This window comes from Oncorhynchus tshawytscha, linkage group LG03 (assembly GCF_018296145.1).
Source record: "Oncorhynchus tshawytscha isolate Ot180627B linkage group LG03, Otsh_v2.0, whole genome shotgun sequence".
Taxonomy (NCBI): Eukaryota; Metazoa; Chordata; class Actinopteri; order Salmoniformes; family Salmonidae; genus Oncorhynchus; species Oncorhynchus tshawytscha.
This window is the reverse complement of record NC_056431.1, coordinates 8984858-9129036: the sequence shown is the minus strand read 5'-3', so window position 1 is coordinate 9129036 and position 144179 is coordinate 8984858. Positions and strand designations below refer to the sequence as shown.

Genomic DNA, 144179 nt, shown 5'->3' with positions numbered 1-144179 from the left:
GCACAGCGAAGAGCTGCAGGAAAGTGCTGTTTGAATGAATGCTTACGAGCCTGCTGCTGCCTACCACCACTCAGTCAGACTGCCCTATCAAATATCAAATCAGATAATTAATTATATTGTAATAACACAGAAATATGAGCCATATGTCATTAATATGGTCAAATCCGGAAACTATGATTTCGAAAACAAAACGTTTATTGTTTCAGTGAAATATGGAACCATTCTGTATTTTATCTAACTTGTGGCATCCCTTGGCCTAAATATTGCTGTTGCATTTCACAATCTTCAATGTTATGTCATAATTACGTACAATTCTGGCAAATTAATTACGGTCTTTGTTAGGAAGAAATGGTCTTCACACAGTTCGCAATGAGCCAGGCAGCCCAAACTGCTGCTTACACAATTTCCATAGGTTAAAGAAAATCATGTTAGCAGGCAATATTAACTAAATATGCAGGTTTAAAAATATATACTTGTGTTGTGATTTTAAGAAAGGCATTGATGTTTATGGTTAGGTACACATTGGTGCAAACGACAGTGGGTTTTTTTTTGCGAATGCGCTTGTTAAATCGTCACCCGTTTGGTGAAGTAGGCTGTGATTCGATGATAAATTAACAGGCACCGCATCAATTATATGCAACTCAGAACAAGCTAGATAAACTAATATCATTAACTATGTGTAGTTAACTATTGATTATGTTTGATTGTTTTTTATAAGATAAGTGTAATGCTAGCTAGCAACTTACCTTGGCTCCTTGCTGCACTCGCGTAACAGGTAGTCAGCCTGACACGCAGTCTCCTCATGGAGTGCAATGTAATCGGTGTCCAAAACTGCTGATTACCGATTGTTATGAAAATCTGAAATCGGCCCTAATTAATCACCCATTCCGATTAATCGGTCGACCTCTAGTCCAGATGGGATAGGGCAGTGTGATGGCGATTGTGTCGTCTGTGGACCTGTTGGGGTGGTATGCAAACTGAAGTGGGTCTAGGGTGGCCGGTAAGGTGGAGGTGATCCTTGACTAGTCTCTCAAAGCACTTCCTGATGACAGAAGTGAGTACTACGGGGCGGTAGTCATTTAGTTATCTTTGCCGTCTTGGGTACAGGAACAATGGTAGCCATCTTGAAGCATGTGGGGACAACAGACTGGGATAGGGAGAGATTGAATATGTCCGGAAACACACCAGCCAGCTGGTCAGCGCATGCTCTGAGGACGTGGCTATGGATGCCGTCTGGGCCAGCAGCCTTGCGAGGATTAACATGTTTAAATGTTTTAATCACATCAGCTTTAGAGATGGAGAGGGGTGGGGGGGCAGTCCTTGTTAGCGGGTCGCGATGGTGGCACTGTATTATCTTCAAAGTGGACAAAGAAGGTGCTTAAGAGCTTTACACCCCTGGATTGTTCAATATCAGCCCTTTTATTATTTTCATAATTGTTCAAGCTCTGTGAAGATGTTGGTGCTCATGGGTACACAGCAATTTTCAAATCCTGCCATAGATTTTCAAGCAGATTTAAGTCAAAACTGTATCTTGGCCACTCAGGAACATTTGCTGTCTTCTTGGTAAACAACTCCAGTGTAGATTTGGCCTTGTGTTGTAGATTATTGTCCTGCTGAAATGTACATTCCTCTCTCAGTATCTGCTGTAAAGCAGACTGAAGCAGGTTTTTCTGCTTAGCTGCATCCCGTTTCTTTTTATCCATAAAAACTACACCTGTATTTGCCAATGTCAAGCATGCCCATACCATGATGCAGACACAACCATGCTTGGAAATATGGAGGCAGTTACTTGGATTTGCCCCAAACATGAGGCTTTGCATTTAGGACAAAACGTTTTTTTTTTTGCAGGATTACTTCAGTTGCATACAATATGTTTATTTGCATTAATTATTTTCACTGTCATTTAAATCATTATTGTGGAGTCACTACAATGTTGTTTATCCATCCTCAGTTTTCTCCCATCACAGCCATTGAACTCTGTAACTTTTTTTCAATCACCAATAGCCTAACGGTAACATCCCTGAGCAGTTTTATTCCTGTCCTGCAGCTCAGCTCAGAAGGAGGACTGTATCTTTGATGTGTCTGGGTGGTTTAATACATAATCCACAGCAGAATTATTAAATTAACAATGCTTAAAATATTTAATTGCATCAAGAAGTTCCTGCAATTTGTACCTCACACATGTCTTTCTGTACAGCTGTTAATTCTATACTATTATTAGGGATACAATCATTACAGTTAATTTAATTTAGTGGAAATGGACGAGACTGAAAAGAGAACATATACTTTAAGTACTTAGCTTCCTCTTTCAAAATATCATTTTGTGAATCATGGTTTATGTCAATTATTTTTGGTAACATTTCTATGTTGAAGATACAGAATATAAATGTTTCACCCATTTCCATCCAATTTGCTTTATTTTTTATAATAGTTTATACTTGATTGTTGCCGAATAAGTTCCTAAATTTATTTTTGTTTTTCCTCTAACTTATTCTGTGCCTCTATGGTACAGTCGTTATTGCTATCCATTTGTACTGTTTCTACAACTTCCTTTGTTAATATGAACTCTTTGAGCAATTTTGGGGGGTTTGTTTTAAAGATGAATATTGAATTGCATGCAGGAATAAGTCAGTTATAAAATGATTTGTCTTAGTTAAAAACAGGTTGTCATCCTTTAGGCTTTGATTAAATTTAGAATATCCTCGCCCATGTGGAAATTCTGTAAGAGTAATGTGGATGATTGTAATGGTGGTGTGGGGGGGGGGGGTTATGGTACACTGGCTCACACATGACTAGAGTCATATTACTCAACCATATACATTACATGTACATTACATCAGATCCTATAGTTCCTCTTACTGTGGTATATCATAGACTTAAAGAGCATGCCACAGACACTTTCCAGCTTGAAATGCTACAGCAGTGTCACAGGACACATCAAATATTATTTTGTTAACTGTTCTGTGATGGTAAATGACTGATTGATCATGTAAAGAGTGATGTTACTCTACCATCAACATTATATATGAGATCCTATAGCCCCTCTTACTGTGGCATGCCACACGGGTTAAAAGAGACCCTCCTTTTAATACTGTAAGCTCTACAGTAGTGACCAAGGACGCTAGTAATAGAAATTATGTTCTGTGATGATAAATTACTGATATGATTGACAGACTGATAGTGTAAAGAATCAGGTAAATAAAGTGTTCTTAGCATTCTGTAGCTACCCTACAGTGTTTGGCTGTAAGAACTCTTCAAAGCTCCCATATGTTCAGCTTGGTCTCATAGATTAGACATAACAGAGTAAATGTAAAGCCGTGAACCTCAAATTAGTATGTTATGATTGGTATTGTTACATAAGACCGATGGTTATTAATGCAAAAACAAAAGGAGGGTGGTTGGTCAGGGCGGATGGGTTGGTGTTTAACGCGAAGGTTCAGCAACCCAAAGGTTGTGAGTTTGAATCTCATCAGGAACAACTTCAGCATTTTAGCTAATTAGCAATTTTTCAACTACTTAATACTTTTTAGCTACTTTGCAACTACTTAGCATGTTATCTAACCCTTCCCTTAACCTTAACCCCCTTAGCTAACCCTTCCCTGAACCGTATTCCTAACCTTAACCCCCTTAGCTAACCCTTCCCTTAACCGTATTCCTAACCTTAACCCTTTAACCTAACTCCTAAACTTAACCCAAGCCTTCACCCTAAGCCCTAGCCTAGCTAACGTAAGTCAGCTATCTAACATAAGTCAGCTAGCTAACATTAGCCAACTGGCTAGAATTCATAACATAATGTACGTTTCCAAATTTGTAACATTTCATATGAAATGGATGATGGACATAAAAAAATGTATACATAACATACGTAACGTAGCATATCATAATAAATGGAGTGTCTCGGATTTACGTACAGAATAATACGTAATGCTGTTTTATTTTTTACATTTTATTTCACCTTTATTTAACCAGGCCAGTTGAGAACATTTAAAACTGCGACCATGCCAAGATAAAGCAAAGCAGTGTGACAAAAACAACACAGAGATACACATAAACAAACGTACATCAATAACACAATATAAAAATCTATGTACTGTGTGTGTAAATGTAGAAGAGTAGGGAGGTAAGGCAATAAATAGGCCATGGAGGCGAAATAATTACAATTTGGCATTAATACTGGAGTGATAGATGTGCAAGTAGAGATACTGGTGTGCAAAAGAGCAAGAGGATAAGTAACAATATGGGGATGAGGTAGTTGGGCGTGCTATTTACAGATTGGCTGTGTACAGGTACAGTAATGGGTAAGCTTCTCTGACAGCTGATGTTTAAAGTTAGAGAGGGAGATATAAGACTCCAGCTTCAGTGATTTTGTTTTTTGCAATTCGTTCCAGTCATTGGCAGCAGAGAACTGGAAGGAAAGGCGGCCAGAGTAAGTGTTGGCTTTGGGGGTGACCAGTGAATTATACCTGCTGGAGCGCGTGCTACGGGTGGGTGTTGCTATGGTGACGAGTGAGCTGAGATAAGGCGGGGCTTTACCTAGCATAGACTTATAGATGACCTGGAGCCAGTGGGTTTGGCGACAAATATGTAGTGAGGGCCAGCCAACAAGTGCATACAGGTTGCAGTGGTGGGTGGTATATGGGGCTTTAGTGACAAAACGGATGGCACTGTGATAGACTACATCCAGTTTGCTGAGTAGAGTATTGGAGGCTATTTTGTAAATTACATTGCCGAAGTCAAGGATTGGTAGTCAGTTTTACGAGGGTATGTTTGACAGCATGAGTGAAGGAGGCTGTCACGTTCTGACCATAGTTATTTTGTGTTTTCTTTGTTTTAGTGCATTCTATGTTGTGTGTCTAGTTTTCACATTTCTATGTTTGGCCTGATATGGTTCTCAATCAGAGGCAGGTGTTAGTTATTGTCTCTGATTGGGAACCATATTTAGGTAGCCTGTTTTGTGTTGGGTTTTGTGGGTGGTTGTCTTCTGTCTTTGTGTCATTGCACTAGATAGGACTGTTTCGGTTTTCACATTTGTTGTTTTGTATTTTGTAGTGTTCTCGTGTATGGTCTTGATTAAACATGTTGAACTCTAACCACACTGCATTTTGGTCCTCCTCTCCTTCAACGGAAGAAAACCGTTACAGAATCACCCACCAAATAGGGACCAAGCGGCTTGGAAATGAACAGCCAGCATCACAAGACTCATGGACATGGGAGGACGAGTTGGACGGAAAAGGACCCTGGGCAGAGCCAGGGGAATATCGCAGCCCCAAAGCAGAGCTGAGGGCTGAGTCTGAGAGGGTTGAGGAGTTATTGGAGAGATTGGAGGAGAGTGAACGGATGGGAGATGAGGAGACACTCGAGGAGTTGTGAATAGAATTGAAGGAGAGTGAAAAGAGAGAGTTGTTGATTTGGCATAGTATGCAAGGCAATCGCCCTGAGGTGCGTGTCCCCAGACCGGTACCACCAGTGCCGGCACCCCGCACCAGGCTGTCTCTCCGTCCCATCAATACAGGTGCTCCCGCCTGTCCGGCGCTACCAGAATTTCCGTCCCTCAGTCCAGAGGCGCCAGAGCCCCTCAGTCCAGAGGCGCCAGAGCCCCTCAGTCCAGAAGCACCAGAGCCCCTCTGTCCAGAGGGGCCAGAGCCTCTCTGTCCAGAGGCGCCAGAGCCCCTCTGTCCAGTGCTGCCAGAGCCTTCCTCCTCTCCAGCGCTGCCAGAGTCTCCCACCTGTCCGGCGCTGCCAGAGCTTCCGCCCCTCAGTCCAGAGGCGCCAGAGCTCCTCTGTCCAGCGCTGCCAGAGCCTTCCTCCTCTCCAGCGCTGTCGGAGTCTCCAGTCTGCCCAGCGCCACCAGAGTCTCCCGTCTGTCCAGAGCTGCTAGAGTCTCCCATCTGTCCAGAGCTGCTAGAGTCTCCCATCTGTCCAGAGCTGCTAGAGTCTCCCGTCTGTCATGAGCCGCCAGAGCCGCCAGTCAGTGTGGAGCCGCCAGAGCCGCCAGTCAGCGTGGAGCCGCCAGAGCCGGCAGGCAGCGTGGAGCCGCCAGTCAGCCAGGAGCTGCCAGTCAGTCAGGATCTGCCAGAGCCGCCAGTCAGCCAGGATCTGCCAGAGCCGCTAGTCAGCCAGGATCTGCCAGAGCCGCCAGTCAGCCAGGATCTGCCAGAGCCGTCAGTCAGCCAGAAGCTGACAGAGCCGTCAACCAGCCTAAGCTCTCTCTCAGTCCTGAGCTACCCCTCGGTCCTAAGTTACCCCTCAGTCCTGAGTTACCCCTCAGTCCTGAGCTACCCCTCAGTCCTGAGCTACCCCTCAGTCCTGAGCTACCCCTCAGTCCTGAGCTACTCCTTAAGTCCAGAGGTGTCCCTCAGTCTGGTGGGCCTGTTGTTTAGGGTTCCCAGGTCAGGGTCGGCGGCAAGGGTCGCCGTTCATAGGAGACCACAGAGGCGGACTAAGACTATGGTGGAGTGGGGTCCACGTCCAGCGCCAGAGCCGCCACCGCCAGACCCTCCCCTTAGGTTCAGGTTTTGCGGCCAGAGTCCGCACCTTGGGAGGGGGGGTACTGTCACGTTCTGATCCTAGTTATTGTGTTAATTGTTTGTTTTAGTTGGTCAGGACGTGAGTTGGGTGGGAATTCTATGTTTTGTGTGTCTAGGTTGTTTTTCTGTGTTCGGCCTAGTATGGTTCTCAATCAGAGGCAGGTGTCGTTAGTTGTCTCTGATTGAGAATCATACTTAGGTAGCCTGGGTTTCACTGTTTGTGGGTGATTGTTTCCGTGTCTGTGTTTTACACCACAGTTTTCGTTATTCGCAGTACGTTTATTGTTTTGTATGGAGTGTTCAGTTTATGTGTTTTAATAAACAACCATGGACACTTACCACGCCGCATATTGGTCCTCCGATCCTTCTCGCCTCTCCTCTTCAGACGAAGAGGAGGAAAACCATTACAGAGGCTTTGTTGCGAAATAGGAAGCCAATTCTAGATTTAATTTTGGATTGGACATCAAATCAAATCAATTTATATAGCCCTTCGTACATCAGCTGATATCTCAAAGTGCTGTACAGAAACCCAGCCTAAAACCCCAAACAGCAAGCAATGCAGGTGTAGAAGCATGGTGGCTAGGAAAAACTCCCTAGAAAGGCCAAAACCTAGGAAGAAACCTAGAGAGGAACCAGGCTATGTGGGGTGGCCAGTCCTCTTCTGGCTGTGCCGGGTGGAGATTATAACAAAACATGGCCAAGATGTTCAAATGTTCATAAATGACCAGCATGGTCGTATAATAATAAGGCAGAACAGTTGAAACTGGAGCAGCAGCACGGTCAGGTGGACTGGGGACAGCAAGGAGTCATCATGTCAGGTAGTCCTGGGGCATGGTCCTAGGGCTCAGGTCCTCCGAGAGAGAGAAAGAAAGAGAGAATTAGAGAGAGCATATGTGGGGTGGCCAGTCCTCTTCTGGCTGTGCCGGGTGGAGATTATAACAGAACATTGCCAAGATGTTCAAATGTTCATAAATGACCAGCATGGTCGAATAATAATAAGGCAGAACAGTTGAAACTGGAGCAGCAGCACGGCCAGGTGGACTGGGGACAGCAAGGAGTCATCATGTCAGGTAGTCCTGGGGCATGGTCCTAGGGCTCAGGTCCTCCGAGAGAGAGAGAGAGAAAGAGAGAATTAGAGAACGCACACTTAGATTCACACAGGACACCGAATAGGACAGGAGAGGTACTCCAGATATAACAAACTGACCCTAGCCCCCCGACACATTAACTACTGCAGCATAAATACTGGAGGCTGAGACAGGAGGGGTCAGGAGACACTGAGATGCTTGATATGAGTCTGGAAGGAGAGTTTACAGTCTAACCAGACACCTAGGTATTTGTAGTTGTCCACATATTCTAAGTCAGAAACGTCAGGAGTAGTGATGCTAGTCGGGCGGGAGGGAGGGTGCGGGCAGCAATTGGTTGAAGAGCCTGCACTTAGTTTTACTTGCATTTAAAAGCAGTTGGAGGCCACGGAAGGAGTGTTGTTTGTCATTGAAGCTTGTTTGGAGGTTTGTTAGCTCAGTGTCCAAAGAAGGGCCAGATGTATACAGAATAGTGTTGTCTGAGTAGAGGTGGATCAGAGAATCAGTAGCAGCAAGAACAACATCATTGATATATACAGAGAAAAGAGTTGACCCGAGAATTGAACCCTCATAGAGACTGCCAGAGGTCCGGACAACAGGCCCTCCGATTTGACACACTGAACTCAATCTGAGAAGAAGTTGTTGAACCAGGCGAGGCAGTCATTTGAGAAGCCAAGGCTATTGAGTCTGCCGATAAGAATGCATTGATTGACAGTGTCGAAAGCCTTGGCCAGCTCGATGAAGACGGCTGCACAGTACTGACTTTTATCGATGGCGGTTATGATATCGTTTATGACCTTGAGCGTGGCTGAGGTGCACCCATGACCAGCTCGGAATCCAGATTGCATAGTGGAGAAGGCACGGTGGGATTTGAAATAGTTGGTGATCTGTTTGTTAACTTGGATTTCGAAGATTTTAGAAAGGCAGGGCAGGATGGATATAGACAGTTTGGGTCTAGAGTGTCTCCCCCTTTGAAGAGGGGGATGACTGTGGCAGTGTTCCAATCTTTAGGGTTCTCAGACGGTATAAAAGAGAGGTTGAACAGGCTAGTAATATGGGTTGCAACAATTTCGGCAGATCATTTTAGAAAGAGAGATTGTCTAGCACAGCTGATTTGTAGGGATCCAGATTTTGCAACTCTTTCAGAACATCAGCTGTCTGGATGTAGGTGAAGGAGAAGCGGGGGGCGGGCTCGGGCAAGTTACTGCAGGGGGTGCTGAGTTGTTGGCTGGGGTAGGGGTGGAAAGGGGTGGAAAGCATGGCCAGCCGTAAAAAAGTGCTTTTTGAAATGATCGATTATCGTAGATTTATTGGTGGTGGCAATTTTTCCTATCCTCAGTGCAGTGGGCAGCTGGGAGGAGGTGCTCTTATTCTCCATGGACTTTACATTGTCCCAAAACCTTTTGGAATTAGTGCTACAGGATGCACATTTCTGTTTGAAAAAGCTAGCCTTAGCTTTCCTAACTGATTGAGTATATTGGTTCCTGACTTCCCTGAAAAGTTGCATATCACGGGGGCTATTCTTTGCTAATGCAGAACGCCACAGGATGTTTTTGTGCTGGCAGTCAAGTCTGGGGTGAACCAAGAGCTATATCTGTTCTTAGTTCTACATTTTTTGATTGGGGCATGCTTATTTAAGACTGTGAGGAAAACATTTTTAAAGAGCAACCAGGCATCCCCTACTGACGGAAAGAGGTCAATATCCTTCCAGGATACCCGGGCCAGGTTGATTAGAAAGGTGTGCTCGCTGAAGTGTTTTAGGGAGTGTTTGACAGTGATGAGGGGTGGTCGTTTGACCTCGGACCCATTACGCACGCAGGCAATGAGGCAATGATTGCTGAGATCCTGGTTGAAAACAGCAGAGGTGTATTTAGAGGGCATGTTCGTCAGGATGATATCTAAGAGGGTGCCCATGGTTGTGGATTTGGGGTTGTACCTGGTTGGTCCCTTGATAATTTGTGTGAGATTGAGGGTGTTAAGCAGGTCCCAGTTTAGGTCACCTAACAGTACGAACTCTGAAGATGGATGGGGGCAATCAATTCACATATGGTGTCCAGGGCACAGTTTGGGGCTGAAGGGGGTCTATAAACAAGTGGCAACAGTGAGAGAATTGTTTCTGGAAAGGTTGATTTTTAAAAGTAGAAGCTGAAATTATTTGGACATAGACCCGGCTAGTATGACAGAACTCTGCAGACTATCTCTGCAGTAGAACGCCCTTTGGCAGTTCTATCTTGTTGGAAAATGTTATATTTAGGGATGGAAATTTCAGGATTTTTGGTGGCCTTCCTAAGCCGGGATTCAGACACAGCTAGGACATCCATGTTGGCGGGATGTGCTAAAGCAGTGAATAAAACAAACTTAGGGAGGAGGCTTCTAATGTTAACATGCAGAGCCATCATTTAAGCCAGGTGTGGTCATTGCATTTGTGGGGGGTGGAACAAAAGGGCTAGCTAAGGCATATTGAGCAGGGCTGGAGGCTCTCCAGTGAAATAAGACAATAATCACTAACCAAAACAGCAATAAACAAGGCATATTGACATTAGAGAGAGGCATGTGTAGCCAAGTGATCGTAGGGTCCAGTGAGTAGCTAGGCGAGCTGGTGATTCAGACAGCTAGCGGGCCGGGGCTAGTAGGCTAGCAGATGGGCCTTCTGGGGATGTCGCAACGGAAGAGCCTGTTGAAACCCCCTCGGACAGTTACGTTGACAGAACAGTCGTGATGGATCAGCTGGGCTCAGTGTTGGCAGTAAAAGGTTCCAGGCCAGTTGGAAAAATAGGTATTGTAGCCCAAGAATTGGTTGATGAACCTCTTCAGCTAGCCGGGAGAGTGGCCTAGCTCGAGGCTAGCACCAGGCTAACTGGTGCTTGCTTCGGGATAGAGACGTTAGCCAGGAGTAGCCACTCGGATAGCAGCTAGCTAGCTGCGATGATCCAGTATAAAGGTTCAGAGCTTAAGGTAAGAATCCGGTGATCTGATCGAGAAAAAGCAGTCCGATATGCTCTGGGTTGATATCGCACTGTGCAGACTGGCAGGAATTGACTGGGCTGAGGCTGGCTGATGTCAGAGTTAACGGTGATGACTGCTAGCAGTGGCTAACTGACTTCTAGTTAGTAGCTGATGGGGGTTCCGGTTCTAAAGTGTAAAAAATAGCAGATCCTTACCACATTGGGTGAGGCGGGTTGCAGGAGAGTATGTTCAGTCCGTAGATGGAAATGTAGATAAAAAATATATCCACAATATATATGAAGAAAAATATATATACATGGGACGGGACAAGACAAACAGACGTCCTACTGCTACGCCATCTTGGCTCTGAGACCATGTTGATGTTTTTGGCATTCATGATCAGTTACCAATAAGTCATAATGAGCCTGTGCCAATATACAGTGCATTCGGAAAGTATTCAGACCCCTTGACTTTATCCACATGTTGTTAAGTTACAGCCTTATTCTAAAATGTATTAAATAAAATGTTTTCCTTATCAATCTATACACAATACCCCATAATGACAAAGCAAAAACAGGTTTTTAAAATTCTAAACAGAAATAACTTATTTACATAAGAATTCAGACTCTATGCGATGAGACTCAAAATTGAGCTCAGGTGCATCCTGTTCCTGCATCTTGATTGGAGTCCACCTGTGGTAAATTAAATTGATTGGACATGATTTGGAAAGGCACACACCTATCTATATAAGGTCCCATAGTTGACAGTGCATGTCAGAGCAAAAACCAATCCATGAGGTTGATTGTCTATAGAGCACAGATCTGGGGAACAGATATGATCGAGGCACAGATCTGGGGAAGGGTACCAAAAATGTCTGCAGCTTTGAAGTTCCCCAAGAACACAGTGGCCTCCATCATTCTTAAATGGAAGAAGTTTGGAACCACCAAGGCTCTTCCTGGAGCTGGCCGCCCGGCCAAACTGAACATTTGGGGGGAAAGGGCCTTGGTCAGGGAGGTGACCAAGAACCCGATGGTCACTCTGACAGAGCCCCAGAGTTCCTCTGTGGAGACGGGAGAACCTTCCAGAAGTACAACAATCTCTGCAGCACTCCATCAATTAGGCATTTATGGTAGAGTGGCCAGACTGAAGCCACTCCTCAGTAAAAGGCACTGAAAAGACTCAGACCATGAGAGAAACTCCCCAAATACAGGTGTGCCAAGCTTGTAGCGTCATACCCAAGAAAACTCGAGGCTGTAATCACTGTCAAAGGTGCTTCAACAAAGTACTCAGTAAAGGGTCTGAATGGTTATGTAAATGTGATATTTCCGTTTTTTTTTAAAATATATATAAATTTGCCCAAAACTTTGAAAAACCTGTTTTTCCTTTTTCATCATTTGGTATTGTGTGCAGATCGATGAGGGGAAAAAACAATTTAATCCATTTTAGAATAAGGCTGTAACCAAACAAAATGTGGAAAAAGTCAAGGGGTCTGAATACTTTCTCAGTGCACCGTACAACATGACTACATAATAGAAGTAGTAGTAGTAATAATAATACTTTCTTAAACTTCTATAGCGCTTTTTATAACAGAAAGATATCGCAAAGCGCTTCAAAATCAAGAAAATAAACAAGCAATACATCATGAGTAGGCTAGCTATAGAAGTAGTATAGTAGTGGTACTAGTAGCTATAGTAGGTCTATCCTTGTAGTCGAGTGAAAATCCTCAACAGGACCCATAATCAGACTATGTAATTTGTATATTAATAAACTATTTTAAATTGTATTTTATATGACTATGAGATAATTAGCAATGTGCAGAGCAAGAGAGAGAGCTCTTTGTATCATAAATCTGAGCACTACTGTAAAATGTAACATCTGTTGGTCAATTTCTTCAACAAATGATCAGATCTATAAAATTATCAAACATGCATTAGTAATGGAAAGGAAACAGACTCTTTGTTTAACCCTTTAAAAGGTGTAAAGCCCTCTTCACATCCAATCAGATGACCAGACCTACAGAATGTGATCACAACACCTTTACGTCACAGAGGTATGTAGGGGGATGGGAGCAATACAGACAAGGCAGAACTATTGAGCAACACAAAGTGATCTGCATGCATGGTGTTAAATTCTCTCACACATGATATAGCTGAATGCTAGAAGCACTTGGCTACTCGGTTGGTTACTTTTAGTCAAAAATAACAAATCTAAGTTAGATTATAAATAATGGACTTCTTTTTGCACAGATTCCGTGAGGACCGTTATTTCTTGTCCGGGAATCTCACTTAACAGAGTTTAAATCCTGCTTGACAGAGCCGCTAAACTTAGCTAGCTAGCTTACTGCTAGCTAAGCTGTTAACCATCAAGTTACAGAAGAAAGCTGATTGGATTTGCCGATCTAGAACTGCCTCTTCTCATGGAGGCCTCCCCATTCAGAGAAAGAGGCGAACGCTTCCTGCTTTGGTGGAGTTTTTTATTTATTTTAATTTTAAAAATAATACCACCTTTTTCTCCCCAATTTCGTGATATCCAATAGGTAATTACAATCTTACTATGATCTTTTCCGGGACACTGTGGACCAACCAGATTTTCAATGGAACAACTGCCTACTTGCGGAGGACTGTAGGACAGCGCTAAGCAAGAAAATCTCCGCGTTGCACAATTTGCTGGGGAAACCACGTCCGACCTACCTTCACTACACCTCAGGCTGGATCTCGTTCTGATATGGTGAGAGTATCACCGCCCTGTCACCACTGACTGGCTTCTCACTGGGGGAAGTCTCCCCGCATGTGGAAAATGGAACAGGACTGACGCTTCTAGAGGACCTAGCGGATGCCACAGTCTCCGATTCCGCTATCCAGCAATGGAAACACGTAACCCACCGCAAGCCTAATGGAAGGCAGCAATGGATTCTACGGTTAGCTTGGGTGCAAGGCTGTGTTGAAACAATGACTTATCAATGACCCAAGCCCTACTCAGATAATCCCTACCATTGCATTACTGAGTCGTAGTGCTGCTGCAAATATACATTGTCCCAGGGGTGTTGAAAGTCATATTGTAAGTAAAATAATTTATGTTCCTCTAACTCAACTGAATGCCTCTGTCAATCCAACAGATATTGTCAACAGTAATCATGCGCCTATGAACCATATCTAGCAAAACCAAAGTTCCAAAGACTGGGCCTAATATAGTGGATAAGAGATCATACAAGATGTTTTGTAGTGATTTCAATGTTGAAGATGTACAATGCATTAGGAAAGTATTCAGACCCATTGACTTTTTCCACATTTTGCTACGTTATAGCCTTATTCTATAATGGATTAAATCATTTTTTCCCCTCATCAATCTACACACAATACCCCATAACGACAAAGCAATTTATTCTTGGGTATAAAGCCACAAACTTGGCACAACTGTATTTGGGGAGTTTCTCCCATTCTTCTCTGCAGATCCTCTCAAGCTCTGTCAGGTTGGATGGGGAGCGTCGCTGCACAGCTATTTTCAGGTCTCTCCAGAGATGTTTGATTGGGTTCAAGTCCGGGTTCTGGCTTTGCCCCTCAAGGACATTCAGAGACTTGTCCCGAAGCCACTCCTACGTTGTCTTGGCTTTGTGCTTAGGGTCATTGTCCTGTTGAGCGTTATGGAGCAGGTTTTCATCAAGGATCTCTCTGTACTTTGCTCCATTAATCTTTTCCTCGATCCTGACTAGTCTCTGAGTCCCTGCTGCTGAAAAGCATCCAGAGAATCTTGTTTCTCATGGTCTGAGAGTCCTTTAGGTGCCTTTTGGAAAACTCCAAGTCACGTGCCTTTTATGGAGGAGTGTCCATCTGGCCACTCAAGGCCTGATTGGTGGAGTGCTGCAGAAATGGTTGTCCTTTTGGAAGGTTCTCCCATCTCCACAAAGGAACTCTGGAGTTCTGTCAGAGGGACCATCAGGTTCTTGGTCACCTCCCTGATCATGGCCCTTCTCCCCAGATTGCTCAGTTTGGCCAGCCGGCCATTTCTATTAAGAGTCTTGGTGGTTCCAAACTTCTTCCATTGAAGAATGATGGAGGCCACTGTGTTCTTGGGGACCTTCAATGCTGCAGAAATATTTTGGTACCCTTCCCCAGATATGTGCCTCAACACAATCCTGAGCTCTACGCACAATTCCTTCGACCTCATGGCTTGATTTTTGCTCTGACATGCACTGTCAACTGTGGGACCTTATATAGACAGGTGTGTGCCTTTCCAAATCATGTCCAACCAAAAGAATTTACCACAGGTTGACTCCAGTCAAGTTGTAGAAACATCTCAAGGATAATCAATAGAAACAGGATGCACCTGAGCTCAATTTCAAGTATCATAGCAAAGGGCCTGATAACTTATGTAAATAAGGTATTTATTTATTATTTAGTTACAATGTTTTAAATAGCTGTTTTTGCTTTGTCATTATGGGTTATTGTGTGTAGATAAATGAGGAAAAACATTAATTTTAGGCTTTAACGTAACAAAATGTGGAAAAGGGAAGAGGTCTGAATACTTTCTGAATGAACTAAATAACATTGGCTAGTTTGTTGTGTGTAATGAGGAGAAACCAGGCGGCTGCATTCATGAAATGGCTTATTCCAGTTACTAATAAGCATGCACCCGTTAAGAAAATGACTGTAAAAACAGTCAAATCCCTGTGGATTGATGAGGAATTGAACATTTGTATGGCTGCACGGCAGATTGTCAAACTTACTATAAATTGAGAAATCATGTAACCAAACTAAACAAAAAGAAGAAACTGTACCATGAAACAAAATAAATATATAAGGAATGACAGTAAAACACTTTTGGGCTAAAGGGCGACATCAGCTCCATCCTTCACTGAATCCGATGGCTAATTCATCACAAAACCCACTGATATTGCCAACTACTTTAAGGATTGTTTCATTGGCAAGATTAGCAACAACAAATTCTGAACCTACTCTTCCATTCATAACTGACCAAATTATGAAAGACAAGCATTGTCATTTTGAATTCCGTAAAGTGAGTGTGGAACGAGTGAAAAATAAATTGGTGTTTATTAACAATGACAAGCAACCTGGGTCTGACAACTTGGATGGAAAATTACTGAGAATGATGGTGAACTATATTGCCACTCCTATTTGCCATCTCTTCAATCCAAGCCTACAGGAAAGTGTGTTCCCTCAGGGCTGGAGGGAAGCAAAAGTCATTCCGGTACACAAGAATAGCAGAGCTTCCTTTTCTGGCTCAAACAGCCGACCAACTAGTCTGCTACCAACCCTCAGTAAACTTTTGGAGAAAAAAAGTGTTTGACCAGATACAGTGCTATTTCACAGTAAACAAATTAACAGCTGACATTCGTGATGCTTATAGGGAAGGGCATTTAACATGTACAGCATTTACACAAATGATTGATGATTGGCTGAAATAAATTGATAATAAGAAACTTGTGGGAGCTGTTTTGTTAGACTTGATCATAATCTGCTGCTGGAAAAACCTATGTTATTGCTTTACATCCCCTGCTATATCGTGGATTGAGAATAACCTGTCTAACAGAACCCAGAAGGTGTTTGTTAATTGAAAACTCTAGCATAATCCAGGTAGACTAGGGCATTCCATAGAGCAGTGTTCTAGGTCCCTTACTTTATTCAATCTTTACTAATGACCTGCTACTGGCACTGAGTAAAGCCGGTGTGTCTATGTAGGCTGATGACTCAACATTAAACACATCAGCTACTACAGCAAGTGAATTCACTGCAACACTTAATAACAAAGAGATGCAGTCAGTTTTAGAATGGGTGGCAAGTAATAAACTAGTCCTAAATATTTCAAAAAAAGAAAAGCATTCTATTTGGGACAAACCATTCACTAAACCTCAACTAAATATTGTAGTGAATATTGTGGATATTTTTTATTTTTTATTCTTTGCCTCATTGAACTAGGAAGCAGGAGGTTGTGAGAATAAAGAGTCAGCTCATCTATTCAGTAATTCATATACTTTTCATATTTTTTTAATTTACAGAATTAATCTTGTTTATCAAGCAAACACATTAACACTGTACACATCCAGTGGCATTTTTAATTTCAAGTATATTTCTGCTAGGTAAAACATGGGATTCAATAGCATTTTATGTTATTCAGAACGTTAAAAACAGGTGAAAGCTAACAATGCCAATGATTTGAAGCAATGTACCACACTTGCTTAGATTGGCAAATGCCTCGCCAAACATCCACACCTCACTGACTCACAGGGCCTTGAGGAGAGAAGAGGATGGGTGTGAGTGTGTGTAGGGGTTGTAGGGTGGAAGTAGGTGTGGGTTGTTGTGGGTGTGTATTTTTTTGCAAGAGCTGTCCCTAAAATGAATTGGCTATAGTGCATTCCACAGGTGGCTGCAGCATTACGCTAGCGGGGGTGAAGGGGTTGAGTTAACCCTACATAATGTGACGCCCCAAGGAAGCATCCAGTGAAAGGGGCTATTCTATAACATTCATTATTAATACACACAACAGGTAGATAGTGGAGACTGGGGCAGTGGCGCGTGGGGAGATGGGGGGGGACAATGACAGGGAGGCTCCTGTTACGATGGAGGTGGTGAAGGCAAGGTTTCTCTCAGTAGAACAGGGTGACAGAGACCATGTATGTCACCAGGATCAGGAGGCTCAGTCCGATGCTCTGGGCGTTGTTACACAGGTTGCCCTCGCAGCACTTCAACACCATGCTCATGGTGGACCCCAGTGCTCGTGACACGTCTCCCGTACAGATGCTCTTGGAGGCACATCCCTTCATTGATATGTTCCCGCCACCCGTGTTCACTAGCAGCACACACAAGAAAATGTTACTGCTATTCACAAGACTCAATGCTTCCCAAGTCCAGTCAACTCCTGATAAGTGCACATTGGATAAAACTTTCAGCCTATGGAATACTCCGGCAGGTGCTGATTCTGTAGGTACCAGATTACATTTGGACCTGGTGAAATGTGAAGATATACCGTCCACTAGGGGCAACGTGAGTGCCTATTACCATCTAGTAGGCTTGCTAGGGTGTTGTGATGGGGGATAGGGTGTTTAAGCCGCAAACTCCGGCTCCGAGGGTCGTGTGTTCAATCCCAGTGCAAGGAGCTCGTTTTTGTTTTAAGGCTTTCCCAAACCTTAACCAATCAGAATTATTACATAAACCTAAGTTTAGCCCTATCCTTAACCATTGGGAATTCATGCCTAAATGTACATGTTAGTTTCACTTTTAAGGAGTTTCACTGACAGCTAAGATACATCACCACATCGTAATTAAAACATTGGGCCATGGAGTAATTTTTTTGTTGCAGTTAGGCCACGGTTGGAGGTTTATTTGGAGATTGGGAAACTTATCAGTGCAGTGCACACTCATTTAAAATACTTATTTATGCATTCATTTGTGGATATCCATCATCCATTTCGTATGATATGTTATGAATTACAATTCCTATGATATGTTACAAATTGCCAAATGTAAGATATGTTACTAATTCCAAAATATTTGTTGCTAATATTAGCTATGTGGCTAACGCTAACATTAGCTAGCAGTAGGGGTTAGTGTTAGGGTTATCTAAAAGGTTGGGGGAAGGGGTAGCTAACATGCTAAGTATTTGCTAAGTATCTAAAATGCTAAGGTTGTAGGTGATGAGATACAAACGTGCAACCTTGGAGTTGCTAGACGTTCGCATTATATGCCCACCCATCCACTCCAACCAACCACCCTCCTTACATTTTTGCCTTACGTAACCTTCTATCTGATGTAACTATACCAAACATAACATGTCATACTAATTTGAGTGTCCTGGATTTACGTTTACTATGTCTAGTCTATGAGAGCAGTCTGAGAGACTACAGGAAGAGGCTTTAGGAATGTAAAAAATGTGCAGATAACGTTAATCTGAAACACTACCTGTTGTTGAGATGCAGTGGTCCTCGTCTCCCAAGCAGCTCAGAGTGCTCATGCAGTCCGTTCCGATACAGGTGAAGCATGTCTTGCCATTAGGAAGGTCTTTAGTGGACTCTAAAGGATAGGTGATTGCACTTTTCACTCCCAGCTCACCACAAACCACAATCAAAATAGATTCATTCTATTCCTTATAATAGCCTATTCAGTGGCGACCTGTTATTCAGAACATTTTTTTGAGACCCACATTTTTTGCAAAAAAGTAAAGTAGGAAATAAATTTGTAAAAAAATGCATGCATGTTATTTTGGCATTAATACGAGTAACATATCAGTTTGCAAACAATGTAAAAAAATAAAAAATCATTAAGTTAATAAAGCCGCCTACAAACATGATCTCGTTTTTGTTTTCTTTCGTAAATCAGCTCCAAAATGCAGGTGTTTCAGCCTAGATCTGTGCTTTCTATGGTGGTGGGGCAAGCCAGCAATGATTGGCTCAGTGTTCTGTCACTCATGGGGACACTACGTCACGGCCAAGTAGTAAGGGTAGACATAGAAAATTGAAGCCCTTTGGCTCCTGCCATAGAATTACATTAGTAGTGCCCTTCCAATAAGGCTCAAGGTCATTGGCCACAGAAAAAATTATGTCAAATCATGTTATATGTACAGTACCTTTGATTGGACTGATCATGTCATCATCTTACTTTCAAAATCCTTGCCATATGTCATATGAAGAGAAATAATGAGGAGAAATTGTGTCTGCTTACATGCCCCCTTTATTTATCATATGGTGCTGACTTGGTGTACAGGGAAAACACTGTAAGAATGGCCCATGTTCTGAATTCTGTCCCTGTACATTTCAAAAGTACTGAAAAACTAGTTATATTGACTATGTCAGTCCTGGCTCGCTCAAAATTATCCCCTTGTCGTCCCCTTATGCCATAGTTTGTACATCTCAATTGTCAGTAGGAACCACATTTGTTTAAGCAAGTCAGCTTTATTAACTATGTTTTTTTAAAGGCATTAAATGAGGCTGATGGACTGTTTCCCTGCCAGACAAGGCTCCGCTGGCTTTATGTAGACCTAACAGTTTGTGGTCACCCTTATAGTGCAATTAATGTATTGTTTGGAGTTGTTGTGTAGTGACTGCTTGCCCCACCAAGATTTACATGCTAAAATCGCCACGGAGCCTATTTAAATTATTAATCTTCCTCTATGTTGAAAACACGTGGCAGCCGTTAAATAATTAGCTAAATACATCGGTTGGTTGTATTTCATTTTAGGGAGACATACCAATTTAATAATTTACATACTTTAGTTGATCAACTCAAACTTTCCTCATGGAACTATCAATTAAAATGATTCATTTCAATTGAGCCTTTCAACATGCTATTAAATTGAATGTTTTAATAGTAGCATTTATTATAAACTAACAGCCTATAATTCTCATTGAGATAGTTACCAGGGACGCTTTGGGAGTTGCAGAGGTCCGTATTGCAGCATTTGCTGGCGATCGTTGTGCGCGTGATTCCGAAGTTCACTGATGTACTGAGACACTCACCAGACACCGTGCAAGACTTCGCGTTCATATCCAATACTTTTCTATCACCTGGAAATGGAAAGAAGAGGTCGAGGCAAGCAAAAAAACATACAGGTTAAAAAACGTTAAACATTTAACCTAAATATTTGTTTTGTCGTTAGGCTCAAATGTATGACCTAAATTAACCCGCCATTAATTTACCCGTATAGGATATGATCCGCGAGATTCCACATTGGGCTGAATTAAAACAGTCAGTCTGCTTGTTGGTGCATGTTCCTGATTCTCCTGGTGTGCACTCAAAGCATTTGAGTGAATATGCTGAGAAGGTGAAAAGTTACAGCGTCCGATTATTTTAAATTATTTTTTATAAATGATCAAGGAGATAATAGACTAAAACGTGGACAATGTTTTCTTTGGTTGAAATGCATTTGTCATTCAAAAGGTAAATTGATAAATTCTGTTGAAGTTATTTATTGCTTCATTTTAGTAAAACTGTGGGCTATAGGCTAAACTGAAATTGCAAAAAAAATTTGAATAATTGCTGAACTTGATCTTCAAAGCAGAATTAATACATGGGTTCTTGCCATATTTAGAGATGTTTTAAATGAATTATAATCGAAATGCATGTTAACCGTAGGCTATAACCTAAATAGTCCTCTTACCTTTGGGAAGAAGCACACTCACGAGGATGGGTACAATAAGGTGCATTTTGATTTGGAGCTGAAGGAGGTGAAATGATATAGGGTGTGTCGAGTTACAGCATTTATCTGTTATCATTTAGAGGTGTGGTTTGAATACAGTGTTCTGTTTGCCGAACACATACCATTTATAGAATGTGGTAATGTTTTGAATTTTCATATTTGTTTTCTGTGGTTTTACATCCTGTAATTAAAATTCATGAACTTTTTTTCACTGCTTGGTGTTCTGCAAAACCTTCACAATTTCAAAATAAATGTCAAATTAACATTATTTTCTGCCTTTTTGCATAGTGCACCTTTAAAGTAATGTTCTCAGATTGTTACAAGAAAGTTAAGAAACAACGTTCTTCTGTTAGAATTTCAGTACTTCAGCATCACGGTTTTGGCAGGTTTTACTCATGGCTCTATTTAAAGTTATGTTCTCAGAACATTAAGAAAACTTTATATACATTGTTTTTGAGTGAACAATGCATAACCAAACTAATTTCCATGTGTCCTATTTTTGATTGGAGTTCAAAACCATTAACCGAAGCCAGCAGTGTTATTAAAAGTATTTTTGAAACATTTTCACAGGACATTATTGAATTACTTTCAAATAACCTATCATATTCGTTCTCAGAATGTTAATAAAAGCTCCCATGAAAACTTACTCACAACAAGTAAATTCTCAACATCTCTGCCTCATATTGACACAATCACTGTTTGCAGCAGCTGGTTGTGGTCTGCCTTCTGTGTCAACTTAAATCTGCTTTTGTAACTATTTTTGCAAGTGGTCTGCATACCCGTCTCCCTGAGCATGGTTATGCCCATGTATGGAAACAAAGCCGCCTATAGGCTGTTTGCCGTGTGCCTTGAGGCTGACAGCTGTTCATCATCCAGACAAGAAACACAGTAGTAAGTCTAGTGAACCTTGACTGATTCAGATTTTGCTGTGCTACAGCCTGAATTCAAAATTGATTCAATATATTATATCTATCCACAATACCCCATAATGACAAAGTGAAAACATGTTTTTAGACATTTATTACAATTTATTGAAAATTAAATACAGACATACAATTGAAGTCGGGAGTTTACAAACACCTTAGCCAAATACATTTAAAATCAGTTTTTCACCATTCCTGACATTTAATCCTAGTACAAATTACCTGTCTTAGGTTAGTTAGGATCACCACTTTATTTTAAGAATGTGAAATGTCAGAATAATAGTTTAGTGATTTATTTCAGCTTTTATTTCTTTCATCACATTCCCAGTGGGTCAGAAGTTTACATACACTCAATTAGTATTTGGTAGCATTGCCTTTAAATTGTTTAAACTTGGGTCAAATGTTTCAGATAGCCTTCCACAAGCTTCCCACAATAAATTGGGTGAATTTTGGCCCATTCCTCCTGACAGAGCTGGTGTAACTGAGTCAGGTTTGTAGGCCTCCTTGCTCGCACACACTTTTTCAGTTCTGCCCACAATTTTTCTATAGGAGGTAAGGGCTTTGTGATGGACACTCCAATACCTTGACTTTGTTGTCCATAAGCCATTTTGCCACAACTTTGGAAGTATGCTTGGGGTCATTGTTCATTTGGAAGACGCATTTGCAACCAAGCTTTAACATCCTGACTGATGGTCAGGATGTTTACTTCTGGCGCCGACAGAGATGGCCGCCTCGCTTCGCGTTCCTAGGAAACTATGCAGTTTTTTTTTTTTTTTAACGTGTTATTTCTTACATTAGTACGCCAGATCATCTTAGGTTTCATTACATACAGTTGAGAAGAACTACTGAATATAAGAGCAGCGTCAACTCACCATCAGTAAGACCAAGAATATGACTTCCGCGAAGCGGATCCTGTGTTCTGCCTTTCACCCAGGACAACGGAATGGATCCCAGGCGGCGACCCAAAAAAATGACTTCGTGAAAGAGGGAAACGTAGCGGTCTTCTGGTCAGACTCCGGAGACGGGCTCATCGTGCACCACTCCCCAGTATACTTGTCGCCAATGTCCAGTCTCTTGACAACAAGGTTGATGAAATCCGAGCAAGGGTAGCATTCCAGAGGGACATCAGAGACTGGAACGTTCTTTGCTTCACGGAAACATGGCTCACTGGAGAGACGCTATCGGAGTCGGTGCAGCCAGCCGGTTTCTCCACGCATCGCGCCGACAGAAACAAACATCTTTCTGGTAAGAAGAGGGGCGGGGGCGTATGCCTTATGGCTAACGAGACGTGGTGTGGTCACAAAAGCATACAGGAACTCAAGTCCTTCTTCCGCGACGCATATAAGGCCCTGCCACGCCCTCCTTTCGGAAAAGCTGACCACGACTCCATTTTGTTGATCCCTGCCTACAGACAGAAACTAAAACAAGAAGCTCCCACGCTGAGGTCTGTTCAACGCTGGTCTGACCAATCTGATTCCACACTTCAAGACTGCTTCCATCACGTGGACTGGGATATGTTTCGTATTGCGTCAGACAACAACATTGACGAATACGCTGATTCGGTGTGCGAGTTCATGAGAACGTGCGTTGAAGATGTCATTCCCATAGCAACGATTAAAACATTCCCAAACCAGAAACCGTGGATTGATGGCAGCATTCGCGTGAAACTGAAAGCGCGAACCACTGCTTTTAATCAGGGCAAGGTGACCGGAAATATGACCGAATACAAACAGTGTAGCTATTCCCTCCGCAAGGCAATCAAACAAGCTAAGCGTCAGTATAGCGACAAAGTAGAATCTCAATTCAACGGCTCAGACACAAGAGGTATGTGGCAGGGTCTACAGTCAATCACGGATTACAAAATGAAAACCAGCCCCGTCACGGACCAGGATGTCTTGCTCCCAGGCAGACTAAATAACTTTTTTGCCCGCTTTGAGGACAATACAGTGCCACTGACACAGCCTGCAACCAAAACATGCGGCCTCTCCTTCACTGCAGCCGAGGTGAGTAAAACATTTAAACGTGTTAACCCTCGCAAGGCTGCAGGCCCAGACGGCATCCCCAGCCGCGCCCTGAGAGCATGCGCAGACCAGCTGGCTGGTGTGTTTACGGACATATTCAATCAATCCCTATCCCAGTCTGCTGTTCCCACATGCTTCAAGAGGGCCACCATTGTTCCTGTTCCCAAGAAAGCTAAGGTAACTGAGCTAAACGACTACCGCCCCGTAGCACTAACTTCCGTCATCATGAAGTGCTTTGTGAGACTAGTCAAGTACCATATCACCTCCACCCTACCTGACACCCTAGACCCACTCCAATTTGCATACCGCCAAATAGGTCCACAGACGATGCAATCTCAACCACACTGCACACTGCCCTAACCCATCTGGACAAGAGGAATACCTATGTGAGAATGCTGTTCATCGACTACAGCTCGGCATTTAACACCATTGTACCCTCCAAGCTCGTCATCAAGCTCGAGACCCTGGGTCTCGACCCCGCCCTGTGCAACTGGGTACTGGACTTCCTGACGGGCCGCCCCCAGGTGGTGAGGGTAGGCAACAACATCTCCACCCCGCTGATCCTCAACACTGGGGCCCCACAAGGGTGCGTCCTGAGCCCTCTCCTGTACTCCCTGTTCACCCACGACTGCGTGGCCACGCACGCCTCCAACTCAATCATCAAGTTTGCGGACGACACAACAGTGGTAGGCTTGATTACCAACAACGACGAGACGGCCTACAGGGAGGAGGTGAGGGCCCTCGGAGTGTGGTGTCAGGAAAATAACCTCACACTCAACGTCAACAAAACTAAGGAGATGATTGTGGACTTCAGGAAACAGCAGAGGGAACACCCCCCTATTCACATCGATGGAACAGTAGTGGAGAGGGTAGCAAGTTTTAAGTTCCTCAGCATACACATCACAGACAAACTGAATTGGTCCACCCACACAGACAGCATCGTGAAGAAACCTCAGGAGGCTGAAGAAATTTGGCTTGTCACCAAAAGCACTCACAAACTTTTACAGATGCATTGAGAGCATCCTGGCGGGCTGTATCACCGCCTGGTACGGCAACTGCTCCGCCCACAACCGTAAGGCTCTCCAGAGGGTAGTGAGGTCTGCACAATGCATCACTGGGGGCAAACTACCTGCCCTCCAGGACACCTACACCACCAGATGTTACAGGAAGGCCATAAAGATCATCAAGGACAACAACCACCCGAGCCACTGCCTGTTCACCCCGCTATCATCCAGAAGGCGAGGTCAGTACAGGTGCATCAAAGCTGGGACCGAGAGACTGAAAAACAGCTTCTATCTCACGGCCATCATACTGTTAAACAGCCACCACTAACATTGAGTGGCTGCTGCCAACATACTGACTCAACTCCAGCCACTTTAATAATGGGAATTGATGGGAAATGATGGAAAATATATCACTAGCCACTTTAAACAATGCTACCTAATATAATGTTTACATACCCTACATTATTGATCTCGTATTTATACGTATATACTGTACTCTATATCATCTACTGCATCTTTATGTAATACATGTATCACTAGCCACTTTAACTATGCCACTTTGTTTACATACTCATCTCATATGTATATACTGTACTCGATACCATCTACTGCATCTTGCCTATGCCGCTCTGTACCATCACTCATTCATATATCTTTATGTACATATTCTTTGTCCCCTTACACTTGTGTGTATAAGACAGTAGTTTTGGAATTGTTAGTTAGATTACTTGTTGGTTATTACTGCATTGTCGGAACTAGAAGCACAAGCATTTCGCTACACTCGCATTAACATATGCTAACCATGTGTATGTGACAAATAAAATTTGATTTGATGTCTTAAGATGTTGCTTCAATATATCTACATAATTTTCCTCCCTCATGATGCCATCTATTTTGTGAAATGCACCAGTACCTCCTGCAGCAAAGCACCCCCACAACATGATGCTGCCACCCCCGTGCTTCAAGGTTGGGATGGTGTTCTTCGGCTTGCAAGCCTCCCCATTTTTCCTCCAAACATAATGATGGTCATTATGGCCAAACAGTTCTATTTGTTTCATCAGACCACAGGACATTTCTCCAAAAAGTATGATCTTTGTCCCCATGTGCAGTTGCAAACTGTAGTCTGGCTTTTTTATGCCGGTTTTGGAGCAGTGGCTTCTTCCTTTTTGAGCGGCCTTTCAGGTTATGTCGATATAGGACTCGTTTCACTGTGGATATAGATAATTTTGTACCGGTTTCCTCCAGCATCTTTACAAGGCCCTTTGCTGTTGTTCTGGGATTGATTTGCACTTTTTGCACCAAAGTGAGTTCATCCCTAGGAGACAGAACGCGTCTCCTTCCTAAGCGGTATGATAGCTGCGTGGTCCCATGGTTTATACTTGCGTATTATTGTACACCTCCAATTGACTCAAATTATGTAAATTAGCCTAACAGAAGCTTCTAAAGCCATGACATAATTTTCTGGAATTTTCCAAGCTGTTTAAAGGCACAGTCAATTTAGTGCATGTAAACTTCTGACCCACTGGAATTGTGATACAGGGAATTATAAGTGAAATAATCTGTCTGTAAACAATTGTTGGAAAAATTAATTGTGTCAGATTTTTGGATATAAATATGAACTTTACCGAACAAAACATACATGTATTGTGTCATCTGATGAAGATCATCAAAGGTTAGTGATTCATTTTATCTCTATTTCTGCTTTTTGTGACTCCTCTCTTTGGCTGGAAAAATTGCTGTGTTTTTCTGAGACTTGGCTCTGACCTAACATAATCGTTTGGTGTGCTTTCATCGTAAAGCCTTTTTGAAATCGGACACTGTGGCTGGATTTACAACAAGTGTATCTTTAAAATGGTGTCAAATACTTGTATGTTTGAGGAATTTTAATTACGGGATTTCTGTTGATTTGAATTTGGCGCCCTGCAGTTTCACTGGCTGTTGAAGAGGTGGGTCTAGCGTCCCAAATACCCTAGTGAAGTTAATGCAACTGCTATGTCAGATCTCCAAAAAACTTTACGGAAAAAACACACCATGCTATAATCTCAGTACAGCGCTCAGAGCCCAAACAAGCCATACAGATATCCACCATGTTGTGGAGTCAACAGAAGTCAGAAATAGTATTATAAATATTCACTTACCTTTGATGATCTTCATCAGAAAGCACTCCCAGGTATCCCAGTTCCACAATAAATGTTTGTTTTGTTCGATAACGTCCATAATTTATGTCAGACGAAAAGTCAAAAAAATTCATTACAGTTCGTAGAAACATGTCAAACGATGTATAGAATCTATCTTTGGGATGTTTTTAACATACATTTTCAATAATGTTTCAACCAGGAGAATTCCTTTGTCTTCAGAAATGTGATGGAACACAGGTCGCTCTCACGGGAGCGAGCGTGATCAGCTCATGCCAGACACCTGACTCAAAGAGCACTCCTTCCCTCATTCTTCACAGTAGAAGCATCAAACAAGGTTCTAAAGACTGTTGACATCTAGTGGAAGCCTTAGGATGTGCAATATGACTCCAAAGACACTGTATATTGGATAGGCAAACCTACAAACCTCAGATTTCCCACTTCCTGGTTGAATTTTTTCTCAGGTTTTTGCCTGCCATATGAGTTCTGTTATACTGACAGACATCATTCAAACAATTTTAGAAGCTTCGGAGTGTTTTCTATCCACATCTACTAATAATATGCATATTTTAGGTTCTGGGATTGAGTAGCAGGCAGTTTAATCTGGGCACTTTAATCATCCAAGCTACTCAATACTGCTCCCAGCCATAAAAAGTTAACATACAGTATGTATCTGACTCCGGTTTGTTAGATCTCTCCACTGTAGTAGCTGATTTGTGATGAGCTCCACCCCCTGCTCATGGCATATTCTGCTCCCAAGTGCTTCAATTTGACCTGCACCTGGTTCAACGCGTTCCTCCCGAACGTTAACTACTTTCTTTCTCTTTCTCTATTTATTTAGTTTATTGATCACAGCAGGATGTGACTATCACTCACATAGACTTCTTGGCATGGTAAATGATGCATGATTCAATTCCTGCTGACTAATGTGTATTAGTCTTGTAAGTGCTTGTATACTTTTCAATACATTACACTAAAAGGTGTGGTCTCCATGTTTCCAAGACTTATAGCTAAAAGTCTTGAACTTGTCTCAAATATATCTGTTCTGACACAAACCTGTCTTCTCTAATGGGTGAAGATTTCTGCAGTTTCACAATAAATGGGAGTTTTCCCTTCTGTTCTCGATCCAACAAGGATCATTGAGATTTAGAATAATCTAATAATATTTCTCCCAGAGATGTTATGAGCACTCAAGAAATCTGACCACCCATGTAATCAAATAACAATAATTGTATATTTCTGGACAAAAAGTAAAGTGAATTTAAACACTTCACCCTAGTTGTTCCTGTAAGTCACTCTGGATAATAATGTCAGCTAAATGACTGGAATGTAAATGTATTTGTCCAATAGAACAAAATTGAACATGTGCAAAGCATACACAGAATATACACAGTATTGCATCCTAATGAGTGATGAAGGGACAAATAAAAATGGGACAGGAAGCCAAGTAACACAAATGCATACAACACTTTGCCCCTGAACTGAAGGTAATATTTAAAAGATTTACAAATTATTTGGTTGGTGATAGTTTGTCACACTGCTGTTTTTACATTCACTTCCTCTGCAAATGAGCCCTTAAGTTTCTATTCCTTTAGTTACATTTCCAGTCAAAACTTCAAACCGAACCATGTGACAAGCCCTACTTTTGAATTGAGAAACCCTGACCAACTTTCATTTTTTCCAATGTGTGGTCTATAACCCACATGTATTTTAGATTCTGTTTCTGTAAGTTATGTTTTGTGTCATGAGCCTGTTTCACAACTTCCTGTTTCACAACTTCCTGCAAAAAATAGCGGGCTCTGTCTGTGTTGCTCCTATTTGTTACTGTTTGAATCCGGGAAGACGATCTGGATCCCAGTCAGAGGAAAACACCTCTTTTTGCAACCCAGTCTCTAATTAATGATGCATTATATTGTAACAACCCTGGGTTTATAAGCGCGGATATCGACTGTGCCACTTGAGCATGCTTTTTGCGGTCTATCAACTGTGCCCCAAAAGCATGCTCAAGGGGCAGAGTCACTATCTGCTCTTATAAACCCAGGGTCTTTACACAGCTCCCTCCTTTCATAGAGCGTGTCATCGCGCTAGCTTGCAACTCAATGTCTTACAGGAATGGCTCACTGGCCAAGCACACTCACGTTCGTGGATTAGCCAACTTGCTTTGGCTAACGTTAGCTATTAGCTGTGTATAATGCCAGAGGATTGTTTAAAAGAGAAACTCTCATATACTACTATGAGATAGTACTCCCTTATTTCTGTTTATCATCACCTTTTATAAAATGACAACAATGCCTTGAGAGCCGGCTTACTTTTCCAGTCGAAGCACTGTTTCCTGAAGCATTCTGCCCTATTCTGAAATAATTCCCTAGGTATACCGTCATGCTGTGGATGTTTGGTCAGGAAGTGTCGTTATATGAATTTGTTCGTTTTGATTGACTCATTACTCATGACTCATTTACCAACAGATGGCACAGTGATGCAACTCTTGTCTCATTACTGCAACTCTTGTGTTTTACCGGGGTGCGTGAGATACCCGGATGTGTTGTGATGTACTGAACAAGACTGTTTACTCGCATCAATGCCTCGGTCTCGTCATTTAACATTCAACATTCATGGGGTCAGAGTCGGATAATTAACCATGCTTTCCGCAAATTATAGTCGCCTGTTCTGGTTTACCAAACAAATGCTTATTTGTGTAAAATTTCGCCCGGAATTGGCCTTAGCTAGAGTGAGTTTGCTAGTTAGCTTCAGTGTTGTTAGCACCGGTTAGACATGGCAGCGAATCCCCGCTGACGCTGGCCTTGGCAGTGGAGACATGCCGTGCAGCAGAGCTTACTGGTATAGGGATAAGGTCCGTGGAGCTAGAAAGGCAACATATGGACAATGTCAATGCTACATTCAGGCAGCCAGTAAAGAAATTCCCCTTTGCCACAGCTAATGCTAATACTACAGCCAACTCTGCAGTAGACAACCCCAATACATGCCGATATTGTGGCATTTCTCATGGACGAGGAAAAGAACACTGCCCAGCCTATGGAAAAATATGCAAATCCTGTGGTACAGCTAATCACTTCGCAAGGGTCTGCATGAAAAGCAAGAGAAAGGAAGGGTAAAGTGCACTCCATGGAAACAAACACAAATGAAGGGAATGACAGCAAAGAGGATGTATATGCTAGCGAGTGCATAGGGGCAGTGAGGGCAAAAGGACAAAAGTGGTTTGTCACTCTGCTACTTAATAATAAACCACAGCAATGCCAGCTAGATTCAGGGGCCACATGCAACGTTATGAGCCTTAAAGACAAAAGGAGGCTCGCGCCCAGAGACAAACTCACACAGAGTAGCACCAAGCTGAATCTGTATTCAGGCCAGTTCATGACCTCTTTAGGCCTGTTTGTGACAAGAGTGTGTTTTACGTGGCCAGAAATACACCCTTGAGTTTGAAATAGTTGAGGCTAGTCAACAGCCATTACTGTCAGGTTCTACATGCGAGCGCCTTGGGCTTATTAACTTCAACATCCCAGCTGATCTTAACATTATAGACAAAGTCCAGGCTGGGCCCCTGAGCAAGGAGACACTCGTAAGCAAGTACCATGATGTCTTCAACGCACCGGTCGAGTCAGTTCCCGGGGAAGTCCACTTAGAGTTGGACGCAGCAATCCAGCCTGTCCAGTGTGCACCCCGCAATGTACCAGTGGCCATGAAAGCAGCTACGAAGGCTCAGCTTGACAAATACGAAGCAGATGGCCACATCATATCTGTCACCGAGCCTACAGACTGGATAAGTAATATGGTTATTGTCAAGAAACCAGACAAGCTACGGATATGCATTGATCCTAAACACCTCAACCGGGCTCTGCGACTTTCACATTACATTATGCCCATGTTGGAGGATGTTCTTTACAAGCTCCCAAAGGCCAGAGTCTTCACGCTCGTGGATGCCAGAGATGCCTTCCTGCAGTGCAAGCTCGACGAGCCCAGCAGCTACATGACCACCTTTTGGACACCCTGGGGCAGGAAGAGGTGGTTGAAGCTTCCGTTTGGTGTCTCTGTGGCTCCAGAGGTGTATCAGCGGAAACAGCATGAGCAGTTGATGGGACTCAGTGGCGTGGAACCCATAGCAGATTACATCCTCGTAGTGGGCTGAATGAGGCAGAATGTGACCATGACGCCAAGCTGCTGGCCCTGATGGTCAGATGCAGACAGGTCAAGCTAAGGCTAAGCATAAAAAAGCTTCAGTTTAAAGTGCCAGAGGTCTGCTTTCATGGGCACATCTTGTCCTCCACCGGATTGAAGGCAGATCCTGAAAAAGTGAAGGCTGTCTTGGAAATGCCCCACTCATCTGACGTGAAGGGAGTGCAGCGCTTCGTCGGATTCGTCACCTACCTGGCCAAATTCCTACCGCGGCACTCTGAAGTGTGTGAGCCACTAAGGAGGCTCATGGACAAGGACACCATCTGGCATTGGCTCCCAAAACATGACGCAGCAGTGAGGGAAATAAAATTGTGTTTGCATGCCAACGCTTCCACCACTACCTGTACGGGTGCGACAATATTACCACAGAGACAGATCACAAGCCCCTTATTGCTATATTCAGCAAGCCTCTTCTGAATGCCCCAAAACGACTGCAGAGCATGCTACTGGCCCTACAAAACTACAACCTCAAGGTGGTGTATAAGCCAGGGCCAGAGATGTATGTGAGTGACACGCTCAGCAGGGCTACTGCATCAGGCACTCACACACGCTCCATGCATGAACAACACGCAGTGTGCAGCTTACAAACAGAGCAAGTGGATGTTGAACACATCAACCAGGCTGACTACCTCAATGTTACGGACCAGCGCCTTATACAAATCAGACAGCACACAGACACGGACGAGCAAATCCAGGCATTGAGGTCTGTGATTCTGATGGGCTGGCCCGACTGCAGGGAAGAAACTGCTTTAGCCGTCAGAGAATATTGGCCAGTCAGAGGTACTCAGTGTTCAAAACTGAATAATATTCAAGTGTCAGAGAGTCGTTATTCCCCGGTCTCTGCACCCTGAGATGTTGGTGCGTGTGCACTCAAGTCACATAGGAGGTGAGGCCTGTTACAGACAAGCACGTGACACACTGTATTGGCCAGGAATGCAGAGTGAAATCAAAGACTATGTCAGTAAATGCACAGTCTTCAATGAATATGCCATTGAGCAACAGAGAGAGACGATGATGTCCCACGAGCTCCTGATGCACCCCTGGTAGATAGTAAGTCCAGATCTCTTCCAGCACAGTGGCAAAGACTTTCTGCTGGTAGTCGATCATTACTCAGACCTTTGGGAGATTGACCTCCTCCCCGACCTCTCAGCAGAGACAACGATCAAACGCTGCAAGGCTCAGTTTGCCCGCTATGGCCAGCCAGACAGGGTAATTTCAGACAATGGACCCCAATTCTCCGGAGTTGAGTTCCGACAATTTGCTGCAGGATGGGAATTCGAGCACCTCAATTCATCACCACAACACCCAAAAGCTAATGGGAAGGCAGAGTCCGCAGTAAAAATTGCAAAGAACCTCTGCAAAAAGGCTCTGCGAGAGGGCAAAGATGCCTGGAAAGCAATCCTGCAGTGGCGCAATACCCCGACAGAAGGCATGGATAGCAGCCCGGCACAGCGCCTCATGGCACCGCGCTTAAAAGCAGCTCTGCCAGTAGCCAGCACTCTCCTGGAGCCATGTGTGGTGAAGCTACGTCACAGAAGACAGGTCTCCAAGTTCATCTATGACAAATCAGCAAAATACTTACCTGAGCTCAGGGTGGGTGAAACGGTGCGAATGAAGACACTACCAGGGGACTGGACAGGCCTCTGGAGACTCGGATCCTGTGTACAGAAAGTGGCACCACGCTCCTATTTGGTCGAAGTGAATGGATCACTGTACCATCGTAACAGGGTTGACCTTCGGATTGCTGAGCCAGCACCTACTCAGAACCCTGATGGCCAAAGGGGTCGCATGACAAAAGACAGAACCCCAGCAAGTCACATGGGGCCTGAGGCACTGGGCGAAGAGCCAGGGGATCACAGGTCGGCCGCTCCCTCGCCCATAAATTCTCCCCTTAGACATTCAGGTGACACGCCTGTGCGGGAACCCGCAGTCCTCGCAGACAAGCCCCCTGTCTCTTCACGCTGCGGGCGTCTGTCCCAGCCACCAAAAATACTTCATCTGTAGGTTTCCCATCAGTGATTGTTGACAGACAGAGATAAAAGTGAAGAGAATATCAAAATGAGTTGTTGTTACCTGAGAAAAAATAAAAATACTAAACTGTTCATGTTGGAAATTGTTACTAGGTTTGTTTTGTTAGTGAATTGACACCTCCTGTCCTATTTTATTAAATGGAAGATGTTTTGGGTGTAAGATGGCACAGTGATGCCATCTGTTGGTAAATGTTGATTACTGCAACTCTTGTGTTTTACCGGGGTGCTTGAGATACTCGGATGTGTTGTGATGTACTGAACAAGACTGGTTACTCGCATCAATACCTCTGTTTCGTCATTTAACATTCAAACAGATACAGGATTAGTCTATAGTCTACAATAATAATGTAATTGAATGTGCTATAGTATAATTTGTTCATTGATGAAAACAACTGTAGATGGGGATGGGTAGGCTACTTCATTCAGTGAATACTGAATGTATTGCTATTTCTGGGAGTATGTTAATGTCATATTTTCAGCTGATGAACTATGGCAATGTCGAACTAATTTCTAAATCTTTATTTTAGTCAAGATGCGATGAGACAGAGTAACCAATCAGCTTCACTGCAGATGTTCAACCCACCACCCCCACTGCCCTCCCTCCACAAGTAGCCACATCCTCTTCTCCTGTTCAACTACTTTGTCACCACACTAAAAATGACTATTCTTATACCCCTGTGCCCATTTCAGTGGAACATGATCCATCCAAGGCCTCAGCTGGATGCCTAAAATGTGAGAAATTTAAACAAGATAGTAGTGTATGTAGTTCCAAGAAAACACACGAGTGCCCCTCTGTGTCAATGTTGAAATGCCACACATGGAATATGTCAAAGGAGATAGTGATATGAGAGAGATCATATGAAAATAAAGACACCTTCGGATCTAAAATGAGTGTGGGATGCCCTCGTGTCTCATTTTTTGTCATTGCTGATGAAAATTGATGAAAGAGAGGAATGCAGCTAAAAAATAAATGTACTTTTTAAAATTCCATTTTGTACTGTTGAAAACAGGATGTGGGCAGTAGTACCCCAAATATGTATTTGTTTGTTTCATCGATTCCACCCTCTCTCCACCAAATACTGGTAGTTATTTTAAAAACCTGTGGAACCACAATCTGGTGTTTAATATGATATTTGTTATGTTTTGCTGTGCTTATCACAATAAAAAATCATTTATACTTTCATCATAAAACAAATGCATCACACCACTCTGTCACACCCTGATCTGTTTCACCTGTACTTGTGCTGGTCTCTACCCCCTCCAGGTGTCACCCATCTTCCCCATTATCCCCTGTGTATTTATACCTGTACTTTCTGTGTCTGTTGCCAGTTCGTCTTGTTTGTTCAAGCCCACCAGCGGTTTGTCTCAGCTCCTGGTTTTCCCTCCCAGAACATTTTACATAAATTAAAGTGCTGAACAAAGTCAAATTGACTGCAGAGTCAGTTTCGCAAAATACCTTGAGCACTGTTAAGTCTCTGAATTGTGAAAGACAATATTGAGAGGGTGCCCATCTATTCCACAACTTGCTGTTTTAAAGAAAAGCACATTTCATATAAACATCTCAACTGAACCCACAGCATAACAGCTCAATTTTATCCATCAACCTAACATCTCAATTGCATTTTTGTATTAAAATGTTCTACATCAAAAATGGACATGATCTCAAAGAGATAACATTGTCGAATTGGTAAATACACTTTAGAATGTATGTTATCCATTATCCCTAAGGCATGACACCTATCGATCTAAGTAAAGCCAAATGTTGGGGCTTGAATTATGGCTTCCACCATGAACTTCTTGAATTGTTCGTAATTCTGGGTAAACGCATCACAACTTGCAAGTGTTTGCCTCAGGGTAGACCTTGTGTTCAGGCAGGAACTCTAATGTTGGCTGTGTGTCGAGTGGGGGGTATTTCTTCTGCTCCTGACACAAATTGGAGGACCATTCCACATGTAACTGGTGCCCCGGGTCCTGTAAATTTGACCAATCCGTTTCAAACAGGGTTCAATTAATCTGAACATCACTATATTGATACATTGACAATGTAGTTGTATCCAAATATGATATGTTTTCTCAGACAATAGCAATCATGAACTTACCATCGATCTCTAAGAGGAAGACCTCCAGCAGATTAGAACTAGTTCCTCCTGTCTCCTGCTGTTAGTACCCGCCGGGGAGCGTTTGGTAGGAACAGCTCCAACAGGTCTTCAGATGTCAATGGCTTTGTGACACCAGCCACAAAAAGCTCACAAAGCATGTGTGGGTGTGCCCTCAGACATTCTAGAAGGTCAAGGGTCTTCAGCAGTTCTGTAAATCTAAAACAGGAATTTTTGAAGGTGAATCCAAAAGATTACCAAATATTTAACAGTCAGTTCTACTACTTTATTTTTCCCCTGTACTCACTGCTTAATAGGTTCCTTCAGTCTGTCAGTGAGAAATGCCTCTGTAGTTTCTTTCACAAACCTGTCTCACTCTGTCAAGCTTGTAAGGTATTTGTACACCCCCAGCATTGTGAATGTGTCCATTGCTTCAAATGCTGTCAATCTGGCCTCTTCCAGGCTGGCACTGGCTTGTATATGTAAAGGAATGAATTCCCTAGGTTTTATTACCTATTAAATATATACTTTAGGTAACCTTTCTTACACTGTAATGTTAAAAAAAGTTCTCATTGAACGGAACCTTTTTGAGTGCGTCTCAGAAGGTATCCTCCATAATGTCCTCCAGTCCAGGCGGGGGGTTAGGCAGCAGTGCCAGCAAACGGAATATCCGTTCACTCAAGAATGGTGATGCTGCTCCAGCTTGCACCAGACAGACTGCCACCATTGCCCCCAAAGTCTGGTATTGGCCAGTCTCGCGTGCTACAGAAATAATAATGAAACAAACAAATATTGGAGGGAAGACAGGAAACGTCATGATATGGATCATACGATATATATACATATATATATAACATTAAACCAATAATCATAACACAAATTTCAGAGGATGATTTGCTTTACTTTGAATGATTGGCAACACTTGATGGTATAGGTATGATGCTTTGTAACATGAGCATAACAACTGTCATTTAATGCACATTCAGAAAGAAGTGTACCATAGCTTTGGTACAACATTTACATGAAAAACATTGTCTTTCTAAGACAATTCATAAATCCACTGCTGGGTAAATTAGATTCTATACAAAATTCAGATCCGTGGGCTTAGAAGCGAAATAGGCATTTAACTGTAGTTCCTCTTAATAAGTGTTGAAAATATCAGCTTTATTATGTATTGTAATTGAATAATGTACATACCATCTCTGTTCAGCTCCAGGGATATGGAGTCCTCTTGCCCAGTGAGCAAGCAACTATTTCTGATCTCCCTTAGGAGAAGGCAGGCAAGCTCTCCAAGTGGTACACCATCAGATGGATTCCTCCCCATACATTTGTGTCTACAAACACTATGTTTAGCTTGCAGGTGGCGTCGAGGATGGCAGGACCTGGCTCTGAGAAACATTTACCATATTGGCCAATGGGGTGTGTTCTCTGTCCACTTTTTTAGCCAGCCTGAAGAGCAGTGTCTTCAGAGAATTTCTTTAAAATAAAAACATAAAAGCAAACATTATTAACCCAAAACATAGATCTCACAATTATTCAGAACTTTTGAATGGTTAATATCAAGCATACTCTTCATCAGTGGATGCCAAGGCAGGTGGGACATGGTGAGTGTAGACACTTGTGAGGCAGGTGGAGACCTGGTGAGTGTAGACACTTGTGAGGCAGGTGGAGACCTGGTGGGTGTAGACACTGGTGAGGCAGGTGGGGACCTGGTGGGTGTAGACACTTGTGAGGCAGATGGGGACCTGGTGGGTGTAGACACTGGTGAGGCAGGTGGGTGTAGACACTTGTGAGGCAGGTGGGGACCTGGAGGGTGTAGACACTTGTGAGGCAGGTGGGGACCTGGAGGGTGTAGACACTTGTGAGGCAGGTGGGGACCTGGTTGGTGTAGATACTTGTGAGGCAGGTTGGGACCTGGTGGGTGTAGACACTTTTTAGGCTGCTTAGTTTTGTGTTGGTTTATTTTCCTGAAAAACCACAATTCTTTTCAGTGGTTCTCAAACTTCTCTGCAACCCCCATATGTTTCACAATGTAGTAGTAGCCCAGAAATAGCTAAACAAATTCACCAAGTATTGGCCTTGATTAGAAGCTGATAAGTTTAATCTATTGTCGTAACTCTGTAATTTATAAAATACATGTAACGGCAAGGTGTCCCTGAGGTTTGACAACCACTGCCCTATGTTATTTTTTCAGATATAAGCATGAAGGAGCACTAGTACTTATGATGTCAGATTGTTGAATCCGTCTAAATGTGAAAGTAGTCACCTCCACCTGATCCTCAGCCAGCCAAATAGTGAAGAAAACTGCATCTTTAACAATCCCGCTGTCCTCCACTGTTCCTGCCTGGGCACGTGTGTAACTGGCGGATGACAGTATCAGGGACCCCAACAAACATTACTATGTCCTATAAGCATTGAGAAAATTGCACATTAACAAGGTCAATGAGGTCCAAGACTTTTCCCGAGAGAAAGCGGATATTATCTTGTTGTACTGTACCTGAGAAGGTTGAGAGAGGAAGAACCTCTTCCTCTTGCTTCCTCCATCTGCGTACTTGATGGTAACCAGTGTCCCCTCAGCTGGTTCAATAATTCCTTCCTGAGTGGTATGATGTCTGCATGGTCCCATGGTGTTTATACTTGCGTACAATTGTTTATACAGATGAACGTGAGAGGCAGCCCCAAAAATGTATTGGGGGGGGCACACGGGGAGTGTGGCAAAGTCAGGTAGGAGACCTGCGCCAACTCCCCGTGCTTACTGTGGAGAGAGAGGATGTCTACTGGCCAGGCACCGTGTTATGCGGTGGAGCGCACGGTGTCCCCAGTACGCGTGCTTAGCCCGGTGCGCTACATCCCAGCTCCCCGTATTGGCCGGGCTAGAGTGGGCATCGAGCCAGGTGCCATGAAGCCGTACATGGCACCAGCCTTACGCATGGTGTCCCCGGTTCACCAGCACAGCCCAGTGGCGGGCTATTCCACCTCGCCGTACTGGCCTGGCTACGGCCGCCAGTCTGTCTTGAGCCGCCAATCAGCCAGGAGCCGCCAGTCAGCCAGGAGCCGCCAGAGCCGCCAGGAGCCACCAGAGCTGTCAGTCAGCCAGGCGATGCCAGAATCGCCCTTCACTCCGGAGCCACCGAAGTCTCCCGCCTGTCCGGCTAAGAGGCGCAAAAAAACTATGCTGAAGTGGGGTCCACGTCCCGCACCAGAGCCGCCACCGCGGACAGACGCCCAACCAGACCCTCCCATATAGGTTCAGGTTTTGCGGCCGGAGTCCGCACCTTTGGGGGGGTACTGTCACGTTCTGACCTTAGTTCCTTTGTTTTTGTCTGTGTTTTAGTATGGTCAGGGCGTGAGTTGGGGTGGGCAGTCTGTTTGTTTTTCTATGTTGGTTTTTGAGTTCGGCCTAGTATGGTTCTCAATCAGAGACAGCTGTCAATTGTTGTCCCTGACTGAGGATCATACTTAGGTAGCCTGGGTTTCACTTTTGGTTTGTGGGTGTTTGTTTCCATGTGAGTGTTTGGGCCACACGGTACTGTTTCGTTTTGTTCACATCGTTTATTGTTCCAGTGTTCAGTTTGTTTATTAACAAGACATGAACACTTACCACGCTGCACCTTGGTCCTCCTCTCTATCTCCAGACGACATCCGTTACAACGTGGTACCTTCAGGCATTTGGAAATTGCTCCCAAGGATAAATCAGACGAGTGTAGCTCTACAATTTTTTTCTGAGGTCTTGGCTGATTTCTTTTGATTTTCCCATGATGTCAAGCAAAGAGGCACTGAGTTTGAAGGTAGGTCTTGAAATACATCCACAGGTACACCACCAATTGACTAAAAGGATGTAAATTAGCCTAACAGAAGCTTCTAAAGTCATGACATCATTTTCAAGAATTTTCCAAAGCTGTTTAAAGGCACAGTCAACTTAGTTTATGTAAACGTCTGACACACTGGAGTTGTGATACAGTGAATTATAAGTGAAATAATCTGTCTGTAAACAATTGTTGGAAAAATGACTTGTGTCATGCACAAAGTAGATGTCCTAACCGACTTACCAAAAGTATAGTTTGTTAACAAGAAATTTGTGGAGTGGTTGAAAATCTAGTTTTAATGTCTCCAACTTAAGTGTATGTAAACTTCCGACTTCAACTGTATAATAATATCCAACTGGTGTTAGACCTTATTGACTATTCTGATCTAATCCTCGAGGATAGTTTTATTGTCTTCTTAAACTTTTATAAAGCCTTCGATACAGTGGAACATGAGTTTCTATTTCCCTCCCCTGAGAAATTCGGTTTTGAGGAATTATTTTGTAGTACAATTAAAACGGTTTGTATGAATGGGAACAGACCCTTTAAATTAAAGCATGGCACTTCTAGATTTGATTTGAAAAGAGGAATTAGGCAAGGTTGCCCAATTTTGCCTTACCTCTTCCTGCTTGCAAAGCATTTTCCAAAGCATCTGGTCTTTGCCTAAACCTTAATAAGTGTGAATTATTTGCTGTTAAAGACTGTGATACCCTCTACAGTATATGCAATATTCCAGTCAAGGAAAAAGTAACATACCTTGGGATTACCATATCAAAGAATCAACAGGAAAGGTGCTTATTAAATGTCATACCTATTATTGAAAAAACCCCAAAAGAAGTTGAACCATTGGTTGCAGAGGGATTTGTCCTTGAAAGGTCGAGTATTGCTTTCTAAAGCTATCTCCAGACTTACATATGCAGCCCAGTCCCGACATCTTGATAACAAAATAGGTAAAAGCGGTTGACCAGGTTATTTTCAACTTCATCTGGGGGAAAAATGATTTTCCTACTTTGAATAATACTTAAGATAAATTGGGCTAAACATTTCTTAAAGAATCCAACTTCAATTTGGAATCTCAGCCCTCATATCTTTTCCCATTTTGGTGGCCTCAATTTTATGTTCCTTTGTAACTATAACATTGATAAGATTCCTACAACATTATCTGCTTTTCAAAGACAAGTATTCTTAGTGTGGTCGTTAATATATAAACATAATTTTCCCCCGCAAAGGTATTTCATTTGGAACAATAAGGATCATTTGTATCTTTATTTTTTAAGAACTGGTTTAATAATCAAATCCTACTGGTGAGTCAACCTTTTAATGCAAAAGGATTGTTACTCAATTATGAGGAATGTTATCTCGTTACAATATCCCTGTTACACCTAGTTTGCTATAGTCTTTGATGCTATTCCATCTGGAACTCTCGTTGTTTAGAGGTGTAGCCAGACCTCACCTTGACCTACCCTCGCTTAATCCAGTTGCCTCACCAATAGGAAACATTTGTTACTCCTTGCTCCCTTTTTTTCAAATGGATATTGTATCCATTCCTTATGTCACAACTTACTGGAATACATTGGTCACTAATATCTGTTGGAAAAAAGTCTGGTTATTACCACACATACCTGCTTGTTAACAAGGTCAAAGAGGTCTCTTTCAGAATGATCCATAAGTATTGCCCTGCGAATCATTACCTGAAGAAACTTTAAAAAGAAATTAACATCGACTGGCCTTTTTGTGTTGAGCATCCAGAAACAGTTCTGCATTTATTTTGGCATTGTCTACATGTAAAAAAAATGGATGGAAAGATATTTACAGTTTTATAAATTGTTAATATTCTTGATGACTTTTGTTTTGTTATAGGAGAATGTGCTGCTCGGTTTCCTTAAAATAAGGATGAAGAAAAACAATTTTACCTTGTAAATCTAATTGTGCAAATGGTAAAATTTCGTATTCATAAATGTAAATTCACTAATAAAAAAACTCTTCAGTGTTTTCTACAAGGAATTCGAGCAGTACATTAAGACCATTCAACATTCTTCTAATAAGAAAGCTGTTAAAACAATCAATGTGTGTTTCTTTTAAGGGTTTTGTATAATATGTCATTTGTTGTACCCCCTAGCATATGTTATCATTGTCTATTTGTATGCTTCTTAAATGTAAACTGGTTTTTCTACATTAAAAAATGTCCATCATAAAAAAAAGACTCGTAGTCGAAACACATGTAGTTGTCGTCCTGATGTACAAAGCTGACTGCTACTATATGTATTATTTTGTAAATATATTTCACTAAGTTTATTACAATGTAAAAAAATAATAATAATAATACAAATAAAAGACCCAAACCTGCATGTTTACTGTTCGCCTTCTTTATATGTCAGAGACTTAGTTGTTATGATCATAACCTGTAAAATGTACAATTTATTTCCTCTAAGTATAATAATACAAGCAATTACGACCTTTGCTAGCAAAATTCGCTGTTGTCAAAAATACAGGACCTGTTCAGCAACCCTTGCGAAAAAAGATTGCAGTTGGTGTGCAGTATAACTGCATTATGCTGCAAATACTGCATCCAAAATAACAGTTTTTCTTAATGCAGTAATTTTGCAGTGTAACTGCCGTTAGAGTGCAGTTTACTGCATCCAAAATACTGCAGTTACTGAAGTTTCAAAACGGCAATCTTTTTTTTAATAAGGGAGGGCTCAATGTTACAGAGCAGTACAATCATACTATAACAACACTTAAAAATTAACCAGGAACATACCGATTAAGTATTACTTTTATTGCCAGCTAATGAATGTATGGCCTATACATATTGTAGCCACAGGAGTTTGGTGGCACCTTGGGGAGGACAGGCTCATGGTAATGGCTGGCACGGAATGAGTGGAACGGTATCAAATACACCAATCACATAGTTTCCATGTGTTTGATGCCATTACATTCGCTCCGTTACAGCCATTATTATGAGCGGTCTTCCCGTCAGCAGCTTCCACTGATTGTATTAGTTTGTTGACCTAGGAATTGTTCATGTTACTGTACCAAATCTTAATATAACTCTGGAGATCCAATTGGTCTCCACCAAAATGGGAAAATGTCCATTTTGGTTTTTTTGCCTCTCATGTGTGGAACAATACACAGCATTCCTTGCAGTTAGATATTCTGGTGCCTTTCAGGCATTTAAAATTATTGATTGGAAACTTATGTTACAGAATGTGATTGCTTTTCTTAAATATGTTTAATGTTGTGTATCTGCTGGCCTTCTAGGCAGAGTTGTAAAGAAAAAGCCATATCTCAGACTGGTCAATAAAAAGAAAAGATTAAGATGGGCAAAAGAACACAGACACTGGACAGAGTCGCCTCTTCACTGTTGACGTTGAGACTAGTGTTCTTGTAAAATAGTTTTATCTTAATGTGAATTCCTGTTTAATTAAAAGGTTAATAAAAAATGTGAATACATTCTACTAGGCCAAACCCTGATTGCAGACTAACTTTGATATTAGGCCTACACATGTAATAATATTGATAAGCCAATATTAATTGAGGTTACAATTGTAGTGTCATGGAGGAACATTTTGCTCAATTGCCCTCAGCTATGTTTAGACTGTTGTTCATGTTTTGCTGTGTTCTAGTGTACTGTGGAATATATTGCTTTCTTATTCTTGACACTTCTCCCAGTCATATTTAAGGTTAGAACTACCTTTCTAAGTGTTCTGATACTTCTAGCTTGGAGCTGTATTTTTATAATAACTTAGCTACAGTATTTCACTTTTTAATGTGTATAGTATTTCTTACTAGGTGTGTCCAATCAATTTTGTAACCACTCCCTCTTCAAATTAGGGCTAATTGGAAAAGCTGTTCAAGAGGACATTGTATTAATTCTTTGTACTCCCTGACGAAGGCCATGCAGCCAAAACACGTCAGATTTTTAAAACCGTGTTTCTATTGAACATGCCATACAAATAAAGGCATTTTAATTAAGTATATGAAGAGTGCCTTAGTCCTCCTTTCTTTTTGATGACTTATTCACCCCTTTTACCAAAGAGCACCTTCTGTCTACCAAAATGTACTATTGTGTACCTTAGTAGCACTTCCCCTCCTCCTCTTTCTACTATTTTCAACTGTTTATTGTAAAATAACATCAATGTCACAACAGTTCTTTCCTTCCATGTTCTTCCCTTAGAACAGAATCAAACTAACCTCCCTAACTCTGGACTTCACCACTGTCTCCACTGTTCTTACACAGTTCCTATCCTTGCATTCTGAAAAACAAAAAAAACAACAAAAAAAATTATATATATATATTTCAGTCATCATTCATTTTATTTTTACAAAATAGAATGGTAATGTATTTTAATTGTTGCCTCAAACATAGCAATACATGCTGTTGATGACTTAAGTCAACTTTCACGGTCATTGCTGGTACGTATAGACCACCCTCTGCCCCCAGCTGTGCTCTGGACACCATATGTGAACTGATTACACCCCATCTATCTTCAGAGCTCGTGCTGCTAGGCGACCTAAACTGGGACATGCTTAACACCCTGGCCATCATACAATCTAAGCTTGATGCCCTCAATCTCACACAAATTATCAATGAACCTACCAGGTACCTCCCCAAAGCCTTAAACACGGGCACCCTCATAGATATCATCCTAACCAACTTGCCCTCTAAATACACCTCTGCTGTCTTCAACCAAGATCTCAGCGATCACTGTCTCATTGCCTGCATCCGTAATGGGTCAGCGGTCAAACGACCTCCACTCATCACTGTCAAACGCTCCCTGAAACACTTCAGCGAGCAGACCTTTCTAATCGACCTGGCCGGGGTGTCCTGGAAGGATATTGATCTCATCCTGTCAGTAGAGAATGCCTGGTTATTCTTTTTAAATGCCTTCCTCACCATCTTAAATAAGCATGCCCCATTCAAGAAATGTAGAACCAGGAACAGATATAGCCCTTGGTTCTCTCCAGACCTGACTGCCCTTAACCAACACAAAAACATCATATTGCGTTCTGCATTAGCATCGAACAGCCCCGGTGATATGCAACTTTTCAATACCAATATACAGAGGCAGTTAGAAAAGCCACGGCTAGCTTTTTCAAGCAGAAACTTGCTTCCTGCAACACAAACTCAAAAAGGTTCTGGGACACTGTAAAGTCCATGGAGAATAAGAACACCTCCTCCCAGCTGCCCACTGCACTGAGGATAGGAAACACTGTCACCACCGATAAATCTGCTATAATTGAGAATTTCAACAAGCATTTTTCTACGGCTGGCCATGCTTTCCACCTGGCTACCCCGGTCAACAGAGCAGCTCACAGATCACTGCACCTGTACATGGCCCATCTATAATTTAGCCCAAAAAACTACCTCTCCCCCTACTGTATTTATGTATTTTGCTCCTTTGCACCCCATTATTTTTTCTCTACCTTGCACATTCTTCCACTGCAAATCTACCATTCCAGTGTTTTACTTCACCATGGCCTTTTGTTTTTTTGCCTTTACCTCCCTTATCTCACCTCATTTGCTCACATTGTATATAGACTTATTTTTATACTGTATTATTTACTGTATGTTTGTTTTACTACATGTGTAACTCTGTTTGTGTCAAACTGCTTTGCCAGGTCGCAATTGTAAATGAGAACTTGTTCTCAACTTGCCTACCTGGTTAAAAAAAGGTGAAATACATTTTTTTAAATGAATAAACAATTAAGATAACGTTATTACTAAAGAGATGACAGCCCAGACCCGTATTGTGTGCAGTGACAAATTAAATATAGGTCCATGTACCTTTGCACTTATTTGGTTTCTGTCTTTTCTGGCACTCTGCAGTGCCAGTGTCTTCCTCCATGGTCACAATGGACACCTGCTTCTCTTCCACTGAACTTCAACCTGAATGAACAAAAAAAAACTGAATTGAAACTCTTAGGTGGCAAATACACATTATTTGCTGGTCCAAATTCACTCCCTATCCCTCCTCCTTGGCCCTGACTTAACTCTGATTTTTCTGAAGGGTCTGGATAGGTATAATCAGGAAAGTGGTGGAGCTTACACCGCATTGCTTACACATTTACAAACATCTAAGGGTTAGAGCCAAGGGAAAGAGTTAGGGAGTGAACTGGGAATGGCTGACCCCCGACCCCCCCTTTGTAAACTGCTGCTACTCGCTGTTTGTTTATTACCTATGCATAGTCACTTCGCCCCCACCTACATGTACAGATTACCTCAACTAGCCTGTACCCCCCCCACACTGCCCCGATTCCGGTGCCCCCTGTATATAGCCTCGTTATTGTTACTCTTATTGTGTTACCTCTATTACTTTTATTGTAGTCTACTTCTGGAGGCAGCTCTGCAGAGTGGTCATTAGCTGGCACAGCCACAAAATCAGACTTTAAACCTAACCACACTGCTAACCCTAAATTAGGACAAAAATTGTTGTCATGAATTTTTTACAATATAGCCAGCCTAAGGGGTGTCGTGGAAATTTCCTTAATTACCAAATGATGAGAGAGCAAATCACTTCACATGGTTTAAAATATATGTTTACACATGATGACACCTTGACCTCTCCCCTCTCTGCAGCCCAAACAACTTAGTCCTGACAGAGAATAACTGCAAATGGCCACTACTATAGCACAACAAAATACATTCTTTTGAGAAATAACTCATAAGCATATCATGAAAATAAAACATCTTCTCTATGTTACCCAACTAATTTTGATTAATCCCCAACAGGGGAAATCGCTCAGTTCTGCCTCCAGGACAAGACTGATGTCAACATGCTTGTGAAGTTAATGTAAAAATGGTCTATTTTGTGTAAATGCGTTTAATTCCAAGCCAACAGTATGTATAGACAAGTGCTTATGAAGCAACGTATGAATGCAATGTTATTCTACATTTATAAACTCGATTGTTTCCGAATGATATCACATTGTCAGTGTCATTTTCTTAACCTTATCACCATTGTTGCTTACAGCTGATTTGATTGTACAGTTCAAATTAAGTGGTTAAAATTGATCAAATCTGGTTTAGAGATTGAGTGGGTTGTTTGTAGGGTTCAAGGAATTGTTATGATCTTCCCTACTCTGCTAAGTAAAATATATTTTGAGCTGTAGGCTATGGTTTATCTGACAAATAGGCTGGATACCTATTTGAAATAAAAATGCACCGGCTACTCCTGTTTATTTAGATCATGGCATGTAGCCTAGGCTACATCTGGAAACTCCAGGAATGAGGTAACTTTGATTTCAAAAGAGAACACAACTCTTGGGCTCCCGAGTGGTGCAGCGGTCTAAGGAACTGCATCTCAGTGCTTGAGGCGTCACTACAGACACACTGGTCCGATTCCAGGCTGTATACCAACCGCCTGTGATCGGGAGTCCCATAGGGTGGTGCACAATTGACCCAGCGTCGTCCGGGTTTGGCCGTCATGGTAAATAATAATTTGTTCTTAACTGACTTGCCTAGTTAAATAAAAAGTTACATTTTACTTCTGTCGCACTTGGTTGACAGAGTCCCCAGTGTTATTTCTGCTCAAGATTCAGTTCTCTCGCTTAGCTGCCCTGATTGGGATCAGTTCCCTCCATGGTTACCAAGGTCACCTTCTCTGCATCCGTCACCACGGGCCCCTCCTCAACGGCCTTCTCCATGGTGACCATGGTCACCTTCTCCGCCTCCTCCATCAGCACGGGCCCCTCAGCTGCCTCCTCTGTGGTGACCACAGTCACCTTCTCTGCATCCTCCATCACCACGGGCCCTTCCGAAATATGCCGATACTGAAAACCATGCATACTATAAAGCAATAAACTTTTGTGGTGGAAATACCATTACACATTTTCAAAATAAAAAATTACATATACATGATATTTGCAGTGTTTCAAATAATTTGATTGCAAATGTGACAGGGGCCTTGTAGAAACTTGTTAGGCTATTAATTTTCAATAACCATGTATGACCACAAAAGCCTGTGTACAGTACGGCCAAGTACAGTAAAATAATGTGGTTGAAATGTGACTGGCTATATGCCAACATATATCATAGGAATTTGAATTACTAGTGATGCCACTGTGCGATTCTGGGAAGAATAAAAAGGCTAAAAATGAAAAACACAGATCCATAACTATAGACTGAGATTCCGTCACTCAACAAAGATGCTTACAACAAAGATGCTTACAACAAAGATGCTTACAACAAAGATGCTTACAACAAAGATGCTTACAACAAAGATGCTTACAACAAAGATGCTTACAACAAAGATGCTTACAACAAAGATGCTTACAACAAAGATGTCATTTGAGAATCGATTGTTCACTCATTTGAATGTAAATGTAACACATTTAAAGGGTGGTTCACACCAAAAAATAGATACAACTTCAGCAAATACTTGCTCAATATAGATTTGATATCTTTCAAGTGTCTTTTATAGGGGAGTACATGATCCACTCCACGAACATGTGAGAATGCCAACCAACTGTTAATCAACTGTTGTTTACAAATCATTCATACTTGTGTCAAGGATTAGAATCTAATTTTCAGTTTTGAAATACCCAATTCTAACATTTAAAAATCGGATGAGAAAAGTTTTGTAAAACTTGGTCCTGTTGATTACTATAATTCCCAGCTGTGTCTCACTCTAGATAACTGCTGTCTGAAACCAGACATACACTGAAGAAGGTGGACAACGAAACGTTTGTGTTAGTTTATTCCCTGGCCTGCTGAAAAACAAAAAAATGAAAGCGGAAGTTGGGAAGTTTTGTATATTCTGTGTTCAAACCACCCTTTATTCGTGGTATATTGGTTTAACACACCAACATTTTGAGTTTGAGCACAATGGTACATAAAAACATGATTTATTTTCATAAAGACTTCACTCATGCGCTGCTTATTTGGCGAGTGTAACATCATTAGTTATAAACTAAGTAAAGAATATTTGTGTTAATCTGCATCCATCCCTTATGGCACTTGGGGTATTCCCTTATAGTCACATGATGTTGTTTGTAAAATGCTATGTTCTCATTGCAATATGGAGATACAATGTTGCATGTACTCTGAGTGTACAAAACATTAATAACACCTTCCTAATACTGAGTTGCACTTGGGCCATGGAATCTAAAATATGTCAAAAGCGTTCCACAAGGATGGTGGCCCATGTTGACTCCAATGCTTCCCACTGTTGTGTCAAGTTGGCTGGATGCCCTTTGGGTGGTGGACCATTCTTGATACACATGGGAAACTGTTGAGCATAAAAACCCAACAGCATTGCAGTTCTTGACACACTCAAACTGGTGCACCTGACACCTACTACTATACCCAGTTCAATGGCACTTAAATCTTTTGTCTTGCCCATTTATCCTTTGAATGGCACACGTACACAATCCATGTCTCAAGGCTTAAAAGTCCTTATTTTACCAGTCTCATCTCCTTCATCTACACTGATTGAAGTTTATTTAACAGGTAACATCAATAAGGGATCATTCACCTGGTCAGTCTACATCAGGGAAAGAGCAATGTCCCGTACACTCAGTGTATGTAGACACTGGTATGGTGCTGGTGTAGAATAAAGCCTTATGTTAAAAAGTGGCCCTTTTTTTAAATCACTGGACAAGTTAGTGGAAATACAGTTACTGTTGTGGTTGTACTGGTCTTCATTTTATATGCTTTGCTCAACGTAGGACTTCTAGTATCATGGTGTGGAGTCTCCTCAGGTCTTCCTCATCTCCAATTTCAGTACCTCTCCATGACTTCCCCAAACTGGTGGAGACAATGGACAAGGAACTTCCTGTTCTCAAGAGGCATGTCCTGCTGTTAGCCATTCCTAACATGAGCCTGAAAACCAACCAGAGGAAGAACGAGGCTCTCCAAGCCAACATATGGGGATCAGCTCTTGTATCTGGCTGTGGGGCAACAATACTAATTTCAGGTCTCTCCGTTAGTGTAGACATAACCATCTTGGTAAGGGAGATCAGAATGTACTATCAGGCTTTTGGTCTTAATAATGAGTCTCTGCAGAGCCTTGCTGGTAGAACAAATGTGCCAGTGGAGGGGCTGAAAGCAGTCCTCAAATCCCCTCTGAACAAGGAGATGAGCAAAGACGCATCAACATTCTGACGAAGGCAGCTGGGTCAACATTGATGGTCTGAAGATGCGCAAAACTTACTGAAGAAGGCTCTGAAGGCCGATGAGTGAGATACTGTCAAACTGTTTTGATTATGTTTATCAAGATTGAGGGATGTTTTTTCATAAGTGCCTTTTAAATATACAAGGAAACTATATCTTGCCCAAATATATACATAAAATACTATGCTTCCTTTTGCATATTCATACCAATTTAATCTCTATAACCTACAGCATGAAGTCTATTATTTTTTAAAGGATTCAATCACAATGACAGTCACATTTGATGTTTTGAGATGATTGCGTAATCAAAAAATATTTTTTGCTTCTGGATTTGAAAAGAATCCTAGCTAAGATTAAGACTTAATCAATATTACTTGCCTGAAATGGAAAGGTTGTGGAATAGAAAGGATTTGATACTCTTTCAGAATGTTCTTACAGTTTTCCAATGTTACTACATCAGAAGGGAGATAACAGAGTATATCTTTCATTAATGTTAATGATTACATCATATTTTTAGAAATTATTTTCAAATTGCAGAAGTGTCTTGTCCTGAATCTCAGCTCCATCTTTACATAATAAACCATCATAACATTTCAGGTGAACCGGTAACAAATACTTTAGACAATCACATATTTTGAAATTAAAATGAAGCACCACTGTATGCTTCAACTAAATATTACATTCACCATTTGCATCATGTTAGTCAGAATGTATCTTTCAAAGTCATTCCTTTTCTGTACCATCTGAATCTTCTGACACTTAGCAAGGTTATTTACTGTCACATTGACACCTGAATCTGATCAGCTGTCCCCTTTCTCCCTCTGTTACAAAGCCAGAGCCACCAAAGTTGAACTGTTGAACTATCTGTAGTTCCATATGTTCCCAATGAGATGGACCTCTCCTCAACATCAAGCACCTCATATCACCACTGACAACCTGTAAGCCCAATAGTACTGGCACTGTCCATCTCCAGACCCACCTCTCTCTGTCTCTTCTGGTCCTGATGTAGGACAGGGACATCCATTTCCTCCAGTATATTCATAAAAGGTTGACAGTGCTGCTAGGCAGGTAGACTACTGTATTCAGACAGGGCTGAGGACTTCTTCACCCCGCCCCAGATGCGAACTGCATAGTGAAACCTGTCACAACATAACAGTCAAACATATTTTCGAGTACAGTTTTGCCTCATTTCTTCTCTGTGAGGATGGTGTGTGACAGCTGACAGCGGGACATGGACAGGATTTGGCTGCGGAGCTTGGAGACCTGAGAGAAGGTGGCGTGTTCTCTGTAGCCCGGGAGGAGAGAGAAGAGGGGGGCAGCCCCGGACCCTAGAACAAAACACCAAGACACAGACATGGGGAATCAATATAACAAAGGAATGAGAGAGGAGAACATCCACAAAGATAAATATCTCCCTCACTAGCTTTAAGCACCAGCTGTCAGAGCATCTCACAAATCATTGCACCTGTACATAGCCCATCCAACTACCTCATCCCCATACTGTATTTATTCATTTATCTTGCTCCTTTGCACCACAGTATCTCTACTTGCACGTTCATCTTCTGCATATCTACCATTCCAGTGTTTAATTGCTATATAGTAATTACTTCGCCACCATGGCCTATTGCCTATTTATTACTCCCTTATCCTACCTCATTTGCACATACAGTATATAGCCTTTTTCTACAGTATTATTGACTGTATGTTTGTTTATTCCATGTGTAACTCTGTGTTGTTGTATGTGTCGAATTGCTATGCTTTATCTTGGCCAGGTCGCAGTTGCAAATGAGAACTTGTTCTCAACTAGCCTACCTGGTTAAATAAAGGTGGAATACAAAATAAATAGATAAAATAGACAGACGTGTGTGTGTGAAAACTAAGACATGGTATTTGCTCTGACCTGCTTTGGTTAGCGCGTCCTCCCCCTCATTCTCCATGAGGGGCAGCAAGAACATGTTGACCTCTGTTTCCAGGTAGTCACGGTCCAGTCCAGGGAAAATATTACAGTCCAACATGGACAACGTGCCTGCATATAGAAACCAGAACATGATCAGTCAATACATGCTAACTAAACCCATGTCTGCACACTTTATGTTTTTTTAAAAATGTCATTTGTCACTGCTTTGCACTTCTCACCCTTCAAAAAATATGCACGTGCAGGAATCCTAATATAGAAACAACACAATAGTATAGTGTTTAAATATGTGAATGTTGTGATAAGCCTGTTGGTACATCCTCTCCAGTCTAACCTTTGTATTTCAGATGGGAGTGGGCCATCAGCTTGTCCGCTGCCATGTGCATCTTCTTCAGGTTTCTGGGACACAACTCATCACAACTAGATTTGTTCTGCAGGAACACTAGACAACAGAACAATACATTATTGAGCATTCAGTACACTCAGCCGGAACTAGAGTGTGTGTGTGCGTCTGTTGCTGCGTCTGTCACCTATGTGAGTAGGTGTGGGTAGTACTCTGATCCCTCTTTGGTGCCAGAGGAGCCAGTGCTGTCATGGCTAGCTGAGGGGGTGGAGGGCTTTAACATCTCTGTTGTCTGGAGGAACCTGGTCAGAGACAATATCATCATCACCACCACAGAGACACTTCATAAAACCTGGTCAGAATATTCACACAGCACATCAACCACTACAACGACAACATGAATATATCAGAACATTCCCAATGTTGTGACAGCACAATGGATGCAAGGGTGTAAAACCTTTCCATGGTGATGAGTGGAAAATGTAATGCCACAGCCAAAATACACTCAGACACAGAACACTACCCTCCCATGATGATCCTATCTGCCCTGATTTGAAAACCACATGATAAGCATTAGTGAATCAGTGCTAATGGACTCTTGTTTCCCAGACGGGTGGGGTGGTTACCTGTAGATGTTGATGTCAGTGAACCTGTATTGAATCAAAATGACCACGTGGCACACTGTGAACAGGAAGGCAGTGATCTGAAGAGAATGATAAAAAAATGAATCATGAGACTGGATCAGATGAGACAGAAAGTAGCTCTCTTTTAGAGCCTCTGTTGCCCAGTGCCCCCTGCTGGCCCCTCACTGACCTGCATCTCCACGTTGTTGTGAGTTAGATTGGAGGCAGCTTACGTTCGTTGTTGATTAGGCGATCCAAAACGGAGGGGCTAAGAATGGGCTGGAGGAACACATTGGCATAGAAAATAACATTGGAGCAAGAGGAATGGTATATGAATAAATACAACATTTGAGATACAGTGAATCGCCTTAACCGCTGATGCTTTAATTTGACCTGTGTGTCCAAGAAGATGACTCTTTCCTGGGTAATGTAGAAGTCAATACCCGTGCTCTGGTTCCCTCCTCTCTCTTTGATCTCCTGAGTCTGAGCCCTGAACACATAGCCCCTACACAAACACACATAGACCTGTCAGACATAGACACAATACAACCATATGTTACTGTTAACTTTAAAATTGAATTACATTCATTTACAATATAAAGTACAATATACAATACAATATTCCCTGTCTTTATAGATGGAAAGAGCTCCATGTAAGGGGGTGTCAATAGAACAATACCTTTGGTCTTCTTCAGGTGCGTTGGCAGACAGGAGAGACATGATGGTGGATTTCCCTGTTCCCTGCAGGCCAATGACTCCCACTACCAACATGTCTGTCTGGTACCTTAGGTACTGTAACACAGGACAACACAACATGTCTGTCTGGTCCCTTAGGTACTGTAACACAGGACAACACAACTGTTACACAACATGTCTTTCTGGCTCCGTGTTTCCTCTGGAAAAATGTGTACCAGTGGGGAAAAAGGTCACAGTGGAGGGGGTTAAGAGGGGGGTCCGGGTCTCCCCGGATAATTTTTATGTATAAGGACTGAGAAGCACAGCTCTTGCGATTTTTTAAAAGGTCATTCTTCTCCAAAATGAATGAAATTCAAATTATTCTGACACCATCTGAATTTTTACATTTTAAGATATTGGACCATGCATGTCCATATTATCAGATAAGCTATTAGCAATAAACATTATCACCTGTAGCCCAACCAATAAAAGGCATAGTGGCTAGAAATAAATTGGCTGAATCATGGTGTCGCTATCTGCATTTACCCTATTGATCTGATCATTAGCTAGTGGGATATTTTAACTAGTTAGCATCATATTGATGAATTTTGTGCCCCCAAAAAATATTTTTGAGGTAGGGTGGCGTTGTACCTCAAGCTACCCTAAAATTGACCTGTTATATTCAGGCCCCCTTTTCCCTATGCACTCACAAAAAAAGTGTTGAGCAATAAGGTGCTTAACCATTGAGCTCCTAAAAACTCTGTGTATAATTGGTGCAGTTCATGCATATTTAGGAGTTGATAAATAAATAAATATAAATAAAGTTGCATATGTTACACATATGTATGGCATGACAACGATAATCAGAAGAGCTTTACCTCCATGGCGCTGTCACACCAGTTCATCTGATCGTCCACCAGCTTGATGCTGTGCTTCATCTTCTCAGGGGGGGACGAGCTTGGTCTGGACAATCACAGCTGTAAGTAACGTACATATGTTAGAGATTGTATTCACTGCTACAGTAAATAAATGCTTATAATGGCTAGGGTAATGCTGGTGATCAGTAGACATGTCCTGCATCCATGGCGGTCTGAGGCCTTTCTTTTATTGTCTGTATTATGTCTCTGGTCACTCATCACTAGTAAAGAAAGCAGTGGTCTTTGACCAGTATTGACTCACGGTCCACAGCACCGCTGGAAGCAGCTGCTCCCATGCCTCTGTTTTGGATCTGGTAGACAGGTTGGGTAGGGCGCTAGCCCTCCCTCTCCAGCTTTGAGGCCCCAGAGCCAGAGGCCGGAGAAGCCACCTCAGGAGGGGTCCCTGGTTTCCCCCCATCCTCCCTGGTCTTGATGAGCATGATGGGCTTCTCCAGAGCCTGGCCTCCACTGACGGGTACACTCTTGGAAGGCTTGGACTGAAACAAAACAAGAGTCAATGCATTATACTTGTTGTTGTATTTACTGTCAAGACCCATGCATCTGAATTCAGTAAAAACCTTCAGTCATCTTACAGACAACAACCTTCAGCGAGAGCATCTCTCCTTACCCGTTCTCCAAGGGGTTTGGCCAGTATGATGGGGGTCTTCTGAAGGAGTGGTCCTGGAAGCTCCTCACTGACATCCTTCAAAGACCAGATAAGAACTACAATAAACTAAAGAAGCCCATAGAGATAATTTTCCTGCATAGGAAAGCTTGTTCTTACCCTGCGTTCTCTGGGGACATATTCTCGAACTCGACTGGGACCAGAGAGGTTTTGCCCCGGGGGACCCACATCTCTGTCTCGGCGTGGCCTTCTCCTCCGTCCCTGTCCATACATGCCAGGATGAATGTGGCCAGATTCTGACATGTTGCACACTGTGGTCAACTGTCAAAATAAAATGGGAACAGATAGCTACAACATCAGTTCAAATGTAATGGATACTGCTCTACTGATATGCAGCAGCTAGCTACAGTAACAAATATATTTGGGTGGAATGGATCTGAAGAGTGGCTATATACACAATTCCTGGCTCTTCAAAGCGGAAGTAGCTGCAGGTGGGTCGACGCACTTCCGGCAACAGAAATGCCAATGGCGGACTCGAAAAACATACGTGTTTGTAGTGTCCCGCAGTGCTCAAATTCCAAACAAAAACAGTCATATATCCCCCTCGCATTGAAGAAGAAGTGGGGGCAAGCAATTAGAAGAGCCGTCGAGGAAGCCCATTCTGTATATTTGCAACTTACACTTCAACCCTGGCAACTTCGTCAGACCGCAAGGGTCTGAAGCCGGAGGCTGTTCCTAGACGTTTCCAATGGAACGACTATCATCCCGCAACAACGCGGGAATCTGGATATGAAAGGGCAAAGGCTCGTCTTGGAGTTGATGTTCGAGAAAACGAGAACCAGGAGCCGGACACTTAACTGTGACCACGACTATACGAAACCTCCTCTTGGTAAGTGGTGAATGTCTATTATTATTATTATTATTATTAGCTAGATCAACTCGATGTCCAGGTAAAGTGGACAGGAACATTATAAATAGATGATATACCTACTACACGAACAGCCATGAACAAACCATGGAAATTGCCATAGTTGTAGCCGGGAGAATTACAATGATTGAATGAACGCTAGTCTTTCCAGGCCAACGACGCATATATTTAAAATACTTTCACTCGTCTTTCATTTTACAATACACATAGTTCTTTCGTTAACACTTACGTTATGCGATTAATTAGGTTTTCATTAAGGATTAGCTACTTGCTTTCCAGATAGAATCCACAAAACGGAAACAAAAACAGGCGGTAACGCTGAAGTACATCTCTCAAATCTTTCTTTGGGAAACGAAGCCAGCTGACTAGGCTACATTAGTTCCGGGCAGTTCAGTGTGGTTTTGCTGCACGACAGGAGAGTATTCATTTTTGCCAAAAACGTTTTCCGTTTTGCAACGAATACGAGAGTTTCTATTGGACAAATTCAAGTAGGTCCCTCCCCGTTTCGTTCCTTTTGCTCTGTTTTCTTCCGTTTGGTTCTTAAACGTTAAACTGTTTCCGTTGCAAGACGTAATGAATACAACACATAATTCCATGTTTTGTAAACTGATTGGAGTTCTGACGTTTGTAAATGCTGTGTAAAATTTGGTTAGTAAATTGTAGCACCGTTCATGTAGTTCAGGCATACTTTTAGCGAATCAGATCTTTTTATATATATATATTAATTTTTAACAGGGTGTCACATGTTGATGACAATAATTTCAGATGGATTTTGAAATGTCCTCTAAATGAACCTAGAATAAATCATGTGATTTTATGCGGATATTGGCCTAGCTAGTGATGCAAAACTGAATAAATAATAATCAAATAGAACCACGTGTTTTTTTGTATGCCTATATGGTATGATAACATATACTAATGCAGAAAGGTTTCATAACTTTATTATTGCCGTTAGATTGTCCCATTAAGCTGTGGAGAAGATAAGTGTCCTACGAATACCCTAAAAATAGTAATTTAGCTACTTAACAACAATATAGTCCTTTTTTTACTAATTTAAATTCCCCACTTAGCTGATAAAATAGGCCTAATAATGAATTAATTACATAATAAAAATGGCATCAAAACTTGAGATCACATTTAAATAATAAATTAAAGTAGGACCTTATGGACAGAGGTTATATTATGGTAAACAAAGGTACAGTGTGTCATTTCTACAACAGTATGTGTAGCCTAATTATGCATTTGTTTATTTGGTTGTTTTTTGCAAATGTGTGGAAATCGTTAAGTACAATATGAATACTGGGAGTTGTAGTATAGCGTTTACAAAGATGGCCACTGGTGCATACTGGGAGCTGTAGGCTTCACACTGACTCCACCCATTCCTGTTAAAACAGGAAATAGAGAATAAATGATGGAAGCCAAAGCAGGGAATTTTAACGTTTAAAAGGGACATAAAAGGTAATTGTTTTACAAATGTTGCTATAGTTATGTACAATTCGAAGTAAGTGTTAGCTAGGGAATTTAAGTCCAAAAATAAACGAATCAATGCCAATTTCGCACGTGCACCAAACCAACGGCATTATCGAATGGGAGAACGCGCTCTCTCTCGATTGATAACAACAGCATTGAGCGCGTCATTACATTGGAGAGAAATTGTTACGTGATCCTCACATTTGAGAGTTAACTTGTACATTAGTGAGCGATCTACCTACACACCTGTGTAGTCTGAAGTACATAATTGGAATAACTGGTTGTCTCATATCTAGTTAGGGGTGTATTCATGACGCTATTCTGTTACAAATCATTTCGGAAACGGAAGCAAACAAAACGGGGCGGGACCTACCAGAATTTGTCCAATTTGCAACTGTTTGCACTAATGTTTACACCCTAGATTGTCTGAACAAAAACATATTTTTGATAACTTTAGCCTAGCTAACTCTAGTACCAGCAGAGAGGAGATCTAACCTTTTATTTAACTAGGCAAGTCAGTTAAGAACAAATTCTTATTTACAATGATGGCCTACCCCGACCATACCCGGATGCTGCTGGGCCAGTTATGAGCCGCTCTATGGGACTCCCAATCACGGCTGGATGTTATATAGCCTGGATTCGAACCAGGGACTGTAGTGACGCCTCTTGCACTGAGATGCAGTGACTTAGACCATTGCGTCACTCGGGCGCTTAGCTGGACAATATCATGGAAGTTAACAACCCTCTTGGCCAATATTAGCAACATTTTGCAGAAAGTGACATTAGAACTAATGTTTTGCCTTTTGGAGTTTAACTATCACAGTCTACACAGTAATGCCAAACAAACTGGCAACTAACCCTTCTTCTATCTGTGGTAATACTGTAGCAAGTTATTATGACTTTCTCCATGTCACTATATCATCTGTGTGTGTCTGTCAGTCACTGTCTGTGTGGATTTCTTTTTGCTTACTTTGTGTCCCTCAAAATGTAGGGAGCCAGTATACGGTTGCTATGGAGATGGCTCCAGAAGACATAGTGATTCAGGAGACCTTGGGGGCAGAGGTGGAGCTACTGGAGGATATGAACAAAGCCCACAAGCAGAGTCCACCGGTGAGTTGTTTAAAAAGAGTTGATACAGGCCAGAGACTACAGTTATCAATGATATCCTATCAGTGTTCCCAGTGGGATGTCATCCATCCCAAATTATGTACAGCGGGAGAGTACATATCATTTTGATGGCTGTCAATTTTGATAATTTGTTTGAGGAATTTTTCATTGTTTACATTTTTAACCCAAATTCCCTTTCAATCAATTCAGTCTGGCATGGAAATGGAATAGTCTCTGTATCCATCTTGAATGTATCCCTATCTATACTTCTCTCTTTCCTCTCTCAATGCCCTCTCCATTGGCTGCCTTGTTATTTTCTCTCTTTTTTTCATCTGAAGGACAGGGAACCCTCTGAAAATCTCAGTTTTATTTCTACACCTGTACACTTGGTAATTTTATATGTTTTCCTTATGTAGGCTATTAAAGGAGAAGTTAACTCTTTTGAACCAAATCTGTATTTGACATGTTTTAGAAGTACCAGACACTTTTTTTGCAATTTCATTTGTTTTTGAGAAGCATGCCCCACAAGCGATATACTTCCTCATGCTTGTTCAGCAGTTTCAGGGGCATTATAAAACATGAAAAAATGCTCCAAAAACACCTAAGTACGTATGTTTTTGAAAAAATGCAACTCTCTCAGTATAATAGTGATGCAGGTCTTTAGATGTTGTACACATTAAATTGTGTGATTCCGAACTTTATCCGCAACGTTATATTCCATTTTGTGTGACTCGAGCGATACTTCTCCATGTAATCCATGATACTTTTCCGTGTGCGTATGCGCAGGCTACACGGAGAAGTGGCACAGATGGATAGGGGAAACTACTCGAGTCTCACAAAATGGAGTATAAAGGTGTGATTAATGTTAGGAATGACAGAATGTCATGTGTATTGCTGGTGGGGTAAGTTTCTCAAAAACAAGTGAAATCACAAAGTGTCTGCATACTTCTATAAAAATGCCATTTACATACAAAATACGGAACTTATCCTTTAATGAACTGATTAAGAAAAACTACTCTGGCTGTTAGGCTTTGAGTATGCTGTATCTTTCTGTAGACTGTTTCCAAGGCTCTATTTATTGACGTTCACCAGTGTCTGCCTCATGTACAATAAACAATAATATATTTGTGGTCAGTCAACAGTCATCACTTTGTAAACTATTGATTGATTAAATTACTCACTTTGTCTCTAATAAGTAATTTTGCTGTGAATTGCAGGAGATCCCCAGGTTTTCTGTGCCACGTCCGTTCTCCATGCCAGAGGACTCGAGTGACGATGACTGTGACCTGTCAGGGGACAGCGTCTCTGCTTACGGCATGCATTCCATGGAGCTGGGGGGAAAGTGCTGGGAATGTGGCGTGCAATTCAAGTCTGGCCAGGAGTTGATCGAACACTTTGAGAGCCACAGGTCCAAGGTCTCAACGTCCTGCAACATCTGTCGGGTGACTTTCAGTCGCACAATATCACTGGCTATGCACCTAGTCAACGCACACCCAAACTCAATCCTCCATTGCAGCAACTGCCAGCTGCATTTCAGCAACTTGTGGGATCTCAACAAGCACATTGGAATACACTTGTTCACCGAGTTGTTAAGTACACCCCTTGGGGACATCTCAAATAATGTCTTGAATAGCAGTGAAGAGACTTTAAAGGGACAGCATACTGTTCCTTCAGTGGTGGCTCTTGACCATGAGGACACCTCAAATGATGGCTTGAATGGAAGTGAAGAGACTTTAAAGGGACAGCATACTGTTCCTTCAGTGGTGGCTCTTGACCATGAGGACACCTCAAATGATGGCTTGAATGGAAGTGAAGAGACTTTAAAGGGACAGCTTACTGTTCCTTCAGTGGTGGCTCTTGACCATGAGGACACCTCAAATGATGGCTTGAATGGAAGTGAAGAGACTTTAAAGGGACAGCATACTGTTCCTTCAGTGGTGGCTCTTGACCATGAGGACACCTCAAATGATGGCTTGAATGGAAGTGAGGAGACTTTAAATGCACAGTGTACTCCACCTTCAGCGGTGACCCTAGACCATACATACAGCATGGAAAGCAATGGGAGAGTGTCAAAGACAAGACATAGGCTGGAGGAATCAGAGGAGGAGGAGGAAGATGTCAAACCAGACCCCTCCACTCTGACTCCCTCACTGAGGATCCGTGTCAAACTGGAGAGAGGGGTTGAGGTTGATTGCGCCCCCCTCCAGTGGGATGAGGGGATGAACGATGGAGAGGGGGGTGAATATAGCGAAGACACTGAGAGCGCTGGAGGAGCAGACAACGACAGGTTAACAGAGAGCAGCGGGGAAACGGATGTCGATGAGGAGGACATCAGACTGAGTGAAGAAGAGGAGGAGGAGGAGGAAATTAAAAGCAAACAGGGGGAGGATAGGAATAATGACATCCACAGCGAAGAAGAGGACGAGGATGCTGAGACGCTTATTGACCAAGAGGGTGAGCCCTCCTCGTCTGAGCGGGAGTCAGAATTTGACCCAGAAGAGTTATCAGATTCTGACTCGAGATCCAGCAGCACTGGGGAATCCAGTGGGTCTTCTTACACTCCTGTACGCACACGGAACGCCAAGACCCGGCCATCCCGGACTAAGCAGCACAAGACCAAGTTGTCCCAAGTCAAGCCTTATTATTGCATCTATTGTGCCAAAGGACCGTATCATAATATGGAATTTCATGTGAAGACCTGCAATATGAAGAAGGACTTTCAATGCTCTTTATGCCAAGCAGTCTTCCCTACCGAGATGGCCATGTTGGACCATCAGGTTCGGACTCACTCTGAAGCCATATCGGGCCAAATGTACGCCTGTGAGTTCTGCCGCCAGGTCTTCCCCGATCTGGCCATCTACAAAAACCACAACTGTCCCAAAAAAGACACACCCACGCCATATGTCCCTGATCCCACTACGTGTATCTATTGTGGAACAGGGCCATTCATTAACATGGACGTTCATTTGAGAGGCTGCAGTTGGAAAGGCCTTACATGCACTGAGTGCAGGGTACTCTTCCATAATAGGAAGGCCCTGCAGAACCATAACGTTTCAGTTCACGGACAGCTTTCCACTATGTGTGCGGTTTGCGGCAGAGGGCCATTCACTGATATGGACTTCCATTTGAGGAGCTGCTCTAGGGATTGGTCCTTCCAATGCTCTGAGTGCAAAGTCCAATTTCCTTCTGAGAAATCTCTGGTGGACCATAATCTTAAATATCACAGTGCCACATTAAAGACCTCTGACCAAGGTGTCTGTGTTTATTGCGGCTGTGGACCATTCACTAGTCTGGACATCCACATGAGGACCTGCTCTAAGCAGAAGGGCTTAAAATGCTTTGTGTGCAAAGTTTTTTTTCCTACTGAATCAGTCCTGGCTGATCATATGGTTTGCTATCATAGCACCCCATACCATGTCCATAGAACCCCATACCACGTCCAGAGCATCCCATACCAAGTCCAGAGCACGGACTCTGAGACCGCTGAAGGTACCTGTCTCTATTGTGGCAGAGGTCCATTCACTAGTCTGGATATCCACTTGAGGACCTGCTCTGGGAAGAAGGGCTTCAAATGCTTTGTTTGCAACGTTTTCTTTCCTACAGAGACAGCCCTGGCCGACCATAAGGTTCTCTTTCACAGTATCCCATCAGAGACCCCTGACAAAGGTACCTGTGACCATTGTGGCAAGGGGCCATTCACTAATCTGGACAACCACATGAAGACCTGCTCTAGGAGGAAGTGCATCCAATGTTCTGTGTGCAAGTTGTTCTTTCCTAGTGATGTCCTGGCCAACCATATGATTTCCTATCACAGTACCAAATCCCGAGTTCAGAGCCCAGTCACAGAGAAGCCTGACAACGGTGCCTGTGTCCGTTGCGGCAGAGGGCCCTTCACTAGTCTGGAACATCACATGAAGTACTGCAATAAGCAGAAGGGCATCCAATGCGTTATGTGTAAAGCTTACTTTCTTACTGAGGGCAGTCTGGTGGACCATATTGTTTTAGCTCACGCTGACAAGCTGGTCACCCAAGCTGGTGGGTCCTCCGCTACGACTTTCTCCTTCGTACCCATGGCTATCTCTACCACCTCAGGCCAGCAGAGCCCCAGTAGCTCCACCCTGATGTGTTGCAGTAGTGGCCATAAGGAGCTGAAACGACTGGCCCCAGTCCCAGTGTCTGATCAGGGCCACCGTGCAGTTGGCCAGCTAACACCTGCTGGACAGTCTGTGTCTCTGCCTAGAGTAATGCTGTCTACCACCTCCTCTTCCCAGCCAGCTGTTCCTGTGGTGGCCACCTTGCTCATTGACAACACTGGTGGTGGTCCAGCGAAAATTGCCAGGCTGGTCCCAGTTGCCCCACAGACCAACCCCCCCAAAACGCAGGTCACGGCACCCACGCATACTAATACAGCAAAGCCCCTTGGGCAGTTCTCTAACCTTCTGCAACAAACTGTCCATCAGGCAAAATCTGTCCAACAGCAGACACCCAGGCCCATTGCCCTAGCCATGGATCCTATCAGATCCCCCACCACCCCATCCCCTAGATCTGTCTCAGCCTCTGCCCCGGGGAAAATCACCATGATCCACCTCTCACCTGTCCCCACCCCCCCCCTAGCGCAGTCTTCCCCCCTTACCCTTGCCTTTGCCCCAGCCCCTCTAAGCATCATGTGTATGTTTGTGAATAGAAGTAAGGAGCTGGCCCTGGAGAAACGCATGAAGATGAGCTGGCGCTCCAAGTGCACCTACACCTGCCGCCAGTGCGGTGCCGTCTCGCAGCAGCCCTCGCTCAGTGTGAAGCACCGCTACCTCCACCGGGGCTCCCGGCGGTACCGCTGCCACTGTGGTAGGTCGTTCCTGCGGCGGCTGCACCTCCTGCGCCACTATCTCCAGCACGCCCAGGCCACCCGCTACATATGCACTGCCTGCGGGGAGACCTTCGACGGAGCAAAGTGCCTCGCACAGCACATGGTTGGAGCTTCCAACACGACTCGATGTCCAGGTGACAGCATAACTTTGAAGCTGAGGAAAGCGTGCCGGATGCCCTTCTCCTGTCACTGTGGGCAGGTGTTTTGTAGGCCCGCTGCTTTTCTCTGGCACAAACTGAAAAACACCCAAAGGACTTAACACTGAAATGGGCCCACAGCAGGGCCCAGTCTAGGCCCTATTCAAAGCAGTGGTTTTTCCATGGCTCACACAGGCAGGCAAGCCTATCATTTACTATGTTACGGGTAGAGGAGGACAATGCAGTTTGTGGACTTGCTTGACTTTTTTCACTGAATGAAAGATGATTCCTTAAGAAATAATCTGTGTATGTATTGGTTTAAAATGTGTTTTCACTTCCACTAAAACATTGTTTTCACCAAAAGAGCAAAAATACAATCATATTAAAATTATATATTTTACTTGAGTTGTCTTTGTAAGAGGTCATAGGGTACATTAGGAAGACTAAAGCATTATCATTAATTCGGTTCCATGAGATGGCCATATTATCGTTAATATTATAAGTAGGTTATGATTTAGCTGGTAGAACAATACTCATTCAAATACTTCCATTCACCAATGGCTTTTAATTGTCAGGAAGACCAGAAAATGTATTTACAATGCATGGTTTTATCATGTGCAAAAGAAAAGCTGTAAACGCAGTTATCGTTTCTGCAGAATCTATCCTTTTGTAAGCCGATTTCACAATATTACCTCTACATGTTATCTTCATGTTAAAAAAACGAAATATATATATTTTTAAATTACATATCTTAACTCCAGTTAATGAAAATGCAGAAGTCCAGTTTAAATACAACCATGGGAATAGTTGTCCTCACAAGGTGCTTGATTTAGTAATGCCCCAGATTACCAGCCTTACCATTGGGGCTGGAGAACGGGTACAATTTGTGGATTCACAAAGTGAATTACATAAATTATGCATATAAGACAATGCAGTGCCCCTGACCCATATTTCCCCATTCACACTTGAGTGCAACATATATTGAGAGCTGTGTTCTAAAAATCCACCCTCATTTAAAGACTGACCACTTTTAATCCTACCTGTGTACTAAATATAATTTGGCTGTTACTAGTCCAAAACAATCCATGTCACAAGTATTGTTTGGTAAAAGATTTCAAACGTTTTTAGACTGATGTATTACCCAAAGGCTGCCACAGAGACCCAAGAATATGATGTCGTTTGACATTCATTCATGTCTATGACTGGTGTGTGATTGTCATGCATGTACATATCCTCTGGGGGGAGCTATCACATCAGAATTAGAATAACTGAGCAATGTCTCCATGTACTTTATGCAGGTTGACATTTATTGTCTTGAGTCTTGCCCTGGAAGCAGAACTGAGCGGTTTCCACTAAATGGGTGACTTACAAATTCAAAGTTGGCTATATTGTAAAAATGAATGAAAACAACAATTTGGCATTATGTTTAGCAGCGTGGTTGGGTTTCAAATCAGATTTTATGACTGTGGCTGTACCAGCTAGTGGTCACTCTGCAGAGCTGCCTCCAGTACATGAGTTATCCCAATAAATATCAGCCTGCGTACTTTATTAGGCTATGCCACTTGTCTTGATCGTTATGAGAATGGCTTAACTATGTAAACTGACTGCTTCCCCATACAATCATCCTTAAAACAACAATATATGTCGGGCTTTAACAGTCTAGATTAGTTGTTTATGCGAAAGAGTCTCAGTTAAATTCAGTCTACTTTGGTAACTCCACAGTACCCTAGGGAGTGTTTGAGTGGGCGAGCGGGCAGCCCTTGAGACATGGCAACTGACTAGCAGTTTATCCCTCTGACTGAGGCCATGTGAAGAGAAATTGTTTTATTTCCTAATCCAACCAAATCTAGAGGATTAGAACAGTAAGAGAACAGAGATGTGTATTTTATAAGTGACCAGCAGCTCTCTCTAGTAATAAGGCAGTTGTCCCATAAACTGGTGCCTCTGAGAATGTCACCTCTTTATACTTCCTGTTAGGAAAAACGTGTGGAATAACCGTTGTGTTTTACTTGTGGAAAAAGGTATGATTGAAAGACTCTTTGAGGGAGGCTGTCAATACTGAGTGGCATTCAAAGTTCCCCTCACATTTAAAAACAGTGTTTAAACCTCTCGTTCCATAGGAACCAGGCATTATGTTTAGGAGACTCCAATGGAACTTGTAACACTAATAGCAGGAGTTAGGGGACATACTTTACAGAGCCATCAGAGGGTGAACCCATAGAGCCCCTCCCTCTGAGATGATAAAAGCTACAGAACCAGAGGCCATGTTACTGGAGTTCTTAATTGAGATTGTTAACGCAAAATTTTCTACATTAAACACATCTGATAAAAATACACCAGTCATCTATATCAGACCCCGCTGTAGTAAAATTAAGTCATTTTTTGTCTTTACAAGTACGAGTCGTTGTGCGTAGGGTCCATTCAGCCGCTGGGTCAGAACATGATGCCAGCCGTGGTCCTGGCAGTAGTCCAAGTGGTGCAGCAGGCCAAATGTTAAATGCAGCTTTGGGGGCGAAGATGATTCCCATCCCGGTCTGATGGAAATTACAGAAGGCTGGTAGCATCCATATTTAGTCTTTGGGAAAGGCCTGCAGCGAGTGTGGTTCACCCAACCACCACACAGCCACGAGTCACCTGGAGAGAGAGAATAGTTAGAATCTACAGTGCAGGTTATTCTCAAGCATGTTCATATCAAGTTTGGTTGTGATAGTTAAAGGTGCTAGACATTTTTTATTTGATTTTTGCATTGTAATGTCAGAAAATGTCCATAATATATCTGGCACTAATAGTGGAATGATAGTGTTTCACACTATTACTTAACCACCAGTGTTGTGATTGGCAGGGATATTCGCCTATGGATTTCTACTGCCGGAGTGGCATCTGTTGTCAAACTGTGAAAGCTGTTCAGACTTTGGCTATGTTATCTAGTTGACGAAACAAGCACTGAATAGTGTAGGGAGTCATTGTATCATCAAAATGTTGTGAAATATATTTTCAATAATACAAAAAAATATATTTTTTACAGCTGTTTAAAGCTGGTGGGCCAAAACCAGAAGTAACAGTAACAATATTTTGTTATTGAAAATATATTTTGCAGTGATTTAGTGCCATGATTCCTTATACTATTCAGTGCTTGTTTTCTCACATAAACAGAAAATGCAACCAGGAAATGACAGAGCGATTTCCACTAGATAACACAACCATAAAGTCAGAACAGCTTTGACAACAGATGCTTGGCTGGCTGGAGAAATCAATAGGTGAATATCACAACACTGGCAGATAAATAATACTGTGAAACACTATCATTCCACAATTAGTGCCAGATACTGTATATTATGGACATTTTCTGAAATTACACAACAAATCCCTATTTGTAGCACCTTTAAAGGTCTACTGTAAAAACTGCTTAGTTTGTGGTTGTGAAATGGTCTAATCTCAGGGTTGTGTTTGGGTTGTGGTTGTCTTACCTATACCTGATATACAGTAATGGTTGTGGTTGTGTGAGCTGTAGCTGATATGAGTTCTGTATTTGTATTTATTAAGGATCCCCATTAGCTGCTGCCAAGGCAGTAATCAAATCAAATCAAATTTTATTTGTCACATACACATGGTTAGCAGATGTTAATGCGAGTGTAGCGAAATGCTTGTGCTTCTAGTTCTGACAATGCAGTAATAACGAGCAAGTAATCTAACTAACAATTCCAAGAAAAACTACTGTCATACACAGTGTAAGGGGATAAAGAATATGTACATAAGGATATATGAATGAGTGATGGTACAGAGCAGCATAGGCAAGATACAGTAGATGATATCGAGTACAGTATATACATATGAGATAAGTATGTAAACCAAGTGGCATAGTTAAAGTGGCTAGTGATACATGTATTACATAAGGATGCAGTCGATGATATAGAGTACAGTATCAACGTATGCATATGAGATGAACAATGTAGGGTAAGTAACATTATATAAGGTAGCATTGTTTAAAGTGGCTAGTGATATATTTACATCATTTCCCATCGATTCCCATGATTAAAGTGGCTGGAGTAGAGTCAGTGTCATTGACAGTGTGTTGGCAGTAGCCACTCAATGTTAGTGGTGGCTGTTTAACAGTCTGATGGCCTTGAGATAGAAGCTCTTTTTCAGTCTCTCGGTCCCAGCTTTGATGCACCTGTACTGACCTCGCCTTCTGGATGGCAGCGGGGTGAACAGGCAGTGGCTCGGGTGGTTGATGTCCTTGATGATCTTTATGGCCTTCCTGTAGCATCGGGTGGTGTAGGTGTCCTGGAGGGCAGGTAGTTTGCCCCCGGTGATGCGTTGTGCAGACCTCACTACCCTCTGGAGAGCCTTACGGTTGAGGGCGGTGCAGTTGCCATACCAGGCGGTGATACAGCCCGCCAGGATGCTCTCGATTGTGCATCTGTAGAAGTTTGTGAGTGCTTTTGGTGACAAGCCGAATTTCTTCAGCCTCCTGAGGTTGAAGAGGCGCTGCTGCGCCTTCCTCACGATGCTGTCTGTGTGAGTGGACCAATTCAGTTTGTCTGTGATGTGTATGCCGAGGAACTTAAAACTTGCTACCCTCTCCACTACTGTTCCATCGATGTGGATGGGGGTGTTCCCTCTGCTGTTTCCTGAAGTCCACAATCATCTCCTTAGTTTTGTTGACGTTGAGTGTGAGGTTATTTTCCTGACACCACACTCCGAGGGCCCTCACCTCCTCCCTGTAGGCCGTCTCGTCGTTGTTGGTAATCAAACCTACCACTGTTGTGTCGTCCGCAAACTTGATGATTGAGTTGGAGGCGTGCATGGCCACGCAGTCGTGGGTGAACAGGGAGTACAGGAGAGGGCTCAGACGCACCCTTGTGGGGCCCCAGTGTTGAGGATCAGCGGGGAGGAGATGTTGTTGCCTACCCTCACCACCTGGGGGCGGCCCGTCAGGAAGTCCAGTACCCAGTTGCACAGGGCGGGGTCGAGACCCAGGGTCTCGAGCTTGATGACGAGCTTGGAGGGTACTATGGTGTTGAATGCCGAGCTGTAGTCGATGAACAGCATTCTCACATAGGTATTCCTCTTGTCCAGATGGGTTAGGGCAGTGTGCAGTGTGGTTGAGATTGCATCGTCTGTGGACCTATTTGGGCGGTAAGCAAATTGGAGTGGGTCAAGGGTGTCAGGTAGGGTGGAGGTGATATGGTCCTTGACTAGTCTCTCAAAGCACTTCATGATGACGGATGTGAGTGCTACGGGCGGTAGTCGTTTAGCTCAGTTACCTTAGCTTTCTTGGGAACAGGAACAATGGTGGCCCTCTTGAAGCATGTGGGAACAGCAGACTGGTATAGGGATTGATTGAATATGTCCGTAAACACACCGGCCAGCTGGTCTGCGCATGCTCTGAGGGCGCGGCTGGGGATGCCGTCTGGGCCTGCAGCCTTGCGAGGGTTAACACGTTTAAATGTCTTACTCACTTCGGCTGCAGTGAAGGAGAGACCGCATGTTTCCGTTGCAGGCCGTGTCAGTGGCACTGTATTGTCCTCAAAGCGGGCAAAAAGTTATTTAGTCTGCCTGGGAGCAAGACATCCTGGTCCGTGACTGGGCTGGGTTTCTTCCTGTAGTCCGTGATTGACTGTAGACCCTGCCACATACCTCTTGTGTCTGAGCCGTTGAATTGAGATTCTACTTTGTCTCTGTACTGGCGCTTAGCTTGTTTGATAGCCTTGCGGAGGGAATAGCTGCACTGTTTGTATTCAGCCATGTTACCAGACACCTTGCCCTGATTAAAAGCAGTGGTTCGTGCCTTCAGTTTCACACGAATGCTGCCATCAATCCACGGTTTCTGGTTAGGGAATGTTTTAATCGTTGCTATGGGAACAACATCTTCAACGCACGTTCTAATGAACTCGCACACCGTATCAGCGTATTCGTCAATGTTGTTGTCTGACGCAATACGAAACATCTCCCAGTCCACGTGATGGAAGCAGTCTTGGAGTGTGGAGTCAGCTTGGTCGGACCAGCGTTGGACAGACCTCAGCGTGGGAGCTTCTTGTTTTAGTTTCTGTCTGTAGGCAGGGATCAACAAAATGGAGTCGTGGTCAGCTTTTCCAAAGGGGGCGGGGCAGGGCCTTATATGCGTCGCGGAAGTTAGAGTAACAATGATCCAGGGTCTTTCCACCCCTGGTTGCGCAATCGATATGCTGATAAAATTTAGGGAGTCTTGTTTTCAGATTAGCCTTGTTAAAATCCCCAGCTACAATGAATGCAGCCTCCGGATAAATCGTTTCCAGTTTGCAGAGAGTTAAATAAAGTTCGTTCAGAGCCATCGATGTAGCTACACTTCTCGGGGTCCAAACAAGATGAAGGCGATTACATCGCAAAAAATAAAACAGTACATCATACAACACATTATTACACCACTACTCTACCACTACATTCAGTATCTACAATACAAAATGGATAATACCACAATACAACAACATTACAATGTGTGTGCGTATGTGTGCGTCTCTTTACAGTCCACATTGTTCCATAAGGTGTAGTTTTATCTGTTTTTCAAATCAGATTTTTACTGCTTGCATGAGTTAATTGATGTGCAATAGAGTTCCATGTAATCATGGCTCTGTCTAGTACTGTGCCTTTATCGGTGTCTGTTCTGGACTTGGAGACTGAAGAGACCCCTGGCGGTATGTCTTGTGGGGTATGCATGGGTGTCTGAGCTGTGTGCTAGTCACTTGAACAGACAGCTTGGTGCTTTCATCATTTCATCATCATACCTCTCACAAAGACAAGTAGTACTAGTGATGCAGTCAATCTATCCTCTACTTTGAGCCATGAGAGATCGACATGCATGTTATTGATGTTAGCTCGCTGTGTACATTAAAGGACCAGCCGTGCTGCTCTGTTCTGGGGCAACTGTCATTTGTCGATGTCCCTCTTTGTGGCACTTTACCATATGACTGGGCAGTAGTCCAGCTGCAACAACTAGGGCCTGTAGGACTTGTTTTGTTGATAGTGATGTCAAGAAAGCAGAGTAGCACTTTATTACGCACAGACCTCTCCACATTTTTGCTACCGTTGCATCAATATGTTTTGACTGTGACAGTTTCTAATCCAGAATTACACAACGCAGTTTAGTCTCAACTTGCTCAATTTCCACATTATTCATTACAATATTAAGTTGAGGTTTAGGGTTTAGTGAATGGTTAGTTAAAGTTTTGAGAAATATTTAGGACTAGCTAATTACTTGTCATCCATTCGAAAACTGATAGCAGGTCTTTGTTGTGTTGCAGTGATTTCACTTGCAGTGGTAGCTGACGTGTACGATGTTGAGTCATCCGCATAAATAGACACCACAGGCTTTGCTCAGTGCCAGTGGCATGTCATTAGTAAAGGATTGAAAAAAGTAAGGGGCCTAGTCAGCTGCCACTATTTTTTCCAAAAGTTTACTAAGGGTTGGTAGCAGGTTGATTGGTTGCCTGTTTGAACCAGTAAAGGGTGCTTTGCTCTTCTTGGGTACCGGAATGACTTTTGCTTCCTTCCAGGCCTGAGGGCGCACACTTTCCTGTAGGCTTACATTGAAGAGATGGCAAATAGGAGTGGCACTATAGTCCACCATCATCCTTAGTAATTTTCCATCCAACTTGTCAGACCCAGGTGGTTTGTCATTGATGATAGACCATTTTTCACCTCTTCCACGCTCACTTTACAGAATTCAAAATGACAACGTTTGTCCTTCATAATTCAGTCAGTTATTCATGGATGTGTAAGGGCAGAGTTTGTTGTTGGTTACATGCCTACATTTTCTAATCTTGCCAATGAAAAAATCATTAAAATAGTTGGCAATATCAGTTGGTTTTGTGATGAATAAGCCATCTGATTCAATGAGCTGAGTTTGGCTTTTTGCCCAAAATTTCATTAAGGTGCTCCAAAGCTTTCTACTGTCATCCTTTATATCATTTATCTTTGTTTCATAGTAAAACATGTTCTTATTTTTGTTTAGTTAAGTAACATTTTTTATTTTGTTTAACCTTTATTTAATTATGCAAGTCAGTTAAGAACAGATTCTTATTTACAATGTTAGCCTACCAAAAGGCCTCATGCGGGGACGGAGGCTGGGTTTAAAAATATAGGACAAAACACACATCACGACGAGAGACACTACATAAAGAGAAACCGAAGACAACACATCATGGCAGAATCGCATGACAACAAAGCATGGTAGCAACACATGACAACAATACTCAATTTATAGTAAGTTTGCCAATCAGCTGTGCAGCTAGACTTATTTGCCATTCCTTTTGCCTCATCCCTCTCAACCAGGGATTTAACTGTTATTTACATTCGTTTTCCCAACGGGTGCATGCTTATTAGTAACTGGAATAAGCAATTTCATAAAGTGCAATGTCCAGTTGCTCCTCATTACAAACCCCCAGACCAGCAAATATTATTTACATCTTCAACATATGAATCATTACACTATACACTATTTATACACTATATTAGGCCCAGCCTTTGGTTTTCCTAGATATAACTTCTATATTTTGATCACTATATCTGATGAATGTGTAGATTTCTGCAGCATCAGTAAATATGTGATCAATACATTTGGATGATTCCATTCCTGTGCTGTTTGTAAATACAGTGGTAGGTTGATTGATAAGCTGAACCAGGTTGCAGGCACTTGTTATAGTTTGAGGCTTTGTCTTGAGTGGACAGCTTGATGAATGCCCGTAATTTTTTAGGTTACCCAGAAAATATACCTGTCTGTTGATATCACATACATTATCAAGCATTTCACACATATTGTCCAGATAGTGACTGTTAGCACTTGGTTGGATTGTGGTTGGGTTAACTGTACCTGATATACAGTATGTGATGTGGTTGTGTTAGCTATACCTGATTTCAGGGTTGGGGGTTGTGTTAGCTGTACCTGATTTCAGGATTGGGGTTGTGTTAGCTATACCTGATCTCAGGGTTGGGGTTGTGTTAGCTATACCTGATTTCAGGGTTGGGGTTGTGTTAGCTATACCTGATTTCAGGGTTGGGGTTGTGTTAGCTGTACCTGATCTCAGGGTTGGGGTTGTGTTAGCTGTACCTGATTTCAGGGTTGGGGTTGTGTTAGCTGTACCTGATTTCAGGGTTGGGGTTGTGTTAGCTATACCTGATTTCAGGGTTGGGGTTGTGTTAGCTATACCTGATTTCCGGGTTGGGGTTGTGTTAGCTATACCCGATCTCAGGGTTGGGGTTGTGTTAGCTATACCCGATCTCAGGGTTGGGGTTGTGTTAGCTATACCTGATCTCAGGGTTGGGGTTGTGTTAGCTGTACCTGATCTCAGGGTTGGGGTTGTGTTAGCTGTACCTGATCTCAGGGTTGGGGTTGTGTTAGCTGTACCTGATCTTGGGGTTGTGTTAGCTGTACCTGATCTCAGGGTTGGGGTTGTGTTAGCTGTACCTGATCTTGGGGTTGTGTTAGCTGTACCTGATCTCAGGGTTGGGGTTGTGTTAGCTGTACCTGATTTCAGGGTTGCGGTAGCACAGGGCCTGTGCCAGCAGCTCAGAAGTCTGTTGGAAGCAGTGGCTTAGCTCATCTAACTTCTGCTCCATGGAGATGATGCGCTGCTCCAGCTCCCGGTAAGAGTTGTTCCAGTTCGCACTCAAGTCGCACATGATCATCTGCATCTGTTCACCATCAATCAACCAACCAAACAAACAAACAACCAAACATGATCATCTGCATCTGTTCACCATCAATCAACCAAACAACCAACCAACCAAACATGATCATCTGCATCTGTTCACCATCAATCAACCAACCAAACAAACAAACAACCAAACATGATCATCTGCATCTGTTCACCATCAATCAACCAAACAACCAACCAACCAAACATGATCATCTGCATCTGTTCCCCATCAATCAACCAAACATGATCATCTGCATCTGTTCACCATCAATCAACCAACCAAACAAACAACCAAACATGATCATCTGCATCTGTTCACATTCAATCAACCAACCAAACATGATCATCTGTATCTGTTCACCATCAATCAACCAAACAAACAAACAAATATGATCTACTGCATCTGTTCACCATCGATCAACCATCAATCAACCAAACAAACAAACATCATTTGCATCTGTTCACCATTAATCAACCAAACAGAGCATTCACCCAATGCTAGTTGTTTTGTGTTTTTTATCGTTATTTGTCATAACAACACAAGCATGCCAAACAAAATCCAAACATGGAAATCAGATAAACCCAGACTTAACCCCAGATGAGCTGAGAGTGACAGTGGCAACTCTCTTGGGGGAAACAACTCCCTAGGGTAGTTAAAACACTGAGGGGAACCACATATGACACATGTACATATCTCCCTCCTAAAAATTGTCTCCTGTGACCGTTTCTTCCTCATAAACACTGGTTCCTGTGTTCGATATACATATGAGCTGGACTTGCACAAATATATTGATCAATTTAATTAATAAAAGTGCTCACCACCCATTAACTATAGCCATTTTCTATAGTTGTGCATTCTTTGCCAGGTATACTGCCCATTAGGTAAGAAGCTCTGACTCTAGGATTACATCACAGAGTGACTTGAACCTTCTGCTAGAACTAATGCCTGTTTTATAGAGTTTTATGTGTCTTTTACAGACATTTTATGTGTCTCAACACCTAGTAATAAATTACACAGCAACTTTAATATACTGGATAATGGTCTGTGTGAGACTGTGGTTATTACCTGGAACTGGGTTATCCTGCGTGTGGTGTGTGTGTGTGTGTGTGTGTGTCAAATATGTCGACACAGCTCTGCCGTGAGTTGTTCTAGCCTACTGTATGGTGTGGTGTGTGTGTGTGTGTGTGTGTGTCAAATATGTCGACACAGCTCTGCCGTGAGTTGTTCTAGCCTACTGTATGGTGTGGTTGGTTTACCTTGGGCAGGTCGACCATCTCACTGGCGTAATCTCTCAGCTTCCTTTGTTTGAGGCGCAGGTGCCGGAATCTGTCCAAAACAGACAAAGGACATAGCAACATCTTAGTATGATAACGGTGTGATAGTGACCTTAAATAAATGCCTGGGCCTGAAGTGAGAAACTGTCATTACTGCCACTTCTACCCATTACAGTATAGATTTGTTTGGGTACTGTGTGCGCTATAGAGGGTCCCCTTCACTGAACATACACAACACCCCTTATACTAACAATTACACAATCCTTTGGCTTTGAGAAAAGCTGAGGTACATAATAAACAGTTGCTTCAGGCTTAAAAAGGCAATCAGCTATAGAAACAAGAACATAGGGTTCTCCCTCCCCCTGTTTAGGTAAAAAGTTGAGGGAAGGAGCTGTAGAAATGAAACGACTCACATTCATAGACAGGGCTAAGGATGCAAGAACTGACCATCCATGCTATCAAAATTATAGTTTTAACTATGTTTGTTTACATTTACTTTGTTTAAAAACATTGGAGCATAACTAGCTTATATTTTGGGTTCTGATGAGGCACAACAGTTGAACTAAACTGATGAGGCATTTATAAGTCATACTCTTCAAGAATCAATGGGTAGAGGAGACCAGGGTTGGTTACTCTTGTGTGTATTTCTCAGCACTAGTATATCTTACAAGATAATGTTTTAATATTAGGAGAAGGACCAAGGTCTTCGGTTGAAATGGGGACCCTTTTTATCCTCATATCTTATTCTAACATGGAGTTTTAAGCCATCAAACACACTCTGTCCACTTGTGACAACCAGCCCCATCGTGGGGTTGGATGTCACACAGTATGTTGTTGGTTTTCACAATGTTTGCTAGTAGTTTATTCCTTTTGTAACAGGAAATGAAGCGATATAACATACAGTCTAACAAATAGCCTTTCTTTGATTGAACAATATTCCTGACCAAATTCAGCATTTTATGTCGTGAGAATATCATATGACATTGAGTAAAAGTGTATGTACGTGTGTTTAGTTTAGTTCATTAAGATCCCCATTAGCTACTGCACATGCAGCAGCTACTCTTCCTGAGGTCCTCATAAAACATACAAATACATGACAAAGTACAGAACAGTTGCCCTCAGGACAGCCTCAATTCATCAAGGCATGGACTCTACAAGGTATCGAAATAATTCCACAGGGATTCTGGCCCATGTTGACTCCAATACTTCCCACACTTGTGTCAAGTTGGCTGGAAGTCCTTTGTGTGGTGGACCATTCTTGATACACAAGGGAAACTGTTGAGCGTTAAAACCCCAGCAGCGCTGCAGTTCTTGACACAAACTGATGTGCCTGGCACCTACTAACATACCCCGTTTAAAGGCACTTAAATATTTTATCTTGCCCATTCACCCTCTGAATGGCACACATACACAATCCATGTCTCAATTGTGTCAAGTCACCTCCCCTTCACCCTACTGATTGAAGTGAATTTAACAATTGACATCAATAAGGGATCATAGCTTTCACCTGGATTCACCTGGTCAGTCTATGCCATGGAAAGAGCAGGTGTTCTTAATGTTTGTACACTCAGTGTATATTCATATTATTATATACAGTACAGTTAAATCAGATCTTTAGAAAGAGGAGAGGCGCTGTGATACAGTATTGTATGTTTATTATCAGTTTTTTAAAGCTAAACTTGCTTTTTGCCTGAGTAACCTCTGGTGGCAGAGCATTCCACTATGACATGGCGCTATACATAACTAAGCAACGGATAAAATCTGTTTTTGGTTTGGGTACCGTGAAGAAAACCCATAGTGGCATGTCTGGTGGGGAATGTGTCTTTTTCAAGTGTATGTAAATAGATTATACAAGTGGTTAGGCATATTGCAACACACAAATGTTTCTTCAAAAGACTAGAGGAGAGTAGTCAATTTCTCCTCAACCATGAGACCATCATGCATGTTGTTGATGTTAGTTCTGTTTGTGCAGTTAAGGGCAAGGCACACTGCTTTGTTTTGAGCCAGCTGCAGCTTTGCTAGGTCTTTCTTTGCTGAACCTGACCATAACACCAGACAGTAATTAAGATGGGACAAGATCAGAGCCTGAACAACTAGTACAGTTGATATGTGTCACAAACACAGAACATATTTTTATAACAACTTTGTCAATATAACTTGACCTTGATAACATATGTTACTCCCTGGAGTTCAGCTTCTTCAACTTGTTCAATGGTCACATCCTGGTCACATCTTGCACAACTCCAGTTGAGGTTTAGGTCTAAGAGAATGCTTTTAACCAAATACAATGCTTTTGGTTTTAGATGTATTTAAGGACAGTTTATTGTTAATTACCCACTCTGACTGAAGTCGGACGTTTACATACAGTCGTGACCAAAAGTTTGAAGAATGACCCAAATATTAATTTTCACGAAGTTTGCTGCTTCAGTGTCTTTAGATATTTTTGTCAGATGTTACTATGGAATACTGAAGTATAATTACAAGCATTTCATAAGTGTCAAAGGCTTTTATTGACAAGTACATGAAGTTGATGCAAAGAGTCAATATTTGCAGTGTTGACCCTTCTTTTTCAAGACCTGCAATCCGCCCTGGAATGCTGTCAATTAACTTCGGGGCCACATCCTGACTGATGGCAGCCCATTCTTGCATAATCAATGCTTGGAGTTTGTCAGAATTTGTGGGTTGTTGTTTGTCCACACGCCTCTTGAGGATTGACCACAAGTTCTCCATGTGATAAAGATCTGGGAAGTTTCCTGGCCATGGACCCAAAATATCGATGTTTTGTTCCCCGATCCACTTAGTTATCACTTTTGCCTTATGGCAAGGTGCTCCATCATGCTGGAAAAGGCATTGTTCATCACCAAACTGTTCCTGGATGGTTGGGAGAAGTTGCTCTCGGAGGATGTGTTGGTACCATTCTTTATTCATGGCTGTGTTCTTAGGCAAAATTGTGAGAGAGCCCACTCCCTTGGCTGAGAAGCAACCCCACACATGAATGGTCTCAGGATGCTTTACTGTTGGCATGACACAGGACTAATGGTAGAGCTCACCTTGTCTTCTCCGGACAAGCTTTTTTCCGGATGCCCCAACCAATCAGAAAGGAGATTCATCAGAGAACATGACTTTACCCCAGTCCTCAGCAGTCCAATCCCTGTACCTTTTGCAGAATATCAGTCTGTCCCTGATGTTTTTCCTGGAGAGAGTGGCTGTTTTTTTGCTGCCCTTCTTGACACCAGGAAAACCTCCAAATGTCTTTGCCTCATTCTGCGTGCAGATGCACTCACACCTGCCTGCTGCCATTCCTGAGCAAGCTCTGTACTGGTGGTGCCCTGATCCCACAGCTGAATCTACTTTAGGACATGGTCCTGGTGCTTGCTGGGCTTTCTTGGGTGCCCTGAAGCCTTCTTCACAACAATTGAACCGCTCTCCTTGAAGTTCTTGATGATCCGATAAATGGTTGATTTTGGTGCAATCTTACTGGCAGCAATAACCTTGCCTGTGAAGCCCTTTTTGTGCAAAGCAATGATGATGGCACGCGTTTCATTGCAGGTAACCATGATTGACAGAGGAAGAACAATGATTCCAAGCACCACCCTCCTTTTGAAGCTTGCAGTCTGTTATTCGAACTCAATCAGAATGACAGAGTGATCTCCAGCCTTTTCCTCGTCAACACTCACACCTGTGTTAACGAGAGAATCACTGACATGATGTCAGCTGGTCCTTTTCTGGCAGGGCTGAAATGCAGTGGAAATGTTTTTTGGGGGATTCAGTTCATTTGCATGGCAAAGAGGGACTTTGCAATTAATTGCAATTCATCTGATCACTCTTCATAACATTCTGGAGTATATGCAAATTGCCATCAAACAAACTGAGGCAGCAGACTTTGTGAAAATGAATATTTGTGTCATTCTCAAAACTTTTGGCCACGACTGTACACCTTAGCCAAATACATTTAAACACAGTTTTTCACAATTCCTGACATTTAATCCTAGTAAAAATTCCCTGTCTTAGGTCAGTTAGGATCACCACTTTATTTTAAGAATGTGAAATGTCAGAATAATACTAGAAATAATGATTTATTTCAGCTTTTATTTCTTTCATCACATTCCCAGTGGGTCAGAAGTTTACATACACTCAATTAGTATTTGGTAGCATTGCCTTTAAATTGTTTAACTTGGGTCAAACATTTTGGGTAGCCTTCCACAAGCTTCCCACAATAAATTGGGTGAATTTTGGCCTATTCCTCCTGACAGAGCTGGTGTAACTGAGTCAGGTTTGTAGGCCTCCGTGCTCGCACACGCTTTTTCAGTTCTGCCCAAAAATGTTCTATAGGATTGAGGTCAGGGCTTTGTGATGGCCACTCCAATACCTTGACTTTGTTGTCCTTAAGCGATTTTGCCACAACTTTGGAAGTATGCTTGGGGTCATTGTCCAGTTGGAAGACCCATTTGCGACCAAGCTTTAACTCCCTGACTGATGTCTTGAGATGTTGCTTCAATATATCCACATAATTTTCCTTCCTTGTGATGCCATCTATTTTGTGAAGTGCACCAGTCCCTCCTGCAGCAAAGCACCCTCACAACATGATGCTGCCACCCCTGTGCTTCGCGGTTGGGATGGTGTTCTTCGGCTTGCAAGCCTCCCCCTTTTTCCTCCAAACATAAAGATGGTCATTATGGCCAAACAGTTCTATTTTTGTTTCATCAGACCAGAGGACATTTCTCCAAATAGTCCGATCTTTGTCCCCATGTGCAGTTGCAAACCGTAGTCTGACTTTTTTATGGCGGTTTGGAGCAGTGGCTACTTCTTTGCTGAGCGGCCTTTCAGGCTATGTTGATATCGGACTCGTTTTACTGCATGGTCCCATGGTGTTTATACTTTCGTACTATTGTTTGTACAGATGAACGTGGTACCTTCAGACGTTTGGAAATTGCTCCCAAGGATGAAGCACACTTGTGGAGGTCTATATATGTTTTTCTAGGGTCTGATTTCTTTTGATTTTCCCACGATGTCAAGCAAAGAGGCACTGAGTTTGAAGGCAGGCCTTGAAATACATCCACAGGTACACCTCCAATTGACTCAAATGATGACAATTATCAGAAGCTTCTAAAGCCATGACATAATTTTCTAGAATTTTCCAAGCTGTTTAAAGGCACAGTCAACTTAGTGTATGTAAACTTCTGACCCACTGAAATTGTGATACAGTGAATTATACTGTAAGTGAAATAATCTGTCTGAAAACAATTGTTGGAAAAATTACTTGTGTCATGCACAAAGTAGATGTCCTAACCGACTTGCCAAAACTATAGTTTGTTAACAAGAAATGTGTGGAGTGTTTGAAAAACTAGTTTTAATGACTCCAACCTAAGTGTTTGTAAACTTCTGAAGGAAGTGCAGCTCAGTTTCCACCTCATTTTGTGGGCAGTGAGCACATAGCCTGTATTCTCTTGAGAGCCATGTCTGCCTACGGCGGCCTTTCTCAATAGCAAGGCTATGCTCACTGAGTCTGTACATAGTCAAAGCTTTCCTTAATTTTGGGTCAGTCACAGTGGTCAGGTATTCTGCCGCTGTGTACTCTCTGTTTAGGGCCAAATAGCATTCTAGTTTGCTCTGTTTTTTTGTTAATTCTTTCCAATGTGTTAAGTAATTATCTTTTTGTTTTCTCATGATTTGGTTGGGTCTAATTGTGCTGCTGTCCTGGGGCTCTGTAGTGTGTGTTTGTGTTTGTGAACAGAGCCCCAGGACCAGCTTGCTTAGGGACTCTTCTCCAGGTTCATCTCTCTGTAGGTGATGGCTTTGTTATGGAAGGTTTGTGAATCGCTTCCTTTTAGGTGGTTGTAGAATTTAACCGCTCTTTTCTGGATTTTGATAATTAGTGGGTATCGGCCTAATTCTGCTCTGCATGCATTATTTGGTGTTCTACGTTGTACACGGAGGATATTTTTGCAGAATTCTGCGTGTAGAGTCTCAATTTGGTGTTTGTCCCATTTTGTGAAGTCTTGGTTGGTGAGCGGACCCCAGACCTCACAACCATAAAGGGCAATGGGCTCTATGACTGATTCAAGTATTTTTAGCCAAATCCTAATTGGTATATTGAAATTTATGTTTCTTTTGATGGCATAGAATGCCCTTCTTGCCTTGTCTCTCAGATTGTTCACAGCTTTGTGGAAGTTACCTGTGGCGCTGATGTTTAGGCCAAGGTATGTATAGTTTTTTGTGTGCTCTAGGGCAACAGTGTCTAGATGGAATTTGTATTTGTGGTCCTGGTGACTGGACCTTTTTTGGAACACCATTATTTTGGTCTTACTGAGATTTACTGTCAGGGCCCAGGTCTGACAGAATCTGTGCATAAGATCTAGGTGCTGCTGTAGGCCCTCCTTGGTTGGTGACAGAAGCACCAGATCATCAGCAAACAGCAGACATTTGACTTCGGATTCTAGCAGGTGGAGGCCGGGTGCTGCAGACTTTTCTAGTGCCCGCGCCAATTCGATATATATGTTGAAGAGGGTGGGGCTTAAGCTGCATCCCTGTCTAACCCCACGACCCTGTGTGAAGAAATGTGTGTGTTTTTTGCCAATTTTAACCGCACACTTGTTGTTTGTGTACATGGATTTTATAATGTCGTATGTTTTACCCCCAACACCACTTTCCATCAGTTTGTATAGCAGACCCTCATGCCAGATTGAGTCGAAGGCTTTTTTGAAATCAACAAAGCATGAGAAGACTTTGCCTTTGTTTTGGTTTGTTTGGTTGTCAATTAGGGTGTGCAGGGTGAATACATGGTCTGTTGTACGGTAATTTGGTAAAAAGCCAATTTGACATTTGCTCAGTACATTGTTTTCATTGAGGAAATGTACGAGTTTGCTGTTAATAATAATGCAGAGGATTTTCCCAAGGTTACTGTTGACACATATTCCACGGTAGTTATTGGGGTCAAATTTGTCTCCACTTTTGTGGATTGGGGTGATCAGTCCTTGGTTCCAAATATTGGGGAAGATGCCAGAGCTAAGTATGATGTTAAAGAGTTTTAGTATAGCCAGTTGGAATTTGTTGTCTGTATATTTGATCATTTCATTGAGGATACCATCAACACCACAGGCCTTTTTGGGTTGGAGGGTTTTTATTTTGTCCTTCTTCAATGTAATTGGAGAATCCAGTGGGTTCTGGTAGTCTTTAATAGTTGATTCTAAGATCTGTATTTGATCATGTATATGTTTTTGCTCTTTATTCTTTGTTATAGAGCCAAAAAGATTGGAGAAGTGGTTTACCCATACATCTCCATTTTGGATAGATAATTCTTCGTGTTGTTGTTTGTTTAGTGTTTTCCAATTTTCCCAGAAGTGGTTAGAGTCTATGGATTCTTCAATTGCATTGAGCTGATTTCTGACATGCTGTTCCTTCTTTTTCCGTAGTGTATTTCTGTATTGTTTTAGTGATTCACCGTAGTGAAGGCGTAGACTCAGGTTTTCCGGGTCTCTATGTTTTTGGTTGGACAGGTTTCTCAATTTCTTTCTTAGATTTTTGCATTCTTCATCAAACCATTTGTCATTATTGATAATTTTCTTCGGTTTTCTATTTGAGATTTTTAGATTTGATAGGCATCTTACGATCCATTTATTTTAGCCAATCATCAGCCATCTTAGTCAGTGCAGTACAAGTTGAGTGCCCTTCCCTATATGCACACTGAAAGTCAGTAGTTAACTTCCCCTGGGGAGACTGGATGTAGCATCTGCAGGTTGACCCTTTTAAGTTTATCGTGTTTGGCTCTTAGATACTGTCAATAACTCAACATCCAGGAGCCCTGCTTTGTGCTCAGAATGGGTAGATTGGAGAAATGTCTGTTGCTCCAATGTTTTCAACGTTTAGGGTTGGGAAAAAAACTACATTTAGATTCTAAGTTGGATGAAACCAGAACTGCCCCAGAATAAGAAAAACGGAAACCAATATTGCAGGGAACTTCCATCAAGCACTCATGTGCACTAAAATGTCCTAGTGGGGATGCCAGAGCCAAAGAACCGATGCATAAAAACCTGAAAAAGTACAAACAAAATTAGTCTCTAAATAGTAACTTAACTGATTTGGCTCTGTCTCCATTCCAAGGTGCTGGAAGTGTCTGCTCATGCTTTCTTTCCACCATGTATTTATAGTGGGTCTGCTAACTGTACAACAGGAAATGTAACCCCTCCACCCTAACAGGCATACTCTTTCTCTCCCACACACATGCACACACACACGCACACTATTATGAAGTCCTGCTGCCTGATAATGACTCACACATTCACACGTCTAAGCTTCCTTGATCTCCTGTGAAAGAGGTCAGGCAACCCCACACCTCACTCCACTTGTTATTAGCAGGAAGGCTATAATACATTGTCAAACAACATGGATGAACAACAATGAAAGTAGACATGAGGAAGCAGGCAGAGGACGTCAAAGTTCCCAAGTGCTATTATGGAGAAGGAGCTGTCATTCAGATTTGTTTTTTCGTCAAAACACAAGCAGTTTTTTGTTAGCTTTTCCAGTGTTTCTTAGTTGTGATTTGACTTCACATGATGGAAGTTCCTTCTTCTGAATTCTGTGTCAAATAAACGTTTCACTGTTTGTCAGATGACTATGTTGTATGCTTTACTCTATTCTAAAATCAAACTGTACTATTGTCAGTGAGTGTATCCACTTGATTGATGTCTAAAGTTGATTTTACATAGTGGCCTAATCTTTTACCGAAGGGGTGGAATGCCAAGCTTGTTTTGCTGGACAGTAGCATCCAAACAAAATAGACTCCGTTTAGTGTTGACAAAGAGTTAATGACCCATAAAAGCATCACAACACACACACTTTAGACGGCTTAGTGTTCTCAATGGTCTCTAAATGTATTGCTATTCTTCTGTTCTCCAGTGTTTCTGCAGAACAAATCTAGTTGAGATGAGATGTGTCAAGAAACCTGAAGATGCATATAGCAGTGGACAAACTGATGGCCTACTCCCATCTGAAATACAAAGGTTAATCTGTGATGAGGACTTACACTCTGATGGCCTCCAGTAGGCACCTCTGGTGTCTGCGGTGCTCTCCACTGTTGCGCTTGGTCAGGTTGGTGCGGTGCAGCAGCCAACACTCCCTCAGCACGTTGGCAGCAGCATGGCGGATCTGGGACAGACAGAGCACCAACATCTAGACCCAGTCAATCAAACGTGCAGCCCTAACGTGTACATGTGTGATACACACTCCTTTGTACAGAATGACTGTCACAGCTGGAGATAAGAGTATATGAAACGGTGATGCATTAAACTAACACTCATGCGTATAGCAGGATTAAGTTATAAAGAATTACCGCACTAACCGGAAGGATGACAGCATGTCATAGCATGGTGTCATCTTGGGGGCATGTTTATATCATGGTGCCATCTTGGGAGCATGTTTATATCAAGGTGCCATCATGGGAGCATGTTTATATCATGGTGCCATCTTGGGAGCATGTTTATATCATGGTGCCATCATGGGAGCATGTGTATATAATGGTGCCATCTTGGGAGCATGTTTATATCATGGGGCATGTTTATATAATGGTGCCATCATGGGAGCATGTTTATATCATGGTGCCATCTTGGGAGCATGTTTATATAATGGTGCCATCTTGGGAGCATGTTTATATCATGGTGCCATCATGGGAGCATGTTTATATCATGGTGCCATCATGGGAGCATGTTTATATCATGGTGCCATCTTGGGAACATGTTTATATCATGGTGCCATCATGGGAGCATGTTTATATCATGGTGCCATCATGGGAGCATGTTTATATCATGGTGCCATCATGGGAGCATGTTTATATCATGGTGCCATCTTGGAAGCATGTTTAGATCATGGTGCCATCTTGGGCGCATGTGTATATCATGGGAGCATGTTTATATCATGGTGCCATCATGGGAGCATGTTTATATCATGGTGCCATCATGGGAGCATGTTTATATCATGGTGCCATCTTGGGCGCATGTGTATATAATGGTGCCATCATGGGAGCATGTTTATATCATGGTGCCATCTTGGGAGCATGTTTATTTGCTGATTAAACTGCTGTTATGAAGTGAGAGGTAGTCCATGGTTAACGTTGATGAAAACAATGTTGCCTAGTGCAGAACTGGGTCAGGCGGGATGGACTGTACACTAATGTTTGCTACACGACGGTGTTTGCTAAAAACACAAACGGATGTATACGTACCCGTCATACAGGGAAAAATATTTGAGGATGCGAATAGGCATCAGTGGGTTACGGAAACATATTCCTCTTGTTTCTCGTTGATTCTATTAGTGTCTGCTCTCTTCCTGATGAGGACACTGTAACTGCCCTGCTATCTGAGCTTGGTGATGTCACTACAGCCAGGCGTTGTCTTGTGTTGTCCTCTGTGTGGGGTTATTATTAGGGGCCGTCAGGGGCCGTGCCCAGATGTCTTTCCTTATTCTTCCTGTCAACGTAAATCAGGGCAATGACGGACAACTCCGCAGGGACGCACACACACACACACCAAACAACTACAAACAGACGTAAGGATGCACCCAGTGAGAGGATGTGTTCAGTGCCAGGGAGGAAGTGGTTACATCCTCAGCAGACCTACAACCTCACATCCTCACACTGACAACACACTGCAGCCTGCAGCCAGGTATAGCCTACACCCTACACTGCCAACCTAGCGCTCAGCTAATGCTCAATCAGGTCAGTGGATTTCAAAGAATCATGCCATACACTACTTACATATTAGAGAATGATGGATATTCGGAAATGGATATGGAAATCATGCTAGCATCTTCCGTTGTGCTCGTTTATTTTCAGGTTGTTGATTCTTCTTCCCGGCGATAAGCAAACAGATGGATCCTGTCTGAGGCTTCAACATGAAGTAACCCCTCACCAACATACGCTTGCTCACTGTGTCCTCAGTTACGGCAGTGAGTACACACACACGACACACACATCATCTTATCCAGTTTCCTGTCGGTCCGAGCTCCCCATCCTGGCAGTCCCTTTCCTGACAGGGACACGATTATTTCCTCCTTTTGACGCCTTTTGGAGGCTAATAAGAGATTGGCGGGCCCCACCTCCCAAGCCCCCCAGTCCTTTTCCCACACTATCCTGTCCTCTGGAATGGTCTATTTAAAGAAAGAATAATATTATAAAAAGACTCCAAAATCATAACACGCGTGCGACGTGGAAAATATCGCTGCATCCACCCAGAAGGCCTCATCTGTTGTGTAAAGGGTTTTGTTTTTCTTGTGAGACCGAGGGAACCTTTGAAGGGAGCTGGCTGCTTCCGGTTATCAATGCAGGACAGTGGTTTGGATCTTCACAGTATGTTTTTCTTGTCATTCAGTTATTGGAAATATGGAGATAAATGACTCCTTGAACTGAGAGACACCCACAACATGCTCATTCATTACTGTCATTGTAGAGCCAGGTATTTTTACTGACCATGTGACCACCTGACCAGGAAAAACTCTAACTAAAGGTTAGAACTAGGGCCCAGAGTTTTCCTGACTAGGTGGACACATGGGATATGGAAAAACTCTGGTGCAGTCATTTTCCTCGTCTCACCCGTTTGGAGATCTGGATGTCCATCATGAAGAAGTGCACGTGTTTCTCTCCTTTGTTCAGCGCCAGCTTCTTGGTCATGACGGCCACCAGCATGGCGGTACAGGCCACACCCTATGGACAAACACACAGACAGCCACACCAACGTCACCATGGTTACCACCATCGCCATTTGTCATCCTCCTCGTGTCCCCTTGTGACCCGTAAGAGCGGGAGTCAGTCGGAATTCACAAAATGATCATGTCAACATTCTAAATCAGCCCTATAGCTTCAGGTTTGTTTGGCCAACATCAAGATAGACATCGCAATTTATTTTCAAGAAGTTATGACATAGTTGTGACTTGCTATAACTTGTACAAATATGGTGGGCCTATTTTGCCTATTTCGCCTAATAATACCAGTTACACTGAATTGACCTTATGTTTATGTGAGAGTGAAATGGTTAATCATATGCCACTGTGCCACTGATATAGTAGTATGGTTTACTCTGAGAATAGTAAACCATAAGGTCAACATTGTGCTATTGCTGGATAGGGAACAACTAAATGCTGACGAATGCTCAGGAACCCCACAGAGTGAATCTGTCACGTTCTGACCATAGTTCTTTTGTGTTTTCTTTGTTTTAGTGTTGGTCAGGACGTGAGTTGAGTGGGCATTCTATGTTGTGTGTCTAGTTTTCCCATTTCTATGTTTGGCCTGATATGGTTCTCAATCAGAGGCAGGTGTTAGTCATTGTCTCTGATTGGGAACCATATTTAGGTAGCCTGTTTTGTGTTGGGTTTTGTGGGTGGTTGTTTCTTGTCTTCTGTCTTTGTGTCTATGCACCAGATAGGACTGTTTTGGTTTTTCACATTTGTTGTTTTGGGTTTTTGTCGTGTTCACGTTTATGGTCTTTATTAAACATGTTGGAACTCTAACCACGCTGCGCTTTGGTCCGATCCTTCGTCCACAGAAGAAAACCGTTACAGAATCAGAGTGACTTGGCACTAAAAGTGACTATATTTCAGTGTGGTACAATAGTCTCAACACACTAATTCTTACTGTGTAATCTTAGATTACAATTCTAACCTATGGGGAGGTTTAACATAGTTAATTTACCATTGAGTGCAATTGTATATCAATATGTACTGTAATTGCACAAAGCTCACAGTTGTACCAATGTGTATCTACCTACAACGTAATTGCATTGTACCTGCCAGTGTAATTACTGTGGAAATACAGTACATGGTTTTAGAGACACAGTGTAATCATATCATTTAAAGATTAGACTGGTTTGAAAATGAACACCAATTTTTACCTGTTTTCCTTCCCTTGTTTGCATGAGTAAAATAGAGAGAGAGAGAGAGAGATCAAAGTCTGATTAAAAAAGAACAATCATATTAGCATGCAGGCCAAGGCTCACAATGAAACACGGTTTACAGTCTGGACACAGAGATAATGCTAAGAGCCATTTGGATGGATAAATCACAAATCCTGCACTAGTCCCCTGTCCCCTCCTAAGAGCTCCTAAAATACTCTGCTGCCTTCCTAACATCAACCAGCCCACTCACTGGTACTGATATGGGCATGACTGGAACCAAAGATCCCATGTGAATCTGCACCAGTGTAATCTGGGAATTCTAAGAGGCACAACATCCTTTCCATGGATCCATCCAAACCCCACTGATAGGATGTGTGGTGAGCACGCTGCTCTGCTCACCTCCCCAACACAGCTGGGACACTACCAGAGAGGCAGGCTAGCCCAGGGTAGATGTGCTGAGCCTAGGGGTCATTGACAGCCGAGCACTACAGGTGTGAGTACTGCTTCACTCATTGTCCTAGAGAGCTGCCCTGTTGGGAGTAGGAAACTTTTTTCTCAAGTCATTGGCACAGGTTGGCACGCCCTCCTGTTCCAGTGGTGCCAAAGGCTATAAACTACCTAAAAATGGAAATGGTGGAAAGTTTCCCCTTAAAAAAGGGGAAAGCTTATAAAAACAAGGGGAGAGGGAGAGAAAGAGGAGTGAAGGATAATTTTCCACTGTGTCAGGGAGGTGTCTCGGCCTGGCTCGCGCCCCTCTGCCGGTCTTGTGACTCTCCGTCGCTTATCTGCCCGGATCGGAAACGGACAGAGCTGAGGTGAGGCAGAGAGCCAAGTCCTTACAGCACAACAAGCAGAAAACACCCAGATACCTCCCTCCCTCTCCCTCTTCCTCTTCCCTCTCTCTCTCCCTGTACTAGTCACATGGCCCAAAACCCTTCAAAGTGCAAGATCCTGTTGGTAGCATGTATGAGAAACCTGTCCCCTGCATGTCCCCTTATGATATATGGGAAAAACCTGCAAGTCTGTGGAAGTGTGAAAGTCCTTGGAGTCATTGTGCAAAACAATCTGCAGGGGGACAAACAAATCGATTCAATGATTCGCAAGGGAAGCAAAAAGTTGTTCTTCCTACGTCGACGTACCACAAATGGACCTGGTAGCCATCTGCACGGGCTATATTCAACCCTGCCTAGAGTATATTGCAACATCTTGGCACAGCTCCTTGACTCAAACCCTCTCTGAACAACTCGAGCCCATACAGAAGCGTGCTTGCAGAACCATCCCTGGCACGGCATATCCTGGAAACAACAATGCTCTGACATCACTATCACTGCCCTCACTTCATGAGAGAAGAGAGAAACTGTACCTTGACTTTCCTTTTTCCCTGTTCAAGTCCCCCTTCACAGAACAGTTACCTGTCTGCCGAGGACAAGTGTCAGGCAGATCCCCCTGCTCTCTATTCCACATGCCAGGACTGAGAGATATAAAAGTCGCCCATTCCATACCTATGTACAGTACGAGGCAAAAGTTTGGACACACCTTCTCATTCCATGGTTTTTCTTTATTTTTTACTAGTTTCTACATTGTAGAATAATAGTGAAGAAATCAAGTTTGAAATAACACATATGAAATCATGTAGTAACCAAAAAAGTCTGAAACAAATCAACATATATGTTATATTTGAGATTCTACAAAGTAGCCACCCTTTGCCTTGATGACAGCTTTGCACACACTTGGCATTCTCTCAACCAGCTTCATGAGGTCGTCACCTGGAATGCATTTCAATTAACAGGTGTGCATTGTTAAAAATGTATTTGTGGAATTTCTTTCCTTCTTAATTTTTTTGAGCCAATCAGTTGTATTATTGGGTGGTATAAGGAAGATCGCCCTATTTGGTAAAAAATAATAATAATTATGGCCAGAACAGCTCAAATAAGCAAAGAGGAATGACAGTCCATTATTACTTTAAGACATGAAGATCAGTCAATGGGGAACATTTCAATAAGTTTCTTCAAGTGCAGTCGCAAAAACCATCAAGTGCTATGAGGAAACTGGCTCTCATGAGGACCGCCACAGGAAAGGAAGACCCAGAGTTACCTCTGCTGCAGACGATAAGTTCATTAGAGTTACCAGCCTCAGAAATTGCTGCCCAGATAAATGCTTCACAGAGTTCAAGTAACAGACACATCTCAACATCAACTGTTCAGAGGAGACTGTGTGAATCAGGCAAATTCATATTTGAATTGCTGCAAGAAACCACTACTAAAGGACACCAATAAGAAGAAGAGACTTGCTTGGGCAAAGAAACACAAGCAATGGCCATTAGAAAGGTTGAAATCTGTCCTTTGGTCGGATGAGTCCAAATTTGCGATTTATGGTTCCCACTGACGTTTCTTTGTGAGACGCAGAGTAGGTGAACGGATGATCTCTACATGTGTGGTTCCCACCTTGAAGCTTGGAGGAGGAGGTGGGATGGTGTGGGGGTGCTTTGCTGGTGACACTGTCTGTGATTTATTTAGAATTCAAGGCACACTTAACCAGCATGGCTACCACAGCATTCTGCATCGATATGCCATCCCATCTGGTTTCCACTTAGTGGAACTATAATTTGTTTTTCAACAGGACAATGACCCAACACACCTCCAGGCTGCCTAAGGACTATTTGACCAAGAAAGATAGTGATGGAGTTCTGCATCAGATGACCTGGCCTTCACAATCACCCAACCTCAACCTAATTGAGATGGTTTGGGATTAGTTGGACTGCAGAGTGAAGGAAAATCAGTCAACAAGTGCTCAGCATATGTGGGAACTCCTTCAAGACTGTTATAAAAGCATTCCAGGTGAAGCTGGTTGAGAGAATGCCAAGAGTGTGCAAAGCTGTCATTATGGCAAAGGGTGGCTACTTTGAAGAATCTCAAAAATAAAATATGTTTTGATTTGTTTAACACTTTTTTGGTTACATGCTTCTATTTGTGTTATTTCATAGTTTTGATGTCTTCGCTATTATTCTACAATGTAGAAACTAGTAAAAAATAAAGACTACCCCTTGAATGAGTAGGTGTGTCCAAACTTTTGACTGGTACTGTAGAAAACATAAAAAATAAAGAAAATCCCTTGAATGAGTAGGTGTGTCCAAACTTTTGACTGGTACTGTAAATTAACAAAACAAAACTTTGAGTCTCCTGAATGTACACATTGTCTTGAATTTCTCTTGTGATTTCAACTTCAAAGTTTTGTTGTGTATGTATTGTAATATCCAATCAACTATGATTTGATATCCATGTATTTCAGTTTCATTGACTGCCATGTGGATATGAGTAAAAATTAAATCTCCCTCTACTTCTCACTCTGCATCTCTCTCCCTCTGTCTCCCTCGCCCTCTCCGTCTCACTCTCCCTCTACCTCTGCATCTCCCTCTGCATTCCACTCTCCCTCACTCTCTCTACTCTCCTTTTCACTCCCCATCTCCCTCTTACGCTCCATTTTCCACCCCCTCCAACCTCCCACCTCTCACTCTCCCTTTACTCTCCATCTCCTTCTCAAATATTTTTCCATTGTAAAAACCTATCAACTCTTTGTACTCAGCATCAACCTACTTAACTGAGATATTGGCCTATATTCTTACTGGTGAGGGTCCATTGTTGAGTAAACAATGGAAGTTGAATATGACAATATATCATAGTGAAACTCCTTTGTTCTTTTCTATGACAGAACAACACCTGAAGTGTATTATTTAATGTAATTTCCATGGCATCCAGACTGCTTGACCATAAGAGTCGCAGCACTTTCACAAATTTCAAATATGCTTACAGTGTTTCAAATGAGCTTTTTTTCTACTGTGTGTACCTTTCTTACCAGTGGGTGTAACCAAAGTGTTTGAGTCACAGACATAACAATACATGAGTCAATGACCACACTGCTTTCGTCGTTGGACAAGAGAAAGGTCATATGTTATCATGTAGAGCACATTGGGGCTGCATTCTGTAAGAAACGTGCTATGAAAATAAAGTTCAATATTATCAGTGCCTGTACTCTTTGAGTTCACCCATAAAACCCACTGTAACCTTTCACATCTCCCCACCTCTGCTCAGTGCCGAGACATCTACATAACAACTACTCCAATGTGTGTGTGTGTGTGTGTGTGTGTGTGTGTGTGTGTGTGTGTGTGTGTGTGTGCGTGTGTGTGTGTGCGTGCGTGCGTGCGTGCGTGCGTGCGTGCGTGCGTGCGTGCGGTGTGTGTGTGTGCGTGTGTGTGATGAGAGAGTGCCTGGTACCAGAGAATCACTTCTCTGACCCATAAACAACCAAGACATCATCAGGCATTCTCCCCTGAACATGTCAAATACAGGCTGATAGTGGGGTAAACAATCCTAATAATACTACTACAGTGGTACAGTAGTGTTACATTTTCAGAATAGAATAGAAAAGCTTCAATATGAAAACTACAGCTACTGCACTTTAAGACATCATAGCATGCACTGGCAACACACAGGAGAAACATGCTGACATTGTAAGAATGCCATCATGGAAGATAATAGAGAAAGAAGCCAAGACAAGAGAGATCGATGGGATTAGCGACAGGCAAACAATGAGTCAGTAGCAACAGTACTGTACATGGCGTTCTCTCTGCATGTACCCAGCAACTAACCGCCAGCATCGAAGTCATTATCGGGACTGGGTGGCACCAACCACCACTGTATTTCTACTGTAAGTAAGTCACTTTCTGCAGCCACTTCAACGTAATGGGTACTTACACAACAACCAACTAGAGAGCACTGACTAGTGTTTCAGTTTCCCTCTATTCTTCTTCATTTGATCACCCTGTTGCAGAATAACCTTCCTGCAATGCAGTGTATCTGAGGTTTAAAAAGGCTTCTGAAGTTTGTCATTTCCACCTTGAAATTTCAGACATGATTTTCCCTTATGGAAAATGTATCAACCCTTACAAAAATGTCCATTAATTATAATCCATATAGTAATTCACATTTCCTGTTGTTGCAGGATTATTTCCCTGCTGTAGAAAACTGGCTCAAATTTTGATCATACATCTGTACACCTGCAGAGACATGAAGCCATGTACAGTACATGTACAGTTCCTTGTAAAATGATTCATCACCTTTGTTGTATTTCCTATTTTGTTGCATTACAACCTCAAAATTAAATGGACTTTTATTTGGATTTCATGTAATGGACATAAACAAAATAGTCCAAATTGGTGAAATGAAATGAAAAAAAAAACTTGTTTCAAAAAATGTAAAACTGAAAAGTGGTGCGTGCATATACTGTATATTTACCCCGTTTGCTAGGAAGCCCCTAAATAAATCTGGTGCAATCAATTACCTTCAGAAGTCATATAATTATTTAAATAAAGTCCACCTGTGTACAATCTAAGTGTCACACGATCTCAGTATATACAGTTGAAGTCGGAGGTTTATATACACTTAGGTTGGAGTCATTAAAACTTGTTTTTCAACCACTCCACAACGTTCTTATTAACGAATTATAGTTTAGGCAAGTCGGATAGGACATCTACTTTGTGCATGACACAAGTAATTATTCCAACAATTGTTTACAGACAGATTATTTCACTTATAATTCACTGTATCACGATTCTTATTTCTTGTTATTTTCACAATTTAAAATATTTTGCATCTTCAAAGTGGTAGACATGTTGTGTAAATCAAATTATACAAACCCCCCAAAAATATATTTTAATTCCAGGTTGTAAGGCAACAAAATAGGAAAAATGCCAAGGAGGTGAATACTTTCGCAAGTTCTGTATGTTATTTAGCCTGTCTACTTTACAGTAATGTTCTGCTTTAAAAAGCCATTGTAACCTTTAAGATACAAGCTTTATCATACTTTGACACTCAGGCTAGAAACGTTATTTACCCTATCTCTCCATTCCCCATATAGTTACCATGACTCCATATAGTTACCATGACTCCGGTGAAGAGGCACACCACTTTGCCACAGCTGGTTTTGGGGGACACGTCCCCGTATCCCACGGTGAGGAAGGTGATGGCAATGAGCCAGAGAGCTGTGTCCATACGACCAGTCTCCTCCTGTGTCTGCCTGTAGAGGGCCACACACCCTGGGGTCACTCACTACATACACAGATACATATGTCTTACATAAAGATATTCATAGATTTTATCAATATTATCTAGACATTACATTACTAACAAGATCAGACCAATGGGTAAGACAAAAGCAGATATATTAAGTTGTCAAATCTGATTGTCAAGAACTCCAGTCACCCAAGTCATAGACTGTTCTCTCTGCTATCGCACCGTAAGCGGTACCAGAGCACCAAGTCTAGGACCAAAAGCCTCCTTAACAACTTCTACCCCCAAGCCATAAGACTGTTTTACAATTAATCAAATGGCCACCCAGACTATTTGTATTGAACACCCCCTGCTTCTCGCTGTTTATTATCTAGGCATAGTCACTTTAATCCTACCTACATGTACAAATTGCTTTGTCTAACCTGTACCCCCGCATATTGACTCGGTACCAGTACCCCCTGTATACAGCCTTATTATTGTTATTTTATTGTAACAATTTTTCGATTTTTTTTACTTTAGTTTATTTAGTAGATCTTTTCTTAACTCTATTTTCTTAAAACTGCATTGTTGGTTAAGGGCTTGTAAGGAAGGATTTCACGGTGATTATCTGTTTATATAGCAGTGGCTGTGGGGTCAGGGAAGGTCCTCTTTCAATTCCAGGAAAGAGAAAATAGAAGTTGAATTGTCTGGACAGATGGTGAAACTTGACTCAAAAATGAGCTGACTTTAGTAAGTTGTTGTTTTCTCAGAATCTATTTCAAGACCATTCCAATTCAGTGTTCATCTTAAGTCTTCTATTGCCTACAGGGAAGTTATAATGCATTATACCTGTCGGGTGTTACTCAGAAGTCTCACAATCTGTCAATCATCAGATCGTATAACAAAAACGTCAGTTTGTTTAACATGCAGCTTGATTAATAACACGTTTGATTTCTCTATGTAACTGAGATCTAAGAATCCCATCCCATTGTAGGTTCAGCCTAAACAAATTACCTCACGTTGGCCACAAGCCGACTTCAGAGGCCTAGGATGGTATGTGTTGGCTCGCAATGAAGAGTCATTTTTCGGAGTAACTCAACAGAAAACGATCTACATTGAATCTGTTATTAGACATCCTTTCTGAATGGGGAACTCAAATTGACCATCAATATTTGAAGTAGAGTGAACAATTGATTGCCCCAGTCTATTTGTAATAAACTGTGTAGGGGTGTATGTGTATGTCTGCGTGTTTCTGTGCTGGCAGTAGTAATGTGTTATATTTATATTTAGGCAAACTGTTTTTATCTCTCACTGTGTGTCCTAATTTTCTGTTCTGTCTATCACACAGACGTCTGTTTGTGCCTGTGTTTCTCAAACAGGAGAGTATGTGTGAGTCATGCATGAGATGTGTGTATGAGAGAGAGAGAGAGAGAGAGAGAGAGAGAGAGAGAGAGAGAGAGAGAGAGAGAGGTGCATGTATGCGAGCATGAGTGTGTGCCAGCATGTGCACGCCCCTCTACCCTACCTCTCACACAGCGTGAGCATCCAGGAGGCGATGAGCCAGAACAAGAAGATGAACACCATCAGCGTGCGCGCCGGGTACTTGTTCATCAGCACCTTGAGCACGAAGCGGAACGTGAAGTTGATGTTGTTGAGCGAGCCGATACTCCTATAGGAGGCACTGAGCAGCACCTTGCTGTGCAGTAAGATCGTCCTGTGGACCAGGTACAGCCTGAGGAACATCAGTGCCGACAGTAGCAGCTCTGTGTCCAACAGCACCTCCCCGTGGCGGGAGGACACACACAGCGGCGCCGAGTTGGAGGAGTTGACCTCTACCCCCTCCCTGGCGATGGGCGCAGGGATGCCCACCTCCCAGTAGGTGCCCACGGGATGGATGGCACAGACCAGCAGCTCCAGGGAGATGCCCAGCACCCTGCGGCTTGTCATGGCGATGCGCCAGTCCACCTGGTTGTGGTCAATGATGAAGAGCTGGAGAAAAAAGAGAGGGGTCGGGACAGGGTCGAGAGAGAAAAAGGGATGAGGGCGAATGGAAGAGCCAGAGGGAGGAGGAGAGTTAGAGGGAGAGAGGGGGGGAAAGAGAGTGAAAGATAAATAAAAAGAGAAAGAGAGAGAGAGATTGCAAGAGGGAAAGGGATTGAGTGGGGGAGAGAGAGTGAGAGATAAATAAAAAGAGAAAGAGAGAGAGAGATTGCAAGAGGGAAAGGGATTGAGTGGGGGAGAGAGAGTGAAAGATACATAAAAAGAAAGAGAGAGAGAGAGATTGCAAGAGGGAAAGGGATTGAGTGGGGGAGAGAGAGTGAAAGATACATAATAAAAAGAAAAGAGAGAGAGAGAGATTGCAAGAGGGAAAGGGATTGAGTGGGGGAGAGAGAGTGAAAGATACATAAAAAAGAGAGATACATAAAAAGAGAGAGAGGAGATTGCAAAGAAAGGGAAAGGGATTGAGTGGGGAGAGATTGCAAGAGTGAAAAAGATAAGATAAATAAAAAAAAGAGAGAGAGAGATTGCAAGAGGGAAAGGGATTGAGTGGGGGTGAGAGGGAAAGTGAGAGATAAGATAAATAAAAAGAGAAAGAGAGAGAGAGATTGCAAGAGGGAAAGGGATTGAGTGGGGGAGAGAGAGTGAAAAAAGATAAAAAGAAAGAGAGAGAGAGAGATTGCAAGAGAGGAAAGGGATTGAGTGGGGCAAGAGGGAAAGGGAGTGAGAGAAATGAAAAAAAAAAGAGAGAGAGAGATTGCAAGAGGAAAGGGAAGTGGGGGGAAAGTGAAAGATTGAGTGGGGAGAGAGAGTGAAAGATAAATAAAAAGAGAGAGAGAGAGAGATTGCAAGTGGGGGGAAAGGGATTGAGTGGGGGAGAGAGAGTGGGGGAGAGATAAATAAAAAAAGAGAGAGAGAGATTGCAAGAGGGAAAGGAATTGAGTGGGGGAGAGAGAGTGAAAGATAAATAAAAAGAGAAAGAGAGAGAGAGAGATTGCAAGAGGGAAAGGGATTGAGTGGGGGAGAGAGAGTGAAAGATAAATAAAAAGAGAAAGAGAGAGAGAGATTGCAAGAGGGAAAGGGATTGAGTGGGGGAGAGAGGTAGTAAATGAAGAATGTCAACGGAGAATTGTTCATTTGATTTGAAGCATTAAGGGGAAAAAATGTTTTATTTATCCGTTATTTTACCAGGTAAATTGACTGAGAACACGTTCTCATTTGCAGCAACGACCTGGGGAATAGTTACAGGAGAGAGGAGGGGGATGAATGAGCCAATTGTAAACTGGGGATTATTAGCTGACCGTGATGGTTTGAGGGCCAGATTGGGAATTTAGCCAAAACACCGGGGTTAACACCCCTACTCTTACGATAAGTGCCATGGGATCTTTAATGACCTCAGAGAGTCAGGACACCCGTTTAACATCCCATCCAAAAGACGGGACCCTACACAGGGCAGTGTCCCCAATCACTGCCCTGGGGCATTGGGATATTTTTTTAGACCAGAGGAAAGAGTGCCTCCTACTGGCCCTCCAACAGCATCTGGTCTCCCATCCAGGAACTGACCAGGACCAACCCTGCTTAGCTTCAGAAGCAAGCCAGCAGTGGTATGCAGGGTGGTATGCTGCTGGCATGTTAATGAAATGATGATGATTAACTAAAGGTGGGAATTGGAAGAACAACAGAAACATGATGCCAAGGCAAAGAAAGACCCACCCAAGCAGATACGGAGCCAGTGAAAGTCAAGATTGTGGGGGTTGTAAGCGACACAAGCCCTCTGACTCACAAGTCTCTTAGATGATGAATATAATCCTGTCTGATCCTAGTCTGACATGACACAAGTCCAAGATATCACTTTATTATATCACTAAAGACAATGAAAACCAAATCCCTCGCTCGCCAAAACCTCCAATTCCTGTTGCTTTGAGGTTCTTGATATTTGAAACTGCCGTAAGCATATTAGAACACTCAGTTCATAGTCTTTCTGCCCTTGACTGACTTTCCCATTGCCCAATCACCCAGCCACCAAGTTCCTGCAGCAGAGGGGTAACTTAAGCCACACCCTTCCCCTTTATATTGCCACACCCTTCCCTTGATATTGCCACAACTTTCCTTTGATTTTGCCACACCCTTGCCTTGAAATTGGCTCACCTGAGGCTTTTGGTGCAAGTTAATTTCCTTACCTTTCACCTGCATTTATAGAAATTCAACTGTACCTCCATCATCTGTGTTCTTATAGACTAACCTCTAGGGCAGAGCAAGCCAACCTCAAAATACAGTCCTTGGCCAACCAACCCTAACCAGTTTTTACATCCTTCGAGCCAGATCGAGCTATCGTGGTGGAAAGGACAACAATGGAGTACAGATTCCCATCTGACTGAGGGCTCATCTTCAGATAGAGAATGAGGGAGATTACACATCAAATCAAGTATATGGAAACAAAGAAACCATCCATCCCAGGCCCACTCCAAGCCGCATTTCAGAAATGGATTTGTCCAAAACTCTACTACTACCTATTCACATGAGCTCAAGACTAAACTCCAGTTCCCTGTGCTCCACCTTCATTCCTAGCCCAACTGCAGTACCCTTTCAGACTACAACTCCATTTTCAGTGCTGTACCCTTTCAGACTAGAACTTCCATCTCCACTGCAGTACCTTGTGCAGTCTCAGATCTAACTTAATAATGCCAAGTTTGTCAGGCCTGCAGTAGTCCATGGAGTCATCCTAGCTCCAGTTCCAGGGACCAGCCAGGCTCCCGTACAAGATTACCCTGTGCCCCCTAACACAGAAGACACAGTACCTCCAGTGGCCAGTGGGGCAAGCTAACCTCACACTGTGGCTGGTGGCCCATTCCAGTTCCTGTGGACAATGGCCAACACCTCCACCAGTGGCCATCAAGCCAAGTCCTCCACCAGTGGCCATCAAGCCAACACCTCCACCAGTGGCTATCGAGTCAACACCTCCACCAGTGGCCATCAAATCAACACCTCCACTAATGGCCATCGAGTCAACACCTCCACCAGTGGCCATCGAGACAACACCTCCACTAATGGTGGCCACCTCCACCAGTGGCCAACACACCTCCACCAGTGGCCATCGAGTCAACACCACCAGTGGCAATCGAGTCAACACCTCCACTAATGGCCATCGAGTCAACACCACCAGTGGCCATCGAGTCAACACCTCCACTAATGGCCATCGAGTCAACACCACCAGTGGCCATCGAGTCAACACCACCAGTGGCCATCGAGTCAACACCACCAGGGCCATCGAGTCAACACCTCCACTAATGGCCATCGAGTCAACACCACCAGTGGCCATCGAGTCAACACCACCAGGGCCATCGAGTCAACACCACCAGGGCCATCGAGTCAACACCTCCACTAATGGCCATCGAGTCAACACCACCAGTGGCCATCGAGTCAACACCTCCACCAGTGGCCATCGAGTCAACAAAAGCGCATATAAGCTTTGTATATCAACCACTCAAAGATGGCCTTAGTGGGAGTGACCATAGAATTCTATAGGAGTCACCGACTGAGTAAAGTATTTGCCATCATTTAATTTTAGTGAATCACACTACTGCGAGGCGTGGCTCTGTGGTTGTGATGTGCTAGTGTAAGCGGGAGGGTTAGGGGGAAGTTGCTGTGGGAGATGATTGGTTGGTAGATTAAGCTGAATGCCTGCGAGCTGGGAGTTTCTCTGTATTGGCTAACGAAGGCCAAGTTTGACGCATTGGTCCACCATACTCTTTGCGTATTTGGGCGGAAGTGTTTGGAAATGTTATTAATCTATGGCTAATCCGTGTGGCAGTCTGATAAACATTACAATTCATTTCAGGTTCTTTTTTGGTGCAAGTTATTTTCCTTGTCTTTTATCTTTGGAAACGTTTATAGAAATTCAACAGTACCTCCATCTCATGTGTTCTCACAGACACACCACCTGGGTAGCCCACACCCAAACCACCAGCAAGCCAACGTAAAAATACAGTCCATTACCAACCAATCCTAACCCTACATTTTTACAATAAGAAAGTCTTGTTCTTATTTGTACATTTTAGTTATACAGTATATACCAGTAATCAAATGCAATTTGCATGGAACATGTTGAAGATGTACAAAGAATTACATATTTTCAATTCCTGTGTGTAAACACTACGCACCTGTGAGCCTCATTAAAAGTATGTCGCACACAGCAGAATGAAATGAGGCCCTCTGGTAATGCAAATGATCTGCCACCAATGAAGAGGGGTCTTTATATGTAACTGAAAGGGGAGGGAGTAAGTACTACTCATACTGGAATGTATTTAGCCAGCAGTTAGGCCTGCCACTGTACAAGCAGGACCATCGGAACCCAATGGGAATGGGAGCTGGTAAGAGGCTTAGGGTTGAGGATCATGTAGAGACAGGTGATGATATTGATAGCCCATACCCCTGGGAATGTGTGTTTACTAGTGCCTGAGGACCCCAGCCACATATCACTCTCTCCACCTGCACACTGTCCTGAACGATGCTCACATGATAATTAAGAGGGGGACGTTTTAGGTGACCCATGATATGAGGAAATATCAGCTGGGTTCGTTTTTCTCTGTCCATTTTCCAATTTTGGAGAGATAGGAAGAGGAGTGAGAGTAAGAGGGGGACGAGGATAAGGAGGAGGTGGAGGAGGAGGAGGAAGAGGACAAGGACGAGGATGAGGACAAGGACAAGCCTATTTGTTTATCTTCTACTGTATTTGTTTTGTCTGTTCATCCCGTTTTACTGTTCATCCCGAAATCTGGATGAAAATAAAATGTTTTGTGAAGTAAATAAATTGTATTTTCCCCCTCTTGCATTTCTGTTTATAGTGCAAATATATACTGAATATGCATACATACTGTATATATTTGTGCACATATATGTACGTGTGAGTGCTATGACAAACTGCGGTGGATTCCACTGCACACTGAACATGCAAAAGACACAAGATTGTATTGTTTTACATTTTTCACATCCATGTGTAGTTGGCGTGTATAAGATCTAATCATTTAATGTTTTGTGGAAGAGTTTTGATGCTAAAACACCATTTGAGAAAAGTTAAAATAGTTTTGAATGAAGTGTTTAGTTTTACAAGAGATGTGTGACGTTTTGCATGTTGTGTGTGTGTTTTGGGGTTTTGTGGGTAGAGTCTAGAGAAAGGAGCCATAGTTTCAGAAATCATGTGTAAGAAATTGGCAAAAATTGTAATCATATACTGCACTAAGTGGTACATAAAATATATCTACTTCTGCACAGTCTTCACACCTTGCACTAACCTGTTTATCATATAGTACCTTGTTGACTTCTATACTGAGCAGTAAGGATATTAACATATTGAATTTCAGTATCTTCACTAAAGTCCTGACACCTTGTGCATTGACAAGGTATTACAGAGCAAGGATGAAAATAAGACGACCAGAGAACTGTACAGGTCTCCATGGATTCGAGTCTCATCAGGGGGAACGTGCATGTGAGTGTGTGTAAGCCACCGCATGGTTATTTACTAAGAAGTCCTGCTGAGAGTCTGTGTGTGTAATCAAGATATCATCAAGGCAAATCAGCATCAGTTTTTTGTGACCAATCAATGAACAAACCAACAGCTGAATGTTATCAAAGTGAGGTTGGTAGGACAGCCACAAAATTTGAGCAATTCACTTCCAGATCAAATAAGTATGTAAAACAAAAAACACTAATGGCAAATGAAAAAATGCAGCCTCCCCACAAAACTAGAACGTCTAAAAGACGCCTTTCCAGACGTTGAAGTTAGGTTTAATTTAGGTTCTGAATGAAAGGTAAAGAGGTATTTACCATATGTTTAAAATAAATATTTTCCAGGTCGTTGAAAAGGCATATTTTCCGGACGTTCAAAAATATGTATTTTCCGGACATTGAAATCAGGTTCATTTTCGGTTCTGAATGAAAGTTGAAAAATGATTTTATAGATGTCTATGTTTGGGCCAAATTAAGGCTGGTCCAGACCGTACAAAATCTGAATCAAACATAGACGTGTATGATTGGTTTAGATTTGGTCCGGGCCGCACCAAAAACCAATGTCTGTGGATGTGGAAATCACGGCCGGCAGGATCTGCACCAAAAAGATGTCCTAAAGGCGTCGAGCTGAGCTTACTAAGGTGTAGCCAACAGTGTTGCCTGAAATTGAATTGTATGAATGCCAATCTATGTGGTAAGCTTACCATTTGTAAAACACCCCAAAAAGACATCCGGACAGGACCAAAAAAGACATCCAAAAGACGTCGGCTTGTGCTTACTGGGATGTAGCCTAGAATGTCGGCCAGCAATGGAATTTTATGAATGCCCATCCATGTGGTAGGCCCACCGTTTGTAAAACAGGCCATTGCATTGGCTGTATTAGTCCTGATTCCTGTGACTAATCAATTTGGTTATTTACAGTTTTTGACCATTTCTTACACATGATTTCTGAAACTATGGCTCCTTTCTCTAGACTCTACCCACAAAACCCCAAAACACACACACAACATGCAAAACGTCACACATCTCTTGTAAAACTAAACACTTCATTCAAAACTATTTAAACTTTTCTCAAAATAGTGTTTATGCATCAAAACTCTACACACAAACCATCAAATGATTAGATCTATTACACACGGATGTGAAAAATGTAAAACAATACAATCTTGTGTTTCTTGCATGTTCAGTGTGCGGTGGAATCCACGGGAGTTTGTCATAGCACTTACGCGTACATGTATGTGCACAAATATATACAGTATTTATACATATTCAGTATATTCAGTATTTGCACAATAAACAGAAATGCAAGGGGGGGGGGAATAAAATGTATTTCTTTCTCAAAACATTGTATTTTCATCCAGATTTCAGGATGAACAGTAACAGACAAAACAAATACTCTCTCTCCAAAATTGGCCTCCATTGATGTCCAAGCCAAGAAAGCCAACCTGAAGCCTATTTATAGTGCTCAAGCCCTGATTTATAAGTGAAGAAATTAGCTATAAGTGTTTTCCTGGGTGCAGGTAATCGGTAAATGAGTGTGGCATTTGGAATGGCAGTGTTTTCCAAACAAAACACAAGACCTGTTGGTTTTGAATGATGTGTCTAATGTTGAGAACTGTGTTTAGTGTTTTGTAAAAAGTGTGTTTTACAATTGCAAACTGATTGTAAAGCAGATAATGTGCTTGCAGTTTTGCAGACTTGGTCTGAAGATTAGGTAGTACATGAGTTAATAGTTTCACTGAGTGTGCCTCAACTACCACTTTTAGTGTGTAAGCGATATAAAAAACTGTAAGCTCTGAATATCAGATACCCAACTTTATTAGGAGTTATCTCAAGCCTATTTGCAATGTGTTTACACAGCAGGAAAGGTATTTTATTTTTCGCTATGATCAGCTTGTCAAAAATGGACCGATACAAACTTGAAACCACTGATCATGACAATGAGGTGAAACTCCTGGACAACATTTGTGATTGTACATTCCATATTGTCCATTTTACTTTGACCTCTCCTGTTTTTAGGATATGTTGTTTGTTAATTTGATTGAGCGCCATTTAGGTTAGGCTATTTGATCGGAAAAACCTGCATGATGTAAATAGTGTCTGTCTGATTACATTATCATACTTGTTATCTCTAGCCTGTAGGCTACAGGTGGCCGCCTAATCCTGCTTACCTTTAACAATTAGTGATTTAATGTAACCCCTGCCTTCAACTCCTATGTTCAAAGAGTAACTAACACAGTTATTTCCAGTGATAGAGAGCTGGGCTGCACAGTCAACAATGGGATCAGAGGTCAGAGAGAACACACACTCACCCTAATGTCCTTATAATGGAAGGCTACGATGAGAATCAGAAGACACCCAGTGGATATGCTGATGGAGCAGTTGATGATAAAGGCGTAGCGGGAGCCCTGGGGAGAAAGAGGAGGACAGACAAGTTAAAGACATTAAAGGGAGGTTTAAAGTTATTCCAACAGTGCTTCTGTTTTCGATTCCTTTCCGTTTGGCGTTTTCCAGTATCAGTGTGTTTAGTGTTAGTGGAATGCTCTGACCTTCAGTCTCCGCTGGTCACGCACACTGATTTGGTGACAACTTTATAATGTGTGTGATGCACATGCACACTCGTGAACGCACGCACACACTTGGGTGGCATTAGATCAAGTAGGCATATTGACCTGGCATGATATGAAGTATTGACTTCAAGTGAACCACCAGGTCGCGCAACCAAATAAGATGAGTGTAGGCCTACAGAGCTCTTAGCTGATGCATTAAAACGATCTTTATAAACAGCAGAGCTGGCCCTAGCCACTAAGCGACATAAGCAAACGCTTAGGGCCCCGCGCCTACTAGGGTGCCCCGACCCAAAATAAGTATAATTTTTTGTTTATTGGTTATTTTAGGAACTTAGTCAGGGTCTCAACTTACTGTTGAGAGATAGAATAGTAGAATACACAAGGTGCAATTTGGTGCAAGGTACACAAGGTACACAATACACAAGGTGCAATCAAAATTTGGTTGTGTATAAGCAGTTTTTCTACTGTTATGTCAGTCACTGAGACTCACTCAATTAGCACGTCAGCTAACTTTTTCTATATTGGTCTAGACAGCTATGTAAACTAGTAAACTCGCTCTCACTCAGATATCATATTAACATGGCATAAGTCAGTGCAAAACACTACAAACATTTCTCTCCTCCCTATAGCAGAATTTGTAGAATTCCATGAAATCAGTTATAAAATTGGTAAATATTCTCTCTGCCCTCTGGCGAAATGTGTAAAATTGCAGCAAATGAACTCTAAAGATGTAAGTCACTAACCAGGTGAGAGGTGACATGCTATCCAAGATTCCTAAATTAGTTTATCAACTTTACCCTGGACTGCAGCAAAACCTAAAGATCATGGTACATTTAGTTAGATGAAAGAAAAGGGAACAGGATTTGGCTTCTGTAGCAATGAACATAGCCGCTGGAAGTGGGGGTGCTGAGGGTGTTGCAGCAGCCCCTGAAAAATCAGAATTTAAAAAACATATATTAATACAAATAAAAAATACAATTTGAAAACCAAAAAATATATATTAGCACAAAAGTAGTGCACTGGGCCGATATAGACATCTGTAGCATGGGCATACATTTTTTTTTCAGTATCTCCACTTTGTCAAAAAAGGTAGTTGTATAATTATGGTTTTCCACAGTTGTTTACACACGTTTGCTGAATCTTTGGGCCATTTTCCCAAAACTCTAAACACAAAACCACAAACACAAAATGCAAAACTCTACAAATATCTGGCAAAAACAAACACTGCATTCAAAACTGTTTTATCTCTTTCCAAAGTGTTTTTCTGCATCACAATGACAGACACACGCGTCATATGAATAGATCTGTCTACCAACCAACAACAGACTGATGTGCTCAACACAAAACACTACTATGAATATCTCATCAGTGTTGTGAGTTCAACAACTAAGCTGGTTGTAAAAGATTGTTCCAGTAATGTATACAGCAATGTAAACCTACTCAAATATACATAAATAAATACACACAAATGAAATACAGTTGCCAATTGGTTTATAGAGCTTGGCATTGTGATTGACGTTGCTTTCCAAAGGGACTAAAGAGATTTTAATTTTGAATGTTGTGCCTAATGTAGAGATCTGTGTGTAGTGTTTTGCAAAAAGTGTGATATAGAATTTAAAACTGAGTGTAAAGCAGGAATTGTGCTTGCAATTTTGCAGAATTGGTTTTGGGATTTAGTACACGTACAGGTTTCGGTGATTGCGTTTCAAGTTCCAATTTTAGTGTGTAAACCATTGGGAAAAAGAACAGTATCTTGCAGGATTCAATGGTTGTAATTGTAAGAGTTGTTGCCCTGTCTTTTTCTCAGCGATTGTCATTCTAATAGAATCCAGAAAGTCTGTCTTCAAATATTTCTATCACCATAAAGAAAAACAAAGTGCAATACAGTACATTGAGACATCAAGTGGTTTATGATGATGTGGCTTAGTTGTTGAACTCAATCAAGTTGTTGAACTAATTTCATACAGGTCCCCTGTGGGAATTGAAATACACAACACTAGTGTTGTATTTCAATTCCCACAGGGGACCTGTATGAAATTACACTTTTTTTAAAACTAGTCAAGTCAGTTAAGAACAAATTCTTATTTACAATGACAGCCTAGGAACAGTGGGTTAACTGCCTCGTTCAGGGGCAGAATGACAGATTTGTACCTTGTCAGCTTTGGGATTCAATCTAGCAACCTTTTGGTTACTGGCCCAATGCTCTAACCACTAGGCTACTGCTGCACCTGTATGCATTGACTACTATAAATTGCTCTGGTTAAGATCTACTGAAAGGTAAAAGGAATGAATAGACCGTTTCAATTTACACATAGAAATAAGTTGCATTTGCAAAGTATTTCAAGAAAATGGAAAACATATATCAAACAAGTATTTTTATATTCCACAAGTACAATATTATCAGATTAACTGTTTTGTACAGATAATTATCAGACTCAAGTTTCAAATGCTGGTAAACCCTCAAATACAAATAGATTTAGTTTAAATATTTTCACAAAAGTAGTGCACTGGGCCTTTACTAGTCCTGTATTAGCAGACCATCAGCGTGGGCATACTACTTCCTGCAAATTATGCAATGATATGTCAACACATCTGATAAGTAGGCTGAGTGTCTTAATAATTAACCCCGTGAGTAACTATCACTTGACTTCACTGTACTTGAAACGATCGTCTCGACAGTAGGCTAAGTAGGCTGAGTGTCTTAATAATTAACCCCGTGAGTAACTATCACTTGACTTCACTGTACTTGAAACAATCGTCTCGACAGTAGGCTAAGTAGGCTGAGTGATAAGAGTTGTGCTGTTTATTGCCATGGCGTCCACGCAGGCAACTGATGTAACCTCGATGAAAGTTTTAACGGGGAGTTCATTTAATGATGGGTGGTTGGAGTTTACAGTCTAAAAGTTATAATTGCACATTTTCAGACAACGCTAGGGAAACTTCAACGCAGAGAGGTGGTGTGACGTGCGTTGGCAACTTTGATTGTTTTCCACAATTTCACTTGTAGCATCTGCATCATGTCTAATTTTACCCCAAGCCTAATTGGACTCCACATCAGCGTAACGTTAATTTGACTACATTATTAGACCTATCACATGGAGACCACAGCTCTGAGTGTCTAAATTTGTTTTGGAATATTTTCCCTTTGGAAAGAGTAATTTCAAGCCTTTTTGAAACGACCTAATTTATAGTAACTCTAACACTGTTGTTTATCTAGGCCTTGGACAGACAGGAAGGCCACCCAAGACCAATGCAGGCCAGAATCCATCCCATCAGCCTTCAGACAGAAGCTGTGAGTAGAGGATGTGAGTAGAGCCTGAAACATTCTTCATAATTCTGAATGAATTATTAAAAGAAAGAAAAACCCCTTCTGTTGGTCACTTTTGATAAGGTCTAGTTCATTTGCAACAATGTCCTCTGTGTGCTGTGTTCCGTGGCAATGGCACACCCAAATAGTTGCTAGGCCGTCGCTAATAACATCAATAATCATTGTTGTTTGTTTTGTTTTTACAGTCACAACATGATGGTGTTGTATCGGCTTTACTATAGAAACGCATCCTCTTGGCACACAGTCAAACCTGACGCCATTTAACTCTGGATAAACACAGTGCAGATTAGCTGATGTATAACTAACTAGATGGTCACACTCAGTCATATCAGTCTGGCATGCTGGCCCAAAGACCTTGACAATCAGCCCAGCCTCAGCCCAGCCCCCCATCTCCAGGAGAGGTGAAACTCTTGCATTATTCAAACACTCTAATGAAACACAAATGATGTGGAAAGATCCAAAATGACTGTGGGCAACCTGAGAAACACTAGCTGTGAAGGGAAACAAATACAATGTGGAAAAAGTACCACAAATAGCACATTTTCCTTGTCCTGTATAACCTGGTTTCCAAGGAAAAGTATCCTTAAATACACTGTCATACAGAGAGGGTATACCAGTCTTCTAGCTATTTCTGAGCATCCAGTTATCTCACTCATCATGTAGCCTATGTTTTTTTGAGTTTTGATACAACTTGTGCATTTCCAAAAATAATAGTTTTGCAAACTCAATTGGTTTTCAAAATCAAGATAATGTTTAGGGGAAAAATGCATGGAAATGCCTGCCTGGGTAATTGCCAGATACATCAGCATATGGAGCTGTTTGCAACATGAACTACCAAAATCAACTTCCTCCAGGCCCAGGCTTACACTGCGTGTCAGCCTAGTTGGAAATCAATATTTGATCAATCATGACAATCATATTAATCAAACAAACAGATTGGATCTCCTTTCCCTGAAATCAGCCTGATTTAAACAGCCTGCCTGCTGCACTCAGCAGTTTTCACTTCACTTGCCTTGGGATCATTACATGGAGGAATTAGATCAGCTGGACAGGGACTATAGCTTGCTCATCTAGCTGTAATTACCTCAAAGTATAGGGACCTCAGATTGGATCTCCTTTCACTGGACGGCCAGGCAGGTATAACCAGGCTGACCGATTGTTTCACTCCATTGTTTTCACTTCACTTGATAAGTGAAAGTGAATTGAAAAAAATGGCAAGTGCCATGGTCAGGCTGGTACACCAGGGTAGGAAACACCTACCTTATAGTGTTAAGGTGCTCTGACATTTGGTTGCATCATGGGTGAGCTGCTGAGAGCCTCTTTTCTACTTATGGAACTGGCACGTATATTCTAGAACTTCAGTGGGACGGAGTTAAAAACTGCTTGATTGTGTGGACTGACATTTTTATCCACCCTAATCTGTATGTTGATGTGAAGAGACGGCAGTACCAAGCAAGCAGTGGTTCTGGAAATGGGCTCATAATCAGAAGGTCACCCGGTTCAAATCCCAGGTGTGGGTTATGCTATTGTTCTGTGATGCTTGTTTAACGGGTCTGTTAATCAAGGAAATGGTTACGACAACAATTAGACACGCCGTGCCGTTCTCTTCCTATGAATGGACTGGATATAGTATTTCTGTACATAGATTAATCCAAGGCCTTTGTGGTAGAGCTACAGGGCACATGTAGGTTGATAATAGCATTCATGATCTTTATGTTGTATCAACAGCACCTGTTTTCTGTCCGTCTGACTGACCTCTTCATGTTAATGGGATACTTTGAGATGTTGGCAATGAGACCCTTTCTACTTCCCCAGAGCGTGCTAGCAGTTACCCATAGCCTACCAGTCATTGCGCTAATGCTAGTTAGCATTGCTCATGAAACTACATCCAACTTCCTTCATACTAGACACAGAGACATAAAAATGACATCCACAAGTTAATCTGACTGTGGGGAAGTAGATAACGGGCCTCATTGCCAAAATCCCAAAGTATCCCTTTAACATGTTAATTATCAATACAGAGGTTGAAACTCATTCTTCACACAAGGGGGGTGACATTCACTCATTAAAAAAAACACAAATAGTGTTCAGTAGGTCTGTGACCTATTCTCAGACAGACTCTCTTTCTTGAGCAGCCTAGTTAGAGTACTAGGGGTATACACAGGATATCTGGTTCCCTGAGATAGTTGCTACTATTCAATGAGTTTCTGTGGTGGCTTGGCCAGCAGTAGGTCAGTTGATTCCTGCAGGATTCAGTTGTATTACATGCTGCTGTTGAGGCCTGCGTTGCTGGTCATTTTATCATTGGTCAGGTGGGGACAAGGTATTGAACCCTAAAGAGGTCTGTAGCGCACCAAACCAACATGGTCCCTGTGGTGTCAAACAGGTGTAGTTAACGATTAGGTAGAGAATCAATCTGATTTATTTGACTTATTACAAGGACAACATTGGTGTTCTCACCACTAGCCTATTCAACAGTAACTTGATAATCATGATGGCATTTGCTGTTCTAAGGGAATCATATATTGTGAGCTTTCCAAATACAATGTACCACTGACTTTACTCTCTCTCTGGCATGTGGCTATGACAGGTCAACAGGTGTCTTAGACTAAATCACTTTTATGGCACATGATAACTTGTCTCTTGATAATCAAAATATGTGAGCTGAGAAATGATGAATATTCTGTATATCCATAATGGCCTGTACATAGTGGCATATGTTTGACACCTGTCTTTGACCCACTTTGAATGTTAGCATTCTGAGGGAAGCCTTGTACTTTTAAGTTCACTGTCTTGATCTTATCATTTTTAAATAGAAACAGCTCTTTCAGTTCTTCTCTTTCAACTTGAGAGTTGCAAGACTATAATGTAGGTCCACTTTATTTCAATGAAACTGAAAACCAACAGCATACAACTTTAATTGCCAGGGATTTGTTATGCTTTCCTTGATAAATTCGTTAGCATGATTATATTTTAACAGTCTTGTTGGTAGTTGAAAGTGAATTTTACGGAATGTGACGTGACCAAAATGACTTACCGGTTGGTAAATAAACGGACACAGCTCCGCGTGCAGTATCATGAGCAGTGTCCCAAGCAGCGCGGTGCCTAGAGCCCATGCGCACAGACACTTTTTGTTCTCCAATAAAACTTTTCTATCTCGCAATCTATAAAGATTGCCCCCCTCGATTTGAGTCATACGCTTCCCAGAGTGGGACAGAGGCACAGATATCTCCGTCATGTCCCCGCCATTTCTGTTGATCACTCCATCGCAATTGTCAACTTTGGAGTCGAGGTGCAAATTCCGGGTTGTCATCTCCATGTCGCGTTGGGTTCGGCTGTGTCCGCTCTCCGTGTTGTTGTCCTCTGATGCCTCGTCCTCTCACTGTCCCGCCTCTGCCCTGTCCGTGCTCTTCCCTGGAGTGCGGGAAAGTATACCACGATGGGCCAGCTGTGTCCCAGGTCCTCCTCTCCGTGGCTCATGAAAGTAGCGGCATAAGGACTGTATAACTAACTGTATGAGCTCACCTGAACACGAACATCGAACACCTCCACTAGCGACATGTGATACGCTCACCACTGACAGTTGACTGGGGCGCTATTCTTATTTGCAAGGGTTATGAGGATATACTGTATGAGTGTGCGCCATAAAAAAGTATCTCGCTCTCTCTTTCTCTCTCTCTCGCTCTCTCTGTGTGCGTGCGTGCGTGCGTGCATGCAGTGGTGGAAAAAGTACCCAATTGTCATACTTGAGTAAAAGTATAAATACCTTAATAGAAAGTTACTCAAGTAAAAGGTAAAGCAACCCAGTAAAATACTAATAAAGTCTAAAAGTATTTGGTTCTAAATATACTTAAGTATCAAAAGTAAATGTAATTGCTAAAATGTACTCAAGTATCAAAAGGAAAAGTACAAGTATAAATCATTTCAAATTCCATCTTTTAAGCTATTTTCTTTAGGAAGGTATTAAAGTAAAGCACAGATACCCCAAAAAACGACTTACATTTTTTAAAGTTTTTTTACTTAAGTACTTTACATCTGTGTGTGTGTTGGAGAAGGGGGGTCCTCACGCAGATGTAGGCTAGCCTACTCATTGGATAATTATAGAGGCTGGTAATTGCATAACATACAGGATGTAAGGGTTTTATGACAGGATGATCAAATATGATAATTTCAGATGGTGAGGGTCAATCACCAATTCAGTTGGACAACTATTTTAGCTTGTCGCTCTCTTTTTGAAATACCATTTTGATGGGCTTTTTAGTGATGTGTTCCATTAATTACAGTACTGATAAAAAATAGATTTTTTTAAATCCAGCAATCCCTGTCAAAACAAATTGTTTTAAAAATACCACAATACTGTGTGCTCCCAAAATTATATTCTGTAGCCTTCTAGAATTAATTAATTAATTTTGCCATTATCAATTGCAAATAAGCTGTCACATAGGCCACCAATAACAAGCACATTATAGACTAGTACTGTTGTTATTTACCTGTGCATTGACATGGTGAGCCTATTCTCAAACAACACTTTCACAGCTCCAGAGTGACCTCTGGTGGACAAAGGAGTAGGGTGTTTATTGAGATTTAGGGACAATGTTATACAGTATGTCGCCAACTATTTATTGTCAGACACGCATTTATATGAGAGGGATTTTCAGTCTCTCTTGAATAAAACTGCATTGTTATTATTTTACTGTTAATAAATGTCCCATTGAATGTAGACGTCACCTCGTAATTGTTGTATTTTGTTTTGTACTGGTCTCAGATGTCTCAACAACTAAACTCTAGAGATCTTTATCTCTCCCCAACAAACTGATGCAATAAGTGACATTTAGATAACTACCCTGCCCCCCACCTTCCCCAGACACCTAAGTAACATTCCTCAAAAATCCTTGAGCTATAGTGTAGTGTACACAATCTCTCACCCCATTTCCTAGGTTCTATGCCTGGGAGGAACAGCGTCATGACCTTGGGCCATGTGACGCATTCACCCCACACGGATCCTTCCGACAAGGTATCCTGTGCTGGGCTGCTGCTGACGACATTGTCACTACTCTCACGGCTCTAAGTGACTGGATGACCGCCTCAGAGTGGCTTTCTACTGGACCTGACCTGGTCTCTGTATCAGGACCGGACCTGGTATCTGTATCACGACCTGACCTGACCTGGTCTCTGTATCAGTGTCCGAGAGAGGTTGTGAAAACAGGATTATGGTTAATTGGTGGAGACTGATTTGATAAATACTGGGCCCAAGGCCAACATAGTACACTATATATATATATATATATATATATATATATACAAAAGTATGTGGACACCCCTTCAAATGAGTGGATTGTGCTATTTAAGCAACACCCATTGCTGACAGGTGTATAAAATTGAGCACACAGCCATGCAATCTCCATACACAAACATTATTGCGAGTGTAGCGAAATGCTTGTGTTCCTAGCTCCAACAGTGCAGTAATATCTAACAATACACAACAATACACACAAATCTAAAAACTAAAAGAATGGAATTAAGAAATATAGAAATATTGAGACGAGCAATGTCAGAGTCCGGAGTACACTATATATACAAAAGTACAGTACCAGTCAAAAGTTTGGACACACCTACTCATTCCAGGGTTTTCTTTATTTTTACTATTTTCTACATTGTAGAATAATAATGAAGACATCAAACTATAAAATAACACATATGGAATCATGTAGTAACCATAAAAGTGTTAAAAAATCTAAATATATTTTATATTTCAGATTCTTCAAAGTAGTCACCCTTTGCCTTGATGTCAGCTTTACAGAATTACTTTCCTTAATGTGTTTGAACCTATCAGTTGTGTTGTGACAAGGGTGGGGTGGTATACAGAAGATAGCCTTATTTGGTAAAAGATCAAGTCCATATCATGGCAAGAACAGCTCAAATAAGCAAAGAGAAACGACAGTCCATCATTACTTTAAGACATGAAGGTCAGTCAACACAGAACATTTCAAGAACTTTGAAAGTTTTTTCAAGTGCAGTCACAATAACCATCAAGCACTTGATGAAACTGGCTCTCATGAGGCTCGCCACAGGAAAGGAAGAGCCAGAGTTAGTTCATTAGAGTTACCAGCCTCAGAAATTGCAGCCCAAATAAATGCTTCACAGAGTTCAAGTAACAGACACATCTCAACATCAACTGTTCAGAGGAAACTGTGTGAATCAGGCCTTCATGATCAAATTGCTGCAAAGAAACCACTACTAAAGGACACCAGTAAGAAAAGGAGACTTGTTTGGGCCAAGAAACATGAGCAATTGACATTAGACTGGTGGAAATATGTATTTTGGTCTGATGAGTCCTAATTTGAGATTTGGGTTCCAACCGGCCGTGTCTTTGTGAGACGCAGAGTAGGTGAACCAATGATCTCTGCATGTGTAGTTCCCGCCATGAAGCATGGAGAAGGAGGTGTGATGGTATGGGGGTGCTTTACTGGTGACACTGTCAGTGATTTATTTCGAATTCAAGGCACACTTAACCAGCATGGCTACCACAGCATTTTGCAGCAATATGCCATCCCATCTGGTTTGCGCTTAGTGGGACTATCATTTGTTTTTCAACAGGACAATGGAAAAACATTCCAGGTGAAGCTGGTTAAGAGAATGCCATGGTTGTGCAAAGGTGTGCAAAGCTGTCATCAAGGCAAAGGGTGGCTACTTTGAAGAATCTCAAATATAAAATATATTTGGATTTGTTTAACATGTGTGTTATTATGTGTGTTATTCACCATTATTCTTCAATGCAGAAAATAGTCAAACTAAAGGAAAAACCCTGAAATTAGTAGGTGTCTCCAAATTTTTTACTGGTACTGTATGTTGACACCCCTTCAAATTAGTGGATTCAGCTATTTCACCCACACCCATTTCTGACAGGTGTATAAAATCGAGTGTCTTCAAATCCTCTCAAAAATTTTAGAAAAGGCTGTTGTGCAGCAACTCACTGCCTTCCTGAAGACAAACAATGTATACAAAATGCTTCAGTCTGGTTTTAGACCCCATCATAGCACTGAGACTGCACCTGTGAAGGTGGTAAATGACCTTTTAATGGCATCAGACCGAGGCTTTGCATCTGTCCTCGTGCTCCTAGACCTTAGTGCTGCTTTTGATACCATCGATCACCACATTCTTTTGGAGAGATTAGAAACCCAAATTGGTCTACACAGACAAGTTCTGACCTGGTTTAGATCTTATCTGTCGGAAAGATATCAGTTTGTCTCTGTGAATGGTTTGTCCTCTGACAAATCAACTGTCAATTTCGGTGTTCCTCTAGGTTCCATTTTAGGACCATTGTTTTCACTATATATTTTACCTCTTGGGGATGTCATTCGAAAACAAAATGTTAACTTTCACTGCTATGCGGATGACACACAGCTGTACATTTCAATGAAACATCGTGAAGCCCCAAAGTTGCCCTCGCTGGAAGCCTGTGTTTCAGACATAAGGAAGTGGATGGCTGCAAACATTCTACTTTTAAACTCGGACAAAACAGAGATGCTTGTTCTTGGTCCCAAGAAACAAAGAGATCTTCTGTTGAATCTGACAATTAATCTTAATGGTTGTACAGTCGTCTCAAATAAAACTGTGAAGGACCTCGGCGTTACTCTGGACCCTGATCTCTCTTTTGACGAACATGTCAAGACTGTTTCAAGGACAGCTTTTTTTCCATCTATGTAACATTGCAAAAATCAGAAACTTTCTGGACAAAAATGATGCAGAAAAATTAATCCATGCTTTTGTTACTTCTAGGTTAGACTACTGCAATGGTCTACTTTCCGGCTACCCGGATAAAGAACTAAATAAACTTCAGTTAGTGCTAAATACGGCTGCTAGAATCCTGACTAGAACCCAAAAAATTGATCATATTACTCCAGTGCTAGCCTCCCTACACTGGCTTCCTGTCAAGGCAAGGGCTGATTTCAAGGTTTTACTGCTAACCTACAAAGCATTACATGGGCTTGCTCCTACCTATCTCTCTGATTTGGTCCTGCCGTACATACCTACACGTACACTATGGTCACAAGACACAGGCCTCCTAATTGTCCCTAGAATTTCTAAGCAAACAGCTGGAGGCAGGGCTTTCTCCTATAGAGCTCTATTTTTATGGAATGGTCTGCCTACCCATGTGAGAGACACAAACTCGGTCTCAACCTTTAAGTCTTTACTGAAGACTCATCTCTTCAGTGGGTCATATGATTGAGTGTAGTCTGGCCCAGGAGTGTGAAGGTGAACGGAAAGGCTCTGGAGCAACGAACCGCCCTTGCTGTCTCTGCCTGGCCGGGTCCCCTCTTTCCAATGGGATTCTCTGCCTCTAACCCTATTACAGGGGCTGAGTCTCTGGCTTACTGGTGTTCTTTCATGCCATGCTTAGGAGGGGTGTGTCACTTGAGTGGGTTGAGTCACTGATGTGATCTTCCTGTCTGGGTTGGCACCCCCCCTTGGGTTGTGCCGTGGCAGAGATCTTTGTGGGCTATACTCTGCCTTGTCTCAAGATGGTAAGTTGGTGGTTGAAGATATCCCTCCAGTGGTGTGGGGGCTGTGCTTTGGCAAAGTGGGTGGGGTTATATCCTTCCTGTTTGACCCTGTCAGGGGGTATCATCGGATGGGGCCACAGTGTCTCCTGACCCCTCCTGTCTCAGCCTCCAGTATTTATGCTGCAGTAGTTTATGTGTCGGGGGGCTAGGGTCAGGGTCAGAGTACTTCTCCTGTCTTATGTCCTGTGTGAATTTAAGTATGCTCTCTAATTCTTTCTTTCTCTCTTTCTTTCTCTCTCTCGGAGGACCTGAGCCCTAGGACCATGCCTCAGGACTACCTGGCATGATGCCTCCTTGCTGTCCCCAGTCCACCTGGCCGTGCTGCTGCTCCAGTTTCAACTGTTCTGCCTGTGATTATTATTATTTGACCATGCTGGTCATTAATGAACATTTGAACATATTGGCCATGTTCTGTTATAATCTCCACCCGACACAGCCAGAAGAGGACTGGCCACCGCTCATAGCTGGGTCCCTCTCTAGGTTTCTTCCTAGATTTTGGCCTTTCTAGGGAGTTTTTCCTAGCCACCGTGCTTCTACACCTGCATTGCTTGTTGTTTGGGGTTTTAGGCTGGGTTTCTGTACAGCACTTTGAGATATCAGCTGATGTACGAAGGGCTATATAAATAAATTTGATTTGAGTACACAGCGATGCAATCTCCATAGACAAACATTGGCAGTAGAATGGCCTTACTGAAGAGCTCAGTTACTTTCAACGTGGCACCGTCATAAGGTGCCACCTTTCCAACAAGCCAGTTCATCAAATTTCTGCCTCGCTAGAGCTGCCCCGGTCAACTGTTAGTGCTGTTATTTGTGAAGTGGAAACATCTAGGAGCAACAACGACTCAGCCGCGAAGTGGTAGGCCATACAAGCTCACAGAATGGGACTGCCGAGTGCTGAAGCACGAAGCGTGTAAAAGTCATCTGTCCCCAGTTGCAACACTCATTGCCGAGTTCCAAACTGCCTCTGGAAGCAACGTCAGCACAAGAACTGTTTGTCCAAAAAATTGGATACCACGAAATTGGGGAGAAAAAGGGGTAAAGTGATTCTGGCCTGAGGTAGCGTACAGACAGCTCTTGTGCATGTAAATATATACATATTCGCTCAATACAGTATTTGTCTGTGTGAAACAGTACAGTATACACAAGGTAACAGATTGCAAAAATACAATTTCATTTTATAAATCGATTGATTTAATGATATGTGCTGACAAGTATAAAAACTGACACAGCTTAACATAAACATTAGCATGGACAATTGTCTATCAGATACAGTAAGAATCGTGTGAATACAGAGTACTGCTCTGTACTCAGAACAAGTGAAAAGGCAATTCATAAAATTGAATAAATATACATCCAGAGCAGACCAATGGGCCAATAAAAGCCAGTATAAAAATAGAGAATATAGGCTATGATAACATCTATTCATATTAAAGCTAAACATTTGGATCACCCAAGCATTTTTAATTTCCAATATATAAAACTATTTACAGTAAATCCATGGAAGACTGATTTTATAGGAGTGAATACAGTTCAGTCCAGACCCATTTTATCCCAGCAATCACTCACATTTATTTGTAAAGCCCTTTTTACATCAGCAGATGTCACAAAGTGCTATACAGAAACACAGCCTAAAACCCCTAACAGCAATCAATGCAGCACGAACCTAGGAAGAAACCTAGAGAGGAACCAGGCTGTGCCGGGTGGTGATTATAAGAGTACATCACAATTGTGATGTTCTTCAATCTGGCCTTTAGCAGACTAAAGATTTATAAATCAGGAAATGATAAACAAATAATTATTCAAATTATACATGCACCAACACTACAAACTTTATCAAGATATGTAAAATAAAGAATATCCATAAAAATGCATGGAATTTGACTTTACAACAGTGATTTTGGTACCACCCACAGGTGGAAAAATAAATTACAACAAATTCAAAAAGCAAATGTGGTTGATAATTACTATTTGTTAACAGGTTACAGTATGTACAAAAAGCTTCTGGTTGGTCTGTTAATTATTATAAAATAGAGAGAGGTTTGTACTTGACAGGTAAAATATACAGGTTACAATCACAGTGAATTGTCAAAAATAATAAGACTATTGTCTCGTATTGATACATTATATTGTAATGATGTGCAGCTTCAGAGAACTCAAGAGACATGTTTGTTACTACATGTAACTGCATATCACTACAGTCTACGGGCTGTCCAATCTAGGTCCTGATACACTACTGCTTTCTTGACATCCTCTCCTTATCAGGGACTAATTCAGACCTGTGACACCAGGTAAGTCCAATTAACTACCAGTAGAAACAAAAACCAGAAGTATTTTAGGCCCACCAGGACCATGAACTGCTCTGTATCTTACAGTTCATATTTACAATGTTGATGCTTAGAGGTGACAGGTGAAAGATAGTCTATAATATTTACAAAAATATCTAAAATCATCAAAGAAGCTTTGTTTTTCAGCTTATTGCTGAGGATTCCTGAGATGTTATGAGCACCCAATGAAGGAATACAGCCCTCAAACTACACTCTGTAACTCAAAGCCAGTTCCACTGCTTTTTGTCAATATGAATCATATGAATAGACTCCTTTTAATCAGTGGATTACCCTAAACCCACTGGTATCCCTTAGGAAAGTGCCTGTAGCAATATTTGCTAAATGCTTGTTTTAGTATAATCCCTGTTTACTTCAGTGGCAATTCTACCTAAGAAAGTTACATAGAGGAAATCCCCAAAACTGAATGTCACCAAAAAGAAAAAAATTAAGTGTACAGCAATCAAACAAATGATATAATGAATCAAGTTCTGCTCCTCGCTAACCCTTCAAATATTTTGTCAAACTATCTTAATTGCGCCTCACCCACACCTTCAAAAACCTGCATAGACCCATTGTGATTGGCTTAATGGCAGTTTAACCTCCCCCTCTCCAACCAGTTGGTTTAGTTCTTCACAGCCCCCCATGGCTGCAGAGTGGCATAAGGCATGATGAACTGCGGGGGTGGCTGGGGCACGACGTAGTAGCCGAACACTGGAGGAGGTGGAGGTGGAGGCGCGTACATTGTGGTGAGGAACACAGGACCCTTCTTCTTGTATGTTGTGGGCCACACAGGGGCAGGGTGGTAGAAGTAATGCTGAGAGGTGGGCTGGAGCTGGAGAACATAGGGAGAGAGAACTTAGATAGGATTTCGATTATAATTAATCTTCAATTCAATCAGATAGTACTTAGAGATCACTTCCTCTGGATGTGTAGGATCTGGTGCTACGTGAATCCACGTGTCCATAGTGCTACATTGTGGATGTCAGAGAGGGAGATTTGGTACCACATTAAGGTGATGTAGATTAACCGAAAAGTTCTTACCAGTGTTTTGGTGACCTTCTGTTGAGCATGCTCCCGCCGGAACCTGTCCCGAACCCTGGGCATCATGGCAATCACATAAGGTTCGCTCTCCGCCTTCTCCTTCTCTTTCTTTCCCTCTTTCTCTTTTGTCTTCTCCTCATCTTTTCTTCCGTCCGTCTCTCCATCCTTCCCCTCCTCCTCTGTATCGCTGGAGACAGCAGAGCCACAGTCAGACGAGCTGGCAGAGTGGTAGTCAGACGTATCCAGGTCAACATCTTTGTCTCCTTTCACATCTTCCTCATCCTCCTCTTCTCCTTCTTTGAAACGTGCTACTGTGAAGTACCTGCAGTTCTCCCCTGACCTGTGAGAGAGGAAAGAGAATACATTAGTTTCTGTAACAAAACACATTGGAATGACCTATAAACCACCTTGTAGCCATTTCCTGCAGTCAAATTACCTAGTGGCCTCATGGGTGGAATGTTATTATTATTTTTCATAATTTCATAATCAAAAAGCCGCCGAAAATCTGGTGTTTCTATGTCAAACGTTATTTTAACATTTCAGTCTTCTGTGATGTATATAAAGTGTAATATTAGGATGCAAACTCTAAATTGAATACATTTCAACTCTAAATCTGACATGGAACAGGTGTCTTCTGTTTTTTAAGCCCATAACCATGTGTGTGAGGTGTATGCTTTTGTTTCACAATAGATATGTTTAAGACTACCAATAATCACTGTGACTGTGATTTAGCCCACTGCAGTAAAAGTCTCCCTCAGGATCATTCCCTCATTGTAGTTGTTGTATTTTCTCACCCTCCTCCTACCGTAACTTGATGAGTCATCACATAGTGGGCAGGTTCGTACAACACATGCATCATGATGATAAATATGGTACCTCCAGAGAGCTGACTGTATGACTATACAATGAATGATGAATGAAAGCCTTCTTCCTCTGCCTTCTGAGACTGAGTATGTCACTGTCTCACTGTGTGTGTACGTCCGTGCACGTGTGAGTAACATAGTGTGACTCACCGTGCGCACACCTCCAGTGGGTCGATCCACAGCGCAATCTCGCATGGGAGGCCCAGCTCGCTGGGTTTGAGCTTGCTCTCCTCACACGCTCTCAGCACCTCCTCATCATACACCACCCCCTCGCTTACCCTGATGCACCTAAGAGAGGTCAAAGGGCAGAGAGCTGTTCACCTGGACCACGGTCAACTTATCATATACAGTGCTGTGAAAAACTATTTGTCCCCTTCCTGATTTCTTATTTCTTTGCACATTTGACACACTTAAATGTTTCAGATCATCAAGCAAATTTTAATATTACACAAAGATAACCCAAGTAAACACAAAATGTAGTTTTTAAGTGATAATTTGATTTATTAAGGGAAAAAAGCTATCCAAACCTTCATGGCCCTATGTGACAAAGTAATTGTCCCCCCTTGTTAAATCATGAATTTACTGTGGTTAATCACATTTTTTGGAAAGCTGAGTTCAATTTCACTAGCCATAGCCAGGCCTGATTACTGCCAGACCTGATGAATCAAGAAATTACTTAAATAGAACCTGTCTGACAAAGTGAAGTAGGCCAAAAGATCTCAAAAAGCAAGACATCCTGCCGCGATCCAAAGAAATTCAGGAACAGATGAGAAACAAAGTAATTAACATCTATCAGTCTGGAAAAGGTTACAAAGCCATTTCTAAAGCTTTGGGACTCCGGCAAACCACGGTGAGAGCCATTAACCACAAATGGAAACATTTGGAACAGTGGTGAACCTTCCCAGGAGTGCCCGACCTACCAAAGGTCACAAAAGAACCTACAACAACATCTAAAGAACTGCAGGCCTCACTTGCCTCAGTTAAGGTTGGTGTTCATGACTCAACCATAAGAAAGAGACTAGGGAAAAATGGCCTCCATGGCAGAGTTCCAAGGCAAAAACCACTGCTGACCAAAAGGAAAATAAAGGCTTGTCTCACTTTTGGCAAAAAAACTTCTTGATAATCCCCAAGACTTTTGAGAAAATATTCTGTGGACTGACGAGACAAAAGTTGAACTTTTTGGAAGGTGTGCGTCCCGTTACATCTGGCGTAAAAGTAACACTGCATTTCAGAAAAAGAACATACCAACAGTCAAATATGGTGGTGGTAGTGTGATGGTCTGGTGCTGCTTTGCTGCTTCAGGAACTGGGCGACTTGCTGTGATTTGATGGAATTCTGCTCTCTACCAAAAAAATCCCGAAGCAGAATGTCCGGCCATCAGTTTGTGACCTCAAGCTGAAGCACACTTGGGTTCTGCAGCAGGACAATGATCCAAAACACACCAGCAAGTCCACCTCTGAATGGCTTAAAAAAACAAAATGAAGGTTTTGGAGTGGCGTAGTCAAAGTCCGGACTTGAATCCAATTGAGATGCTGTGGCGTGACCTTAAAAAGGTGGTTCATGCTCGAAAACCCTCCAATGTGGCTGAATTAAAACAATTCTGCAAAGAAGAGTGGGCCAAAATTCCTCGATGTGCGATGTGAAATACTCATTGCCAGTTATCGCAAATGCTTGATTGCAGTTGTTGCTGCTGAGGGTGGCACAACCAGGTATTAGGTTCAGGGGGCAATTACTTTTTCACATAGGGCCATGAAGGTTCGGATAGCTTTTTTCCCTTAATAAATAAAATCATCACTTAAAAACTCCATTTTGTGTTTACTTGGGTTATCTTTGTGTAATATTTAAATTTGTTTGATCTGAAACATTTAAGTGTGACAAATGTGCAAAAAAATAAGAACTCAGGAATTGGGAAAATACTTTTTATGGGAAAATACTGGGGAATATTTGGGAAAATACTGTATATGTATCTTCTCATAGACATCCACACGAAATAACAACCCAGTTACTTCAATTCCTTAATATTTCACTTCCTGTCACGCTCTGGTCAAAGTATTTTGTGTTTATCTTTATGTATTTGGTCAGGCCAGGGTGTGGCATGGGGTTTTTGTAATTGTGGTGTGTTTGTCTTGGGGTTTTGGTGGTGGTATTGGGATTGTAGCTTAGTGGGTTGTCTAGCAAGGTCTATGGCTGTCTGGAGTGGTTCTCAATCAGAGGCAGGTGCTTATCGTTGTCTCTGATTGGGAACCATATTTAGGCAGCCATATTCTTTGAGTTTGTCATGGGTGATTGTCCTTAGTGTCTTACTTGTACTCTCTGTTAGTTTGCACTAGATAGGCTGTTTTCGGGTTTTCATTACGTTTAGTGTTTAGTCGTGTTTAGTCGTGTTTAGTCGTGTTTAGTCGTGTTTAGTCGTGTTTAGTCGTGTTTAGTCGTGTTTAGTCGTGTTTTGTTTAATAAATATGGATCGCAATCGACACGCTGCAGTTTGGTCCAACTCTCCTTCATCACCACTAGAAAACCGTTACAGAATCACCCACCACCAACGGACCAAGCAGCGTGGTAACAGGCAGGAACCACAGGAGAGGCAACAGAGGCAGCAGCAGCAGGAGCAGCAGCAGCTGCAGTGGGAGAGGCTGCACCACCTGGAGAAATGGACATGGGAGGAAGAACTGGACGGTAAAGGACCCTGGGATCAGCCTGGAGAATATCGCCGCCCCAAGGAAGAACTGGAGGCGGCGAAAGCTGAGAGGCGCAGATATGAGGAGGCAGCACGGCGTAGCGGATGGAGGCCTGAGAATCAGCCCCAAAAATTTCTTGGGGGGGGGCTCAGGGAGAGTGTGGCAGAGTCAGGAGTCAGACCTGAGCCAACTCTCCCTGTTTATCGTGAGGAGCCAAGGAGGAGACCAGAACCAGAGACTGTGAAGGAGTTAATGGGGAAATTGGAGGAGAGAGAAATGAGGGAGTTGCTGTGTTGGTGCTTTTTGCATGGAATTCGCCCGACGGAACGTGTTGGGGATTTGATGGCACCTGGGTTAGCGCTCCATACTCTTCCTGAGGTGCGTGTTAGTCGGCTGGTGAAGTTGGTGCCAGCCTCACGCACCAGGCCTCCTGTGCACATCCCTAGCCTTGCACATCCTGTGCCAACACTGCTCTCAAGATCTCCAGTACGCCTTCACGGTCTAGCCCATCCTGTGCCACCTCCACACTCCAGTCCTCCGGTAGCAGCTCCCCGCTCCAGGCTTCCTGTGCGTGTCCTCGATCCAGTACCACCAGTTCCAGCACCATGCACCAGGCCTTCAGTGTGCCTCGCCTGTTCAGCGCAGCCAGCGCTTTTCTCCTCTCCTGCGCTGCTGGAGTCTCCCGCCTGTTTAGCGCAGCCAGAGCCTTTCTCCTCTACAGCGCTGCCGGATCCTCCCGCCTGTTCAGCGCAGCCAGAGCTGTCAGTCTGCATGGAGCAGCCAGAGCTGCCAGTCTGCAAGGAGCAGCCAGAGCTGTCAGTCTACATGAAGCAGCCCGAGCTGCCAGTCTGCATGAAGCAGCCAGTCTACATGGAGCAGCCAGAGCTGCCAGTCTGCATGAAGCAGCCAGAGCTGTCAGTCTGCATGGAACAGTCAGAGCTGTCAGTCTGCATGGAACAGTCAGAGCTGTCAGTCTGCATGGAACAGTCAGAGCTGTCAGTCTGCATGGAGCAGCCAGAGCTGTCAGTCTACATGAAGCAGCCCGAGCTGCCAGTCTGCATGAAGCAGCCAGTCTACATGGAGCAGCCAGTCTGCATGGAGCTGCCAGTCTGCAAGGAGCTGTCAGTCTGCACGGAGCTGTCAGTCTGCACGGAGCTGTCAGTCTGTAAGGAGCTGCCAGTCTGCAAGGAGCTGCCAGTCAGCCCGGAGCCGCCAGAGCGGTCAGTCTGTAAGAAGCCGCCAGAGCTGTCAGCCTATATGGAGCAGCTAGTGCCGCCAGTCTGCCCAGCGCCCAGTCTGCCCAGCGCCAGTCTGCCCAGCATCGCCAGTCTGCCCAGCGTCGCCAGTCTGCCCAGCGTCGTCAGTCTGCCCAGCACCGCCAGTCTGCCCAGCACCGCCAGTCTGCCCAGCACCGCCAGTCTGCCCAGCGCCGCCAGTCTGCCCAGCGCCGCCAGTCTGCCCAGCGCCGCCAGTCTGCCCAGCGCCGCCAGTCTGCCCAGCGCGCCAGTCTGCCCAGCGCCGCCAGTCTGCCCAGCGCCGCCAGATCTACCAGTCAGCCAGACTCTTCCAGATCTGCCAGTCAGCCAGACTCTTCCAGATCTGCCAGTCAGCCAGACTCTTCCAGATCTGCCAGTCAGCCAGACTCTTCCAGATCTGCCAGACTCTTCCAGATCTGCCAGTCAGCCAGACTCTTCCAGATCTGCCAGTCAACCAGACTCTTCCAGATCTGCCAGTCAACCAGACTCTTCCAGATCTGCCAGTCAACCAGACTCTTCCAGATCTGCCAGTCAACCAGACTCTTCCAGATCTGCCAGTCAACCAGACTCTTCCAGATCTGCCAGTCAGCCAGGATCTGCCAGTCAGCCAGGATCTGCTGAAACCACCAGTCAGCCAGGATCTGCTGAAACCACCAGCCAGCCAGGAGCTGGTAGATCTATCTACCTGCCTGAGCTTCCTCTCACTCCTGAGCTTCCTCTCACTCCCGAGCTTCCTCTCACTCCCGAGCTTCCTCTCACTCCCGAGCTTCCTCTCACTCCCGAGCTTCCTCTCACTCCCGAGCTTCCTCTCACTCCCGAGCTTCCTCTCACTCCCGAGCTTCCTCTCACTCCCGAGCTTCCTCTCACTCCCGAGCTTCCTCTCACTCCCGAGCTTCCTCTCACTCCCGAGCTTCCTCTCACTCCCGAGCTTCCTCTCACTCCCGAGCTTTCTCTCACTCCCGAGCTTTCTCTCACTCCCGAGCTTCACCCTCAGTCACCCGAGCTCAGCCTCGAGCTGCCCGTCCCGAGCTGTCCTTCAGTCCCGATCTGCTCCTCAGTCCAGTGGGGTTCTGGGTGGGGACTACTAGGCCATGGTCGGCGGCGAGGGTGGACTATCCAGGGACGAAGGGAGAGGGGACTAAGACATTAAAGGAGTGGGGTCCACGTCCCCGCGCCGGAGCCGCCACCATGGACAGACGCCCACCCGGACCCTCCCTATTGTTTTGAGGTGCGTTCGGGAGTCCGCACCTTAGGGGGGTTCTGTCACGCCCTGGTCAAAGTATTTTGTGTTTATCTTTATGTATTTGGTCAGGCCAGGGTGTGGCATGGGGTTTTTGTAATTGTGGTGTGTTTGTCTTGGGGTTTTGGTGGTGGTATTGGGATTGTAGCTTAGTGGGTTGTCTAGCAAGGTCTATGGCTGTCTGGAGTGGTTCTCAATCAGAGGCAGGTGCTTATCGTTGTCTCTGATTGGGAACCATATTTAGGCAGCCATATTCTTTGAGTTTGTCGTGGGTGATTGTCCTTAGTGTCTTGTACTCTCTGTTAGTTTGCACTAGATAGGCTGTTTTCGATTTTCATTACGTTTATTGTTTTGTAGTGTTTAGTGTTTAGTCGTGTTTAGTGTTTAGTCGTGTTTACGTTTTGTTTAATAAATATGGATCGCAATCGACACGCTGCAGTTTGGTCCGACTCTCCTTCATCACCACTAGAAAACCGTTACACTTCCCTTGTTGTTTACCTGAATGCCTGTCCTTTGTTGGGGTTGTCGGGGTACCAGTGGTCTTTGAATTTGTCGCACAGAAGTTGCCGCAGCTTTTCAGCAAAAGCGTCAGCTTTGGTTCCATCTAAGCCACCCCGCTCCACAGCTAGGCGTCTCAGGAAATTCACCCCGGCATTGACCTCTCTCTTCATAGTTTCTGTGAGGAAATAGGTGCAGAAAACATTAGTCTATCCTGTAAAGCTACTCAACTAATTTAGAAGATTTTAACCAACTGTATAGCGTGAAAAGAATATTCCCGAAACTACAGAGTGTGTGTACAATTCACAAGCCACCACCACTGTCAACAAAATTATTTTCGCAGTTCCTCAAACCCCAGAATAGCCCTATTTCACAGTCTGCCTTTCAGTCTCATGTTGAGCAGGAGGAAGTCAGCTCCTCGGATAAGACCACTTCCTAGGGTATTTAGTCACTGTGTGTTTTCTATTATCATTACCTTCAGACCACACTAGAGGTGTATGTTCAATGTATGCAAGTCAGACTGGCCTTCTGTTGTTGAAACAAACTGGGAGCCAAAGGTCGTAGTTTGTATACAGGCAAACAAGATGCAAATAGACTCATAGGCCATGTTGACATATCAATATGTTACATACGCAAAACGTGTCAGATTCAGTTACAGACAAAAGGTACAGTATGTGCCTTCTGATAGATACAGTGTCTGTTTCTTCTCAATAGTGCCGGACAGTGTCAGATTGACACAGGGGAGAAGGTACAGTACAACCCCTGTAGCTGATTAGCCATCATGAAACTACGTATGTGAGTAGTGCAAGTGTGTTGACTTCCTGCTCTGGTTTAGTCGAGGTGCGAGGGTTAATTGTTGTTGTTGTTAGTGTAGACCTGACATACAGACAGAGTCAGGGAGATTTCGAAATAAACATTAGTTGCATCAGCTTGAGGAAGGCGTGACAATTATATTCCACCTTAAGCATCTTCCCGGAGGTGACAGACTTTGTCTGGTGACACAAATATGTACTAACGGCATTATGTAAACTGTTAAAGCAATTATACAAAAACCATTTGTTTCTACAGTTCACAAGACGTTAACTTCCCTTAAGACCAACATAACAAATAGCTTTACCGTACAGTCCCACTGGGCACCGATGTCAGTTCAACGTCTAGTTTTGATTTACATTTGGTTGAGTGTCAACTAGCCTGAATTCAATGTGAAATCTCAAGAGAGAAGAACAATTGCATCATTGGATTTAGGTGAGAAAAAAAATACGAAATACCCTTATGTTGATGACTTTATGCAAATCCAATTAGTTTCCTACGTTGATTCAACGTCATCACATTGATTTTGGTGGTTGAAATGATGAGGAAACAATGTTGATTCAACCAGTTTTGCCCCAGTGGGGTAGGTTCAGTGAGCTTATACAGTTTGTAACCACGTTGTAACTCAGTTGTAGAGAAATACCAGGTGGTGAGGGAACAAAGTCCTATTCAATACATTATTATTTCAAAATATTGCTTTCAAATGCTTTTGATGATCACATGGTACCGTGATTGTATCTTATTCAATAACAGAATGCATTTTTCATTAGAACTCTACCAGTACACAGTCACAAGTCCTTGAAGAACTCAGTGTGCCTCAGGATGTTATGTCGAGACTCTCTCCCTCTATATCTCTTTCACATAAACACACACGCAGACAGACACAGATACACACTACAAACAGTACCCCCAGTCTGAAGACAACTCTCTAAACCGAGCTGACGATGGTTTTTCAGCTAGGATTTCCTGTTTCAGATAGCTGGCATAACTGAAAAGCATTTGCAGGTGGTGCCTCTAGTCTGCACTCTTAAACTGCCTCGTCCCACCACCGGTGGAAAGTAAGAATGTTAGATAGGCAACAGGATATTTACAGGGGGGGTGACATAATGGTATTCCTTTTTACCTTAGGGGTATACAGAAGAAGGGTAGACTATTTGGTTATACATGTGATCTCGTCTAAAAATGTGACATGGACCAATTTGAATAGACTGAAAAAGATTGTTTTCATCACCATGTTGAAACCCAATAGAAATGTCAGTGAGAAGTTACTGATGTAGGATCTTAATTTGAGTTTTGCTACAGCAGGAAAACAATCCTGCAGCACCAGAAAATGTGAATTATTATGTGGATTATAATTAATGTATGTTTCTGTAAGGGTCACATTTTTTTGTAAGGGAAAATCAAGTCTGAAATTTCAAAGTGGAAATTATAAACTTCAGAAGCCTTTTTAAACCTCAAATACACTACAAGTTTAAAATGTCCTGCTATGCAGAACAGTTCTCCTGCAACAGGGTGACCAAATGAAGATCCTACATCTTTGCAGAAATACAGTAACACAGACTGTTACAGACACAGACTACTGACTCATCACATTGTTCTGACCGAGTAGTTCCCAGTCTGACCACTTCTCTAACTTCACAGCCACATAATGTCTTTCAGTCTAATAATATCGACCACAACTATCGCCACATGTTTGTTCTTTTTCAGACTGCACAGCAACATATAGATGTGGGATCTTAATTTGACCTATATTGTCACAGCAAAATAATCCTGCAGCGACTGGATTGGAACGTTTAGTCAATAATGTTGCTTGATCGGTGGTTAGGACATCAGCTCGCCAAAGGTAGGCTACATGAAAAGTGCAATATTGTTAATATGTGATAGTGTGCTCCTCTGCATTTCCTGTGGTGTATTTCAGCAACAACAGAGTGATCAAATTGAGATTCTACAACTGTAGAGCCATTTTTCAAAAGTGTAACTAACAGACCCATATTTTGGCCACTGCTGTACATCACTGAGGACACTGAGAGGCAAATTGAGAGACATGAGCATCTCTGAACTTGGTCATGTGGTTCTTGTGCAGTATCTAGGCCAGGGCATGTAATGGCGAGGGTTATCAAGTCAACAGGTGGTGAGAAGTTTCATTCTGTGCAATGCTCCACTCCACAGTCTAGTGTGAAACCTCTTACAGCTCAGAGAGCTGACCTCATGTTAGATGATGGCCCAGTCATTTACTGGTTGCCTCATCTGACATCATAAACTTTGCATATTAAAGTGCCATTATCGCTGTCATGACTAAATCATTCACTACCTTATTTAGACTGGATTGATGTGGACGTTGCTTGTGATTAGATTAGAATATGTTAGGACCACCGAGACCAGAATTAAACATCTTCCTGTCTATAAATGACATTTTTCAGTTAAAAAATGTAATGCCATGAACACCCTCATCTATATCCTAGATCTGTATGTCCTAGATCAGTGGCTCCCAAACTTTTTATAGTCCCGTACCCCTTCAAACATTCAACCTCCAGCTGCGTACCCCTTCTAGCACCAGGGCCATGTCATGATCGTCATAATAAGTGGACCAAAGCCCAGCGTGATCTGGATTCCACATCTTTTTATGACTAAGTGAAACTCACAGCAAAACAAAACAATAAATCTCAAACAAAAGGTGAAGCTAACAATAGTGCTAACAGGCAACTACCCATAGTCAAGATCTCACAAAGCACAAAGGGGAAAAAGCCGCCTAAATATGATCCCCAATCAGAGACAACGACAAACAGCTGCCTCTGATTGGGAACCATACCTGGCCAACATGGAAACATAATCCCCTAGATGACCCACCCTAGTCACACCCCGACCTAACCAACATAGAGAATAAAAAGCTTTCTATGGTCAGGGCGTAGTTTTTTGCCATCATTGTAAGCCTGCCACACACTATACGATACATTTATGAAACATAAGAATGAATGTGAGTTTTTGTCACAACCCGGCTCGTGGGAACTGACAAAGACGTCTTATAGGACCATGGCACAAATAATAATATAATAATAATCAATAATTTTGCTCTTTATTTAACCATCTTACATATAAAACCTTATTTGTTCAACGAAAATTGTGAATAACTGTGTGCTTGAAAGGATGCACATAACTCTGAAATGTTGGGTTGTATTGGAGAGTCTCAGTCTAAATCATTTTCCACACACAGTCTGTGCCTGTATTTAGTTTTTATGCTAGTGAGGGCCGAGAATCCACTCTCACATAGGTACGTGGTTGCAAAGGGCATCAGTGTCTTAACAGCACGATTTGCCTAGGCAAGATGCTCTGAGCGCAGCCCAATCCAGAAATCTGGCAGTAGCTTCTGATTAAATTACATTTTCACAGAACCGCTTGTTGCAATTTCGATGAGGCTCTCGTTCAGATATCGGTAAGTGGACTGGATGCAGGGCATGAAAGGGATAATGAATCCAGTTGTTTGTGTCATCCGTTTCGGGAAAGTACTTGACAAGTTAAAATTATGGTCAGTAAAGAAAACTTTAAGCTCGTCTTTCAATTTAAAAAACGTGTCATTACTTTGTCCCTTGATAACCAGCGCACTTCTTCTGTATGTTGTAAAAGTGTTACATGGTCGCTGCCCATTTCATTGCATAATGCAGAAAATACACGAGAGTTCAGGGGCCTTGCTTGAACAAAGTTAACCATTTTCACTGTAGTGTCCAAAATGTCTTTCAAGCTGTCAGGCATTCCCTTGGCAGCAAGAGCCTCTCGGTGTATTCTACAGTTTACCCAAGTGGTGTCGGGAGCAACTGCTTGCACGAGCATTACACTCCACTATGTCTCCCTGTCATGGCTTTTGCGCCATCAGTACAGATACCAACACGAGCAGCAGCTACGTTTGGCTACATACGGACCGTTAGTGGAATTCCTGCGAGAGATTTGTGATTGGATGTTAATTATATGATTAGGCTAACCGTACTTGACATTGTGTTGTTATTTTGCTGAACACTAGATGGATTAATTACATTTTTGGCAGTGAAACGAGGCTCAGGCGAGAAAGAAAACTTACCCAAATGTATAGCATCGTTGGAAAATATAAATGAACTGTTCGAAAATGTGAAGACATTTAAAAAAATCACATTTTTATTTAGCATATCCCCGACGGCATTGCATGTACCCCCGTTTGGGAATACCTGTTCTAGATCAAAAGCCCTCACACAGAAGTGAGGTGGAGAGCCATGGTGGATGCCCTATGCTCCTAAGGGGGCCAAGAGGTTTAAAGAAGCACTCAGGCTATTTTTGAACTTTTCCTGTTAAAAAAGAATATCCAGAGTATAAATAGAGTAATGTTCACACCAATGGTGGCTGGTGGCACTTTAACTGGGGAGGGCGGGCTCATAGTAATTGCTGGAACGGAATAAATGGAATGTTTGATACCATTCCATTCGGTATTATGAGCTGTCCTCCCTTCACCAGCCTCCTCTGGTACACACACTTAAGGTTAAAACAATACGTTTGGAGAAAAATAATGTTTTCTTAAACACAACTGCAAACTTCAAGGAGTTGGTCTGATGTGATCGGCATCCTCTCTCGCTTGAGGGGAAAATAGAGGACATCAACCACCCGAGCCACGGCCTGTTCACCCCACTATCATCCAGAAGGAGAGGTCAGTACAGGTGCATCAAAGGTTGGACCGAGAGACTGAAAAACAGCTTCTATCTCAAGGCCATCAGACTGTTAAATAGCCATCACAAGCCGGCTACCACCCGGTTACGCAACCCTTTACCCTAGAGGCTGCTACCCTATGCACATAGACATGGAACCACTTTAATAATGGAACACTAGTCACACTAATAATGTTTACATACTGTTTTACTCATTTCATATGTATATACTGCATTCTGTATACACTATATACCATATTTACTGTATTCTAGTCAATGCCACACTGACATTGCTCATCCTAATATTTATATATTTCTTAATTCCATTGTTTTACTTTTAGATTTGTGTGCATTTCGCTACACCCACAATAACATTGCTAAATATGTGTATGTGACCAATATAATTTTATTTGAAGATGAAAGCCCCCCCTGTTCCATGTCATACCTGGACCTCCTATTGAGATGTGCCTTTCGGTAAGTAAATCAGGTGATGAAGAGGTGAAAAGGAGCCTGGGTATATTGCATTTACAAGCAGAGCAACCGTTCCAGAAGCAGAGTCTATGAGTGGCAGTACACAGTGGCCCACTGTCTCTAACAGACAAAGCAGTAACACTGAGGTGTTGGTATTGCAGCAACCCCTGTATTGATCTTTGTGTAAAGACTGAGACATGACCTCTCTACAGCCCAATAACAACATACATGTCAGTCCATGTTGTGCAAGGGTGAGAAAATTGACATGTGGTGTCCCAATATTCTGAACCAGCCCACTGAGCCTAACACAGTTCAATAACCTATATAATAACCACTAACTGTATAATAACTCGTTCCTATTAAGATGAGTGGACACTGGCGGTGAGAAGCTTCTGTGTTATACATGCGGTCTGTATTTATTTGACACCAGTTAATGAATATGTTTGTTGTTGAGTAATATGGCTGCTTGGAAGATTATGGTTATAGCACAGTAATGTTATAGCAGCATATACAATACATTAGGTTGTTGGCCCATGCCATGTGGTGAGTTTTGTTGATAGCAAGTTCATGTAAATTGCAAGAAAACCACTGAAACTTCAGATCTAAAAGAGTGGATTTGAGTGTCCTATAGCCCGGCCACGTGCTTCCTGAGCCTATGGAAAGAGTCCACACTGCAGAGATTGGATACATTTTAATACTTGAACTCAAGTGATTGCTACAATGTAACTTGTGAAGAACATTAAATTGTTATCATTATCACGTAGATCACACATCCTGTAGGCTACACGTCAAACAGATTTCAGATTGGTTTTTCCGTTCAGCCCGTGTTTTTTGTCATTTTCCGCGTTGTGGCGCAGACTTTCTTTTTTTTTGCCTCGTTCGAAAATATTGAACAGGGGAGTGGGTTCTCAACGCGGAAATTCCCCCATGTAATTGGAAATTCTAAATGTTTCCTTGAATAGATTCCGCGTTTATCCTAAAGATGAAGTTTAAATTGTTTAAAATATACAAACTTAAATAATACTTCGATTTGGGAATAAAAAAGCTAAACAACAATTATACTAGGCTACAATTAAATTGTTATATGCTACAAGGATTGTCGTGGTGAGTAGGCTGTTGTAATTGCTGTAATTTCTAGTCATTAAGCAACATATTCCCTAAATAATAAATACATGTACGTTTGTAATAACCAAACAATAACCAAGTTATTTAAATCACTTGGAAAGAGCCAACATTTGTTTATAAAATTATTTTTCAATCTCATCAAATGGTTGACTTACAAATATGGTACACTTCTCAATATTTCTCACTTACCTGTATAATAACCGCAGTATTTTAAACATCCAGTACAATTACTATTTTCTCTATTTCCTTTCTATATTGCTGTAATCATATTACTTGTATAGTTATCGGCACATGTTGCTTCCTTGTTCTCTTTTTCGTACATTCAAAGCGATCCACGTTCCTGGTTTTGCGTTGGTCTGTGGGAATATCTCAATTGCAAAATCCTCGCGTCCTCTCTCTCGCCTTTTCTCAAAACCCATTGGATGAGAAAGCAATAAATTCCGCCCCTCTGACCTTCTCCTCCAATGGGTTATGATAAGGTTACGAGGACAGAGGACGCGAATGATAATGCAAATGAGATTTCCCTGTGTTGCGTAGTCTTGCAAGCGAGAAGTTACACCGTAAATATGACTCACTTCCTTATTCGGAGCTATGAGCAATATGCTGGCTCCCTTTTACTACAACCAGATACTCCCACTACGGACCAAATATGGTAAGCCCCGGTGAACTGATAGTCTTCTACTATCCCAGGCTATCATTCAAAAACATGTAAGGATGAAATGTAATTCTCACCATGTTATAACCTTATTATAGTCCTAACCTATTATTATTATTTATATTGATGAATAGTAGGCCTAACAACACGTGGCTTGTAACCCTACTACGACAACAACAGCCCCTCAAAGTAAAATGCCAGTCTACTCAAACTTGAAATTCACCTGTGGTAAGCTTCCATGTTCATTTCAAAGTGACTCCATAGGCCTGCATGTTGGTGTCATCAGTCGTCTCTGACAACCAGATGTTTTGACACAACAAGAAAACACATCTAAAGGCCTAAGGCATGTTTTTATAATGTCACATTGCATAATTTGTCTAACATACAGTACACAAGGGCAATTATTCTTCCACTCAGGAATCATTGATTAAGTTAAGTGCTTATCAATCATGACTATAGCATCTTGTAGGATTCACCACTGATGTATATTTAACTTAGGACAGGTAGTCACAGTTTACCTAAGAACGTCCGGGGGCACATTCATTCTGTCATCAAAATAATAATGTTCTTGTCAACCAAATTCAAGACTACATTTTAGGCTTGTATTCAAAAACATCCTCCCGACTGCTACAAGGAGAAGCCTTGAAATTCCTGATGGCCCTCCTGGATGGCTGCTTACAGTGCTCTGAGTCAATACACCATCTATAAATGCCAGTGGCTCACAGCAACACATTAAGCTGAAGGACTGCATCTTGTGTCACTGTGTGGAGGCCTTTCATTCAATAGTAACACTGGCACTGTAATTGATACACAGGCTGCATCTCAATAGTAGCTAGCTAGGTCAAGCAATACATCATCGTGAGTAACCTAGTTATAGCTAGCTACGTCAAGCAATACATCATTGTGAGAAACCTAGTTATAGCTAGCTACGTCAAGCAATACATCATCGTGAGTAACCTAGTTATAGCTAGCTACGTCAAGCAATACATCATCGTGAGTAACCTAGTTATAGCTAGCTATGTCAAGCAATACATCATTGTGAGAAACCTAGTTATAGCTAGCTACGTCAAGCAATACATCATCGTGAGTAACCTAGTTATAGCTAGCTACGTCAAGCAATACATCATCGTGAGTAACCTAGTTATAGCTAGCTACGTCAAGCAATACATCATTGTGAGTAACCTAGTTATAGCTAGCTACGTCAAGCAATACATCATCGTGAGTAACCTAGTTATAGCTAGCTACGTCAAGCAATACATCATTGTGAGTAACCTAGTTATAGCTAGCTACGTCAAGCAATACATCATCGTGAGTAACCTAGTTATAGCTAGCTACATCAAGCAATACATCATTGTGAGTAACCTAGTTATAGCTAGCTAGGTCAAGCAATACATCATCGTGAGTAACCTAGTTATAGCTAGCTACGTCAAGCAATACATCATTGTGAGTAACCTAGTTATAGCTAGCTAGGTCAACCAAGTATTTGAGCCAATGCATCCTACAAAAATGTAGAGGGTCAGTTCATGGCTTGATCAGATTAATGTGGTTAGGGAGATGGTTGTTGGAGATGGAGTCTGATGATGATCTTGTAGAGGGCTACTCTGGGAACCAGCCTGAGTCATGTAGCCACTGGACTTCTCCTCCTTCACAATGTGTGGCAACCACTTGGGTGATGCCTTAGCAGCTCTAGGCGCCAGAAAGTTTACCACAAGGTTCAGAGTGGTAGCCAGTTGTCCTCACAACGAGCCCTCTGCCTCAGCACTGCTTTTCTCCACTGCATCTCCTTTTCCTCTCAAGCTTCAGGTGACTCCTCAATTGATGTTTTGCATTTTAACACTGGAACTCAAGTCATTGCTATAATGCAACTTGTGAAGAACATTGAGGTATTCAATTAAATGGTTATCATTTAGAGATCACATATCCGGAAGTCTACACGACAAACAGATTTCAGATTGGGTTTTCATTTTCTGTGTTTTGGTGCCGACATTCTCATATACCTCAAGCATAATTGACTCCTCCATTTATGTTTTCAAAAGATCAGGCACCAGCAGCCAGGTGAAACAAAAAAGCTGGTACAGTGTCCAAATGCACCATCCAAAGAAAATAATTATTAGTCAGCTAGCTAGCCAAGACAAAAAAAGTTGACTTTCCAGTCTGTCTTCAAATCTGTAAAGTTTAATGTTAGAAAAAACAGCATAAAGCAAAATATGCTGTACCAGTCATAAGTTTGGACACAACTACTCATTCAAAGGGTTTTCTTTATGTTTTACTATTTTCTACATTGTATAATAATAGTGAAGACTAAATATGATCCCCAATCAGAGACAACAACAAACAGCTGCCTCTGATTGGGAACCATACCTGGCCAACATAGAAACATAATCCCCTAGATGACCCACCCTAGTCACACCCCGACCTAACCAACATAGAGAATAAAAAGCTTTCTATGGCCAGGGCGTGACAAATGCAAAGTGTGCAAAGCTGTCATCAAGGCAAAGGGTGGCTACTTTGAATATTCTCAAATATAAAATAAATATTGATTTGTTTAACACTTTTTTGGTACCTACATGATTCCAAATGTGTTATTTAATAGTTTTACAAAGCAGAACATAGTAAAAATAAATAAAAACCCTTGAATGAGTAGGTGTGTCCCAACTTTTGACTGGTCCTGTATGTACAAATGTACAGGAACTCTGTGCTTACGCTGCTGCTAGGGCGCCATGGCAACTAATGAGCTGCTGTGACCTATTGGTCCTCACTGCTGGAGCTGTGGGTCTGATTTCTGATTGAATAAGTACAGGCTACATTCTCAAACTTTCTTTTTGACCAGCAGAGGGCAGACTGGGCTGAGGTGTCCCATGTTTCTCTCTCTCTCTCTCTCTCTCTCTCTCTCTCTCTCTCTCTCTCTCTCTCTCTCTCTCTCTCTCTCATCTCTCTTCCTATCATCTCCCTATCACCCCCACCACACACACACACACACTTAATCTCTTCACCTTCACATTCAAATTCTAGGGTGGCTCAGCAATGTCGTCACCTTAGCAGGAGCTGGCCAGGGAACAGTGTGTTAGACTGCTGTCTGGTCTCTCCTTTACTCTCCCACCCCCCTGCTTCCCTCCCTCCATTGGATCATAGTCCCTGTCCCAGATGCCAAGTCAAGAGGAAATGATCGTAGAGAGAGAGAGATGGAGAGAGGGAAGGTGGGATGGGTGAATTAGAAAGAGAGAGGATAAAGATATTGTAGGGTCACTGTGGTCTGTTGAGAGTATATGAGTAGGAATATTAATTAACAACAAAAGGAATATTGAACAAAGTCTCTCTCACTATCTCTCCTTCTCCCCTCTGGTATCTTTCCTCTGCTCTCGGCTCTCTGCATCTCTCTCTCTCTCTCCCCATACATTTTCTTAGCCTACGTCTCAGTGTGTCATTCCGGTCATTGACGGCAAGACTGATTGCATTTTTTTCTTGATGCCTTTAAACAAGCAATTAATTTGACCAAAGAGCCATGGGTTGTTTGGCTTCCTGTTACAATCAGGACTGACAGAGAGTGTTGAAAGCCAAGACTGGTCTGGCTCCTTAGAGCTCTTAGAGTAAGGCCCTCCACACAGCTTGAGGGAGAGGTGGGGATTCAAGAGAGACAAAGTAAGGTTAAGTTCACTCAAGTACATTTAGGCATCTCATATATTGTTACACAGTTGACACATGGTACCCGGGGTGTAGGAACGGGTGGGCCTGGGTGGGCACACACTTATATTTTTTTAATGCTCTACTTGTCAGTGTTCCAAACAGGACATTATTTTTATTTTTACCTAATCACAGTACTTGAGTTGGGCAGGAGCTCCCCAGAACTGAGTACTGGCACCTCAAATTTTCTTCTGCTTGAGTTCCTGCACCTCCCATAGAATATTAGCTAAAAAGTATTGAGGGGTTTCTGCTCCTAATTATAAACGATACCGGCACCCAAAATGAGTACCGGCACCTATTTCAGTCCAAGTCAAGCACTGGCCTAAACATGCATACACCATAAAACAAAATCTAATACGTTTTATTTTTTATTTCTCTCATACACATATTTAGCAGATGTTATTGCGGGTGAATCAAAATGCTTTTGTTCCTAGCTCCAACAGTGCAGTAATATCTGACAATATACTGAAATCTAAAAAATAAAAGAATGGAATTAAGAAATATATAAATATTAGGACTGGCAATGTCGGAGTCCGGAGTATAAATATGTATGTATGTACATGTCACGCCCTGGCCATAGAGAGCTGTTTATTTTCTGTGTTGGTTGGGGCGTGATAGTGATTAGGGTGGGTCATCTAGGTGATTAGTGATTTATGTTGGCCTGGTATGGTCCCCAATCAGAGACAGCTGTTTATCGTTGTCTCTGATTGGGGATCATATTTAGGCAGCCATTCCCCCATTGTGCTTTGTGGGATCTTGTCTATGGATAGTTGCCTGTTAGCACTATTATTTAGCTTCACGTTTCGTTTGGTATTTTGTTGTTTTTGTTCGCTGTTCATTTAATAAAGGAAAATGGACACCTACCACACTGCACCTTGGTCCACTCATTCTAACGAGCGTGACAGAAGATCCCACCACAAACAGACCAAGCAGCGTGGCCAGGAGGAGCAGACATCATGGACATGGGAGGATATTTTGGACGGTAAAGGATCCTGGACGTGGGAAGAAATCATGGCCGGAAAGGATCGCCTTCCATGGGAGCAGACGGAATCAGCAAGGGAGCATCAACGACGACTCCGGGGTTCGCAACCACGACGCAAGCACGAGAGGCAGCGTGTGACCATTCAGGCACCATGTTATGAGGTGATACCACTGTGTTGCGCGTTCAAAACATTGGTGGTCCTTTGCCCAGGACGCACCATGTTGTGCCAGCTCTATGCTCCAGACCTCCAGTGCGAAGGTGGTCCTTTGCCCACGGTCCAGTCCAGACCTCCAGTGCGTCTCCACGGTCCAGTATATCCTGCGCCGGCTCTACGCACGGTGTCCCCAGCGGGCCTCCACAGTCCAGTACGTCCTGTGCCTCCTCCCCGCACTCGCCATGAGGTGCGTGTCACCAGCCCGGTGCCTCCTGTACCGGTCCCACGCATCAGGCCTCTGGTGCCACTCCACAGTCCAGTTAGTCCTGTGCCTCCTCTCCGCACTCGCCCTGAGGTGCGTGTCACAAGCCCGGTGCCACCTGTACCGGTCCCACGCATCAGACCTCCAGTGCGCCTCCACAGTCCAGAGCTTCCGGCGACAGTTCCCATTCCAGAGCTTCCGGCGACAGTTCCCAGTCCAGAGCTCCAGCGACGGTCCACAGTCCGGAACCTCCAACGACGGTCTACAGTCAGGAACCTCCAACGACGGTCTACAGTCCGGAACCTCCTGAGACCGTCTACAGTCCGGAACCTCCTGAGACGGTTTGTGGTCCAGAGCCTCCAGTGACAGTCTGCAGTCCAGAGCCTTCAGCCTTCAGCAGGGGTTCCCAGTCCAGAGCCTCCTGCGAGGTTTCCCAGTCCGGAGCCACCGGCGACGATCCACGGTCCGGTTCCTCCGGCAAGGATCCACGGTCCGGAGCTTCCGGCGACGATCCCCGCACCAGAACCGCCATGGAGAATGACGTATCTGCGAGCAGAGTGGGTATGCCCCGCACCAGAGCCGACACTAGACACCCTCCCCCTAAACCCTCCCTTTTGGTTTCAGGTTTTGCGGCCGGAGTCCGCACCTTTGGGGGGGTACTGTCATGTCCTGACCATAGAAAGCGTTTATTTTCTATGGTGGAGTAGGTCAGGGTGTGACTGGGGGGGTGTTCTAGTTTATTATTTCTATGCGTAGTCTAGTTTTTGTATTTCTATGTTGGCCTGGTATGGTTCCCAATCAGAGGCAGCTGTCTATCATTGTCTCTTGATTGGGGATCATATTTAGGTAGCCTTTTCCCACCTGTTGTTTGTGGGAGCTTGTTTTTGTATGGTTGCTTCTGAGCCCTACAAGGCTGTACGTTTGTTTGTTTGTTTCTCTTTATTGTTTTGTTGCTGGTTACGTTTAAAATAAATACGATGAACCCAAATCACGCTGCGCCTTGGTCTACCCATTATGACGATCGTTACAGTACACTACCGTTCAAAAGTTTGGGGTCACTTAGAAATGTTCTTATTTGTGAAAGAAAAGCACATTTTTTGTCCATTAAAATAACATCAGATTGATCCGATATACAGTGTAGACATTGTTAATGTTGTAAATGACTATTGTTGCTGGAAACGGCTGATTTTTAATGGAATATCTACATAGGCATACAGAGGCCCATTATCAGCAACCATCGCTCCTGTGTTACAATGGCATGTTGTGTTAGCTAATCCAAGTTTATAATTTTAGAAAGCTAATTGACCATTAGAAAACCCTTTTGCAATTATGTTAGCACAGCTGAAAACTGTTGTTCTAATTAAAGAAGCAATAAAACTAGCCTTCTTTAGGCTAGTTGAGCATCTGGAGCATCAGCATTTGTGGATTCGATTACATGCTCAAAATGGCCAGAAACAAAGAACTTTCTTCTGAAACTCTTCAGTCTATTCTTGTTCTGAGAAATTAAGGCTATTCTATGCAAGAAATTGACAAGAAACTGAAGATCTTGTACAACGCTGTGTACTACTCCCTTCACAGAACAGCGTAAACTGATTTTAACCAGAATAGAAAGAGGAGTGGGAGGCCCTGGTGCACAACTGAGCAAGAGGACAAGTACATTAGTGTCTAGTTTGAGAAACAGACAAGTCCTCAACTGGCATTAAATAGTACCCGCAAAACACCAGTCTCAACATCAACAGTGAAGAAGCAACTCCGGGATGCTGGAGTTGCAAAGTTAAAGCCATATCTCAGACTAGCCAATAAAAATAAAAGATTAAGATGGGCAAAATAACACAGACACTGGACAGAGGAAGATTGGAAAAAAGTGTTAAGGACAGACGAATCTAAGTTTGAGGTGTTCGGATCTCAAAGAAGAACATTTGTGAGATGCAGAGAAAATGAAAAAGTGCACCGGATCTCAACCCTATTGAGCTGATGTGGGAGCAGCTTGACCGTAAGGTACGTAAGAAGCGCCCATCAAGCCAATCCAACTTGTAGGAGATTCTTCAGGAAGCATGGGGTGAAATCTCTTCAGATTACCTCAACAAATTGACAACTAGAATGCCAAAGGTCTGCAAGGCTGTAATTGCTGCAAATGGAGGATTCTTTGACGAAAGCAAAGTTTGAAGGACACAAATATTATTATTATTATTATTATTATCATCAGGCCGTGGCTTGGGTGGCTGAGGTCCTTGATGCTCTTCTTGGCCTTCCTGTGACACCGGGTGCTGTAGATGTCCTGGAGGGCAGGCAGTGTGCCCCTGGTGATGCGTTGGGCAGACCACGCCACCCTCTGGAGAGCCTTGCGGTTGCGGGCGGTGTAGTTGCCGTATCAGGATGGTACGTGCTCCCTCTGCTGTCTTCTGAAGTCCACGATCAGCTCCTTCATTTTGTTGACATTGAGGGAGACGTTATTTTCCTTGCAAGACTCCACCAGGTCCCTCACCTTCTCCCTGTAGGCTGTCTCGTCGTTGTTGGCAATCAGGCCTACCACTGTTGTGTCATCTGCAAACTTGATTGAGTTGAAGCGGTCATGGGTGAACAGGGAGTGCAGGAGGGGGCTGAGTATGCACCCTTGTTGTGTCCCTGTGTTGTGAATCAGCGTAGTTGATGTGTTGTTGCTTACCTTCACCACCTGGAGGTGTGGTGAAGGAAAAGCATTCCAGGTGACTACCTCATGAAGCTGGTTGAGAGAATGCCAAGAGTGTGCAAAGCTGTCATCAAGGCAAAGGGTGGAGACTTAGAAGAATCTAAAATCTAAAATATATTTTCATTTGTTTAAAACTTTTTGGGTTACTACATGATTTCATATGTGTTATTTCACAGTTTTGATGTCTTCACTATTATTCTACAATGTAGAAAATAGTACAAATAAAGAAAATTTCTTGAATGAGGTGTGTCCACACTTTTGACTGTTACCATATATTACTGTGCTTTGAGTGTTGCTAGTGCATGCATGTAATAGCAGTCATTCACAAAACATAGAATAGTTGAATCTGCTCTTTTTGATACAGTACTATAAAGACATCAAAATGTCTTACCTGCTTGTGACTCTGTAGGAGAATTAGCATAAGTCACTTTCTGGCACTCCTTTTTTGGCTTTCCGTTTCACCTCCCTGTCAATTCCAAGCTGAGCTGAATCTAGTCTTTAAACAAACTATATTATCATCTGTGTGAAATGAGTTTCGATATAGTTTAGGTGTAGTTTAGATGGCTCATCATCAGCTGCAGATGCCTGACGGGTAAGGGGGAAAATGACACATTCTGTTTGTGATATTAAGATTCTAACAATAATAGTGTGTTAGATTAGATGTATTTAGTTCTAGTCTCATAGTCTATTAATTATAGGCTTTTGGTTTACCATGTGTAGTTCTATAATTTGACCAGACAAGGTCTTCCTCAGGCATGGTTTGGATTGCCATCGTCATACTGTAGCTCTCTTTGGGTTATCGTATGAATTACTTGTGGTTCTCTTCTGTATTTGGTATTTCTCTGGTGAGTAACCCTGTCTTTGTTTCATTACAAAGAAGGAATGCAAAACATGTATAGCATCTCCCTGTGCATTTCTCGCCGGATCACAGATCCTTGATCTGGTACTTCTAAAACAACTGCTGGGAATTTGGAGATCTGACCTCAAATTCAGATCATTTATCTGCCATAGTTTGGGCATCAGCCACTCTATGAATCCGCCTGGTATCAATGAAGCCCACGCGCACACGGCCACATGCAACCTGCTTCGCCTTTAAAAACATTGATTTCTCCAATTCGCAGAGCTTTAACGCGATCGATAGCCCTGGCCTTCCAAGATCAGCGCCAAGCATCCCTTCCCTTAACAAACACACCCGTCTCTCTTCCCCTCAGGTAATGATTGTCCTTGGGCAGGAGAATAGTTTGTCTGCATTAGGAGTGAAGTGTTTCTAATGGAATTGGGTCTCTCTCCTCCCCCACCCTCACCCACCTCACCCCTCTTCTGGTCTGTAGTAATGTGGTTATGTTCAGTGTGTATATATCGCTGCTTTAATAAAGGTGAGAGGGATTGGGGCACACCTCTCCTTTGACCTTTAACATCCACTTGGTTTTCCATCCATCCCTCTTGCTCCTTCCTTTCCTCCTCCCCCGCCCTCCCTCTCTCCCCCAGACTCTCTGTCAGTATGGATCGATAACAGTTTGTATTTGCAACGCATTAGAGGCCTGTCTACCTCCGTGCTACATTGAAAAAGGAGGCTGCCTGCTCATTTTGGTGCTGTGCGGTCAAATCACACCACCCAGATTGAATAGGTGATGTGTGTTCCAGACGTTGTTCTCAATGATCGGACTCTGTATTATGTTTCATAATGTTCACACCTAGTTTATATTATAGCTCCTCCACTGTTCCTATCCATCCTGTTGTTATCTTATTTCATCCTCCAACCTTGTTCCCTATTCCTCTGACCCAGTCTTATCCCTCAATGGTCAGTATGGGAAGGAAAGGTGGTAAAGGGCAACCTGTATGAATGAACATTGGAACTACTAAGATATATATGCTGGTCTTTGCTATTCCTGTTTTTATTAGAATGTTCCTCAACAACAATTTCTTAGCACCAATCCACACACTCTATAATGTACCTGTGGAGAACACCCTTCAACCAATCAGAATGAAGTATGCAACAAAGCCGTAGTTAGAGCCTATCATCATCGGCTGATTTTACAGGCTGATTTTATATGCATGTTTATCAAAACACATGAATGTAAAAGTACATACCTAGTGCCCCTGAGATGAACCCTTTACATAAAAAGCAGTTGTTACCATGGTGATCTAGTGCTGTTTCACAAGTTACGGATAGCTTTTCTGTACAGTGTATGATTCCATTTAGTCGTTTTAAACACACAAGTAGACATAGCATATTGTATTTTTTCCCACCAGAAAGATTATTATGTCAACACTAAACTCATGTACCCTCACACACACCCGTGCACCCATAACACGCGCACACGCATTCACACGCACGCACGCACGCTCATACACACACACACACACACACACACACACACACACACACACGGAGTCACAGACCAGAGTTTTGTTCAGTTGGGCCTTCTGAGTAAAATCACTTAAATTAATACAGAAAAATGGATATGAATAAGAAAATGTACTGCTTGTAAACTTAACCTTGGGTCTTGAGTTGTATTTTTTTCCTAAATTGCACTTTGTTTTTGAAGTCTAAGTTTTTCTTAAAATAAATATGCGATACTTCAATGTTGTAGAGGGATATCCTTACAACTTGATGATCCAAGATAGTGACATTTCCTGAGTAGTTGACCTGGTCTCAGCCATAACCTTGAATTCATGTTGACAAACCTTTCCCCTCCCCCTATCTGTAGTTCTCCCAGTCCATTTTTGCCCCTCCGTCTCTCTTTCTCGGTCTCGTTCTCTCTTTCTGTTTCTCTCTCTCTCTCTGTTTCTCTCTCTCTATGTTTCTCTTTCTCCCATTCTCTCTATTTTTGTCCTTCTCTCTCTCTCTCTTGCTCTCTCCTCTGTCTGTGCCTCTTACTAGCTCACCCCCTGCCTGCTGGCTGTGTGTTAGAGTGTGCTGGGGGGCCAGCAAAGGGGAAATCGACTGAGGAAAGCTTTCAGAGTTCAAGTGCACGGCCAGAGAAATGTTCCTGAGTTGGACAAAGGGAGAGAGGAAGGGAAGGAGAAACGGGAAGGCGAGAGGCTGAACTACTGACAAAGCAGCTGAGGACGGGGGAGAGAGCATGAGGGTCGTTTAAAAAAATGGGTGAAATTGGAGAAAAAATTATGAACGGAAAATAGAGAGAAAAAATGTCCATCCCCTCCCCTTCCCTCTCTCCACTTATACACTCCTCTTACCCTCCCCCTAAGATATTCTTTTCAGAACCACCCCTTTTCTCTATTTCTCTCGCCCTGTCCCTCCCTCCCTCTCTCGCTCTCTCCTCCATTCCTACCCCACTTGCACACACACACTAGATGACTGACGCCCTCTTACCCTCCCTCCGTCTCTCGCCCTCATTTTCTCTCTCTCTCCATGCTCTCTCCGCTACACCACCAATACTTTTTTCCCTGGCTGTGGCGTGTTTGTGCTTTAGCGAGTGTACAGCGAAACCAGTTCTGTGCTGATCCAGCGTGTGCTATCCCATATACAGAGCCAGGAGCAGCGTACCTCTTGCCAACAGCCTGCCTCCACTTTGCTGCCTTTTCTGCTTTGATTTCTTACTGTCTGCTTTTCCACCAGACCTTTTCTTTCTTTAACCCTCTGCTCTCTTCCAAGAAAGATCTAGGAAGAGGGGAAAGAAATAAGAGAAAGGTGTCTGCGTGAAGGGGAGATGAGGAGGCAGAAAAGGAGAGAGAGAGGGGAGAGGACTAGAGAAGACTGGAGTTAGGCTGCAACACGAGAGGCAAAGCAACGAGGAGAGGGAGAAAGAAGAGAGCAACAAGGATCGAGGGATGATCGAGGTGGAATCGGGCAAAAACGCAGGAAAAAGGGGGAAAATATTGCCAGACTCATCCGACCTCTGCTGGTATTTTTCTCATCCTTTTGTTATTCACATACTTTCTTTTTAAGGGTTTCTGATTATTATGTTTCTCTATCTATCTCATGGGTTTCTCTTTCCATGTCTTCTAGGGTTTTCAGCGTTGCTTGTCTTTCTTCTTGTTTTTAAAACGTGTCTCTGTCCATGTGTGTACTTTAGAACCCTTTCCTTCCTCTCGCTCTCATCGGAAGGTTTTCCTCCGTCCTTCCACGTTTCTCTCTCGCCCAAATTAAATGCCATGATTGCTTTTTTAAATTGTAAGTTTTGATATTTTTGCTTGGATTTTCCTATTGAAAACTATGTTGGAAAAGGTGAAACTGAAATTGGGGCCCAGTAGTGAGGCCGAAAGGGAGGGAAGAAGGGGGAGGGGGAGGGGGGGGTCATTTTCCTCCGTTTTTTTGTTTGTTTAATCTTCGTGTGTATGGGTATGTAAGTGTTTTATCG

At 42.6% G+C, this 144179-nt stretch overlaps 4 protein-coding genes, 1 long non-coding RNA gene and 1 pseudogene across 7 annotated transcripts in view; 2 read left to right on the top strand and 4 right to left on the bottom strand.

Moving 5' to 3' along the window:
• Window positions 1-16544: 16544 nt before the first annotated feature.
• On the bottom strand, window positions 16545-20815 carry LOC112226978 (phospholipase A2 inhibitor and Ly6/PLAUR domain-containing protein-like). The gene is made up of 5 exons (XM_024391718.2): window positions 20666-20815; window positions 20205-20321; window positions 19926-20072; window positions 18472-18582; window positions 16545-17362 (listed from the first exon to the last, which is right to left on the bottom strand). Exons 1-5 carry the CDS (start codon window positions 20778-20780, stop codon window positions 17160-17162), a joined length of 693 nt encoding a protein of 230 aa, XP_024247486.2. The 5' UTR covers window positions 20781-20815; the 3' UTR covers window positions 16545-17159.
• Window positions 20816-48332: 27517 nt separating this feature from the next.
• LOC112227048 lies at window positions 48333-55446 on the bottom strand (annotated as a pseudogene).
• LOC112226769 lies at window positions 54592-63025 on the top strand. 2 transcript variants are annotated; one of them, XM_024391309.2, is made up of 3 exons: window positions 54592-55008; window positions 57509-57627; window positions 58842-63025. In XM_024391309.2, exons 1-3 carry the CDS (start codon window positions 54909-54911, stop codon window positions 62745-62747), a joined length of 4125 nt encoding a protein of 1374 aa, XP_024247077.2. In that variant the 5' UTR covers window positions 54592-54908; the 3' UTR covers window positions 62748-63025. The 2 variants fall into 2 exon arrangements, with proteins under 2 accessions (XP_024247077.2, XP_024247086.2); XM_024391318.2 differs by lacking the exon at window positions 54592-55008 and adding an exon at window positions 56352-56505.
• A 6-nt stretch (window positions 63026-63031) lies between these two features.
• LOC112226981 (intermediate conductance calcium-activated potassium channel protein 4-like) lies at window positions 63032-109526 on the bottom strand. Of its 2 annotated transcripts, XM_024391741.2 has the most exons (9): window positions 108935-109523; window positions 102312-102407; window positions 94022-94485; window positions 92389-92524; window positions 85156-85266; window positions 82597-82718; window positions 73557-73626; window positions 72128-72294; window positions 63032-65259 (listed from the first exon to the last, which is right to left on the bottom strand). In XM_024391741.2, the coding sequence occupies exons 1-9, from the start codon at window positions 109214-109216 to the stop codon at window positions 65256-65258; spliced, it is 1452 nt and encodes a 483-aa protein (XP_024247509.2). In that variant the 5' UTR covers window positions 109217-109523; the 3' UTR covers window positions 63032-65255. The 2 variants fall into 2 exon arrangements, with proteins under 2 accessions (XP_024247509.2, XP_042165322.1); XM_042309388.1 differs by lacking the exons at window positions 63032-65259; window positions 72128-72294 and adding an exon at window positions 72355-72610 and having other exon boundaries at window positions 108935-109526.
• A 6103-nt stretch (window positions 109527-115629) lies between these two features.
• On the bottom strand, window positions 115630-131798 carry LOC112226937 (protein BTG3-like). The gene is made up of 5 exons (XM_024391630.2): window positions 131621-131798; window positions 124362-124539; window positions 118840-118977; window positions 117827-118166; window positions 115630-117617 (listed from the first exon to the last, which is right to left on the bottom strand). Exons 2-5 carry the CDS (start codon window positions 124532-124534, stop codon window positions 117408-117410), a joined length of 861 nt encoding a protein of 286 aa, XP_024247398.1. The 5' UTR covers window positions 124535-124539; window positions 131621-131798; the 3' UTR covers window positions 115630-117407.
• Window positions 131799-143169: 11371 nt separating this feature from the next.
• The window catches only part of LOC121841401, a 29266-nt gene continuing 28256 nt past the window's right edge, over window positions 143170-144179 (top strand). The window contains exon 1 of the long non-coding RNA XR_006080419.1: window positions 143170-143723. This is a non-coding gene — a long non-coding RNA (uncharacterized LOC121841401). The remainder of the gene's footprint in view (window positions 143724-144179) is intronic.

Coding starts and splice junctions, on each gene's coding strand:
- LOC112226769 (XM_024391309.2), top strand. CDS start 54,909: ATGAAAGGGCAAAGGCTCGTCTTGGAGTTGATGTTCGAGAAAACGAGA. Junction 55,009..57,508: donor CTATACGAAACCTCCTCTTG/GTAAGTGGTGAA, acceptor CTCAAAATGTAG/GGAGCCAGTATACGGTTGCT. Junction 57,628..58,841: donor CCCACAAGCAGAGTCCACCG/GTGAGTTGTTTA, acceptor TGTGAATTGCAG/GAGATCCCCAGGTTTTCTGT.
- LOC112226981 (XM_024391741.2), bottom strand. CDS start 109,216: ATGGAGATGACAACCCGGAATTTGCACCTCGACTCCAAAGTTGACAAT. Junction 102,408..108,934: donor GTCCGTTTATTTACCAACCG/GTAAGTCATTTT, acceptor CTTTCTCCCCAG/GGCTCCCGCTACGCCTTTAT. Junction 94,486..102,311: donor TCCATTATAAGGACATTAGG/GTGAGTGTGTGT, acceptor TTTTTTCTCCAG/CTCTTCATCATTGACCACAA.
- LOC112226978 (XM_024391718.2), bottom strand. CDS start 20,780: ATGATAACAGATAAATGCTGTAACTCGACACACCCTATATCATTTCAC. Junction 20,322..20,665: donor GAGTGTGCTTCTTCCCAAAG/GTAAGAGGACTA, acceptor TCACCTTCTCAG/CATATTCACTCAAATGCTTT. Junction 17,363..18,471: donor CCACTGCATCTCAACAACAG/GTAGTGTTTCAG, acceptor GTGTGCTGCTAG/TGAACACGGGTGGCGGGAAC.
- LOC112226937 (XM_024391630.2), bottom strand. CDS start 124,534: ATGAAGAGAGAGGTCAATGCCGGGGTGAATTTCCTGAGACGCCTAGCT. Junction 118,978..124,361: donor AACAAAGGACAGGCATTCAG/GTAAACAACAAG, acceptor GACCTCTCTTAG/GTGCATCAGGGTAAGCGAGG. Junction 117,618..117,826: donor AGAAGGTCACCAAAACACTG/GTAAGAACTTTT, acceptor TATGTTCTCCAG/CTCCAGCCCACCTCTCAGCA.